Source organism: Aquarana catesbeiana, linkage group LG01 (assembly GCF_042186555.1).
Source record: "Aquarana catesbeiana isolate 2022-GZ linkage group LG01, ASM4218655v1, whole genome shotgun sequence".
Taxonomy (NCBI): Eukaryota; Metazoa; Chordata; class Amphibia; order Anura; family Ranidae; genus Aquarana; species Aquarana catesbeiana.
In genome coordinates this window covers 919,377,057-919,521,235 of record NC_133324.1, presented here as the reverse complement: position 1 = coordinate 919,521,235, position 144,179 = coordinate 919,377,057, and the positions used below count along the sequence as shown (strand labels likewise).

General features: G+C 42.8%; 3 protein-coding genes across 4 annotated transcripts in view; all 3 read left to right on the top strand.

The window, feature by feature from the left end:
- Window positions 1-14,750, top strand: part of LOC141126034 (progonadoliberin-2) — a 72,193-nt gene extending 57,443 nt beyond the window's left edge. For both annotated transcript variants that reach the window (XM_073612315.1, XM_073612314.1), the window contains exons 3-4: window positions 12,741-12,824; window positions 13,961-14,750. In XM_073612315.1, coding sequence (XP_073468416.1) covers window positions 12,741-12,824; window positions 13,961-13,996 — 120 coding nt within the window. In that variant the 3' untranslated portion in view covers window positions 13,997-14,750. The remainder of the gene's footprint in view (window positions 1-12,740; window positions 12,825-13,960) is intronic.
- A 23,298-nt stretch (window positions 14,751-38,048) lies between these two features.
- On the top strand, window positions 38,049-53,684 carry FASTKD5 (FAST kinase domains 5). Its single transcript, XM_073611022.1, has 2 exons — window positions 38,049-38,176; window positions 51,336-53,684. Exon 2 carries the CDS (start codon window positions 51,363-51,365, stop codon window positions 53,646-53,648), a length of 2,286 nt encoding a protein of 761 aa, XP_073467123.1. The 5' UTR covers window positions 38,049-38,176; window positions 51,336-51,362; the 3' UTR covers window positions 53,649-53,684.
- Window positions 38,049-85,117, top strand: UBOX5 (U-box domain containing 5). The gene is made up of 5 exons (XM_073611023.1): window positions 38,049-38,176; window positions 60,614-60,705; window positions 68,037-69,225; window positions 79,883-80,050; window positions 83,620-85,117. The coding sequence occupies exons 2-5, from the start codon at window positions 60,652-60,654 to the stop codon at window positions 83,826-83,828; spliced, it is 1,620 nt and encodes a 539-aa protein (XP_073467124.1). The 5' UTR covers window positions 38,049-38,176; window positions 60,614-60,651; the 3' UTR covers window positions 83,829-85,117.
- The last annotated feature ends 59,062 nt before the right edge of the window (window positions 85,118-144,179 follow it).

Below are 144,179 nucleotides of genomic sequence, written 5' to 3'. Positions count from 1 at the left end.
GTATGTGAAAAGTCTATCCATTGATACAAATTTTTTCAGAATTTTTTTGCACGAGGGCCTCCATTTGCATGGTTTTATTGAATCTTGAGACTTATGTGTTCTACCACAAGTTGCAATGTTGGGGATAATCAGGGATGATTTGCAATCTAGTTTTCAGGTGGTGTGATGGAATAGGAGAGCAGTACTTCAGAGTATGTCAAAAGTCTATCCGTTGGTATCAAATTTTTCAGATTTTTTTTTTTTTTTCATGAGGTCCTCCATTTGCATGGTTTGTTGAATCTCGAGTCTTATGTGTTCTAATAAGAGTTGCAATGTTCGGGGGAATCAGGGACGATTTGGAGTCTAGTTTTCAGGTGGTGTGATGGAATAAAAGAACAGTATTCCAGAGTATGTAAAAAGTCTGTCCAATGGTAACAGATTTTTTTTTTCATGAGGGCCTCAATTTGAATGGTTTCATTGTTTTTTGAGGTTTGCATGGTTTAACATGAGCTGCAATGGTAGAGGGATCAGTGATGATATGGAGTCTAGTTTTCAGGTGGTGTGAAATGAGAGAGTGGAATTCTAGGGTATGCCAAAAGTCTACCCAGTAATACCAGGTTCTTCTGAATTTTTTGTGAGGTACTCCTTTTGCATCGTTTCAATGATTTTCAAGGCTTGTGTGTTTTAACACAAGTTGTACTGTTGTGTTATATTGGACCATGCATTTTCTATAGACCCTAACGAGGCTTGACACTAAAACATGCCTGACCCATTTTTAGCAAACACAGTACACATCAGTGCAAGTTTATTCACTTCTATGTGTTGGGGTGTAATAAGGGCTAAGGTCAGAAGAATTTTCAAGTGTGTTGGCATGTGTGGGCCTCTGATGATGTCTACTATGATGAAACGTGTAGGGAGGGGCTAACGGATGTGACCTATACCCAGGGGTATTTTTACTTTTTTTTCACCTAATTTTAATATGTATAGCGCTGCACTCTTTTAAGATTTTGTTTGAATTTGGTTTTACAAATTTTTGTGTCATCTGCATATAAATGTTATTCCAGAGCGCAGAGATTACCTTTTTATTGTATCAGCAATGTTTTGGTGGTAATTAAATGAATTTATGCTTGAGGAGTGGGATCAAAGAAGGGTGGGGAAAGGCTTCTAGGTTCTTGCCGTGTAAAGCAAGCTGGGTTGACAACACTAGTTGGGATTTTAGTGCAGCAGAGGAACTATGTTGTCATCAAAACAGGAAGTAAAGAGAACACTGTATTTCTGGCAGATTACATTTCTGGCAGATTAACAGGTATTTTTCTGTACTTATACAAATGCAAACCACAGAGAAAATGAACAATATAGCTGCAGGTGTACAACCAGAAACTCTCAATACAAACTAGAATAAAAGCGGATCACACCTCGTTAATGATCCCAGGTAAAACTATATAGTTCTGTGTCAAGTCCCCAACACCAGTTGATACTTTACAATATAAAATAATCACAATAAAGTCTTTCAACAAAGGTGTAAAACAGGGGGTCTCCAAACTTTCTAAACAAAGGGGCAGTTTACGGCCCTTCAGACTTTAGGGGGGTAGGACTGTGCCCAGTGAGAGTAAACAAAACCCTATCTTTGGTATTAGGGGGATAAATAGTTGGTGTCAGTGGAATGAATTATACTCCATCAGTTGTGTAAGTGGCAGGAATAGTGTCCCATTGTTGGTGTCAGTGGCAGGAATAAGGCCGCAAGGGGCCACCTGTGTCAGACCCATGTTAATGGAAGACTTTATATGTATTAGATGAAAAGGAGTCTTCACTAGGGATGAGCCGAACACCCCCCGGTTCGGTTCGCACCAGAACCCGCGAACGGACCGAAAGTTCGCACGAACGTTAGAACCCCATTGACGTCTATGGGACTCGAACGTTCGAAATCAAAAGTGCTCATTTTAAAGGCTAATTTGCATGGTATTGTCCTAAAAAGGGTTTGGGGACCCGGGTCCTACCCCAGGGGACATGTATCAATGCAAAAAAAACTTTTAAAAACGGCCGTTTTTTCGGGAGCAGTGATTTTAATGATGCTTAAAGTAAAAAAAAAAAAAGTGAAATATTCCTTTAAATATCGTACCTGGGGGGTGTCTATAGTATGCCTGTAAAGTGACGCGTGTTTCCCATGTTTAGAACAGTCCCTGCACCAAATGTCATTTTTAAAGGAAAAAATCTCATTTAAAACTGCTTGCGGGTTTAATGTCATGTCGGGTCATGGCAATATGGATGAAAATCAGTGAGACAAACGGCATGGGTACCCCCCAGTCCATTACCAGGCCCTTTGGGTCTTGTATGGATATTAAGGGGAACCCCGCACCCAAATTAAAATAAGGAAAGGTGTGGCCCTATATACTCTGAACAGCAGTATACAGGCGGTGCAAACAAGACAGGGACTGTAGGTTTGTTGTTAAGTAGAATCTGTTTGTAATTTTGAACATTTTTAACGTGTTTAGCTCCAGCCAAAAAATCTTTTCTAAGCTTTTTGGAAAACATAGGGAAGGGTTATCACCCCTGTGACATTTGTTTTGCTGTCTTTCCTCCTCTTCAGAAGATTTCACCTCACTTTTTTGTCCCAATGAAAAATGTTTTTTGAAAATTTGGGTTTTTTTGTGGAACAAGGATTGGAAAGCATCAGTGGAAAGGAGAAATTGTTTTCCCATATTAACTCTTACAGGAGAGAATTTCCCTTCCTAGGGGTAGATTTCATCTCACTTCCTGTTGTCTCCTTCCGTTTGCAAGTAGGAGTCGTTTGTAAGTTAGATGTTTGAAAGTAGGGTCCTGCCCTATATACTCAGCAGAAATTTGGGCCTTAGGTGTTGCTGTAGCCACAACACTGTAAGCCCTCACAGGGCCCTGCTGTGAAATATTAGATCAAGAATTGTAATTACATGCCCCTGTTGAACAGGAGCTGAAAAATTAGGCCTTAGGCACTGGTGCTGGTGCCACAACACTGCAACCCCTCACAGACACTCTAGTTGGAACGCAGGAACGAGCCCTGCTGCAAATTATTGCTTCAAAAATTGTAATTACACGCCCCTGTTAGACAGGGGCAGAAAAATTGGGCCTTAGGCACTGGTGCTGGTGCCACAACACTGCAACCCCTCACAGACACTCTAGTTGGAACGCAGGAACGAGCCCTGCTGCAAAGTATTGCATCAAAAATTGTAATTACACGCCCCTGTTAGACAGGGGCAGAAAAATTGGGCCCTAGGCACTGGTGCTGGTGCCACAACACTGCAACCCCTCACAGACACTCTAGTTGGAATGCAGGAACGAGCCCTGCTGCAAAGTATTACATCAAAAATTGTAATTACACGCCCCTGTTAAACAGGGGCTGAAAAATTGTGCCTTAGGCACTGGTGGTGGCGCCCAGAACCAAAAATGTTCTTACAAGCTATCAGCGTGATGATTGAGGAGGAAGAGGATAATTACTCAGGGATAGTCACTCAGCATCAGCATAGGCAGTCTTTGAAGGGATCTGAGATTTCAAAAAAAATTATTCGGTTACATCAGCATCAGGTGCTTGGTAGCTGGTGGTGATCCAAGACTCATTCATTTTTATGAAGGTCAGCCGATCGACCGAGTCGGTGGACAGACGCACCCTGTGATCGGTTACCACGCCTCCAGCAGCACTGAATGTGCGTTCCGAAAGAACGCTGGATGCAGGACAGGCCAGTAGCTCAATTGCATACTGTGCAAGCTCTGGCCAGTGATCCATCCTCAAGACCCAGTAACCCAGAGGATTTTCGGTGGGAAAGGTGTCCAAGTCTGATCTTGCCCCTAGGTATTCCTGCACCATGTAAAACAGACGCTGGCGATGGTTGCTGGAACCGATCATACCTTGGGGCTGCGGACCAAAAAATTGTCTGAACGCATCGGTCAGACGGCCACCTTCTCCACCGCTCCTTCTTTGACTGACCGAAGCCTCAGCAACACGTTGTCCAGAAACAGGAGTTTGTAACCTCCCAGTCTCTGGGAACGCGTTGCACAGACCTTTCTGCAAGGCCTCCCGAAGATGTTTCATCCTCTGCTCCCTCTGCGATGGCAAGATAAGGTCCGCAACCTTACCCTTGTAACGTGGATCAAGGAGGGTTGCCAGCCAGTATTGGTCCTTCTCCTTGATACCACGAATACGAGGATCCTTACGCAGGCTTTGCAGGATCAGGGAGGCCATGCAGCGTAGGTTTGCTGAGGCATTTGGTCCGGAGTCCTCTGGGTCACTAAGAACGACATGGTCCGCAGCCACCTCCTCCCAGCCACGTACAAGTCCATGTGTTTCTTGGGACTGATCCCTTAAAGACTGCTGCTGATGCTGAGTGCCAGGCTCCACCTCCATACTGACACAATCTTCCTCCTCCTCCTCTTCCTCCTCGTCCTCTTCCTGTGTGATCGGCGGGCACGCAGGAACACTGTCTGGATAAAGGGGGCCTTGAGAGCTAAGGAAGTCCTCCTCTTCCTGCCTCTGTTCTGCCTCAAGTGCCCTGTCCATTATTCCACGCAGCGTGTGCTCCAACAGGTGGACAAGGGGGACAGTGTCACTGATGCATGCACTGTCACTGCTCACCATCCTCGTGGCCTCCTCGAATGGTGACAGGACAGTGCATGCATCCCTGATCATGGCCCACTGGCGTGGGGAAAAAAAACCAAGCTCCCCTGACCCTGTCCTGGTGCCATAGTCGCACAGGTACTCATTGATGGCCCTCTGCTGCGTGTGCAGCCGCTGCAGCATGGCCAACGTTGAGTTCCACCTGGTGGGCATGTCACAGATTAGGCGGTTCTTGGGCAGGTTAAACTCCTTTTGGAGGTCCGTCAGCCGAGCACTGGCATTATATGACCGGCGGAAATGCACACAGACTTTCCTGGCCTGCCTCAGGACATCCTGTAAGCCCGGGTACCTGCCCAAGAACCGCTGCACCACCAAGTTAAGGACGTGAGCCAAACAGGGCACATGGGTCATTTGTCCCTGTCGGAGGGCAGAGAGGAGGTTGGTGCCATTGTCACAAACCACCATTCCTGCCTTAAGTTGGCGTGGCGTCAACCACCTCTGAACCTGCCCCTGCAGAGCTGACAGAACCTCTGCCCCAGTGTGGCTCCTGTCCCCCAAGCACACCAGCTCAAGCACCGCATGGCATCTTTTGGCCTGCGTACTTGCGTAGCCCCTTGAACGCCTACGGAGCACCGCTGGTTCCGAGGAAGAGGCCATGGAGGAAGAAGAAGAGGAGGGGGTGGAGGAGAGAGGTGTGTCACAATCAGCATTTTGGAGGCGTGGTGGCGGAACAACCTCCAACACTACTGCACCTTGTCCTGCATCCTTCCCAGCTGCCAGCAGAGTCACCCAATGCGCCGTGAAACTTAGGTAACGTCCCAGTCCATGCCTGCTGGACCATGAGTCAGCGGTAATATGCACCTTACCGCTGACCGCCCTGTCCAGCGAGGCATGGACATTGCCTTCCACATGCCGGTAGAGAGCCGGAATCGCCTTCCGTGAGAAAAAGTGGCGTTTGGGTACCTGCCACTGAGGAACCGCACATTCCACAAACTCACGGAAGGGGGCAGAGTCTACCAACTGAAAAGGCAGCAGTTGAAGTGCTAGCAATTTTGCCAAGCTAGCATTCAACCGCTGGGCATGTGGATGGCTGGGAGCAAACTTCTTTCGGCGGTGCAGCAGCTGGGGCAGGGAAATTTGCCTGGTACAATCTGACGTCGGTGTACCAAAAGCAGATTGCCCACAAGTACTTGGCTGTGACACACCTAATTCTACACCTTCATTCCTCTCACTGCAGGTCTCAGAGAGGACTGAAGGTCTAGTGGGGTTGGAAATCTCAGCTGATGAGGAGCAAGGAGAGATCCTCTTTGTTCTTTGGTGTGGGTCTTTTAGATACGCTTGCCAACGAACTGCATGGCAGGTCAACATATGTCTGGTCAAGCATGTGGTACCCAAGCGGGAGATGTTTTGGCCACGCGAGATACGCTTGAGACATATGTTGCAAATAGCAGCGGTGCGATCTGATGCACTCGTCTCAAAAAAGGCCCACACCAAAGAACTTTTTGAATAACGCGCAGAGACTGCAGCGCCCTGCACATGTGGAGCTTTGGGGTGTGATGCAGTCAATGTGCTGCCCTTAGGCTGGCCCCTGGAGGGCATCCTGCCTCGTTGGTGATGTGCTGCCGCCTCCTCCTCCTCCTCCTCCTCCTCCTCCTCCTCTCTCCTATCAGGCACCCACGTTGAGTCAGTGACCTCATCATCCCCTCCCTCCTCATCACTGGAGCAAACCTGGCAGTATGCTGCAGCAGGGGGAGCATGACTGCCAGATTGCTGTCCTTCTTGGGCACCCCCTCTGTCCGCGCTCATGTTACTGCCTTCATCGAGCTCAGTATCGTCATCAGAGCCTTCCAAACGCTGGGCATCCTCCTGGAGCATGTACCCAACACTGTGGTCAAACAGTTCGAGGGAATCCTCATGAGGACATGGTGGAGCTAGGGAAGGAGTCACTGATGACATTGAGCTGAGGGAAGAGGCCGCTGCTTTGCCAGACAAAGCACCCTGGGCATGGGTGAGAGAGGATGAGGAGGATGAGGACGGCTTGGTCATCCACTCGACCAAGTCTTCCGCATGTTGCGGCTCAACACGGCCAGCTGCCGAAAAAAAGGCCAAGCGTGTCCCATGGCCACGTGCTGATGAGGATGCACCGTCTCCACGACCAGCACTAGACACAGAGCCTGCTTGCCCTCTCTTATTGGCTTGTGACTGTCTGCCTCTCCTTCTTGGCCTTCCAGACATACTAATGGCCTGTAGCTGCACTAAGCTGGGATAGAACACCTGTAATTTTCTTCAAGTAGCTTTATATACTGTAACCAGACAAGCCTGCCTGTCAGTAGGAAGATAACAGGAACGGATCTAGCTGAACACTGTGAGCAGGACGCACTGTACTAAATGTAAATAGTCTAGCTGCCTGACCGTGGTACTAATAGGATCAAATAGAACACCTGTAATTTTCTTCAGGTAGCTTTATATACTGTAACCAGACAAGCCTGCCTGTCAGTAGGAAGATAACAGGAACGGATCTAGCTGAACACTGTGAGCAGGACGCACTGTACTAAATGTAAATAGTCTAGCTGCCTGACCGTGGTACTAATAGGATCAAATAGAACACCTGTAATTTTCTTCAGGTAGCTTTATATACTGTAACCAGACAAGCCTGCCTGTCAGTAGGAATTTAACAGGAACGGATCTAGCTGAACACTGTGAGCAGGACGCACTGCACTAAATGTAAATAGTCTAGAAGATAACAGGAACGGATCTAGCTGAACACTGTGAGCAGGACGCACTGCACTAAATGTAAATAGTCTAGAAGATAACAGGAACAGATCTAGCTGAACACTGTGAGCAGGACGCACTGCACTAAATGTAAATAGTCTAGAAGATAACAGGAACGGATCTAGCTGAACACTGTGAGCAGGACGCACTGCACTAAATGTAAATAGTCTAGAAGATAACAGGAACGGATCTAGCTGAACACTGTGAGCAGGACGCACTGCACTAAATGTAAATAGCAGGAACGGATCTAGCTGAACACTGTGAGCAGGACGCACTGCACTAAATGTAAATAGCAGGAACGGATCTAGCTGAACACTGTGAGCAGGACGCACTGCACTAAATGTAAATAGGAGGAACGGATCTAGCTGAACACTGTGAGCAGGACGCACTGCACTAAATGTAAATTGCAGGAACGGATCTAGCTGAACACTGTGAGCAGGACGCACTGCACTAAATGTAAATAGTCTAGAAGATAACAGGAACGGATCTAGCTGAACACTGTGAGCAGGACGCACTGCACTAAATGTAAATAGCAGGAACGGATCTAGCTGAACACTGTGAGCAGGACGCACTGCATTAAATGTAAATAGTCTAGATAGAAGATAACAGGAACGGATCTAGCTAAACTGAATACAGTGTATATATATATATGCAACACCTGGGATGCATATATATACACAATACACTGTAAGTGCAGCTAACTGACTGACTGTTCTGCCTAATCTATCTAACTCAAATCAAATGACACTGTCTCTCTCTCTCTCTATCTCTCAGCACACCGGAACACACACTACACAGGGCCGCCGTGCAGGCGGCCTTATATAGTGTGGGGTGTGTACTAAATCCCCTGAGCCATAATTGGCCAAAGCCACCCTGGCTTTGGCCAATTACAGCTCTCTCTACTGACGGCGCTGTGATTGGCCAAGCATGCGGGTCATAGTGCATGCTTGGCCAATCATCAGCCAGCAATGCACTGCGATGCCGCAGTGAATTATGGGCCGTGACGCGCCACACGAATTTAGCGCGAACGGCCCATAACGTTCGCAATTCGGCGAACGATCGAACAGCCGATGTTCGAGTCGAACATGGGTTCGACTCGAACACGAAGCTCATCCCTAGTCTTCACCAATGATATATAACCTACAAACATTGTGCTGTTTATTTTATCTTTAAATTAAAAGAGAATCATACTTACCTAGGTGGATGCTGCATCTGTCCCCACCAGCTCTAATGCCGCGTACACACGGTCGGACTTTTCGTCTACAAAAGTCCAACGGACGCTGACGGACTAAAGCTGGCTGGTAATCCGATCGTGTGTGGGCTTCTCCGGACTTTCAACTGACTTTTTCAGCCTCAAATCCGACGGACTTTAGATTTGAAACATGCTTCAAATCTTTCCGACGGACTCGAGTCCGGTCGAAAAATCCGCTCGTCTGTATGCTAGTCTGACGGACAAAAACCCACGCTAGGGCAGCTATTGGCTACTGGCTATCAACTTCCTTATTTTAGTCCGGTGTACGTCATCACGTAAGAATTCAACGGACTTTTGTGTGATCGTGTGTAGGCAAGTCTGTTTGTTAGAAAGTCCGCCGCAAGTCCGTCGAAAGTCCGTCGAAAGTCTGTCGGACAGGCTGTCGGACTTTTGTAGCTGAAAAGTCCGACCGTGTGTACGCGGCATAACATTGAGAACCGAGCGATCTAACACTGCAGATCACTTGGTTCTCACAGCTCTCCGAGCAAAGAGCTGGTGATCGTCAGTCACAGGTCTCTGCTCTGCCCCCGCTCACTGGAGTGCTGGGTTGTGGAGGGGGCAGGAGTGACCGGCTCAGGCTCTCAGTGACCCAATGAGACCCTGAGCCAAGTGCCGGTCCAGGCATGTGGGTGGATCACGACTTCATTGTCGCAATCTTGCCCGAGCCTGGACCGCCTCTGGGGCTTCAGCCTGCTGTCCGTTGAAAATGGTTCACAGAAGTGCAGAACAAACTGTACTCCTGTGATTCACAGGAGAAGGACAGCAAACAAGCTTTGGTTGTACTTCTCTTTTAACCACTTGCCTATAGGGCACTTACACCCCCTTCCTGCCCAGGCCATTTTTCAGCTTTTAGCGCTATTGCAATTTGAATGACAATTGCGCGGTCATACAACGCTGTACCCATATGAAATTTTTATCATTTTCTGGACACAAATTGAGCTTTCTTTTGGTGGTATTTACTCACTGCTGGGTTTTTTATTTTTTACTAAATTTTGTAACTAAGTAATTTTTCTCCTTCACTGATGTGCGCTGATGAGGCAGCACTGATGGGCACTGATAGGCTGAACTGGTGGGCATTGATGAGATGGAACTTATGGGCACTGATTAGGCGGCACTTATGGACACTGATTAAGTGGCACTAATGAGGAGGCACTAATATGCCGCACTTATGGGCACTGATATGTGGCACTGATGGGCTCTTAGGTGGCACTGATGGGCACTAATAGGCGGCACTGGTGGGCACTGATACCCGGCACGGATAGACAGTACTGATGGGCACTGAAAGGCATTGATGGGTGGCACTGATGGGCAACACTGATGGGCATTGATGGGCAGCAGTGATGGGCAGCACTGATAGGCGGCACTGATAGCCAGCACTGACTGGCATCGCTAATGGGCACTGATTGTTGGCACTTGTGGGCAGTGGTGGGCATTGATTGCTGGCACTGGTGGGCACTGATTGCTGGCACTGGTGGGCAATGGTGGGCACTGATTGGTGACACAATTGGCGCTATATTGTAATCAGGGCACTGATGATCAGTGCCCTGATTACATGCCTAGATGTCCCCCTGTGTGGAGATGCTGCTGATTGGCTGTCCTCGCCACACACTCTGTCAGTGTGAAACAAGGATCGCTGATTACCGGCATCTCCGTGTTTACATGTGATTGGCTGTGATTGGACACAGACGATCATGTGGTTAAAGAGCTGCGGACGCGGCTCTTTACAAAGATCTGGGTCGCGCCGTGTCCTCGCGGGCCTGCAAGAGCGGCTGTTCTGGGACGCCGTCGCATGATGTCATCCCAGAAGAAGAGCCACACCACCCCGCCACTGCCCATCACTGCTGTCCATCAATGCCCATCAGTGCCGCCTATCAGTGCCGCCTATCAGTGCCCATCAGTGCCACCTATTAGTGGCCATAAATTTTTTTTCAAAATGTTTGGTCTTTTTTTTTAGTAAAAAATAAAAAACCCAGCAGTGATTAAATTCCACCAAAAGAAAGCTCTATTTGTGTGAAGAAAATGATAAAAATGTCCTTTGGGTACAGTGTAGCATGACCGCGCAATTGTCATTCAAAGTGCGACAGCGCTGAAAGCTGAAAAATGGCCTGGGCGGGAAGGGGGTGTAAGTGCCCTGTAGGCAAGTGGTTAATAAATTTGCAAAGATTTCAAACAAACTTCTTTCACATTGCCATTATGGGGTATTGTTTGTAGAATTTTGAGGAAAATAATGAACTTAATCTGTTTTGGAATACGGCTGTAACATAACAAAATGTGGAAAAGGTGAAGTGCTGTGAATACTTTCCGGATGCACTGTATGTGGGTGACCTCAGATCTGGGATGTTTCTGTATATTCATTCTTGTAATGCGGTGAGTACCTGGTTTATGACAAGCAATGTAAAAGCTGAATTTAGTTATCTCTAATTGATGTGTTGTTCTTAACAACTGGTAAAGAACAAGTCGTACTGAAATTTAACAAAGAAGGTCACCCTTTCATCTAAGAAAAACAAGGATATTAAAAAAGGGTAAATAAAGAAAATGTTTAACCTATGTATAGCATTTTTGTTATTTCAATATTAATGAGTACAATTTACATTGATTTCTTATATATATGACAGCTGTTGCTGTGCCAGGTCACTGAGTATTTATCAAGGATTCTTCTGACAAACCTCAAAAGTAATTAACAGAGATGTCAACAAAATCTTGGAATTATGGATCTCGTGTGTCACACACAATTTAAAGGGAACCCGCAGGCATTTTACAGGAATATATACGTAAGGAAGGGAATGGGCTCGAATCTCCAAATTCCTTTTTTTGCTGCTGTAATCTGGCTATGTTAGTTCTCCAAGGTTCCACCTTTTGAAGGAACATAGTCACCTTCTCTTTTTCACTCTCAAGGTGGACTATGAAATGTGTAGTGTGCACAGAACAGTAAATGACTGCTGCTTAATGTGCACTGCTCATTTGTTAAGGTATTATACTCACATTTAAAATATAAAAAAAAATGCCTTTAAAACCATTCCATAGCATTGAATAACATATAGGGAGCCTGATAGGGTTGCCCACGATACAAATATTTGAAACAAAGTGGAGAATTCCCTGTGGGGTTTTTTTTAGCAGCAAATATAAATCAAAAAGAATTTTTGTAAAAAATATGCTCACATCAGGGATCAACTGTTGTCAATAGTGACATGTACTCCCAAACTCTCGGAGTCAACATCTATATGCTTTTGACTTTAATAATCAGACACTATGCATTTCTCTATGGATGCCACAGTGGTCTAACAACTTTTATATAATAATCAGGTGCATTGGTCTCCACCCATTTTTTCCTCTCGTTTTTCATGTGGGGGGGACATACCAATCTGTGACCACTCGTAAGCCCTACGGGCCGGGGTCCCCCGTTTTGAGGTGGAGACAGGGACGGCTCCCCAGCAGTATTCAGGATCATCAGTGGGGGAATCTTCTGTTTCTTCTGTGTTTTTTTATAAAGAGAAGTCTCCGGATTAACGAGCCCATTTGGTGGAAAGGAAATGTAAGAACCCCCTGAAGAAGACCATAACCTTAAAGGTCGAAATGCATTGGGGCATTTCCTAACATCAGACAGTATAACCCCAACCAATACTGCAGGTAACATCTTCGGATGTATACTTGTTAAAATTAATTTATATGATATTGTCAACTGTTTGATTTTCCACCCAAAAATCCAAATTGTCTCGTATTGTGTACACCGGAGCTCATATTTTTACTTTTGTATCATTCATGTCCAAATGTCCTTTGATAATAAAATTGATATTTTTTACAAAAATTCTTTTTGATTTATATTTGCTGCTAAAAAAAAACACGGGGAATTCTCCAGTTTTTTTAAAAACCATTCCATTGCCAAATGCCTTCCTTATGCGTCACTTCTGGTCCGCACTGTCTCTGCTCGTATCCTACTGTTACGTCACAATCACAGGACTTCATCAGGGGGCTTCTAATATCATATTTCATTTTAAAGCAGATGATCTTACTGCTTAAAAAAAAAAACTTGTTTCTAAATATAATTTTTATTTATGAAAAAAAAAGCCCTGTCCGCATTCCGATCTTCTGTTTTTCTCCTTGGAATTAAAGTCATTTTCATATATAAAACTGTTATTGTGTTTCTGTATTTAGGTTTCAGAAGAAATCAAGCTGTGCGAAGGAGAGGAGTGTGCCTACCTCAGGAACCCTAGGAAAAACCTTCTAAAGAACATACTGGTAAGATACACACAGGAGCTGTGGGTGGAAGAATGTAGGAGTAGCTGACTACTACATGCCTGTTTCTGTTATGATGCTAATTCCATGCCCACTTCCTACCCCGCTGCAGGGGAGAAGTAACCAAAAAAAAAATCTGAGTTATATTTTACCAATTTTGTCATCAAATCTTTGAAAAGTTCCTTTGCATCATCAAGCCCACCGTTTTTCTCTTTATAGTCCGGTACCATCACATGTTACTTTCAAGAGGAGCTTCAACCCAAGGGTTCATTTTAATTTTATAATGAGTGGAAGGATAACTTTTTTCAGAATTTTATTACCAACATGCTACCATCCCAACCTAACACCATCCAAAAAAAAAAACCTATTTAAAGTCCCATGGGGCTGGTAGACATTTTTTTGGATAATTTTGATCTTAATCCTCTCTTACCTGGCCTGAAGATGGTTATATTCTTCCCATTTTATTCTATTCTTTTTTATTCTTTTCTATCCCTTTATTTTCTATTCTATTCTATTCTTTTCTATTTTATTCTTTTATTTTCTATTCCTTTAGTTTTTATTCTATTCATTTATTTTCTATTCAGTTTCCATTCTTTTATTTTCTATTCTGTTCTGTTTTACTCTATTATATTCTATTATTTTTTTCAATTCTATTCTATTCTTTTCTATTTTATTCCTTTATTTTCTATTCTATTTTACTCTCTTCTGAAATTCGAATTCGATTCAAAAGCTATTTGAATTTCATCAGAATTTTTCGTTTCATTATTTCTGATTCATTTAAATTTGTTGCTATTGTAATTCGGAAACTCAGATACATCCGAATTTCCGAATAACAAAAAATTTGTTCTAATTTCTTTTCGTAACAAAACAAACCACACAGGTCTAGCGTACAGGATGTGTGCTCTTGGATCAGGAAAGTGTTTATAGGGCCACTTATATGCGTACCATCAGCTGGAAAAGGTTAACATTAAAAAATGACTTTCAAACTAAAATAACGTTAGCAGTTAGTTTGTGTATAAAAAAAATGTAAAAATATATAGACACAGTATATATACGTCACCGAAGATTTTACAGTTGCCTGGAATTTTTCTGTACTTGATGTCTCTCAGTATAATAAATGGCTTAATTTTTTTTTTAAGGCTGATGTCTTGGCAAGACAACTACAGAAAAAGTGACAAACTAATTAACGTAACTCCTTCCAAATCTTCGTCTTCAAGCCATGTCTCCTTTAAGAACCCTACCGTCGTCTTCAGTTGGACCGCCGTCTACATTGATGATGTCATTATTCTGCTGCTGGGCACTGATCAGAATTCTGGACACTCTTTCAAAAAACTTTATCAATGTGTATGTTGATCATTTTTAAGGCCAACCCAACCAGGATCTGAATAGTTGTTGGCAAATAATAATTATTGGCTTCTTCCATTTTTTGGGGGGTTGAGATTGGTAACATTTTACTAGAATTCCCATTCCCAACTGCTATGGCTAACACAAAGCCAAATTATGGTGTCACGCTCTAAAAATGGTTGCAGAGTGGCCTGCTTGTTTAGGCTCAGAGACAAGAGGCAGAGTTTTTTGGAGGTATAACAAAAAAAAGCTGATGGCTGATTCCACTCATTGGTGTACAGCCAAAACCTAGTTATCAGTTTTGGGTTGGGTTGGCCTTCAAGAGATCTTTTTTATGTTGAATTTTCAGACCAAGAATTCTGCCCCTTTCATACTTGTTTTACATCACCAACTGGTTGAAAAACATTGTTGGCTTCAGATAATCTGTGTTTTCGGAATTGTCTTATTCCCAATAAGCTACATTTTGTATACAGTAATATTCCTGGAGTTTTAGTAATGATTTTCAATGTATTTAGCCAGGAGGCTTCATAGGACTAAATATGGAACATCAGATCTTTAAATAAAATTCCTTAGGTCGTAAGACCATCTGCCTTGTTTCTTGCATAGCTAAGAGGGAGTGGAGCATCTATGTTGATCTACGTAATTACCGATACAAGCTTATTCAGTAAGACAGCGTGAGGACCACTGATGAAAAGTGTTAGTAATTCACTGAAATTAATCAGTAATTACCTTTTAACTGGACTCTCTTAAAGCATACGTATGTGAAGTCACACCTTGTAAAATGACCCATTTAGTTCAAAATAGAAATGAAAGGCAAAGCGTTTGTGCGTGCGTGTATGTGTGTGTGTATATATATATATATATATATATATATATATATATATATATATATATATATACAGTATCTCACAAAAGTGAGTACACCCCTCACATTTTTCTAAATATTTTATTCTATCTTTTCATGTAAAAACACTGAAGAAATTACACTTTGCTACAATGTAAAGTAGTGAGTGTACAGCTTGTATAACAGTGTAAATTTGCTGTCCCCTCAAAATAACTCAACACACAGCCATTAATGTCTAAACCGCTGGCAACAAAAGCGAGTACACCCCTAAGTGAAAATGTCCAAATTGGGCCCAAAGTCAATATTTTCTTTGGCCACCATTGTTTTCCAGCACTGCCTTAAACCTCTTGGGCATGGAGTTCACCAGAGCTTCACAGGTTACCACTGGAGTCCTTTTCCATTCCTCCATGACAATATCACGGAGCTGGTGGATGTTAAGAGACCTTGCACTCCTCCAACTTTCGTTTGAGGATGCCCCACAGATGCTCAATAGGCTTTAGGTCTGGAGACATGCTTGGCCAGTTCATCACCTTTACCCTCGGCTTCTTTAGCAAGGCAGTGGTCATCTTGGAGGTGTGTGTGGGGTCGTTATCATGTTGGAATACTGCCCTGCGGCCCAGTCTCCGAAGGGAGGGGATCATGCTCTGCTTCAGTATGTCACAGTACATGTTGGCATTCATGGTTCCCTCAATGAACTGTAGCTCCCAGTGCTGGCAGCACTCATGCAGCCCCAGACCATGACACTCCCACCACCATGCTTGACTGTAGGCAAGACACACTTGTCTTTGTACCCCTCACATGGTTTCCACCACACACACTTGACATCATCTGAACCAAATAATTTTATCTTGGTCTCATCAGACCACAGAACATGGTTCCAGTAATCCATGTCCTTAGTCTGCTTGTCTTCAGCAAACTGTTTGCAGACTTTCTTGTGCATCATCTTTAGTAGAGGCTTCCTTCAATGCAGTGTGCGGCGTATGGTCTGAGCACTGACAGGCTGACCCCCCACCCCTTCAACCTCTGCATATGACGCTGAGCACGTACACTCAACTTCTTTGGTGGACCATGGCGAGGCCTGTTCTGAGTGAAACCTGTCCTGTTAAACCGCTGTATGGTCTTGGCCACTGTGCTGCAGCTCAGTTTCAGGGTCTTGGCAATCTTCTTATAGCCTAGGCCATCTTTATGTAGAGCAACAATTATTTTTTTAAGATCCTCAGAGAGTTCTTTGCCATGAGGTGCCATGTTGAACTTCCAGTGACCAGTATGAGAGAGTGAGAGTGATAACACCAAATTTAACACACCTGCTCCCCATTCACACCTAAGACCTTGTAACTAACTAGTCACATGACACCGGGGACGGAAAATGGCTAATTGGGCCCAATTTGGACATTTTCACTTAGGGGTGTACTCACTTTTGTTGCCAGTGGTTTAGACATTAATGGCTGTGTGTTATTTTGAGGGGACAGAAAATTTACACTGTTATACAAGCTGTACACTCTTTACTTTACGTTGTAGCAAAGTGTCATTTCTTCAGTGTTGTCACATGAAAAGATAGAAGAAAATATTTACAGAAATGCGAGGGGCGTACTTACTTCTGTGAGATACTGTATATATACAGTACTTGTATATACAGGGGATAAAATAAGTATGCTAGGTAAATATATTTCTAAAGGTGCTATTGATATGAAATGTTCACCACATGTCGGTAAGAACCCATGCAATCCATACATACAAAGAAACCAAAACAAATAAGTTCGGAAACTCAGAAAAGGGGAGGTAAAAAAAAAGGCATAGAAAGCCAAGACACCAGCTGAAATCTATCAGTAATTAGAAAGCAATCCGGCCCCTTGTCGGTGCAAAATATTATCAGCTGATTAAGTCTCAATTGATGGCCTTTAAAAAGATGTTTCATTACCAAGGTGTCACACAAGAAACATCTTATGATGGGTAAAAGCAAAGAGCTCTCTCAAGACCTTCACAACCAAAACATACTGATGCCATTGGTTACAGAAGGTTTTCTAAACTTCTGAATGTTCCAGTGAGCACTGTTGGGGCCATAAACTGGAAGTGGAAAGAAAATCATTTCACCATAAACTGGCCATGACCAGGTGCTCCTCACAAGATTTCTGACAGAGGAGTGAAAAGAATTATTAGAAGAGTTGTCCAAGAGCCAATGACCACTTGTGGAGAGCTTCAGAAAGACCTGGAATTAGAAGGTACAATTGTTTCTAATAAGTAATGCACTCAACCTCCATGGTCTGTATACATGCTCCCCACGCAAGACTCCATTCCTGAAGAAAAAGAATGTTGAAGCTAGTTGAAAGTTTGCTGCACAACATTTAGACAAGCCTGTGAAATACTGGGAGAATGAGCCCAATATTGAACTCTTTGGATGCCATAATACACACCATGTTTGAAGGTCAAATGGCACTGCACATCACCCCAAAAACACCCCATACCAACAGTGAGGTTTGGAGGTGAGAACATCATGATGTGGGGCTGTTTTTCAGCATACAGTAATGCCAAACTTCATATCGTTGAAGGAAGGATGAGTGCAAAAATGTACCAAGACATTCTTAATAAAAAATCTACTGCCATCTACCAGGATGATGAAGATGAAACCAGGGTGGACATTTCAGAAAGACAATCAACCCAAACACAAAGCCAGGTAAACTCTCAACTGGTTTTAAAGAAAGAAAATGAATCTGCAAGAATGGCCCAGCCAATCACCTGACTTGAATCCAATAGAAAATCTATGGAAAGAACTAAAGATCAGAGTTCATAGAAGAGGCCCACAGAACCTTCAAGATTTGAAGACTGTTTGTGTGGAAGAATGGGCCAAAATCACACCTGAGCAATGCATGCGACTAGTTTCTCCATACAGGAGGAGTCTTGAAGCTGTCATTATCAACAAAGGATTTTGCATGAAATAGTAAATACCTTTCAGTAATGCCGCGTACACACGACTGGTTTTGCCGTCGGAAGTTTCTCCAACGGAACTCCGACAGAATTCCATTCAAGCAGTCTTGCCTACACACGGTCAACCCAAAGTCCGACCAAAGTCCGACCGTCCAGAACAAGGTGACGTACAACACTTACGATGGGACTAAAAAGGAAGTTCAATAGCCAGTAGCCAATAGCTTCCGTCTCGTACTTGCTTCACAGCATGCGTCGTTTTTGGTCCGTCGGAACAGCATACAGACGAATTGGTTCCGTCGAAAATATTTAGAACATGTTTCATTTCTAGGTCCATCAGAATTTTCAAAAAAAGAAGTCCGATGAGGCCTACACACGATCGGAATAGACAATGAAAAGCTTCCATCGGACTTTTTCTGTCGGACATTTCGCTCGTGTGTACGCGGCTTTAGTGTGTTCAATACTTTTTCCCTGTGTCATTCCATTTTATTACACATAACTTCACTTCTAAACGTATTTGTTTTGTTTTCTTTGCATGTATGGATTGCATGGGTTGTTCTCGACATGAGGTAAAATTTTATGTGAGTAGATTGCATAGGCCTAGAGGCTAGGGTTGCCACCTCAGCCATTTAAACCCAAATGCATATGAATTACACAGGTTCTGAAGCTAATTTAATGCAGGTAAGGCCCCAAGGTAGTTTAATTACCACCTTAATCAGCCACGGAACCTGTGTAATTAATATGTGTTCAGTTTTAAAAGGATGAGGTGGCAATCTTCGTAGAGACAAGTGGCCATCTTTATCCCCACAAGACAGCGTGAAAGAACAGGAAATACATCACAAGAATGGGAGGGGACAATAATAGGACATAAAAAGATGATGCTATAACCAAAATGACCACAAGATGGCACTATAATAAACAATGGCTTAGGAAAATGCCCATGTAAACTCTCACAACATGTTAGCAAGGTCTATGAAGACATGGATGATCAGCATACCAAGACATTTTGGACAATTTCATGGTCCCAACTTTGTGGGAACAGTTTGGGGATCGCCCCTTCCTGTTCCAACATGACTGCACACCAGTGCACAAAGCAAGGTCCATAAAGACATGGATGAGTGAGTTTGGGGTGGAGAAACTTGACTGGCCTGCACAGAGTAGGGTTGCCATCTGTCCGGGATTCACCCAGACAGTACGGGTTTTGAGTCATTTTGAATCATGTGTATGGGTCTCAGTCCGACTGGACCCTGGACATATGCACCAGACCGGACTGTAGCTCTGGGCTCCATCTGCTCAGCTGGTGGCCAGGGGAGGAACATGACTAGTTAATGTTTATCAGGCACAAGTTCTTATCTTTATTCAGCAGTTCTGACAATTTAATCAGAGTCCCGATGTCCACTTCTATACCAATCCACCGGGGAATGTAATTGCCGGGAACCACAGCACAAGGATTACTCTGCCGGGACTATTTGATGATATTCAGGCTCAAGCAGAGTAATCCTTGTGCTGCATCTCCCGGCAATTACATTCTCCGGTGGATTGGTATAGAAGTGGACGTCGGGACTGATTAAATTGTCAGAACTGCTGAATAAAGATAAGAACTTGTGCCTGATAAACATTAACTAGTCATGTTCCTCCCCTGGCCAACAGATATGCAGATCAAGCCCAGAGCCACAGTCCGGACTGGATCATGTGTCCGGGCTCCAGTCGGACTGAGACCCATATACATGATTCAAAATGACTCAAAACTCGTACTGTCCGGGTGAGTCCCGAACAGATGGCGACCCTACTCTGTGCAGGCCAGTCAAGTTCCTCCACCCCAAACTCACTTATCCATGTCTTGTGAATGTTAACATTAATTAGACATGTTCCTCCCCTGACCACCAGCTGAGCAGATGAAACCCAGAGCCACAGTCCTGTCTGGATCACCACAAAAGGTAATCACTTGAGCCCAGGGGGTTAAATAGTTTTGTCCCTTCCCCTGGCCCCCAGCTGAGCAGGTATTTTTTGTAATTGCTGCAGACAAGAGGTTACTCAGCAATAGTCCTGTTTCTGTCCCCAGTTCCCTGCTGATTTCACAGAATATACTGGAATGGCTGATCCACGTTTGGATCGCTCTTTAGAAGGTATTTGACAGGCAGTGAGGAGGTGTTATATCACCTCCTCGCCACCTGTTTAAACCCCACAGCAGCGCCCGGCAACTGAATGCATTGCGCACGGATGCGGGAAGCCCCCATTCATTTGGATGGGCCATGTTCGGCAGGCATTACTGCTCTCTGAACCCAACAGTGCGGACATTTTTTGCCGCAAAGAATTTTGGCTGTGGCATGTGTACATCTCCCCTCTGTCGCCTTTGCAGCTTAAAGGGTACAGCTGGGTAGTAGTAAAAACACAGCTCAACCTCTAATTTTTACTGTCTTCCAACCACAACTGTAAACAAAGTCAAAAGGTGTCGTGGATAAACCACCATACTCTTTTGCGCTATTAAGCGCCCTTCCAGCTTTTCAGTATAATGCATCTTTAAACAACCCATGTCTCCCACATTTCCTCAATAAACAGACATAGTCATCATCTTAACTTCATCGTTCCTTCATATGTCTCTCCTGGGCAGAGGCTTTTGGCTTTTATTCATGGACAATAAAAGGAAGTAACAAACAGGAAGTCATGGCCCCAAAAGCCAATCGCTTCCTCCATACAAAATGACATCACAGGAAATGGCATCACAGGAAATGACACTACACAGGAAATGACACTACACAGGAAATGACACTAAAGGGAAGGGCAGCCACAGGAGTGGGAGGGAGAAGTGCACATGTCTCACCCACTTGAGGCATATACACTGCTCACCGCCCAGCCACATCCACCATCTTAGTCAGCATGGAGCCCACTCAATACTGTTCAGAATAACCAGTATCTAGTAAAATCATTCTACTTGTTCTTACAGGCTTGAGAAGATCTGCGGGGACATTGCTACAGGTGTTGTCAATATACGGTACGAGTATATTAACAAGGCAGATATCAACGTCCTCTTATAAAAGCAGATATGTATCCAAAAGGGATAGCGTAGCCACACAGAGATATAATAATATGCTTCTCTCGTTATGCGGACTTCGCTTCTCTAATGTGCATAGACATTTGAAGTCAAGAAGCCCAGCGCATTGCGCTTGATACCTACAAACCGGCAAACGCCCACACACACAGAGAACACGTCTCCAAGCCCCTGAGAAGGTTTTCATACTGATGGTTTTACCGCTGGTCCCGATTCAACCCAAGTGCGCTCTGCTAGAGTGCTCCTTGGTTAAATCAGACACAGGGAGACAGATGACAACAATCCATAAAACACACACAATAAACTTTCCACAACACAGGGCATTCTGAAGAGTGATCCACAGCGGATCGTTTTTTAGAAGTATTTGACAGGTGGCGAAGAAGCATTATGTTTCCTCCTCACCACCTGTTTTTAACCCCTAAATTCCCATGCCATTGCACACAGTTGCAGCCCAGCCCCATTCAGTTAAAAGAGTTGAGTTAAACAAGTTTGGCTTAAAGAACAGGTGGCAACCCTAGCACAGAGTCCTGACCTCAACCCGATAGAACACCTTTGGGATGAATTAGAGCGGAGACTGCGAGCCAGGCCTTCTCGTCCAACATCAGTGCCTGACCTCACAAATGCACTTCTGGAAGAATGGTCAGACATTCCCATAGACACACTCCTAAACCTTGTGGACAGCCTTCCCAGAAGAGTTGAAGCTGTTATAGCTGCAAAGGGTGGGCCAACTCAATATTGAACCCTACGGACTAAAGGCTCGTACACACGATCCAAAAATGGATGGAAAAATTTGTATGATGAGCTGTCTGACGATTTTCGGATCATTAGTAAGGTGCTTTCGACAGCTGATTTCACATTTCCGTCGGACAAAAGCTGGATGTGCAGACTATAGAACTTTTGTTGGATGTGAACTCAACGTTCTATTTTCGTTTCATCAGTACAGTTTTCGTACGAACAAAATCGTAAAAGCAAGACTGCGCATGCTCGGAAACGAAAGAATAGATACAAAACTATTCAACACGTTACAGCACTTCTGAGGTTGTATTCTGTCGTATGAAAATTTTCGCATTGTGAGTAACCTCTTCACTTTCAACATGAGACTAGAATGCTAATGCTAACAAAAAAACAGACGTTCGGTCGTCCGAAAATCTAAGCGTGTGTACGAGGCTTTAGGCTGGGATGCCATTAAGGTTCATGTGTGTGTAAAGGCAGGTGTCCCAATACTTTTGGTAATATAGTGTATAACATAGCTCCCAACTGTCCCTGATTTTGAGGGACTGTCCCTGATTTGGAGCAATGTCCCTCTGTCCCTCTTTCCTCCTCATTTGTCCCTCATTTTGGTCTGATCTATATAGTTGTATATAAAATGCACTTTTTATCTATGAAAAATTGTTTCTAGTGCTAAACCTTTCATCCAGTTTCTAAATTGCTGAATTTGTAAATTTCAAAAGCCAATATAAAGGAATAGTAGTGGTAAAAAAAAAAAAACACTTGTGAGTTTAACCAATCTTGGTTTTATTACAATTCTCCTTTAAGGGGGCGTGGCAAGGGGTGTGTCCTATGCCTGCATACTTTTGCTGATAGGTGTCCCTCAGTCCCATCTCAAAAAGTTGGGAGGTATGGTATAATATTTATAAATTATATATTTTTTATAAGTGATCACAAGACCTCTGTTTCTAGCTGCATAAGGGTCCTAGAGCATACCTCCCAACAGTTTGAGATGGGAATGAGGGACACCTACTAGAAAACGTATGTAGGCATAGGACACACCCCCCTGCCACGCCCCTTAAAGGGGACATAACCAAAAAAAAAAAAAGGTTAAATCAATCCACAAGTGCTTTTTTACCACTAATTTTCATGGCATTTAAAATTGACAAATGCAGCAATTTAAAATTTGGATGAAAGGTTTAGCACTGGAAAACACTTTTTGAAAGATGCATTTTATATACAACTATATAGATCAGACCAAAATAAGGGACAAATGAGGAGGAATGAGGGACAGAGGGACATTGCTCCAAATCAGGGACAGTCCCTCGAAATCAGGGACAGTTGGGAGCTATGCTAGAGAGGTGAGAGTGGAGACTGCAGGGGGGGGGGTCAAGTCAGCAGAAAGCAGAGAAACAGCAGTACACTGATCTTCGCAGTGAATGATTGTGCGGAGGGGGGGGGGGGTGAGCACAAGTCTGATCATTGGTGGACAGGAAGGCTGTTCTCCCAGCACAGCCAGAGAATTGACTATACTGGGATTGAAATAGGAAAGCAGAGGGACTGGCATGATCACCAGACATCAAACAAATGTGCAATGTGAAGTGTCAATGGAAAACCCACAAGGCAAACAAATGCACCAAAATATAAAGTGAGTTGGGCTTAAGTCCCCTTCCTCACCTTTTCAATTTGTTGATTTTTTGTTTGATTAATGTACCTTTTTATTTCCTTATTATTATTACTTTTTTTTTTTTTTTACTTATTTGTCTTTTTTGGAGGTAAAGTATATTTAACCACTTCAGCCCCGGAAGATTTGGCTGCTCAATGACCAGGCCATTTTTTGCGATTCGGCACTGCGTCGCTTTAACTGTAAATTCTCTGTTGTGTAATGCATCTCTCCTTCCTCCTGTTAGTCACCACTTCCTGACTGCGCAGTACTTCTGGTTTAACTCCATGAAGGATACTCTAAATAAAGTCCAGGAGATGACTTTTGGATTCCTCCAGGGTATCAGTTCTCTAAGGCCCAGCCCTGTTCTCTTGAACCCGCACACTAATCCCTTTAGAAGCACTGTTCCCCTGGGTTACACTCACATGTGTTGTAGAGCGACCATCCATGAAGTACATAGAAAAGTCCTCTCCCAGTCTCCTTTTTGTGTCAGTATAGCGACTGTCCCATAAAGAATCTCCTGCAGTCTCTTCTCCACCTGCATCTCTCCTCCATAGCATGCTTCCCCCTCCCCCGAATTGGAGAGCACCCACGAAGCCTCCTGTCTCCTACATCCTCCAAGAAGACGAACAACCAACCAACCCCAGGAAGCATGTGACCAAGCCTTAAAGTGGAGGTCCACCCTGAAAAAAAAAATGCACCAAAAAATACCTAAAAAAATGGAGGAAAAGAAAAAAAATTTTTTTTTTTACTTACGTGAAATGGCTGTTGCTAGGCAGTCTTCCTAATCTGGCTCTTCCTACACCGCGGTGATCTTCAGTCTTCTGCTCCCCACGTTGTCTTCTGGGGAATGGGGCGCGGTGTGTTATGGGAACTGTGTGTGTCCCACAACACATCGCGTCCCATTCACAAAGCGCCTCGCGCACGCCCCGTAGGAAACTGGCAATGAAGCCGCAAGGCTCCACTGCCTGTTTCCCTTACCTAGGATGGCGGTGCCGGGACCCGAGAGCCAAGGGACGGGTCAGCCTCGGGCGGCCGACATCATGGGCACCCAGGACAGGTAAGTACTTATTTAAAGTCAGCAGTTACAGTGTTTATAGCTGCTGACTTTTAATTTTTTTTTTTTAATGATGGAATCCCGCTTTAAATAGAAGTCCCGCCCCTGCCCAAACAAATTAATGATTGGTTCAGAGGGGTCTTCCAGAAACTACCTGTCACTCTAACTTGTATTCCTTCCATCCTCCAGATCAAAACATGGAAAATTAGAGGAAACTGCTCAAGCAAAGTGCAGGGGAGTCACACCCTCCTCTACTCTAGTAAACCTCCCATGCCAATCAAACCCACCAGCTTACACCGCAGGGTAAAACACTGGCTATTTTGGCCTATTTCTACACCTAACTCTCTATTATAGCACTCACCTAAACAGGTGGGCGCTACAAATTATAAATACCTTTTTTTTCCTTTTTTCATAAGTAAGTACTTTCCCTCTGTTCTGAGCTGCATAAGAGCTGGGGGGGGGGGGGGGGGGGGGGAACAGCAGGACACTGAGCTTCCCAGTGAATAGCTGTGTGTGTGTGGGGTGGGGGGGTGTCAGGGCAAGTCTGGTCACTGGGGAAATTTCCCTTTACGTTCTGTCCTGAAAATGCTGGAAATGAGGGGACATCTCTCCAAAGTGAATAGAAATTTCATGTAGAGCTAGAATAGGCTATATACAGTGCCTTGAAAAAGTATTCATACCCCTTCAAATTTTCCACTTTTTGTCATGTTATAATCAAACCATAAATGTATTTTATTGGGATTTTATGTGATAGACCAACACAAAGTGGCACATAACTGTGACGTGTAAGGAAAATGATAAATGATTTTCAACATTATTTACAAACTAATATGTGAAAAGTGTGGCGTGCATTTGTATTCAGCCCCCTTTACTCTGATACCCCTAACTAAAATCTAGTGGAACCAATTGCCTTCAGAAGTCACCTAATTAGAAAAAAAGAGTCCACCTGTGTGTAATTTAATCTCAGTATAAATACAACTGTTCTGTGAAGCCCTCAGAACAGGGGTAGGCAACCTGGGGCCCTTCAGCTGTTGCAGAACTACAAGTCCCATCATGCCCCCCATGCCAATTGTAACTGCAGCCTTGCAATGCTTCAAGGGGAAATGTAGCTCCCCAACACATGGAGGGCCCCAGGTTGCCTGTTCCTGCCTGAGAGGTTTGTTAAAGAACCTTAGTGAACAAACAGCATAATAAAAGCCAAGGAACACACCAGACAGGTCAGGGATGAAGTTGTGGAGTTTAAAGCTGGGTTGGGTTCTAAAAAAATATCTCAAGCTTTGAACATCTCACGGAGCATGATCGATCCAACATCTGAAAATGGAAAGAGTATGGTACAACTGAAATCTACCAACACATGGCCGTCCACCTAAACTGACAGGCCGGGTAAGGAGAGCATTCATCAGAGAATCAGCCAAGAGGCCCATGGTAACTCTGGAGGAGCTGCAGAGATCAACAGATCAGGTGGGAGAATCTGTCCACAGGACAACTATTAGTCCTGCACTCCACAAATCTGGCCTCTACACAAATCTGACAAAAAGAAACCATTGTTGAAAGAAAGCCATAATGTCGTGTACACACGGCCGGAATTTTCGACCAAATTTGTCCGACGGAACGAATCCATCGGACAATTCGACCGTGTGTGGGCTTTATCGGACCTGCAGTGGACCTTTTCTGTCGAAAATATGACGGACTTTAGATTTGGAACATGTTTCAAATCTTTCCGACGGACTCGAGTCCGGTCGAAAAATCCGTTCGTCTGTATGCTAGTCCGACAGACGAAAACCGACGCTAGGGCAGCTATTGACTACTGGCTATGAACTTCCTTATTCTAGTGCGGACGTACGTCATCACGGTCGAATCCGTCGGACTTTGGTGTGATTGTGTGTAGACAAGTCCGATTCGACGGAAAAGTCCGTCAAAAAGTCCAACGTGATTCAGTCCATCGAAAGTCCGGTCATGTTTACACAGCATTAGAAGCCCCGTTTGCGAGAAGCCATGTGGGGGGGACAGCAGACATGTGGAAGAAGGTGCTCTGGTCAGATGAGAACAAAATTGAACGTTTTGGCCTAAAAGCAAAACGCTTGGTGTGGCAGAAAACTAACACTGCACATCACCCTGAACACACCATCCCCACCGTGAAACATGGTGGTGGCAGCATCATGTTGTGGGGATACTTTTCTTCAGCAGGGACAGGGAAGCTGGTCAGAGTTGATGGGAAGATGGATGCAGGGCTGTTTTTTCCACTGGGCACGCTGGGCAGTTGCCCGGGGGCCCCACTTGCCTGGAGGGCCCCATCCAGGGCCGATCTTCAACAATGCAATCTGCTGCTTGAGTTGACTGACTGCACTGGTTGCTCACTTGCTAGAATCGCCAGCCGCCCGGCGTCTAGCTAGCAACTAGTGGCATCAGTCAGAGGCCGCGGCCGCCCCAGCATTCATAGCATAGCCCCAGCATTCATTGGCTAGTGAACAACTCTGCCCACCTCTGCCATGTTCTTCAGACAGCGTGGAGACTAGGGAGCGGAGCGGAAAGACGGCCCTTGATAGCTGACACTGACTTGCTCTGCTGTGAGTGACACACTGTACTGCACCAGGCCGGCAGCCTCAAGTAAGCCTAACACTTAAGTTCAAGTTGTGCATCAAACACGGCCACTGTCTGTGCCCCTTAAAAGCTGCCACTGTGCCCATCAAAGCTGCCACTGTGCCCATCAAACACAACCATTGTGTCCCTCAAAAGCTGCCACTGTGCCCATCAAACACAACCACTGTGTCCCTCAAAAGCTGCCACTGTGCCCATCAAAAACAACCACTGTGTCCCTCAAAAGCTGCCACTGTGCCCATCAAAGCTGCCACTGTGCCCATCAAACACAACCATTGTGTCCCTCAAAAGCTGCCACTGTGCCCATCAAACACAACCACTGTGTCCCTCAAAAGCTGCCACTGTGCCCATCAAAGCTGCCACTGTGCCCAAATCTGCCACTGTGCCCGTCAAAAGCTGCCACTGTGCCCATCAAACGAAGCCCCTGTGCCCATCAAACTCATGTTATATTGTCCAAACGTTGTGTTAATGTTTAAACACTGATTTTGTTGGAAGTACCAAAAAAATAAAGCCTTGATAATTTGCATTTTTTATTCTCGTGCGTGATTGTGTAGACAGGGCCCCAGTGCACTGTATTGTCCGGGGGCCTATAATGCTCTGAAGATGGCCCTGGATGGATGGAGCCAAATACAGGGCAATCTTAGAAGAAGACCTGTTAGAGTCTGCAAAAGATTTGAGACTGGGGCAGAGGTTCACCTTCCAGCAGGACAACAACCCTAAACATTCAGCCAGAGCTACAATGGAATGGTTTAGATCAAAGCATATTCATGTGTTAGAATGGACCAGTCAAAGTCCAGACCTAAATCTAAGTGAGAATCTGTGGCAAGACTTGAAAATTGCTGTTCGCAGACACTCTCCATCCAATCTGACAGAGCTTGAGATATTTTGCAAAGAAGAATGGGCAAAAATGTCACTCTCTAGATGTGGAAAGCTGGTAGAGACATCCCCAAAAGACTTGCAGCTGTAATTGCAGAGAAAGGTGGTTCTACAAAGTATTGACTCAGGGGGAAATATTTATTTGTAAAAAAATTTGAAAATCATTTATCATTTTCCTTCTACTTCACAATTATTTGCCACTTTGTGTTGGTCTATCACATAAAATCCCAATAAAATACGTTTACGTTTTTGGTTGTAACATGACAAAATTTGGAAAATGTCAAGGGGTGTGAATACTTTTTCCTACCCCCAAAGAGATCGGACAACCTGTAGTACCATAGATATGAGGAAGTTGGGACCATATAACCTATTAGGAGTAACATGGAGATGTAGCATAGCTGTTAAATGCCAATGAATAGAAATTCAATCTTAGAGAGTTGCCATAGAAGCAGGTGCCCCCCATTGAACAATTTCCTTCATCCCAAGCCCCTGGTGGCAACTTGAAATTTTGGGTTTTCCCCTTACTTTCTGTGTCTGTGATAATCGTCACCAAGACAAATAAAAGGGGTGAATCTTTCCAGCAGGGACACAGACAGACATAAAAAAGTCAACAAAAGGTCGTATTCCGGCCTTTCTCAACCTTTTCAACACAGAGGAACCCTTGAAATAACTGAGGTCTCAGGAAACTCCTGCTAAAAATGACTCTATCTACAACTCATGATACATTAGTGTGATGGTCATTGGGAAGAATTACCCCCTTACAGATAGATAAAAAGATCAATGATGTCAGTGGGAACTTATCTAAGAGGCAGAAATTGCTCATTGCTCAAGGAACCCCTAACAAACTCTGGAGGAACCCTAGACTTCCATGGAAATCCTGGATGTGAAACCCTGACCTAACCCATCTCCACTTTATTAAAAACTAAATAAAAATTGCCCTTGTATACACTTCGGCTCCGGAAGATTTACCCCCCCTCTCACCTTCATGACCAGGTCATTTTTTGCGATACAACATTGAGCTACTTTAACCACTTGCCGGCCACTGCACGCCGATATACGTCGGCACAATGGCAGCGGTGGGCAAATGGGCGTACCTGTACGTTCCCTTGCGCGCGCGCCGCTTACAGCGTGACCGTGCCCGCGGGACCGGCGGACTCGATGCCCGCCAGTCTCCCAGCGATTGTGTCACAGAGCCACAGAACGGGAATGTAAACAAGGCATTTCCCCATTCTGCCTAGCGACATGACAGAGATCTACTTCTCTCTGTCTTCGGGAGCAGTGATCTCTGTTATGTGAGTTGAAGCCCATCCCCCCCACAGTTAGAATCACTCCCTAGGACACACTTAACCCCTTGATTGCCTCCTAGTGTTAACCCCTTCCCTGCCAGTGTCATTTACACAGTAATCAGTGAATTTTTATAGCACTGATCGCTGTATAAATGACAATGGTCCCAAAATAGTGTCAAAAGTGTCCGATGTGTCCGCCATAATGTCACAGTCCCGATATAAATCGCAGATCGCCGCCATTACTAATAAAAAAAAATCAATAATAAAAATGCCATAAAACTATCCCCTATTTTGTAGACGCTATAACCTTTACTATAAACAGCAGAGGTGATCAAATGCAACCAAAAGAAAGCTCTGTTTGTGGAAAAAAAAGGACGTCAATTTTGTTTGGGTGTAACGTCGCACGACCGCGCAATTGTCAGTTAAAGCGGCGCAATGCCGAATTGCAAAAAGTACTCTGGTCAGGAAGGGGGGAAAATCTTCCAGGGCTGAAGCAGTTAACTGACAATTGCGCAGTTGTGCTACGCTGTACCCAAATAAAGTTTATGTTCTTTTTTTCCCACAAAGCTTTTTTTTTTGGTGATATTTGATCGCCTCTGTTTTTTTTTGTTTTTTTTTGCACTAGAAACAAAAAAAGACCGACGATTTTGAAAAAAAATATTTTTTACTTTCTGCTATAAAACATTTCCAATAACATTTTTTTAAAAAAAAAGAGCTTCTTCATCAATTTAGGCCAATATGTATTCTGCTACATAATTTAGGTAAAAAAAAAATTCCAGTAAGCGCATATTGATTGGTTTGCGCAAAAGTTATAGCATCTACAAACTATGAGATAGATTTATGGAATTTACATTTTTAAAAATTTTTTTACTAGTAATGGTGGCTATCGGCAACTTATAGTGGGACTGCGACATTGTGGTGGACAAATTGGACATTAAGTAACACTTTTTGGGGACCAGTGACACCAATACAGTGATCAGTGCTAAAAAAAAAAAATGCACTGTCACTATACTAATGACACTGGCTGGGAAGGGGTTAACATCAGGGGCGATCAAAGGGTTAAACGTGTTCCCTGGGAGTGCTTTATAACTGGGGGGGAGGCAGAGATCTGCCTAAAGTACAGGTATGTTATTCTGCCTGTAGGAGCCACCGCACCACAGTACATGTTCGTGGGGGCGATGGGGGCAACTGGTTAATGCGCATATTTTATAAAGCAGTGAATGTGACTTGGAGGGTAAGTTCACACTGAATGCGGGTTTGAAATTGCGTGAGTTCAGCTGATTTCAGTGCGAGTTCAGGGGAGGATTTGAAAGACATCTGTGCGGGTTCATGCACAGATGTCTATTGAAATTGCTCCCGAAGTCGCCAAACGTTGTGCAGGAACTACTTTTGGAAATCAGTGCGGCGCCGCAAATTAGGACAGTGCCATTGCCGGCAATAGGCTGCGATTTAGCATGCAATTTGACCTGTCAAATCGCATGCCAAATCGACCTGTCAATCGACCATGCCAAATTGACCTGTCAAATCGCAGGTCAAATCACGTCGATGTGAACGGGAGCTCACCAAACATTGACTAGTGGTAAATCAATCCCTGAAATTTAAAACATTTGAAAGATTGTCAGAGGTCAGATTCACTGCTTTTGTAATATGCCCCTACTTCAGTCTTTTGGTTGTATGGGCCTTCAGGAATAATTTAATTTTCTATATTTTTTCAAGGTTAAAACAATTATGAAAATCATATGCTTTTATTCCATATAAATAGCAGCTAGACTCAAAATCAGTCTACTGAATCAGATCAGGCAGCGATTGGTTGCCAGAGGTTACAGTGTATCATTATCGCTCACTGACCTGCTGCTAGATATTACAGCACACATTATGACTCACTGATTATTTGCTAGAGGTTACAGCACTTGACTTCTGTTTGTTAATTGGTTGCTATAGATTATTGTACATCTATACTGCTCACTGATTGGTTGCAAGACGTTATTGGACATCTTTACCACTCACTAATTGGTTGCTAGAGGTTACTCCACTTTATTACTGCTCATTGATTGGTTCTTATGCCGCATACACACGAGCGGACTTTTCGACCGGACTGGTCTGGCGGACTTTCGACAGACTTTTGACGGACTTCCGACAGACTTTTTAGCGAACGGACTTGCCTATACACAATCACACCAAAGTCCGACGGATTCGTACGTGATGACGTATGACCGGACTAAAATAAGGAAGTTGATAGCCAGTAGCCAATAGACTGCCCTAGCGTCGGTTTTTGTCTTTCGGACTAGCATACAGACAAGCAGATTTCTGGGTCCGGCGTAAAGATTTGAAGCATGTTCCAAATCTAAAGTCCGTCAGATTTGCGACTGGAAAAGTCCGCTGAAGGTCTGGTGAAGCCCACACACGATCGTATTTGGTCCATCGGCGTCCGTCGGACCAGTCCGGTCGAAAAGTCTGACCGTGTGTACACTGCATAAGAGGTTACTGCATATCCTTACCGCTCAATGATTGGTTGCAAGAGGTTAGTGCACATCATTACTGCTCACTGATTGGTTGCTAAAGGTTACAGCACATCATCTCCTCACTGCCTGCACACCATGGACTTGGAAGACAGAAAACTCCTAGGAATCCTGGGATCAGTGGCAATGCTGGGGGGGGGGGATGTTGTGTGATCAGTAGAGCAAAGCTGGAAATCTTTGGCAAGTATATATATTGGGGAATTTACAATGACCACCAATGTGAGGGGGGCCACTAGTGTGAATAAAAGTATTCTACACCAAGCCCCAATGTAATGAGAAGATTTACACTGAGCACCAATGTAACTGAGACATTTAGCCTGCGTTCACATTTGTGTGTGTCGGGAACGCATGCAAAATCACTTTCTTGCTGCCCTTCAGCAGATACACAGCAGTGCCACCGATTGTTAATGACACCCTCACACATCTGCTGAGATGTGCATATTCATAATTCAGGTTGCTGTGGCTCCATGTTATTTTGAAGAAGGGTTTCACCTCCAATTTGCTTACCTTTGCAGAACAGACTGATGTTAGGCTTGATGACCACAGTTGTAGGCAGGATTGATTGATTGACAGCAGCGGGAGGCAAAGGTGCTTTACTGCTCTCTAAGCCAATGGGGAGGAAGAGTCCGGGACAGCCGAGTCTCGTGCAACATCGCTGGAGCGAGATGGGGCTCAGGTAAGTATTAGGGGGGCTAAGGTGTGGCTGCTGCACACAGAAGGTTTTTTTATCTCAATGCTTAGAATGCATTAAGTTGAAAAAAAAACCTTCAGCCTTTACAATCACTTTACCCTCATATGATGTCCTTAGGTTGAAGTGCAGGAAGCTGCAGGCATCATTCAGATATTTTTTTTTTTTCAGCCCGGCGATTCCCTGCAATGTAAAAGTCATATTAGCAGCTATTCAGACGCTTTATTGCTTTTACAGGTGGTGGGAGGGTACAAGCCCCCCCCCTGCCGCCGCCCTCTTAAGCTCCTCCCGGTTCTCCCGTGTGATCGGGGAGCTGGAGAATGAATACGCCGGTGGTTTACCATAGAGCTGACCCCGAATCAGATGGTCCCCGACCATCTCTATGACCCTCGGAGGCCGGTAGCGACTGCTGTTTTCTTGCTAGAAGCCCTGAGATCGTTTTTTTTTCACATTTTTTTTAGATCTCAGGCTTCCCAGCATACAAGAGAGATCTGGGGACTTATAGACCCCACATCTCTCCATAAAGAGGACCTGTCATGCCCTATTCCTATTACAAGGGATGTTTACATTCCTTGTAATAGGAATAAAAGTGATTAAAAAGAAACAATTTAAAGAGAAAGTGTAAAAATAAAACAAACAATAATAAAAAAAAAGTTTTTAAATGCCCAACCCCCTCGTGCTCGCACGCAGAAACGAACGCATACATAGGTCGCATCAGCATATGTAAATGGCATTCAAACCACACATGTGAGGTATCGCCATGAAGAGCGAGAGAGCAATAATTCTAGCACAAGATCTCCTCTATAAATTCCATTTTAGATCAGACCAAAATGAGGGACAAATGAGGAGGAAAGAGGGACATTTCTCCAAATCAGGGATAGTCCCTCCAAATCAGGGACAGTTGGGAGCTATGGTCTGTAGGAGCTTTGGCAGCTGGATGCCAGCCGTCACAGACAGACAGACGTACCAACCTTACCCCCTGCCAGCAACTGTAGGAGCCGCTGATTGATGACTGCAGCCGCATACCCCCATACAGTTTTTAGAGCCGGCGGTCGGCTCTCTTGTAAAATCAATCCCAGCCGACTCCTCCTCATCCCCCCACCCCATGTCATCTTCCGCAGCTTCCTCAGGCTTTCCCATCGCACCGGGAGACCCAAACCACCAGCCAAACAAAGCCAGGATCGGCTTTGATCGGCTATCCGCTATGGTAACCTGGAAGCGATGACCTGCCTGTTTACCCAGATCTCAAGGGGCACGATTTTTCAAAAACAGCAAGCATTCAAAAACACTGATCTTGTTGTTTTGAATGCTTTTAAGGGAAGAGGAGGGATTTGAGGGTCTTATAGATCTCTCCATTAAAGAGTACCTGCTTACCTTGTGACAGCAATAAAGGTGATAAAAAATTTAATAAATTAATAATAAAAAATACAAAATAAAATGTAAGTGCCCCCGTCCCCCGCACACAAAAAGAAAACGCAATCAAACCTGGAGGAAAAAGGCTCTCCCGCTATTATCACCTTATTACATCAAGAGTTATCAAAGGCCACCAGCTTTCTTCCTCTCGAAAACTGATAAGAATAGATACTACACTTAGCCAAAAGGCTGAGAATAGGCCGATTCTTGGTCATAGAGCTTTGACCAAAATTAAATAATGCCCTTGCTACGGAAACGAGCTCTTTCCCTGATTCAACCCCCTCACACATGGGCTTTCTCTCCTCTGATGAGTATGCTCAGCATTTGAAAGTAGACAAGTGCAATTCGTTTAGTTCCGAAGTTTTTGAACAAATCTTGACAATTAACAAATTCTTTAATTTCCGAATTTCCAAATCTTTCAATTTCCGAAATTCTGAATTTCGAATTTCCAAATTTTCAAATTTCCGAATTTTCAAAAATTTGAATTTCCGAATTTTCGAAAATTCTACATTTTGGAATTTCGAAAATTTGAAATTTCGGAAATTGGAAAATTCTAGATTTCAGAAATTCAAAATTTCGGAAATTCTAAATTTCAGAAATTCGAAATTTCGAAAATTCGGAAATTCTAAATTTCGGATATTCTGAATTTTGGAAATTTGAAATTTCTGAAATTGGAAAAATCTGAATTTCAAAAATTCAAAATTTCAGAAATTCGAAAATTCGGAATTCGGAAATTCGAAATGAGGAAATCCAAAAATAAGAAAAAAAATTTGAACATTCAAAAGAATGAAAATCTGAAAATTCGAAAACCCAAAATTCGGAAATTCTATATTTCGGATATTCAGAATTTTGGAAATTTTAAATTTCGGAAATTGGAAAATTCGAAATTTCAGAACTTCAAAATTTCTGAAATTCGAAATTCGGAAATTCGAAATTTCAGAAATTCGGAATTCGAAAATTCGGAATTCGGAAATTCGAAACTTCAGAAGCTCGGTAATTCCAAAATTCAAAATTTCAGAAATTCCGAAATTCGAAATTAGGAAATACAAAAATAAGAATAAAAATCTGAACATTCAAAAGAATGAAAATCTGAAAATTCGAAAACCCAAAAATGTGAAATAATAACTAACTAATAATAAATATTAAATTATAGGTATTGGAATTTCCTTTCAAATTTGCCTGTTAGTGAACGTAACAAGTATGAATTTATCCAAAGTTACGAATTATCTGAAATAACGAATGCCGTATCCAAACGAATGGAATGTACCAATCTAATAATAATAAATAATAATAATAATAAAACCTTTTTATTAAACCTTTTTATTATAATTATTTATTATTAATTTGTTCCATGCCATTTGTTTAGATGCATTCGTTATTTCGGATCATTCGTAACTTCAGATAAATTTGTATTCGTTACGTTCACAAACAGCCAAATTTGAAAGGAGATTCCAATATCTATAATTTAATAGTTAGTTATTATTGGTTAGTTGTTATTTCGTATTTTACTGATTTTCTTTCTTTTTTTCAGATTTTCGAATTTTCGAATTTCTGAAAATTTGGAATTCGAAAATTTGAAATTCAGAAATTTGAAAATTCAGAAATTCAGAATTCGAAAATGCGAAATTCGGAAAATTCGGAAATTCGAAAATTCGGAAATTTGAAAATTCGGAAATTTGAAATTCGGAAATTTGAAAGTTTGGAAATTCAAAAATTCGGAAGTTTGAAAATCCGAATTTTCGAATTTCCAAATTTTCGAATTTCCAAATGTTCGAATTTCAGAAAAAAGCAAAAAACTAATGAAGCTAAAATGAACGAATTTTTTGTCAGTGCCCATGTCTATTTGAAAGTTCAGGCTGCATTCACGCATGATTGCAGGTGGAATCGCCATGATTCCGCCCTGAGATTTCAAATGGCTACAAAACGCGGGACGAGTTTGCGATGCTATTAAGTCTAATGGCGCCCCAATCGATTTGTCACAGCAAATCACAGCGCACGCTACGCTGTCGCCCAAAAGAAGCTCATGTTTCTTTTTGAGTGACAAACGACAGTGACAAGCAATTTACAGCGCGACAATCACTGCAAAATCGCAGTGCGATTGGGGTGCCATTAGAAGTAATGACATCGCAAACGTGTTCCGTGTTTTGCAGCGATTTGAAATTGGGGGCCGGAATCGCGGCGATTCCGCCCCCCATCATTTGTGAATGCAGCCTCACTCCTGTGTTGGTGAAGGTGAACAGTAACAGCTAGGTGTCTCTTAGCAACGTCCTTAGCAACGTCAAGGTTAGATTTCCAGTCAGGACACGAGAGATGCATAAATGGCCCAGAACTATAAGGAAGGTATTATTTAATTTTAGTCAGGACAGGGCAGTTTGTTTTTATACACACACAGCCCTTATCTGCAGTTTTTTGGTAAAGGCGAACTATTAATGTTTGAAACCACGAGAAGTTGTCACGTGACAGCAAGTTTCCAGCCCAATCAGCAGCAGCCACGTAACAAAGGGGTGGGGATAACGGAGACATTATATACGGATATATTAGGTCAATGATGTCACCAGCATCCCCGCCCTCTTATTTTGTGTTGCACTCCACAGACCTCAGCCATGATCATGCAACAATATCCCACAAATCTGCGCCGCAATGTATGACAAGGTTGTTTTTGAGTGTAGATATGCTTTATGTTATAACATACTGCTGAAATAAAGGTTTTGTGTTCTCAGCTCTCTTTAAAGTGGAGTTCCACCCACTTTTACACTCTTCAGCATCCCTCACTAAACTGTGCACTGTAAACAAATTGGATATTTTTTAGTTTTTTTTCTCAGCACTTACTGTATATCTGCTGTATTCATTTTTCACTTCCTCCTCCCTGGCCGCGGCCCATCGCATCATTTCCTGTTTGCATTTCCTGTTTGCAATGCCTTCTGGGAAGGGGCGGCAACTTCCTCTGAAACTGCCGTTGCTATGGAAACCTGACCTGAAACCTATTACACTGCTTGTGCTGCACTGAGCATGTGCGAGATCTGCAAGGATGAGATCCAGGAAGAAATACAGTCTGGCTTCAGATTCCCACGGCCTGCTGTAAGTTTATAAAATAACAAACTACTGCTATAAACTAAAAAAACAGACCTTAGTTTACAGACTAACTTTTCTAGAATACATTAAGCTTGTGTATTATAGGGGTATTTTTATTTAAAAAGTATAATTTTGGCCGGAACACCACTTTAATTTATTGCAAGGCATGCTGAATAACACCCAAACCAAATGAATTTCATCAGCTCCCTGCTGACTCCGCCCACTCTCTGACAAAGACACTCAGCCTGCAACTGTAATCTTGGCTCCGCCCACTTACTGGCGGTGTTTCGTCAGATTTGGCAGGAAGTGAAGTTCCGTCGCCACCATCTTGCTACACCCCGCACTCATCCATAGTAAGGATACACTGAGAAGGGGTGAAGCGTCACATATAGCGACCCATGACATTTGACTACCCGCTGGACTGCGCATGTGCGACGCCGCCATATGCGCTCCAACACTGTGGCGATCTGCTCTTGCGCAGAATTTTGTGGCCACACCCCTGAGTCCAGGTTCAAACCCCACCATCCAAGTGGACATAGAGTTAGATTATAATTATGCCGAGCGAAGCGAGGCCGTGCCCGAAATCGTGGCGAGCAAAAGCAAGCCGGCGAGGGGCCCTGTGGCAAAGTGGCCTTATAACAGTGTTGGAACGCATATGGCAGCGTCGCGCATGTGCACTACAGCAAAATGTGATGGGTAGCCGATTGTGACGTGACAGGGGGAAAGCGGACATCTTGTTACACCCATTGGAGTTTTGCATTTTACACTTATTTTTAACAGTAAACTGAGTTTATATAGTGAAATACAGTACTTGGAACTCTGTCTCACTTGTTCGATGTTGAATTTTAAAATCAGCGGTAAGCCTGCTCATCTCATAGGTTCACGAATCTGACAGAAGTTCGCTACTTTTAAAATTCAACATCTAAACAGTCAGACTGAGTTCTAAGTATTGTATTTCACTGCATAAACAAATTTTACTGTTAAATATAAGTGTAAAATGCAAAACTCCGGTGGGTGTAACAAGATGTCCGCTTTCCCTAGCCAAATGTAATGGGTCGCCATATGCGACGCTACACCCCTTCTTTCTTACTGTAGAGGAGTGCGGGGTGTAGCAAGATGGCGGCGACGGAACGTCACTTCCGTTACATATTCCGACGGGTCGCCTAATCTGATGAAACGGGCTGCCTACTTAGGAGCGGCCGCGGCGCTTATGGGGAGATCGCCGACGTCATCAGCGTGCGCCGGAGGATTGCGTCTTTTCTTCAGTGCATGGAGCCGCGGTGATAGGGGGAGAGCGGAGTGTGTGTTCCCGGTGTCTGGTACGTGTGAGCGCCTTATGTGACCGAGGGAGGGTACGGTGCGGGTCTCTCTGTGAATATCATAGTGGTGTCATAACATGGGGGCAGCCTGCCTGGGGTCCTTGTAGGACCTCCTGTAGGTGGTGGGTGGTACACTGGCATACACTGGGGCTCATTGGCCTGCTGGTTGTAACACATGGAGAGTGTGCTGGGGGTAAAAATGCTCAGAGATGCCGTTTAAAAAAAAAATAAAAAATTACTACAGAAAAAAAAATTAATTGGGGCGACCAGGCGGTTGCTATGGGCAATACTATTTTTTTTTTGCACCCTGTTGCTGTTGACAACGCCCTCTTTTTGTACACTGGGCCTGTTGCTGCGGGCATATCCATATTCTTAAAGCAACCAATTAAATCCCATGAAAAGTTGTACATGCAAATTCCTAGGAGTAAGAGCGGAATACAGCCAAGTCAGCTCTTAATGACTCCAATGGTGCCAATGACCTAAACCACTTTTTTTTTTTTTTTATTTTTTTTTTTAATCAGAATGATAAACATGTGAACGCCATGGTCGGTGGAAAATCCCTCCTCGTGGATGGCAAAGAGCCAACATTGGATGGATACCTGATACAAGCCGTGGAAGATGGTGAATCCATACAGAGCGGGGCCCCGGTGGTAGAGGCCGCTTGTCTTGCATATCACTGTAGCCCGGTGGGTGGTGGGATGGCTGCGGAGACAGGGCTGCAAGCCACAAGAAGTTTTTTTTTTTTGTTTATTTTATTTATTTTTATTTTTTTGAAAGCCTATGGTGTGCATAACACACCCAAAAAACTTCACCTGGTGCCAAAAAAATGTGCACACACATAAAGTGAAACACAAAAAAGAGCAAACAGGTACACAATAGTGCCTTGCCCTGAATCCCCTGGGGCGTTAGGCTCCAGATGGGGACAAGGGTACTTTACAATTGGTCCATCTTGGCTGAAACCAGACGGACCCCGTTCTCTGGAGGGCCTGCCGAAACAGGACCCACCCAAGTACTAGGTGAGGCTCCCCCCCGAAGGAAGACCCCATGAGAGAGGGAAAACGAAGCCAGAAGGTCATGTCCACCCCGTTCCCAAGACTTTCAGGGCTGGCCCGAAGACCCGCAACCCTACTCGTCACACAGCTGCAACAAACCGTGTACAAACATAATACAAAAAGTGACAAACCTAGGCTTAATAAATAAAATAAAGTGGGGAAGGGATAAATGAAGAGGAGAGTGAAAAAGGTGGCCCTTGTGTGAAACAATGACCAGGAATATAAAAATTCCTCTGGTCCCAGCCCAAAGGCCCGACCCAAGAGGCAGGTGCTAAAAAAAAAACGCGTTCCGTGGTGCCTCAAATCAAAGTGACTGCCACTCCCAGTGATTTTATGGCACCCCTGGACTGCCACTCCAGGGGCACATACTCCATAGGCTTTCAGGACCAACCCTGACCAAGGACCCAGACCACAGCTGCCCCCCCACTCCAGGCAGAAAGGCATGAAGTGTTGTACCCGCTGGTGGGCAGGTGTGGGAAACAGCCCGACCAAAAGCTCCGTAGGCAGCGTACCAGACGCCCGAGTGTGACGTCATGCACTCAGGGAGAACGCAGATCCCAGAGGCGCGGTGTACAGGAACAACGAATAGAACGCAAAGCTGCGAGGAGAGTGTGGTCACACCTGTGACTTGACAAAGGGCCACGCCCGAAACGCGTCTTTGATGATGAGCTCCGGCGTGTTCGCACACTCCGCGTGCCGAGCCCGCCAGGAAGTCGGCGCTGCGCTAATCACAGGCAGTGAGATATGCGGCTGCGGAGATCGTGGAATGTCTCACTGCCTGTGATTAGCGCAGCGCCGACTTCCTGGTGGAGTGTGTGAACACGCCGGAGCTCATCCTTAGTCCTTTAAGGTGACCGCTCCGGTCTCTCCACACTCTCCTCTCAGCTTTGCGTTCCATTCGTTGTTCCTGTACACCGCGCCTCAGTTTGGATCTGCGTTCTCCCCGAGTGAATGACGTCACACTCGGGCGTCTGGTCTGCAGCCTGCAGAGCTTTTGGTCGGGCCGTTTTCCCACACCTGCTGACCAGCGGGTACAACACTTCTTGTGGCGGGTAGTCCTGTCTCTGAGCCATCTGGTACGCTGCATGGCCCGTTCCGCAGCCATCCCACCACCCATCGGGCTACAGTGACACGCTAGACAAGCGGCCTCTACCACCGCAGCACTGCTCTGTATGGATTCACCATCTTCCACGGCTTGTATTAGGTATCCATCCAATGTTGGCTCCAATCCTGTCTGCTTATTGCCATTCACGAGGAGGGGTTTTCCACTGACCATGGTGTTTACATGTTTATTGTTCTGCTTTAAATGAACTTCCTTTTTTTTTTTTTTTTTTTTTTGTCATTGGCGTTATTTAAAGCTGACTTAGCGGTATTCCGCTCTTACTCATAGGAGTTTGCATATAGCACTTTTCGTGGGATTTAATTGGTTGCTTTTGGTTTATATTTAGCACTACTCCTGGTGCTGAACTTCCACACAGCTGCTTTATGATCACTCAGCCAGTTCAGACCTTTAGGCTGGGTTCACACTGGTCCGACAAACGCTCCGACATTGGGAGCTCATGTCGCATGACGTGTGAAATTTAACGTTTCCCTATGGGAGCCGTCCTAACTGGTCCGACACAAGTCGTTCCGACTTTAGAAATGCTCCCTGTACTACTTTGGTCCGACTTTGATCCTACTTCAGCCTATTGACTATCATTGAAGTCGGATCAAAGTCGGATTGCCGTCTTGCATGATCCGACTTCGGCACGCGACTTGTGCTCAGATGTTCTTGAGGGGGAACTCCGCGCCAAATTTTAAATAAAAAACCGGCATGGGTTCCCCCTCCAGGAGCATACCAGGCCCTTGGGTCCGGTATGGACCTTGAGGGGAACCCCCTACGCCGATAAAAACGGCGTGGGGGTCCCCCCCAATCCATACCAGACCCTTATCCGAGCACGCAGCCCGGCCGGACAGGAATGGGGGTGGGGACGAGCGAGCGCCCCCCCCCCCCTCCTGAACCGTACCAGGCCGCATGCCCTCAACATGGGGGGTTGGTGCTTTGGGGGAGGGGGCGCGCTGCGGCCCCCCACCCCAAAGCACCTTGTCCCCATGTTGATGAGGACAAGGGCCTCTTCCCGACAACCCTGGCCGTTGGTTGTCGGGGTCTGCGGGCGGAGGGCTTATCGGAATCCAGGAGCCCCCCTTTAATAAGGGGGCCCCCAGATCCCGGCCCCCCACCCTATGTGAATGAGTATGGGGTACATGGTACCCCTACCCATTCACCTAGGGAAGTGTCAATAAAAAAAAAACCACAGTACACAGGTTTCAAAATTAATTTATTGGGCAGCTCCGGTATCTTCTTCCGACTTCTCCCGGTGTTCCGCCTCTTCTCCCGGGCCCCGCCGCTATCTTCTTCCAGCTCTATTGCCAGCGAGGGGCCCGGTCTGCTGCCGCTGTCTTGTCGCCGCTGTCTCGCCGCTTCTTCTCTTCATCTCTTCTTCCGATGTTGACACGACGCTCTCCCCGGCTGGAATGCTCTCTGTGCGCTCTGCTCTGACTTATATAGGCGGTGACCCCGCCCCCTTATGCCGTCACAGTCTCTGGGCATGCTGGGACTGTGACGGCATAAGGGGGCGTGGTCATCGGGTGATGACCACGCCCCCTAAAACGTCACAGTCCCAGCATGCCCACCGGCGAGGGACAAAACTACACGGAGGTGGTAAATAAAACATGTTTGTTATTTTAACCACTTGCCGACCGGGCCATAGCCGAAAGACGGCTGCAGCGCGGTCGGCTAGTTCTGGGTGGACGTCCGTGGGACGTCCTCCCAGAATACTGCTCTCGCGCGCCCCCTGGGGCGCGCACCCGAGAACTTCCGTGACCGCCGGGTCCAGAGGACCCGGCGCATCACGGATCACGGTAAACGGCCGCTAATCGCGGCCGTTTACCATGTGATCGCTCCGTCAAATGACGGAGCGATCACATGTCAACAGACGCCGGTCATGTCATGACGCCGGTTCCTCCCGCCCCTCTCTGTACCGATCGGTACAGTGCGAGGGGAGAGGGGGAGGGATCGGATGGCAGCACCGCTGTGGGCTGCATGTGTAGTGCCCACAGCGGTGCTCAGTGACAATTGCAGTCACATCCATCCATCCCTCCATGCTCAGCCATCCCTGCAATATGCCCAGCAATACTCTGCATAATACTCTGCATAATACCCCGCAATACTCTGCATAATACCCCGCAATACTCTGCATAATACCCCGCAATACTCTGCATAATACCCCGCAATACTCTGCATAATACCCCGCAATACTCTGCATAATACCCGCAATACTCTGCATAATACCCCGCAATACTCTGCATAATACCCCGCAATACTCTGCATAATACCCCGAAATACTCTGCATAATACCCGCAATACTCTGCATAATACCCCGCAATACTCTGCATAATACCCCGCAATACTCTGCAATATGCCCGGCACTACTCTGCATAATACCCCGCAATACTCTGCAATATGCCCGGCACTACTCTGCAATATGCCCGGCACTACTCTGCAATATGCCCGGCACTACTCTGCAATATGCCCAGCAATACCCCGCAATTTTTAACCAGTTCCCGCCCACAGTCATATGACGTCCTTGACTTTGAGCGGGGATATCTGAATGATGGGTGCAGCTACAGGCATCATTCAGATATCAACTTTTTCAGCCGGCGATTTCCTACACCATAAGAATGATCATAGTGGCTGTTACACTGCTTGATCGTTCTTACCGGAGGCGAGAGGGGACGCCCCCCCCCTTCCTGCCACCCTCCGGTGCTTCTACCGACTCACCGCTACGATCGAAGCCAAGATCGTTTTTTTTTTTTTTTTTTTTTTTTTTATTTCAGGCTTCCCAGCCTAGAGGTGAGATGTGAGGTCTTATTGACCCCATATGTCACTGTAAAGAGGACCTGTCATGCCATATTCCTATTACAAGGATGTTTACATTCCTTGTAATAGAAATAAAAGTGATCAAAAATTTTTTTGGGGGGGAAAAAGTGTCAAACTAAAATAAATAAAGTAAAATAAACAATTAAAAAAAAAAAAAAAAAAATGTTTAAAGCGCCCATGTCCGTGTGCTCGCATGCAGAAGCGAACACATACGTAAGTCCCGCCCACATATGAAAACGGTGTTCAAACCACACATGTGAGGTATCACTGCGAACGTTGGAGCGAGAGCAATGATTTTGGCCCTAGACCTCCTCTGTAACTCAAAACATGTAACCAGTAAAAAATTTTAAAGCATCACCTATGGAGATTTTTTAAGTAGCGACGTTTGGCACCATTCCACGAGCGTGTGCAATTTTGAAGGGTGACATGTTAGGTATCTATTTACTCGGCGTAACTTTATCTTTCACATTATGCAAAAACATTGGGCTAACTTTACTGTTTTATTTTTCTTTAAAGCACAAAACTGTTTTTTTTCCAAAAAAAAGCGTTCGAAAAATTGCTGCGCAAATACCGTGCGAGATAAAAAGTTGCAACAACCGCCATTGTATTCTCTAGGGTCGTTGCTAAAAAAAATATATATAATGTTTTGGGGTTCTATGTAATTTTCTAGCAAATAAATTATTATTTTTACATGTAAGAGAGAAATATAAGAATTGGCCTGGGTGCTCCAGAACGCCTGGAGGTGCTCCTTGCATGTTGGGCCTCTGTATGTGGCCACGCTGTGTAAAAGTCTCACACATGTGGTATCACCATACTCGGGAGTAATAGCAGAATGTGTTTTGGGGTGTAATTTGTGGTATGCATATGCTGTGTGTGAGAAATAACCTTCTAATATGACAATTTTGTGAAAAAAAAAAAAGAAAAAAAAAAAATCTTGATTTTGCAAAGAATTGTGGGAAAAGATGACAATTTCAAAAAACTCACCCTGCATCTTTCTAAATACCTTGGAATGTCTTCTTTCCAAATAGGGGTCATTTGGGGGGTATTTGTACTTTTCTGGCATGTTAGGGCCTCAAGAAATTAGATAGGCCGTCAGTACTTCAGGTGTGATCAATTTTCAGATATTGGCACCATAGCATTTGGACTCTCTAACACTCACAAAGACCAAATAATATACACCAAGTTGTACTTATTTTTACCAAAGATATGTAGCAGTATAAATTTTGGCCAAAATTTACGAAGAAAAATTACTAATTTGCTAAATTTTATAACAGAAACAAAAAAAAATTCATTTTTTTACCAAATTTTCAGTCTTTTTTTCTTTTATAGCGCAAAAAATAAAAAACCCAACGGTGATTAAATACCACCAAAAGAAAGCTCTATTTGTGTGAAAAAAAGGACAAAAATTTTATATGGGTACAGTATTGTATGACTGAGGAATTGTCATTTAAAGTGTGAGAGCACCAAAAGCTGAAAATTGGTTTGGTTAGGAAGGGGGTTTAAGTGCCCAGTGGTCAAGTGGTTAAAGAAAAAAAAACAAGGCTTTAATATTTTAAAGTTAGTGGTGCACCGAAATGAAAATTCTGGATGCTTTTGGACGAAAACCGATATGGTCCGTTTAAAAATAATATATCACATTAGTCCGTTGCGGTATATAGCATCTCCTTTTTGCTATTCAATGAACAGACAGCGGGAAAGCATCTGTGTTGAGTTTTTTTTTTTTTAATGCAGTTTTTGAGTCACATGACCTATGATCGCACGTGTCAGCAAAATGCAGATAATTTTTGCGTCCAATATATTAGCGCATCCCTAGTTAAAGAGGAACTGCAGTCTGCTCTCATAATTTGTAATGAAAACATCTTTGCCATTCTGAAGCTTCCCTCCAACTACTTTGCATATTTTATATACACTGTGATTCTGTACTTGCCAAATATGCTGCAGAAATCTCCCTCCACTGAGTCTGACTGCAGCCATTTTAACTGTGGGCAGCTGAAGCTGCTGCCTGTTCACTTTTTGGATTTAGAGGCACACCTCCAGCTCTGCAGCTCTCATTGGCCCCCTTATGACTCGTCCTCCCTCCCTTCCTGGCAAACTCTCACGAGGAGTGAGAGAGCTGTGCATGTCATAAGCCTAGGATTTTTACCAGACAAGAAACAGGAAGTGGGCTGTATAAGGCATTTTACTGGCAGAAAAAAAGTTTTACTATCCAAAGTTAAAACAAGGGCAGAAGATTTAATAGATGGAAAGATTAAAGCGGACCTTCAGTCAATTTTTCAAGTACAGCTAAAGGAATATCTTACTTCATTTGGGATAGAGTAATGGAGGGTTATAAATAGGGGTGCAACGGATCAAAAAACTCACGGATTGGATCGATCCTCGGATCAGAGTCACGGAGCGGATCATTTTCGGATCAGCAAAAAAAACAAAAACACACAAATCTTGTTACACCCACCGCAGTTTTAGATTTAAAAGCTATTTTCAACACAAAACTGAGCTTATATGCATAAATACAATATTTGTAGATCGGACAGACTGTTTAGATGTTAGATTTTAAAAGCAACAGCAAACCTGCTGACCTTACATGGTTGCTAATATGACAGAACACCTCCTGATTTTCACATTTAACGTCCCCCACTGTAATACAGCCACATGTCCCCCACTGTAATACAGCCACATGTCCCCCACTGTAATACAGCCAGTCCACATGTCCTCAATGTAATATCCACAGACTCCCCACTGTATACATCACAGTGCTGTTAGTCTTACCTTTTAGTGTTAAGAGAAGCCGCCAAGCCAGCCGCCGGACCCACGAGTTGAGGGCGGGGTGATGATGTCAGCATGCAGCTGAGCGCCGCCGGGTGTACCAAGATGGCCGTGGCTCCGGAGCTAGGCCGAAGCCGCGGCCTTTCCTAAAACCCGAGGGAGCGGATCGCGGGTGTGCCGATCCGAACAGCCTGGCCCGTTTGGATCACAGATCGGTGACGATCCGTTGCACCCCTAGTTATAACCCCCCACCCCCCCCCCCCCAAATCTGTATCCCATTGGGGAGATTTCCCTTCATGTCCTGTCCCATAGCCAAAAGTGAGAGGAAATCCCTCAAGTGAGGGAATCCCTAGTTGCCAGAACTAGTGTCCCCAGTGGAAGATTTCCCCTCTATTCCTGTTCTGATGTCAATCTGATCTCAGTTTGATCAGATGCTTTCAAGGGCAGAGGAGAGATCTGGGTTTTCAGTAAAGAGAACCTGTCATGGTCCATGCTATCATAAGGGATGTTGTTCATCCCTTGTAATGGCAAAAAAATTGCTATAGCAAAAAAAGACACTTTAAAGATGGAGTCTCGCGGGGAAAAAAAAAAAAAAAAATTAAAAGTCAGCAGCTACAAATACTGCAGCTGCTGACTTTTAAAATAAGGTCACTCGCCTGTCCCAGGGTCCAGCAATGTCGGCACCCGAGACCGAATTGGTCCTCGGGTGCTGCCGCCGCCATTCTCTGTAAGGGAATCAGGAAGTGAAGCGCTGCGCTTCCTAACTGGTCCTCGCTGTCTCTGGGACCCGTGTGTCTCAGCAGACAGCGCGGTGGGGACGGGAAGAGGCATAGACTTCCGTGGGAGTCTATGCCGGAATTGGGTGCAAATACCTGTCTTAGACGGGTATATGCACCCCCCTGAAAGGTGCCAAATGTGACACCGGAGGGGGGGAGGGTTCCGAAAAGCGGAGGTTCAATTTTTGTGTGAACCTCCGCTTTAACCACTTGCTTACTGGGCACTTTAACCCCCCCTCCTGCCCAGACCAATTTTCATTTTTTAGCGCTGACACACTTTGAATGACAGTTGCGTGGTCATACAATGCTGTACCCAAATGAAATTTTTATCTTTTTTTTTTTTCCCCACAAATGGAGCTTTCTTTTGGTGGTATTTAATCACAGCTGGGATTTTTATTTTTTGCTAAACAAACAAAAAAATATGGAAAATTTTGAAGAAAAAAATCATGTTTCATAGTTTGTTATAAAATTTTGCAAACAGGTAATTTTTCTCCTTCATTGATATGCGCTGATGAGGCTGCACTGATGGGCACAGTTAAGGTGGCACGGATGGGCACTGTTGAGGCACTGTCTGTGGGCACTGATGGGTGACGCTGGTGGGCACTGGTAGGCTGCACTGCTGCCAATTGATAGGTGGCACTGGCAGGGGGCACAGGTGGGCACTGAGGATCTTTAGTAACTTGCCGTGATTGGGACTGATGTCCCTCTCACGGCTGCCAGTGAACAGCTTTTTTTTTTTTCCTCACGCTGTCAGCGCGAGGAGAATAAATAGCCGATTACCGGCTCTGTTGACATCATATAATCAGCTGTCGTTGGCTGACAGCTGATCATGTGGTAAGGGGGTCTGTGATCAGGCTAGTCTCAGACTCGCTGATCAGAGCGCGCCCTGCAGGCCGCTCGTGCACGGGACAATGTCAATGGACGTCGTCCCATCAAAGCAGGTCCATGCTGTAGCAGTCATTCGGCTATAACGCGGATCTCAGGTGGTATAAAATCAGTTTAAAATTCCCTTGCCACCCTGTGCTCACACGCAAAGACGAAGGCATAAGTAAGTCCCGTATGGATATTTAACTGCTTAGGGACCACCCCACCTACATTTACTGAGGCAGGGTGGCCACTCTGCCAGATCATGTACCTAGTACGGGATCTGACGCTCCCGGGTCTGGGGCGCGCACTGTTGGCGACCCACTCCTGCCTTTAAAATAACATTTTAAAAAATGTCTTTTTTTTTTTTTTTTGTTTCTAGCACAAAAACCGCAGAGGTGATCAAATACCGCTAAAAGAAAGCAATATTTGTGGGGGGAAAAAAGGACAAATTTTATTTGGATGCAATGTCACATGACCACGCAATTGTCGGTTAAAATAATGCAGTGCCGTATCGCCAAAAATGGCCTGGTCATGAAGGGGGGTAAACCTTACGGAGCTGAAGTGGTTATACTATACTATGTTCGCCACTACACATGTTCTAGCACCATACTTCCTGTGCAACTCTAAACTTGTAGCCTGTAAAGGCTTATAAAGCGTCGCGTATGGATTTTTTTTTTTTTTTTTTTCTTTTAAGTACCGTTGCTTGTCGCCATTTTACAGACATGTGCAATTTTAAAGCGTGACATGTTAGGTATCTATTTACTCGGTGTAACATCTTTTATATTTTACCAAACAACTGGGTATTGTGTTTTGTGCATTTAAATTCATTAGGCCCTCTTCACACGGACAAACAAATCTGGTCTGATCGGACCATCCATTGCTCTCTATGGAGCAGTGGATGTCAACGGAAATGTTTCCTTTGACACCCTCTGACATCCGATCTGATCCTGTCCACTAAAAACATTCCCTATTGGACTGGCAGATTGGATGACAGTGGGATGGAAACAGGTGGTTTGTTTTCATCTACAGCCCCGTAGAGGAGAGTGGGCTGTGCCTGTGTTCACTCTGCATCAGTGGAGTCGACGTCATTTGACTGCTCAACAAGGATCAGCAGTCAGATACCCTGCTGAGCAGACGGATCCGCTGCCGCACTCTGCCAGTGTGAAAAGGGGCTTTAACCACTTCCGGACCGGCTCACGACTATATACGTCGGCACCTCGAAGAGGAATATTGTTGTTATGGCAGCAGCTATCTGCCATAACCCCAGTATTCTCTTCTTCAGTGAGCTGTCCGGTTTCAGATAAGTGGTACGTGAGTAACGCTGCATATGATAACAGTGTTCAAACCACACATGTGAGGTATTTCCACAATCGGTAGAGTGAGCGCAATAATTCTAGCCCTAGACCTCCTCTGTAACTCAAAACTGGTAACCTGTAAAAATGTTTAAATTTTGCCTATGCAGATTTTTTTTGGGTGAAAGTTTGTCACCATTCTACGAGCGGGCGCAATTTTGAAGCATGACATGATGGGTATCAATTTACTCGGCATAACAGGGGTTAACTGTGTTCCCTATTTGTGTTCTAACTGTGGGGAGGGGACTGACTATAGGAGATGAGAGATCGTGGTTCCTAGCTAGTGAACTCATGATCTTTCTGTCTCTCTTTTTTTACATGTGATACTATAGTCCTCATTTTTATTTTTTTCTTAAAAATAACAAACATGTTATACTTACCTGCTCAGTGTAGTTGGTTTTGCACAGAGCAGCCTGGATCTTCTCGGGTCCCTCTTCATTGCTCTTGGCCCCTCCTGCCGAGTGCCCCCACAGCAAGCAGCTTGCTATAGGGGCACCCAAGCAGAGCCATAGCTCCTTGTGTCCATTCAGACACGGCAACATGACCCGTCTCCTTTCTCTCCTCATCGGTTGACTGACTTTGATAGGAGCGGCAGCCAATGGCACCGTGCTGCTGTCTCAGCCAATGAGGAGGGGGAGTCCCGGGCAGCCAAGACACTCCTGCAACATTGACATAGAATGCTATAGGGAAAAAAAACTGCTTTTACAAACACTTCACCCTGCATTTTGTTTTTAGCCAGTGGAAGGCACTAGGGGGAGAAGACCAATTCTTACATGCTGAAAAACGAAAAGGTGTTTGTTTTTTTTGTTTTTTTAAGTTCGTTTGTAAACTTAGGTCTGTTTTGTTAGTTTATAGTAGTAGTTTATTTTATAAACTTACAGCAGGCCGTGGCCATCTTAAGTGTGGGCATCTGAAGCCAGACTGGATCTCATCCTTGCAGATCTCGCACATGCTCAGTGCAGCACAAGCAGTGTAATGGGTTTCAAGTCAGGTTTCCAAAGCAACGGCAGTGTCTGAGGAAGTTGCCGCCCCTTCCCAGAAGGCATTGCAAACAGGAAATGATGCGATGGGCCACGGCCAGGGAGGAGGAAGTGAAAAATGAATACAGCAGATATACAGTAGGTGCTGAGAAAAAAATATCTGATTCGTTTACAGTGCACAGTTTAGTGAGGGATGCTGAAGAGCTGTAAAAGTGGATGGAACTCCACTTTAAGTTGTCTAATTCCCCAACTCCACTTCTAACAACTATAAAAAAAAAAAACATTTTGAATGATTTATTCCGCCATGGTGGTTATCATCCTTTAGGATGTCTGGTGTGGTGTTTATTCTTTCTGCATATCTAGCTCTCTTTTAGAGCATTGTTTATTTTACTTTTTTTTTTTTTTTTTTTTTTTTTTTTCCCAATTCAAGTTACCTTTTTAAAATTCTGCACAATATTGGGGCATCCCATTCTAAAATGTAAAAACTTGACTAAGTTTTACACATTGCAGAAGCACCCACACAATTAGGACACCCAACATTGGAGGAGATTTATTCTTTCAAAGGAAATACACTATTGAACACTGGTACTGACTAGTATTCCTGACTATCTCACTGCGGCGAGATCACCAGAAGTTTGGCCGCCTCCCTCACCCCCCCCCCCCCCCCCCCACCAGGCCATTCACAAAGCACAGCGCCCTTCGCGCAAGATCAGTAGGGGACCAGCTGTGAAGCTGCAAGGCTTCACTGCCTGTATCCCTTACAAGCAATGGCGGCAGCAGCACTCAGTAGCCGAAGGGAAAAATCGGTTGGGGTGCCGACATCGTGGGATCCCTGGACAGGTAAGTGTTCTAATAGGACAGCAACTTCAGTATTTGTAGCTGCTGACTTTTTACATTTTTTCTGAAGGTGCCTGGTGCTTCCGCTTTAAGTGGTTAAAGCAAGAGCCCACCCACCACTCAGTAAACTTTAGTTCTGTTTTAACACTAAATCAGGCCTACTAATTTTTTCCTAGTATTTCGTTTTGGATAGAGTTGCGGGAGGTTTTCACCATCTGCCATTGCTGATGTCTTCAAAAAAAATAATTAATAGACTCCTGAGTCTGAATTTATATGTAATTTTTTTTTTTTATTCATTGATTTGTTTTGAAATAAGATAACAACATGAAAATTATGGTCTAAGCAAACTGAGCTTTATTGGAGACTTTCATTGGACGCATCTGTTCAGCATCTTCCAAATTTGTCTTCCGACAAGTTCAAGACTCTGAAATGCTTTTAAATCCCAACCATACCAATATCTAAATACTTCTTACCGTAGAGCTTGTGGATTATACCTCCTGACAAGCAAGATCTTTCAGACTGTATTTTTTTTTTTTTTGTACAATAAAGTCTACGTTAATTTTTTTTATTCATGGCGGAAACTCATCTGCATTCTTCATCTGCCCTTTTTCAGTAATCGAAGGTGACCCCCGTGGGATTCATGGCTGCTGTCGTCTACCGAAGATTACAAAGAGTGGTTTTCCAGGCGGCTGCCGTCACAACTTCTAAATGGGCGTGGAGTAAATCTCCTGTTCAACTTGGAAGATGTTACCTTTTTCATTCAAAGAGCGACGCTAACCGAAATGAGTTGGGTCATCAGGAGTCTCCAGATGCTTATGAAGCTACTACATATGTCGGTCAAGTAACTGACAATGGCAAAGAAAATGAAGTTTATTCCTTCGATGATTACCCAGAACTTGTTTCTGTACCACCCACAAAAACTTATGCTACTGGCCCGCAATTTTCACTTAAAGATAAAAAGATAGACTTGAACCTAGATCACCGAGAGCCACCTAGATATAGAAAAGCTCCTAAGAGCAGTTTGTATGATGATATAGAAACATATAATACTAAGCAAGATCCCAGGGCTTTTCAGCAGAATAGACCAGAATACAAATCGATGTGCTACAACTCAGAGTGTCTTATGGAAACCTCCACTGAGGAAGCTAACAGCATTCTGCAAAGAGTTGCTGTTGGCCTCACACCCAGTGAAGTTTCAGAATTCTTAGAAAAACTTAGTTATTTACCTAAAGAAAAACGGATGTCTGTTAAATCGAATGCAAAATTTAATATGCTCTGCAACTGCAGCGTTTCAAACCTTCGCTTGTACACAAACTCAGAAATCATCAGGATTCTTGGCGCTTTTGTACGTTTTGAAATTTCCACAAGCCACCCCATGCTAAAAAAATACGAGCAAGAGTTTTGTCTTAGGGTATGGAATTTCTCTACCAATGAGTTGTTGGTCGTGGCAGATAGTTTTAGGTATATGAGTTTTAGCGTGCCAAAGTTCTTGGACATCATGTACAGCTGTATGCAGCTACGTTGTTTGGATTTGAACTTGCCCCAGCTAATGCAGTTGATATATGTTGTCGGTGAGGGGAGGCACATGCCACAGGAATTACTAGAGAAAATTGAGCCAATGGTTCTGAAATATCATACATCCTTTAACCTCGAAGAAATCGGTACGGTCTGTCTTGGAGTTTTTAAAACTGGCAACGGGTTATCAGAACACCTCATGAAACGATTTGGAAATATCGTAGTAGAAAATATAGAGGAAATGAGCAATTACGCCTTAGTGAGTGTGCTTAAAATGTTCCGTTTCACCCGTGTACTCCATATGCCGTTTCTCAGGCAAGTTGGAAAAGATGCCTCTAAACGCGTACCTGAAATGACATCGCAGGGCATCATGCACTACGTCTTGACCTTTGCTGCAATGCACGTTCTTGATGAGGACCTCATGGATGCTGTAGCCTTAGCTATCCCTGATAGGGTTTCTTACTGCAGGAGCAAAGACCTTGCTAAGTTTTTGTGGTCTTTTGGTGTCCTCAAATATGAACCACCAAATTCCGATCTCTTCTACTCTGTTTTTATCAACCAAATCCGTAAAAATCTGGAGAAATTTGAGAGCTTTCCTGAGCACTTCCTTACTTGCTTGATGGGGCTTGCTTTCTGTCAACAATTTCCACTCGATCTGATCAATGTCGCCTTGAGTAAGAAGTTTGTCATGCAGTCAACTAAAATAAGTAAGTTCGAACTTAAAAAGGACCTCTTTACTATCGCTGTTTCTGTGGAAATAGAATGTCCTCAATACACTGGTAATACTATCTCATCAGAATTTCGCAAAGAAGTAACGGACATGCTTGTGGAACTTTCCACCAGGGACATTCACACGAGAAAAGAAGTGATTGAAGCTGGAATGTTGTTGCGGGAAGTTTTGGGTGGACAGCAGTATGTAAAGGAACATATGATTTTGCCTCATACAAGGTCCAAAGATTTTGAAGTCCACTTGGATATGAATAGGAAGCCTGTTGCTATTAATTCTGTTGTTGAGGAGCTTGACCGACCTTTCATTAAAGACCGTCATGTTAAAATCAGTGATGAACTCATAAGTAGGTTAATAAATGCCAGCTCAAAGAGTAGTGACGCTGAGAATCCCAGCATTGTTGAGGACTTGTCGATGAACTGTCCAGAGGAGAAGCATGAAGATCCAACTTGCCACTCTGAGGTCATCAAGTTGGCTATCCAGGTTACCAACCGCAATCAGTACCTCTACGGTTCCAAACAACTTTTGGGGCTCCATGCTTTGAAAAGACGTCAGCTGCGTAAGCTGGGATACGTAGTAGTCGAAGTGCCCTTTTGGGAATGGTTTCCTCTTGTAATTCGTACGCAATCAGAAAAGCTGGCTTACTTGCACCATAAAGTGTTTAGCTCTGTTCAGGTTAAATGATGGATACTTGTGTTTAATAAAATGGTTTATATTGTAGTACTGTGATCGTATGTCTAGCATTACTTTTAAAATATGAAGGTTTGATTGCCTGTTTTCCCACACCTTATTTGCTTTACATGCGTAAGTAGGAAGTTCTAATTTTATGTTGAGTCTCTCTCCATTGACATTCCTCCCTCTTTCCCAAGAAAATATGGGCCAGTTATATTACTGCAGGAGTAGAGCTCCAATTCCTGGAGTTGGGAAATAATTTGGCCTTGTTGTTGGATAAATAGATTTTAGTCCTCGTTCACATGGGGTGTATGCATCTGTACCCTGTGTGAGGGTTGTTCTGTGCAGGCAATTCCATTGCTGTCCTATAGCTGTCAATTGAGATGCAGCAGCTGCACGGACACAGCCTCTGCTCCAAATCTGACATGCGTGTGCAGTTTACACGGCCCCAAACTCCTGCTTTCTGCACTTGGGGCCTTGCACCTGCACAGATGTGTATTTGGTGCAGTCGCTGTGTCTATGCAGCTGCTACATCTCAATTAACAGCTATGGGAATGCACGGAACACCCATCCGTACAGATGCATACAACCCACATGCATACAACACCTGTGTGGGGTGTTTTTTTTTTTTTTTTTTTTTTTTTTTCCTTCCTGACCAAACGTGTATAATAAAAAAAAAAAAAATGCAGCAAGCAGGATTTTTTTTTACACCGCAACAGAAGCGCAACGCCCCAGTGTGAACACATGTAGAAATTTTTAAAGGGATGCAATTTTTCTTGAGCTTTGCTGGCTCTTTTTTATTTTTTGAGCAGATATTCTGCGTTTTACTACAGATGTACAGCAGGTGGCACTACAGCTCTGCATTACATCTGCTATAATCAGTGGCTGAATCGTTTGACGTTAACAAGATCAGTATTATATAACTTTGCTTACCTATACTATGAAGACAAATGCATGAAAAAAGTCTCCACAATAATTCAGTTTATTTTTATGGGAATTTTCATTGCACTGTGTGCAGGAGTGTCTGACTGAGAACAGTGACCACACCACACCCCTTCCTTCACACTATATTATTAGACAGGATTTATATAATGCCAACAGTTTGTGCAGTGCTTTTACAACATGAAGGCGTACAGCTACAATTCGATACAGGATGAATCCGAGGGCCCTGCTCGTTGGAGCTTACAATCTACAATGAATCCCTCCCGTCCACAAGAAAATTATAAAAAAAAGTCTGCTGCTAGATAGATCTCCATATCTAGCTAGCTATATATCTAACAACAAGGTTTTTTTAATACACAATAACTGATGAGATTCTTTACACAGAGCCGATTCCTTGTGTATTCAAAACATAATATAGCTGTGAGTTTGTTTAGTTTTTGTTCAGCAGGCGTTCTTACAGTAGCAATTCACTATGCGCTGGGGCCTGATCACTTATGTTAAAGTAATTGTAAGGTCTAGTGTTTTATTTTTTTTTTTTTTTTCTATTAAAATGAACATGATTTACTTACCTGCTCTGTGTAGTGGTTTTGCACAGAGCAGCCTTGATACTCTTCTTCTCGGGTCCCTGGCTGGAGCTCCTGGCCCCTCCCTCCTGTTGAGTTCCCCAACAGCAAGCAGCTTGCTATGGGGTCACCTGAGCTGCAGCTCTGTGTATCCATTCAGACACGGAGTTGCGGTTTAGCCCGCCCCCTCCTGATTGGTGCTGCTGTGTCTCAGCCAATCGGGAGGTAGAGTCGCAGTTGGCTGAGGGACTCGTGGACATCCCTGGATAGAGATGGGGCTCCGTAAGTATTGGGGGGGCTGCTGCACACGGAAGGCTTTTTATCTTAATGCATAGAGTGCATTAGGATACAAAAAACCTGACTTTGCAACCACTTTAAAGCCCAACTCCGGGCAAATAAACCCTTGCAGTGGGGCTAAGGGTTAATTGCTTATTTATGTCTAGGGCACAGGTGTCAAACACAAGGCCCGTGGGCCAAATCCGGCCCTCCTCTGGTCCTCCTCCAGACCCTTTCTGATTTCAAGCACTGCATCCAGCTTCTTCCCAGCAGCAGTTATAAGGAAAGAGGGGTGCACTGTGATATATAGGAGAGTGGAGGACTCAACTTCTGATGGTGGGGTGGCTCTTGACATTTAATGTAAAGGGAGGGGATGCACGGGATTCTAATATTACAGATACAACCGGCCCTTTTGAGGGCAATCATAATGCTGATGCAGCCCACGATGAAATTTGAGTTTGACACCCCTGGTCTAGGGGAACAAAAAGAAATATTCTTCATCAAGATCAGAGCAACGTCCATAGCCCTGCACTGGACTTGAGTTGATAACCCACTGTCGGATCATAGGGGAGCGCCTTCTGGAGGAACAGAGGAAATCGGGTAAGTGAGACTGTTTATCTTCTCCCTTGAACTAAAGTTAACCTCTTCAAGACCGCAATACATAAACGGCTTTGATGTGGTTTATCGGGATTATGGCTGAAGATATGAGCCATAAGCCCTACTCGTTTCTTTCAGCCACCGGCTGGCTTTCTCATTAAAGTGTTCTGATCGGCCCATGGGCCGCTGGAGCGCATTCAGAAACGGCGGGAGGGAGCTTTTTTAAAGGTAAAGAAGGTTTGGGGTCTTTTTGACCCCATATCTCTCCTGTCATCCTTATTTCTATTACAAGGGATGTTTACATTCCTCCTAATAGGAACAAAATTGATGTGGAAAAGTTTAAGGGCCCCATCCCCCCGTGCTTGTGCGCAGAAGCGGACGAATACGCAAGTTGCACATGCATATGTAAACCGTATTCTCACTACACGTGAGGTATCGTTGCAAATGCTAGAGTGAGAGCGATAATTCTAGTGCAGATCACCTCTAACTCTGTAACCTGTAAAGGCATTTAAAGCATTGCCTATGGAGATTTTTAAGTACCGTAGTTTGGCACCATTCCAAGACTGTGCACAGTCTTAAAGCGTGACATGTTGGGTATCTATTTACTCGGCGTAACCTCTTTCACATAGATTTGGGGTATATAGTGTTTTTTTTGTTTTTTTAATTAATTGACTACTTGATGTCTGCGCTTTAGCCAAAAGACTGCTACAGTGCGGGCTTAAATTTGCCGGGAGGGCGTACATTGACGTCCTCTTGTGCACCCTGCTCTGTGATCAGAGTCCTTGGGACTCGGCTGACCCAGCCCTTTAACACATGATCAGTTGTCAGCCAATGATAGCTAATCATATGATGTAAACAGAAGACAGTAATCTATCATTTTTTTTTTTTTTTCCTCACACTGACAACGCTGACACCGATTACCGACTTGCGTAAATTAAATGGGACTGAGGTCCCACACAGTGACAGTCACTGCTGCTAATCAGTTCCGCCTATCAGGCACTTGTACACCTTCCTGCCCAAGCCAATTTTCAGCTTTCAGTGCTGTCGCAATTTGAATGACAATTGTGCGGTCATACAACACTGTACCCAAACTAAAATTTTAGTTGTGCTGTCAGGCGTGAGTGAGGAAAAGCCGATCAGCGGCTCTTCCTGTTTTACGGCTGATCACATGGTAAAGAGCCTCCGTTGGAGGCTCTTTACCAAGATCGGTGTGTCAGACTGACACACCGAACGCCACGATGCGCACCCCCCTTGGCTGTTATCCTGCTGGACGTCATATAACTCCCAGTCAGGATAACTGAACCACCGCTCGGCCGTCATTTTGCTATAGGCTATAGTGGTTAAGCAAAAAATAAAAAACAGCAGTGATTAAATATCACCAAAAGAGCTCTATTTGTGTGAAAATTATAAAAATGTCATATGGGTATGGTGATGCATGACCGCGCAATTGTCATTCAAAGTGTGACAGCGCTGAAAGCTGAAAATGGGCCTGGGAAGGAAGGTAAAAGTGTCCGGTAAGCAAGTGGTTAAAGTGTGTGTGTGGGGTGTTTTTTTTTTTTTTTTTTCCCCCAAAAAGATTGTTTGTAAAACCGCTGCGTAAATACCATGTGACATAAAGTTCCAATGGTGTTTTTTTTTGTTTTGGTTTTTTTTTGTTTTTTCCCCCCTAGGGTCTCTGCTAAAAAAAATTAATGTAATGTTTGGGTGTTATAACTAATTTTCGAGCAAAAAAAATCCAGATTTTAAAAAGCAAAAATACTGATAAGTCTGGTCTTAAAGTGGTTAATAAGGGATCCATTTTTTTTTTTTTTTTTCGGGGCAGTTTATGATTGAACCACTTCTCCTCCAACTTCATTGTGTGGTTTCTTTGGAGATCTTAGGTTAAATAGTTTCCTCCCAATGCTAGAGTCCCCATTTAAGATTTGTATATTGTGACCATATCCCCTCTTAAAGCGGTAGTAAATTGTATAGAGGGAAAACAAAAAAGTGGTCCCCCTGCCGGTTAATGTCATAATGTGCTAGTATGTTGCACGCACATTATAACAGACTTGCCTATAAAACCAATCCCTCCAGCTTTGCGCTGTTGCAGTTGACAGGAATTCCATTTTCCTCCCAGGTCTGTGCGTTTCGGTCGTTTGACTGAGCCGTGATGACGGCACTCCCGCGCGCTTGAGTCCCGATCACGGCACAGCACTCTCTATGGATGGCCCCCTCGAGTGTGCCGTCCATTCAGATCACAGTGCACATAGCACTAATGTAACCGGCTGTTACACATACAATGCATCCAGAAAGTGTGCACGTTCATAGCGCTTCACTATTTCCACATTTTGTTAGTTTACAGCCTTATTCCAAAATGGATTTAAATTCATTATTTTCCTCAGTCTTACAAACCATACCCCATAATGACAATGTGAAAGATGTTTGTTTTGAAATCTTTGCAAATTTAGTAAACAAAACAAAAATCCCATGTACATAAGTATTCACAGCCTTTCCTCAATACTTTTGTTGAAGCACCTTTGGTACCAATTACCGCCTCGGGTCTTTTTGTATGATGCTACAAGCTTGGCACACCTATTTTTGGGCAGTTTCTCCCATTCTTTTTTGCAGAACCTCTCAAGCTCCATCAAGTTGCATGAGGAGTGTCGGTGCACAGCCACTTTCAGATCTCTCCAGAGATTTTCAATCGGGTTCAAGGCTGGGCCACTCAACAACATTCAGAGTTGTTCCATAGCCACTCTTTTGTTATCTTGACTGTGTGCTTAGGGTCGTTGTCCTGTTGGAAGATGAACCTTCACCTCAGTCTGAGGTCCAGAGTGCTCTGGAGCAGGTTTTCATCAAGGATTGCTCTGTAAATTGCTGCATTCATCTTTCCCTCAATCCGGACTAGTCTCCCAATTCCTGCCACTGAAAAACATCCCCACAGCGTGATGCTGCCACCACCATGATTCACTGTAGGGACGGTATTGGCCAGGTAATGAGCGGTGCCTGGCTTCCTCCAGACACGAGGCTTGCTATTCAGGCCAAAGGGTTCAATCTGTTTTATCGGACCAGAGAATTTTTGTTTCTCATGGTCTAAAAGTCCTTCAGGTGCTTTTTGGCAAACTCCAGGCGGGCTGTCATGTGCATTTTTACTGAGTGGCTTCCATCTGGCCACTCTACCATCCATGCCTGATTGGTAGAGTGTCGCAGAGATGGTTTTTCTTCTGGAAGGTTCTCCTCTCTCCACAAAGAAATGCTGGAGCTCTGTCAGGGTGAACATCTGATTCTTGGTCACCTCCCTGACTAATACCCTTCTACCCCAATTGCTCAGTTTGGCCGGGCAGCCCGCTCTAGGAAGAGTCCTGGTGGTTCCAAACCTTTTCCATTTACAGATGCTCATTGGGAGCTTCAATGCTGCAGAAATGTTTCTGTACCCTTCCCCAGATCTTTGCTACCACTTTAAACATATTCTCACTGGTAAAGAGATGCTTAATGTTTGTAGGCGTTCCTCAGAGCAGGTCCTCCAGCCCCCCTATTAGTATTGTTGCCCTTCTCTGGACTCTCTGCACTTCAAGGACATCCTGAGGACTGGTGTCCAGAACTGAATGGCATACCTAAAATGTGGCCAAACCAGAGTTCTGTAAAGTGGTAGTCCAGTTCTCTCTTGAATGAATACCTTTTCAATGCATGCTAATAGGCAGCTTGCTGCAGCCTGGCATTGCATGCTGTTGCTGATTCTGTGATCTAGTGTACCAGGACCCTCAAATCCTCTTCAATCTTCATTTTCCCCCAGAACTTAGCCCCCCCCCCCCCCCCCCGGACGTAACTTGCCTTCATGCTTTTGGCTCACAAGTGCATTAGTTTATATTTTTCAATAATTGACTGAGACACAGCAGTGGCGCCTTTGGCTCCCATTGCTGTCAAAGTCGGCTAACTAATTAGGAGAGAGGGGGCGTGGCCAGGCTTGGGCTCCGTGTCTGAATGGACACAGGAAGCTGTGACTTGGCTTGGGTGCCCCCATAGCAAGCTGCTTTGCACTCAACAAGAGGGAGGGACCCAAGAAGAAGAGGATCTGGGATGCTCTGCGCAAATCCACTGCAACAGAGGAGGTAAGTATAACATGTTTGTAAAGTCGTTTGTTATTTTAATTAAAAAAAAAAAAAAACTTTTTTTTTTTTCCCCACTTGATTTGTTCTTCATAAACATACTTGCACTCAGAGAATCCAGTGATTCTCTTCAGTAACCTGCCTTTTTGCTGCTGATCACCGGGTCCTGCACTGCCATCTTCCTTTCTGATGTCCTCTGGGAGTCGGCTGTCAATGCATAGCAGTGCACACCCAGTAAAGTGCCCCTGAAGCCTCCTGGGATGCTTGATGTGCAGGAAGCAGCGGGCAGGTTGGGGACATCATTCTAACCTAGGTGATAAACATGGAAGTATGAGGTTACCCAAAAAAAGTTGATTGTGGAAGAGGGGGGGCAAAACTATGTGAAGTAGGTCAAGGTGAGGGTTGGCTAAGAAAACTTATATGGTCTTGGCTTGGATTGTACCTGCAGGGTACATGTTATGTGAGTAATCTGTGTCCAGTTTCTGAAGTGTAATACATTTCCTTTCTCTTCCAGGTGTTCTGTCTGGAGATCCATCACACTGATCAGCCAGGATGGTGGTCAACCTTTGTCTTCCACAGTTTAGGCCACGCGTATTCTGCAACAAGGTACATTCTAAATCGTTTGATTAGAAACTGTCCTCTGGGCATCCAGATTTAGCATTAAGCGTGTTGAACTAAAATGTATCTGTAGTTTTAAAGTAGCCTGTTGACAAAACAGGAATCAGTAGGGCACAACAAACAACTTACATTAGTTAAAAAAAAAAAAAATTCTTCAGAGCTCCCTGCCTAGGTATCCTAAATGCTGCTAGATGGAAATGTGCCCCCCACTATGACAGCATTTAGTTCTCTATGGAATACCAGTGTGGTAACTGGCACACTCATAGACCATTGACACTCCCCCCAGCTCTCCTAACTGAAAGCCCTACTGAGGTTATGGGCAGAGCTGGAGGAGGGCGTGCAGGAGCCTGATTGTGGGTACAATGCTCTTCAGGCTGCTGTGGGAAAAAATAATAAATGCACCTTTTTTTTTCCCCCTGGAAAGGGAACTGCTTGACAAAGTGATTAAAAAAAAATTAATTGGGAACGGGAAATAGCAGGATGAGAATAAGCTGTGAGGAAAGGCCAAGTGACATGACTGGCTCTCCTTCAGTCATGGAGCTCATTTGGGCACCACAGTCGTAAAATACAACATGCATAACCCTGTGTGGCATAAGGTGAAGTGCATAGCGATATTCGCTGTCCCTGTTAAATGAGCCCTGTGCTTTCATTCCTATTACTTTAACAAGGTGACAACTGTTCTAGACAATGCTTTGCGTCTGGCAATTTTTCTTAAAGTCTAAAAAGGATAAAATGGGCCACTCATGTGCTACCCAATATTAAATGTATAATGGCAGCATTAGCCTTGATTATATCAACACCTGAATGTCTCCACATACAGAATTAAATTAAATCTGTTAAGTGGCGTGGCACCAAATCCAACTAAACCACTAGACAATATAATGATAATCATGGGATATACCTAAACATTTTGTCTCATTTCAATTCCATAACAACAAACTATACATGTCGGTGTGCTGAATAAATGATTAAAAATGCAATTCCACTCTCATAATGTGCTAAATTCATTAAGCGCAAAGATATTTTCCCTTTTCGTCATTCAGGACAGCCACAATAGTCTCCTCCCCTTCCTCTAGGAAACACTGCGCCAGCCCATAAATTCTCTCATCCCCTGCCGGACCTCAGTTATTAGTGTTTCCTCTGGTGGGGAGACACTGTGCATAGGAACCAGGCCTGTTGCAGTCAGGGAGATTGTGGCCTTTTTAAAAACATCCCCAGGGAAGCAGGGGCTTCTAGGATAAGAGTGGCGGTACATACCGCAGCAGAAGCCACCCCTTCCTTGCCGAGCGCGGCATCAGGTCGCGGGGGACCCCTATCGCGTCCACAGGGCCGCAGCATGGAGACAGTCCGCTCTCCCTGTACTCAGTACAGGCCGCAATTTTTCTGGAATTAGCGGGTCGGACGACGTGTGACGTCATTTTCGGCGGGGGGGCGGACGTTTTCCCTTTGACCCGCGGCTTCCGGGTCGCGGTGCTGATGGGGGGCCGGGCTCAGGCTGGAGTGAGTCGCTACACGTGTAGACAGCGTGAGACTAGACACAGGCAACCACCTGCAGTCATGTCTGAGGCAGATGCTGCAACTCATACGGACGTTATCTCCAGCCTTCCGAAGGTAAGAGTTCCCTGGGGAGGGGTCCTCTCTATCTAAGGATTGTTCCCCCTCATGTATGGTTCCTTACTTAGAGGGGGGGCAGACCCCCTGGGTGGTCAGGGGTGGGTGCTCAGTTCCCTAAAGGTGGATCTGGTACACTCCCAGGGTTGTTTCCACTTAACATGCTGATTGTAATGTGTGGTTTTTGTATGTAATTTCAGAAATCTACTGAAAAAACAAAGTCCACTCATGTCTCTAAAAGGAAGTGTGCCTCTTGTAGAGACAGTTTAGGGGAAGCATGGACCAAGGTCTTGTGCAAAGAGTGCATAGACTCCCTGGTTAAGGAAAGGGAATATGAACAGCAGTACGGTTTGGCAGCTTCTGTGAAAGAGCTGTCATCCACCTTTTCATCTTTTAAAACGCTTTTTGAGACGTTTCAGCTTCCCTCTAAACCCATTCAGCAGGACACAACCCCGCCTCATGCTCAGGGCTCTGCACCTGCCAGATCTACTAATATAGTTATGGCAGAGGAGATTTCAGGCCCTTCCGGGGTTGAGCAGAGGCAACCGGACAGTGGCACGTCTGACTCCCATGAGGAATCGGAAGGGGAAGACCAGGACGGGGAGTCCAGGAAAATCTCCAGGTATAAATTGTCCCTGGAAGAGGTGGAAGATCTCTTAGGGGCAATATATACAACCCTCGGTATACACGAGGATAAAAAACCCCTATCTCTCCATGACCTTATGTACAAGGGCTTGGGAGATCAAAAAAGAAAAGTTTTCCCAGTACATGAAGTTCTGATGGAAACTATTAAAGAGTGGCAGGATCCTGAGAGGAAACTTTTTTTTTTTTTTTTTTTTTTTTTTTTTTTTTTTTTTCCTAGCTCCCTTAAAAGAAGGTTCCCATTTTCAGAGGATCCAGTGTCCATTTGGAATAAAAATACCAAATTGGATGCCGCCTTCTCTCAGGTCTCTAGACACACAGACCTGGCATTTGAGGACATGGGGGGCTTATCAGATGTCATGAATAAGAGGATAGACTCACTACTAAAAAAGATGTGGGACTCAACTGTAGGTAACTTAAAGCCAGAAATGGCTGTTACTGTGGTAGCCCGCAATTTAGAACACTGGCTTTTCCAAATTCAAAGCACATTGAAGCTGGCACAGCCAAGGAAACTAACCTAGCCTCTTTTCCCACGATTCTGCAAGGAATCGCATACATTGCAGACGCCTCGGCAGAGTCAGTCTGTATGTCGGCCAGATCAGCGGCTCTGGCTAATTCGGCCAGAAGAGCGCTTTGGCTGAAAACTTGGCCGGGCGATACCGCCTCTAAGGTCAAATTGTGCGGGATACCCCTGACAGGTGATCTACTCTTTGGCCCTGGGTTAGATACAGTCTTAGACCGTACAGCGGACAAAAAGTCCTTTCCGCTCAAGCGGAAAACCCCAGCTCAGGCAAAGAAGGGGTTTCGTCCGCAAAAAGGCACTGACAGTCTACAGCTCTTTGCTCACGGAGCTCTGAAAACCGAGGCAGTGTTCGATCGCTCGGTTCTCAGTGTAGATGCGCCATTTACTTCTTTTAAAGTCTATCTAAAGTTTTATGTGGTGATTCTGCCAGTAACACACCATGATAACAAGGCGCACCCACCCTTCTGTATTGGGATAATACAGACACAAAATAGGACTAAAGCAGCCCATAAATGACTCGGTTTTCTTTCCTTTCACCACAGGTGGAAGGAAAGAAAATCGTTTGATTTTCCCCCATCAACATTGGCCGTCCCTCCTGCAGCACTATTGTGTTCTGCTGGCGAGGGAGGGGCACAGGGAGCATTTCTAGACAGAACACGGTGATCACTGATAACAGCTATAGTCTCTGGCAGTGATTGAATGTAAAAAAAATCTGACAAGCTGATTGTACCTAAGTTGATTGATGGATTGACTTGAGTGCCTGCTTATGCATGGATTGAATCTTGGCCAGTCCCTGCTGAATTGGACAGATTTCGATCCATGTATGGTCAGCTTAAAGAACCTCCTCCCCCTCTTCTATTTATAACCGACTTTAGGGAGGCCAGACACTGGCTATTAGGAGTAGATGATGCCTCAGGCTTGGTGGTTAGTGGGAGTTAAAAAAAAAAAAACAAGCACCCTTGTGGAAGGCGTAATAGTGCCCCATTATTGGTATTAGCAGGTGGTATAGTACCCCGTCATTGATGTCGTCGGTGGGAGGGGTAGTGCCCTGTCATTGATGTCGTCGGTGGGAGGGGTAGTGTGTCCCAAGGGCCAGATAAAGCCAAGCAAAGGGCCGTAGTTTGGAGACCCCTGCTCTATAACATAGAGGGTGTGGTTATGTAATTGTGTGGAGAATACAGGACCTTGTTGGCTCACAGGTTTTGCACAAGATCAATGGACTTTTTTTTTTTCTTTTTTTTTACTTAAACAGATATAAAATGCTTTCAATGGTATAGCTAACAGACCAAAAGAAAACGATTAAAAGGAGTTTGTCATAAGGGTTTACATATACCTTACCACATAGGAGGGGTTCAGCTGAGAGGTAGTGAGGCCGAGTGAAAATGTATGTGTTGCCTCGTAACACAATGCGGCAGCACTTTTGGGCTTCATTGCAACCAACAGAGATTATTCTTTGATTAGCCTTTTAATGGGTGAAACAAATTAAACTGATCTATTAAGATAACCCGTGCTTTGCTTGATGAAACAGGTTCACTTTAATGGTGGCTTTATCAAGAGCTTTTGCCTTTTCTTTACTCCCGTCTCTGTTTGGCTGCTGATAGTGAATAGAGGAGGCTGTTCTTGAGTTCCAAGTCAGGACTTGGAGCTTATACATGGCTCTTGCCCCACTGTCATGTGACAGCACTGAGCCAATCACCAGTGTTGACACCTGGGAGGGAGGAGGATGTCCCATACCTGCAAAGGCCAGGTATTTTTCCTTTGCTCCTCTTGGTGGAGGAGGGAGGGTAAGAGTAGTATGTTCTGCTAGTAGGGCCTCTTTGCAAGGGCAACGCAGAGGTCTGCCAGTGGTCACCACAATACCCAAGTATCTGTCCCTAATACCTCCTGTGTTCATTTATTTTGAATCTCACATTAACCAGTTGCCTACCTTGGGTGTCTTACAAATGTCCATAAACCCCTCCACTGTAGACAGGGCGTCTCTTGTATGTCCTACAGTTTCTTATCTTTTGTTATCTCCCCCTTCTCAGCACAGCAGTGAGATCCTATGACTGGGAGCTAGTCAGAATTCAGTGCAACCTTTTAAGCCAAAAAAGTAGCACACACAGTATCTATCTGATCTCCTGCAGATTTGTGAGAGATCTGCAGCTGACAGGAAAAGTTAATTGTGTGCACAGGGAGTTAACTCTTAATTAACCAGGACATGCTCTTATTTTAATACTTAAAGCGGAGTTCCACTCAAAAATGGTGTCATATTTGTCATATTTGTCACCTTTCTGGGGGGAGCAGATGCCTGTCTAATACAGGTATTTTGCTCCCACTTCCTGGCATAGATACCCGAGCCATCCGTGGGTATCTATGCCACCTCCTGTCCCTCGCATGGCTTCACTTCCTGATTCCCTTACCGAGGATGGCGGCAGCACCCGACAGCTGAGGGATAGATCAGCTTCGGCTGCCGACATCGCGGACAGGTCCTGGACAGGTAAGTGTCCTTATTTTAAAAGTCAGCAGCTACAGTATTTGTAGCTGCTGACTTTAAAAAAAAAAAATTAAAAAATCGTCGCATTCCACTTAAACCCTTTTTATTTCAACCCGTATAATCACTATTTAACAGTATCATCTCCTGTTCCATGTTTCTATTTAAAAAAAAAAAAAAAAAAAAAATTCTGGAAATGTTTTCTTATAAAGCACAGATACCATATTTATCGGCGTATAACACGCACCCTAAGTTTAGGTGGGAATTTTAAGGAACAAAAACTTACATTTAAATGCCCATCAATGCAGCCTTATCGTGTCCATCTGCAGCATTGTCGGTGTCATTGCAGCCTTTTCAGTGTCAGTGCAGTCTTGCCCCAGTGTCCATTGCAGCTTTGCCCCAGCAGCCTTGTTTTTGCAGCCTTGTCCCCAGTGTCCATTACATGCTTGCCTTGGACAGATCGCTGCCGACATACACAAAGCGTGTAGTTTTAAATATGGCGCCGCGGAGTTCGGAGGGACTCTGTGACTGGGCGGAGCCGTGATACACATAGCTGAGTGTTCTCGGCTCTTCTCGTTGCCGCTCAGTCACGCCCAGTCCCGCCCTATGATGGACATAACATAGGTCCAATGGCGGGACTGGGCGGGACTGTGCGGTGCCGGAAAGAGCCAAGAGCACTTGGATATCTGTATCTCGGCTCCGCCCAGTCACTGTGATCTTGGTGGCGCTCGTTCAGCTCCGCTGAGTCCCTCTGAACTCCGCGGCGCCATATTTAAAACTACACTATGTGAATGTCGGCGGCGATCGCTCCAATAGATCACAATTAGCAGGGATCGGCGTATAACACGCACCCACGATTTTCCCCTGATTTTAAGGGGGGGAAAAGTGTGTGTTATACGCTGATAAATACGGTGTATATACGTTGTTATCTTTTAAAGAAGTCCAGCCTGAGCTTGTTTGGCTGGACTTCTCCTATGGGTCACAGGAATACAATTCGTTTTGCACTCCTGTGACCCGCTTTCAGCGGAGAGCGGTCTGAAGTCCACTCTCCACTGACATCACTTGAATCCGTCCACGCAGCGTATCATTCTGACTCTGGGAGTCAGGATCTGCCAGGTGCCTGGACTGATGGCAGTCTCAGCCTCTCAGCGGGACGGCCGCTCCTCCACAGCTTAGCGCTACAGTGAGTGTGGAGGATCAGAGCAGTAGAGATGCTGATTGACAGGCAGCAGCTCTCTGCTCGGAGATGAGGGAACCAAGCCATTGGCGGTGTTCGGTGGCTCGGTTCTTGGTGAAGAGGCGGCGGGAGACAACTGCAGCATCGGTTTGATGATGCATCCAGCTAGGTAAGTATGAATCTACAAAAAAAAAAAAATCATCTTTTTAAGGATTTACTGTTAAAAATACGTGGTCTAGTGTATATCGCTTTTATTTTTAAATCGGTACTAACTATAAATTACTGATGTATTTTTGAGAAAAATGTATGCAAAAAAAAAAACTTGCTTTGTGCCAAAAAATGTAATTTTAATGTTGCAGCAAATAGAACAAGCAGGAGAATAAAATGTATACGTTTTCCCAGCAGTAATGGTAGTTTTTAGAAAATATTACTGCTCAAACTTGAAAAAATACAAAATACTTTAAAATGCAAATAAATTAAAAAAATTCTCTGAGGACTTAAGTTTAGGGTCACAAGAAAGCCCTGTTTGTCCCCCCAAAAACAAAGTTATAGACTTATAAATGGACACATAGCAGAAATGTGAAAATATGGTCTGGTCCATAGGGGGTAAACAGGTGTGAGAGCCAAAGTGGTTCAGGCATTTTATAGTGAATGTTGTGGGGTGTTTTTTTTTATATATAATTTTTTTTTTTTTTTTTTTTTTAACCCTTTTTATTGCAAAAGAAATGCAGTACTACAAAAACTGATTCTCAGGATCAGCTATATAGACAATGTTTTATAAACTATTATGTGTATACCTCATTGACTGCATATCCTCCTAGCTATATCTATATTGATTCTTTAACGTACTTTTTTTTTTTTTTTTTTTTTTTTTTTTTTTTTTTTTTTTTTAGATCAGTGCTGATGGCTATGAAGTGGAAAATATCATCTCCGAAGACCTTGCTAGAAGGAACCGAGGGTTTCGCTGTGAATACTTTATTAAGCCTCCTGTGCACATAACCATCACTTTCCCATTTAACATAGACATATGTAGGATAAACATAGACACGTCCTCCGGGGGTCACCCCCCATTCACAGGAATGGACATTTTTACGGCTACCTCCACCAGCAAAATGTGTTGGAACAGCCAGGAGTGCGGTCAGCCTGCTATGGTTTGCCAAGGAGCGGACAAAGAACTGTTTGCTTTGGTAGGTAAAGTGCTGCTGAGAAATCAAAGCAAGGCTACATTCAATAACCGAGGCTTCAAGCCTAGACACCCATTCCATCATACCGATAACGTGATATCTTACCATGGATCTTCATGCCAGGATCTCTGGAATAAAGGCCAGTACTCTCTTGGCAATGTCACCCATCTGAAGATCTGTATAACTCACATTGCTGGTGGTGCTCCTTGCTCTATAAAGAGGGTGGAGGTTTGGGGTCAGCCCGCTAAGACATGTCCCAAAGAAGTGGTGGAGAGTGTGTACCAGGTTGCCTTTATGAGCCTCCCCAATAGTTTTGGGCAGCCCCGACCTGCCTCGCCTATGGAAAGTAACCACTTGTCTTACAATAACTCGGACAACGCACAACACAGCCTAAGCGAACTTGCCAATATTCTCCAAGATGTGCCAGAGGAATTTCTGGATCCAATTACACTGGAAATCATGACTTTCCCCATGATTCTGCCATCCGGGAAGGTTGTTGACCAAAGCACACTTGATAAATGCAACCAAAGTGAAGCATCATGGGGTAGAATGCCAAGTGACCCATTTACTGGAGTTCCGTACACTTCCCAATCTCAGTCCCTTCCCCACCCCTCTCTGAAAGCCAGGATAGACTATTTCCTCCTTCAGCACAGAGTCCCTGGGTCTAATCTACTGGGGAGGGCAAGACCAGGGGGACCAGTGACGCCTTCTGCCATAGCTTTGTCTTCCATGAAGAGGAAGGTGGAGTGGATGGAGGATTCAGCCAATGACGGTGATAACGTAGACACATATTTCTCAGCTGTTAGCGGCCTCTGCTCTTCTACCTCAGATTTTAGTACAAAAAAGATGAAGATTGAAGGGGATTGTCAAATGTCACAGATGGATTGCTCAAATTCAGGTATCTGCTAAGCTATTCGCAAAGCCAACTGCGTGTGACCTTTTTTTGCATGCTTTGAAGTCCTGCTTACTTTTTAGTGCATAGATTGTTTAAAAGCTGATCTCTTCAACTGCTACATCTGCAGAACAGTTTGTTCTGTTGAAAAAATGGACTTACTGGCCAGATCACCAGGTGAAAATAAAGGAAAGGGAGCCTAAAAAAAAAAACAAAAACAAAATGCAGCCATCGCATCTAAGAATTTGTGAGCTGCAGTATATTTGTTGGCTTTTGGGTTTTATACTGACATAAGTCACTCAGGACTAAAAATGCAGTTGCTGCTGATGTCTGGAGCGCCTCCCCTCCACATTTGGTACCTTTCAGGTGAGAGGGGGCAACGGGTACCTGGTTTTGACCGGTAACCATTCCCTCTTTCGGTTGACTTTGCTGGCAAAGCATCAGAAAGGAGGACACCAAGTCTTTGTGGGTTCCAGACTTCAGTCATTGCCAGTAAAAGATTCTGTACAAAATATTAAAAATTAACGTTTTATTTATGATATTTGTCCAATTACATTTGAGACCCTGAAAATAGGGGGACTGTGTAAAAATGGTTGCAGTTCCTAAAATGTGTACTTGATATTTTATGTTCAACCCCTTAAATTAAAGCTGAAATTCTGTACTTCAAATTCATTTGGATTGTTTCATTTTAATTTAATTCTGGTGGCATACAGAGGCAAAAGTATGAAAATTGTGCCTGTGTCCAAATATATATATGTGGACCTAACCTGTGTATATACACACACTAACCATACACACGCACACTCACAAAAGTGAGTACACACCTAATTTTTGTAAATATTTTATTATATCCTTTTTATGTGACAACACTGGAGAAATGACACTTTGCTACAATGTAAAGTAGTGAGTGTAGAGCTTGTATAACACCACACACTTCATCAAATTGGTCTGCATTGCTGTCATCCCAGAAGGAAGCCTCTTCTAAAGATGATGCACAAGAAAGCCTGCAAACAGTTTGCTGAAGACAAGCAGACTAAGAACATGGATTACTGGAACCATGTCCTGTGGTCTGATGAGACCAAGATAAACTTATTTGGTTCAGATGGTGTCAAACGTGTGTGGTGGCAACCAGGTGAGGAGTACAAAGACAAGTGTGTACAGTCAAGCATGGTGTTGGGAGTGTCATGGTCTGGGGCTGCATGAGTGCTGTCATAACTGGGGAGCTACAGTTCATTGAGGGAACCATGAATGCCAACATGTACTGTGACATACTGAAGCAGAGCATGATCCCCTCCCTTCAGAGACTGGGCCGCAGGGCAGTATTCCAACATAACAAACCCAAACACACCTCCAAGATGACCACTGCCTTGCTAAAGAAGCTGAGGCTAAAGGTGATTGACTGGCCAAGCATGTCTCCAGACCTAAACCCTATTGAGCAACTGTGGGGCATCTTCAAATGGAAGGTGGAGAAGCGCAAGGTCTCTAACATCCACCAGCTCCATGATGTCGTCATGGAGGAGTGGAAGAGGACTCCAGTGGCAACCTGTGAAGCTCTGGTGAACTCCATGCCCAAAGAGGGTTAAGACAGTGCTGGAAAATAATGGCGGCCACACAAACTATTGACACTTTTGGGCCCAATTTGGACATTTTCACTTAAGGGTGTACTCACTTGTTGCCAGGAGTTTAGACGTTAATGGCTGTGTTGAGTTATTTTGAGGGGACAGCAAATTTACACTGTTATACAAGCTGTACACTCACTGCTTTGTCGCAAAGTGTAATTTCTTCAGTGTTGTCACATGAAAAGATAAAATATTTACAAAAATACGCACATGTAAATTATATACTACTGTAATAGACTGAATTATTGGATTTTAAACTAGGGCTTATTTTCGTGGTAGGGCTTATATTGCAGCACTCCTGGAAAATAACAGTAGGTCTTATTTTTGGGGTAGGTCCTATTTTCCTTGGGAGTGGAATGCCTCCTCTTTCCCTCCAGCCGGCTGTCTCCTCTGGCCCAGGGCCATTTTAATGCATGGGCCAAACTGGGCATTGACTACGTGGGTGGGATCTGTAGTGCTCCAATCACAGGGAGAGGAGAGCCTGCGGGGATCGGAGCAGTAGACAACCCTCCCAGCACAAGTGGCAAAGGTAAGATCATGCCACAATCTTGGGGGGTATTGTGGATGGGTTGGGGTTCTGGGGAGGGGCAGGCTCCCCCCTTTCAATTCTTCCACCAACCTTTACACTTGCCGGCAGTCTCCCATCCCCACATGGTACACATCTTTAGCATGTTATTAACAGCTCCTCCTCCCCCATCCCATTCCCTTACAGCTATGATGTGCATAGTGTATAGCTAGCTATTGCAACTCCATTCCTACCATGGCATTTCACAGGTCGGAACTGCAACCAGTAGCTAGCTATACACTGTGCACATTGTAGCTGTAAGGTAATCGGATTTCAGCTCCTGTGTGGGGAGCAGGAACTCAGCCTTTTCTATCCCAACTCTACCACCCCACAATCCCTATTTCACCCCACCCTCAACTACCCTGCCCTAATTTACCCCTGTACTCTTCTTTTTTCCAAGTACTTGCTGATACCAATTAATTATCAGTACTCTGTGTTAAATAAATGGTATCGGTGCATTATCTAAAAAATAAGTAAATTAAAATTTTATTTTAATAATTTTTTGTGAATTATATAAGTATTAGCCCCCTTTCTGATTTTTGCATATTTGTGTCACACTTAAATGATCATCAAACAAATTTTTTTACATAAAGATAACCTGAGTAAATACAAAATGCAGTTTTTAAATGGAAAAAAAAGCTATCCTCACCTTCCAGGATGGCAACACATGAGATGAGAGGCTCCTCCCTATAGGAAACACAATCAGTTCACAGCTGTTTAAAAGGCCCCACCTTACCCCTTGTCCCTCCAGTATTGATTGTGTTTCTCTCACAGCGAAACGTTTGTGGTGTGTTTTTTTTTTTTTTTTTTTTTTCTGGTCAGAGAAAGTCAGGTGGTACCCCTGTGAGCCAGGTTTAGGAATGCTGGTGAGGGCTGCACTAACCTGCCGCCTCAATGGCATTTGTGCAGGTGGTCTGGGCATAATGCACGCCGCTCAACAGCTCAGGTCTCCTGTCTTCCCCTGTGTGCAGTGGGCACCATTTTGCTGCGGTCCAAACGATGCAAGACACCAAGGGGAGGACTTGGTGCGCTCCAAGCCTCATTCTCATGACCCAGGAAGTGGGCCTAAAGCGCAGAGGAGACATCAGACCCGCGTGGCTGCGGAGGCTGAAGGGCTTTCCTTTCTCACCAAAGTGAGAGGTGGGAAAATGCAGCGCTCGATTCATTGTTAACATTTATATTTACATTCATTAAGTCCATAAATGTCAACTATGGTGATATATAATGTGATAAACAAATCATAAAGTCTTAATCTGGGGTGAGTGTATTAAATGTCCACTTGTGTCGACACAATGGACTTGATTCATTGAGCGCTGCATTTTCCCACCTCTCACTTTCATTGTTTGTTTTTGTCACAACGTATGCGGCTGCTGTAGAGCTCAGTGTTTTTGTATTTCTTTCTCACCAAAGCTCAGCCAGCTGCAAGGAGCGGAAAGTCTGTCTGAGCCCACCTCATGAAGGAGGATGGAAAGACGGCACAGGTGGCTGCAGGCAAGAGCGAGCGCGGCCGGGTGGCATTTTACCTACTATAGGGGGTAACGCCAGATTAAGTAAACCCCCATGCTCTCACCTCCTGGGGATGGGGGCTTGCAGCCATGATACAGGGGTCAGGAAGAGTGACTGTTGGTGGTCTCTCCTTCTCTTGCAGATTCCCCAAGCGGAGCGCAGGAGGTCTCTGACAAACCACCTTCTACATCCGCTAGCACTAGTGCCAGTAAAAAGTGTGGTAACTACAGGGTGCCCAGTCTTTGTTATTGAATCATAAACACTGATCTTACCTGAGGCAAGTGAGGCCTGCAGTTCTTTAGATGTTCTAGGTTCCCCTATGACCTCCTGGATGAGTTGTCGTCAGGCTCTTGGAGTAATTTTTGTAGGCCAGCCACTCCTGGGAAGGTTCACCACTGTTCCAAGTTATCCCCATTTGTGGATAATGGCTCTCCCCATGGTTCACTGGAGTGAAAGCCTTAGAAATGGCCTTGAAACCCTTCCTAGACCAATACATGTACATTACTTTGTTTCTAAATTGTTCTTGTTTTTTTTTTTAATTTTTTTAGATTGTGGCTTTTTATGATCTGTTGGCATGCTTCAATTTGTCAGACAGCTTCTATTTATGTGATTTCTTGATTCAACAGGTCTGGCAGTAATCGTGCCTGGGTGTGGCATTTAACTTTGCTTTCCAAAAAATTGTGGCACAGTTCATTCATGATTCAGCATGGGAGGGGACAATTACTTTTTCACATAGGGCCAGGCAGGTTTGAACAGCTTTTTTCCCTTAATAAATGAAATCGTAATATAAAAACTGCATCTTGGATTTACTCGGGTTATCTTTGTGTGATATTAATTTGTTTGAACTGAATCATTTAAGTGTGAGAAATATGCAAAAAAAATAAAAATCAGGAAGGGGGCAAATACTTTTTCACAGCACTATGTATGTATGTATGTATCCCACTTTTTAAGGGACCAAAGGTAATGGGACAGATTAACAATCATCCATCAAACTTTCACTTTATAATACTTGGTTGCAAATCCTTTGCAGTCAATTACAGCCTGAAGTCTGGAACGCATAGACATCACCAGACGCTGGGTTTCATCCCTGGTGATGCTCTGCCAGGCCTCTACTGCAACTCTCTTAATTTCCTGCTTGTTCTTGGGGCATTTTCCCTTCAGTTTTGTCTTCAGCAAGTGAAATGCATGCTCAATCGGATTCAGGTCAGGTGATTTACTTGGCCATTGCATAACATTCCACTTCTTTCCCTTAAACTCTTTGGTTGCTTCCACAGTATGCTTCGGGTCATTGTCCATCTGCACTGTGAAACGCCGTCCAATGAGTTCTGAAGTATTTTGCTGAATATGAGCAGATAATATTGCCCGAAACACTTCAGAATTCATCCTGCTGCTTTTGTCAGCAGTCACATCAATAAATACAAGAGAACCAGTTCCATTGGCAGCCATACATGCCCACGCCATGACACGACCACCACCATGCTTCACTGATGAGGTGGTATACTTTGGATCATGAGCAGTTCCTTTCCTTCTCCATACTCTTCCCATCACTCTGGTACAGGTTGATCTTGGTCTCATCTGTCCATAGGATGTTGTTCCAGATGTTGTTTGGCAAACTCTAATCTGGTCTTCCTGTTTTTGAGGCTCACCAATGGTTTACATCTTGTGGTGAACCCTCTGTATTCACTCTGGTGAAGTCTTCTCTTGATTGTTGACTTTGACACACATACACCTACCTCCTGGAGAGTGTTCTTGATCTGGCCAACTGTTGTGAAGGGTATTTTCTTCACCAGGGAAGAATTATTCAGTCATCCACCACAATTGTTTTGTTTTCCTTGGTCTTCCGGGTCTTTTGGTGTTGCTGAGCTCACTGGTGAGTTCTTTCTTTTTAAGGATGTTCCAAACAGTTGATTTGGCCACACCTAATGTGTTTGCTATCTTTCTGATGGGTTTGTTTTGTTTTTTCAGCCTAATGATGGCTTCCTTCACTGATAGTGACAGCTCTTTGGATCTCATATTGAGAGTTGACAGTAACAGATTCCAAATGCAAATAGCACAGTGAAATTAACTCTGGACCTTTTCTCTGCTCCTTGTAAATGGGATAATGAGGGAATAACACACACCTGGCCATGGAACAGCTGAGCAGCCAACTGTCCCATTACTTTTGGTCCCCTAAAAAGTGGGAGGCACATATACAAACTGTTGTAATTCCTACACCGTTCACCTGATATGGATGTAAATACCCTCAAATTACAGCTGAAAGTCTGCAGTTAAAGCACATCTTGTTTCATTTCAAATCCCATTGTGGTGGTGTATAGAGCCAAAAAGATTAGAATTGTGTCCATGTCCCAATATGAGAGAGAGAGAGATTTTTATTTGATCCCCTGCTTATTTTGTACACTTGCCCACTGAGAAATGATCAGTCTATAAATTTAGTGGTAGGTTTTATTTTAAGTGAGCGACAGAATAACAAAAATATCCAGAAAAACGCATTTCTAAAAAGTTTTATAAATGGCTTTGCATTTTAATGAGTGAAATAGGTATTTGATCCATGATCAATCTGCAACATTTCTGGTTCCCAGGTGTCTTCTATACAGGTAATGAGCTGAGATCAGGACACCTGTTCACAGAAGCAATCAAGCAGATTCCAATCTCTCCACCATGGCCAAGACCAAAGAGCTGTCCAAGGATGTCAGGGGCAAGATTGTAGATCTACACAAGGCTGGAATGGGCCACAAGACCATCGCCAAGCAGCTTGGTGAGAGGGTGACAACAGTGCGATTATTCCCAAATGGAAGAAACACAAAATAACTGTCAATCTCTCTCGGTCTGGGACTCCATGCATGATCTCACCTTGTGGAGTTTCAGTGATCATGAGAATGGTGAGGAATTGGCCCAGGACTACACGGGAGAATCTTGCTAATGATCTCAAGACAGCTGGGACCATAGTCACCAAGAAAACAACTGGAAACGCACAACTCCGTGAAGGAGTGAAATCCTGCTGCGTCCGCATGGTCCCCCTGCTCAAGAGAGCACATATACAGGCCCATCTGAATTTTGCTAATGAACATCTAAACGATTCAGAGGAGAACTGGGTTAAAGTGTTTTGGTCAGATGAGACTAAAATTTACCTTTTTGACATCAACTCAACTGGCCGTGTTTAGTGGAGGGGGAATGCTGTCTCTGACCCCAACAACACGATCCCCACCGTCAATCATGGAGGTGGAAACATTATGCTTTGGGCGTGTTTTTCTGCTAAGGGGACAGGATAACTTCACTGCATGAAGGGGATGATGGACGGGGCCATATACCGTTAAATCTTGGGTGAGAACCTCCTTCCCTCAGCCAGGGCTTCGAAAATGGGTAGTGGATGGGTATTCCAGCATGACAATGACCCAAAACCCACAGCTAAGGAAAAAGAATGGCTCAAGAAGAAGTGCATTAAGGTCCTGGAGTGGCCTAGCCAGCCTCCAGACCTTAATCCCCTAGAAAATATGTGGAGGGAGCTGAAGGTTTGAGCTAACAAACTTCAGCCTCAAAACCTTAATGACTTGGAGAAGATCTGCAAAGAGAAGCTGTACAAAATCTCTCTTGAGATGTGTGCAAACCTGGTGGCCAACTACAAGAAATGTCTGACCTCTGTGATTGCCAACAAAGGTTTTGCCACCAAGTACCAAGCATGCTTCCGGAACGAATTATGCTCTCAATCCAAGGTTTTACTGTAATAAGTCATGTTTTGTGAAAGGGTCACATACTTATTTCCCTCATTAAAATGCAGATCAATTTATAACTTTTTTGAAATGTGCTTTTCTGGATATTTTTTGTTCGCACACTGTTAAAACCAACCCACCATTAAAATTATAGAATGATCATTTCTTTTTCAGTGGGCAAATGTGCAAAATCAGCAGGGGATCAAATAATTTTTTCCCTCACTGTGTGTGTGTGTGTGTGTGTGTATGTATATATATGTGTGTGTGTGTGTGTGTGTGTGTGTGTGTGTGTGATTATATATAGATAGAGATATATATATATATATATATATATATATATATATATATATATATATATATATATATATATATATATATATATATCTATCACACACACACACACACAGCTTTTGGCTGTAGGGGTGCAACGGATCGTCGCCGATCCGTGATCCGAACGGGTCAACCTGTTCGGATCGGCACACCACGCGATCCGCTGCCTCGGCCTTAGGAAAGGCCGCGGCTTTGGCCTAGCTCCGGAGCAGCGGCCATCTTGGTACACCCGGTGGCCGTTTACCACGTGATCGCTCCGTCAAATGATGGAGCGATCACTTGTAAACAAACCGGCGTCATGACGCCGGTTCCTCTCTCCCCTCTGTGTACTGATCTGTACAGTGGAGGGGAGAGATCAGATGGCAGCAACGCTGTGGGCTGGATCTGTAGTGCCCACAGCGCTGCTCTGACAATTGCAGTCACATCCATATTCTGCCCATACTCTTCAATACTCTGCCGTACTCTGCCATACCCAGCCATACTTTGCCATTCTCTGCGATACCTAGCCATGCTCAGCCATACCCAGCCATACTCAGTGGATATTACAGTGGGGGAGAGGATGTGGCTATTACAGTGGGGACTATATGGTGGTGGAATTTTCACAGGTTTTTGCAAATTCAATTATTTGCTAATCCGAAAAATGATCCGATCCGTGACTCCGATCCGTGAGTTTTTTGATCCGTTGCACCCCTATTAGGCTGCAACATGTGTGAAAATCAAATCAATTGCACCATACACGTGCGGTATCACAAAGATTCAGAGTAAGAGCAACAATTCATGGCTAACTCTAAACTGATAATCTGTAAAGGCTTTTAAAGCATCACCTATAAAGCATTTTAGGTACCATCGTTTTATTGTTTTTGCAATTTCATGTTTACTACTCGATTACAACCTGCTGTCTTATATTTTCCAAAAAACCTTGAGTATAGAATTATGTTTTGCACAAAAATTAATTTGTGTAATTTTTTTTTTTTTTTTCTTGAAAATATGCATTTGATAAATGGCTGTGCAAATATTGTGCGACCTAAAAAATTGGAGCTAGCATCTTTTTATCTTCCAAGGTCTCTGCTTTCAGAAAATATATAGGGTTTTTTTTTTTTTTTTTGGGGGGGGGGGGGGGTTTACAGTAATTTCTAGCAAAAAAAGCAGATTTTTAATGTGTGCAAAAAATTGCCCCGGTAGGCAAGTGGTGAACCTTTACAACTACTTTATGGACTCAACATATAAGCAGTTTATAAAATTAATTAATTAATGTGAAGCGGGTTGTTGTGCCCTTTGAGGGAAACTGTTGATCACCTGTTGTTGTGACACCAACTTAAAAACAAAATCTGTTAAATAGGGCTGAAACAACTAATCGATTAATCGACAACTAATCTATTATGAAATTAATCGATTTACTATTTTCATAATCGATTAATCAGCCAGTAACATAATGGGGTTAAAACAACTAAAATGAGCACTTTATAGTACAAAAAGAGCAAATCGCTACTGTAAATATTACTTTCACTGCTCTACAGTAAAAAATAAACGCCTTACAGTAGTTATCTGCTTTTTTTTTTTTTTTTTGTTTTTTTGTTACTAAACATCTTAGACCTGGTTCACATCTATGTGTTGTTTTTTTTTTTTTTTTTTTTTTTTTTTTTTTTTTTTTTTTTTTTTTGGTGCTTTTTGCAGAAATGCACTACAGTTCATTTACATGTTTTCCTATGGGACACGTTCACATCTATGCTTTTTTTCAGCTGCTACGTATTTGGAAAGGGATAGGGACTTTTGCGTTAAAAAAAAAAAAGGTGCTTTTTTGGTTCAATATACTTCAATAGAGAAGCTGCAGAAAAGCATGTAATGCGATTTTGCAGCAATTTGTGTTTTGTTTTTTTTTTTTTTTTTTTGTTTTTGTTTTTGTTTTTTTTTTTATCTGCCCGACAACAAATTGCCCAAAAAAAAAAAATATGCAAATCGCAGCAAAAATCAAAACGCACAGCAAAAAAGCACTGCAGAAACAGATCAACAGCAAACTGCACAGGTGTGTACTGAGCCTTATGCTGGCCACACCGATCAATTTTCAGACGAGAATATTCAGACGAAAAATCTTACGTTCGCTGAATGAAAGAATGTTGTTTGAAATTTTTGCTTGTTTTTAACATTCTGTATTTAAAATGAATGTATTTTTGAATGAAAACCCACATACACTGTCTGAAAATTCCTTTGATCAAGAAGTTTTCTATTTCCAAATTTTCCCATCACTGTGGTTGAAAATGAACGTCAATTTGACCCCACTAATGATTGGAAAATCGAACGAACATTCTTAAACTGACTTTTTTTGTTTGAAGGAAGACCTTGTTTTTTAAATAAAAAAATTTGATCTGAGTCTGATGATATTTACCAGATTCATCATTTAATAGTATATACAGTGTATATCTCTCTTTTTAATAGTATATAGTGTATATCTCTCCTCTAATAGTATATACAGTATATCTCTAATAGTGTGTATATATAGTATATACAGTATATCTCTCCTAATAGTGTATATACAGTATATCTCCAATAGTGTGTGTATATATAGTATATACAGTATATCTCTCCTAATAGTGTATATACAGTATATCTCTCCTCTAATAGTATATACAGTATACCTCTGCTGTCTGTTCTCAGAGTGGATTAGAGATTTTGCTCCCTAACCATATAGTTGATTTATATTTACCATTGCATAGAGATATTTAAGAATAAATTGCCTTTTTTTTAAACTTTACATATTAACGAAATTATACACCACACTTTTTATTGTTTTGATTAATCGATTAAAAAAAAAAAAATTGGCCAGCTAATTGATTATGAAAATAGTCATTAGTTGCAGCCCTGCTGTTAAAAGTGAAGAACTCTAGTAAAGCTTGTGAATGCAACTCCATGATTTTGTTTTGTTCTGTATTTGTGAACAGAGTCAATATCGCATGAACAGCGGCTTACACAAAGTCTGGACCAGGCTCTCACCTCCGCCCTGGGCTCCATGCCCACATACACTGCGAAATTTATGAAGAATCAACAACAGGGATTTCATGAAGAGAGTGCCAGCAGCTCGTCCTGTGCTGCAGGCTTCACTGTGACCGGTACTGACCGCATATCACTCGCTCTTCTTTTACCATTTCACTAGAAGTCTGTTCATCTTCCTAAAGTATAACTAAAGGCAAAACTTTTTTTATTATATTTTATTTTTTTGTGGAGAGGGGTTAATTGCTGGGGAGATTCACTCCCTCTATTTTGTTAAGTTTACCATTATCGCTGAAAATGAAAAAAGAGTTGTACATTTTGGAGTCCCCCCGGAAGAGTATAATAAGGGAATTGTTCCAATGGGGACACTAGTTGTGCTGACAACGAGGGATTCCCTCACTTTGGTAAGATTTCCTTCACTTCCTGTTATGGGACAGGAAGTAAACGACTGATGCTTAAAAAAAACCTACCAGAGATTTTAACCCTTCCTTACTCCAAAATGGAAACAACGTTTAGCCTTTTTTAGTTTTATTTTAACAGGCCAGTTTGTTGTTTTGGTTTATTGTTATTCGACCAGCTACTCATTTTGTTCGTTAACAGCTGTATTTGATCATTTTTTTTTTTTTCAAAGCTAAAATCCGTTTTTCCTGCTACACGATTTGTCAGTTTGTTGAGTTTATGTGATCGGGCACCTCTGCCAAATAGCACAGTCGGGTCAGTGATCAGAATTTTCTGTACAACAAGCTCTGCTCTATAGGCTTTGTAATTTTCATTATTCAGTAATGAAATGGCTTATAAGTAACCACTTCAGCAGCGGCGCTATTGGCTCCCGCTGCTGTCAATCAAATTCAGTTGGCAATTCAGGAGAGAGGGGGACAGGGCCAAACCGTAGCCCCGTGTCTGAATGGACACACGGAGCTGTGACTCGACTCAGGTGCCCCAAAAGCTTGCTGTGGGAGCACTTGAGGGGAGGGAGGGGCCAGGAGCAGTGAAGAGGGACCCAAGAAGAGGAGGATCTGGGCTGCTGTGTGCAAAACCAACTGCACAGAGGAGAAGTATAACTAGTTTTTTTTTAAATAACAAACATGACTTTACAATTACTTTAAAGTAGAGTTTGAGAGTTGGGGGGGTTGTGGTAAAAAAAAAAAAAAAATGGCTGTAATGCCGCTTTAACCATGAAGTTATATGCTGCCACCTTCAGGTGAGGTTACTGGCAGACAAAGTTGTTGGCCCATATAACTCCTTCCATTCCCATCAATCCTCAGTTTTTTTCTAGTGTCCTTAGGTGACGGACACCATCTTTTTTGCTGACAGCGGGTTTCTGGCTTGTAATTCCGATATTGGCAGATTGAAGACTCGCTTGGTTCTTCACATGGAGAAATCCTTTCTCCCCCTGGCTGCATTGACGCTTCTGTGGCAGAACGATCGTAACTACTTATTCTGTTGCTCCTCTGTAGCACCCTGGGGAACTATACCTGGACCACCACCACATAGGAAGATTCAAGGTAGCCTGTATTGTTACCTTTGACACTGAACTCTGCATTTTGCACTCACCCTTGGTACAGTAACGCAATGTGGTGCAGGTAGCCACAGAGTGCTCTGCAGGTCCAGGACTGTGGCAATCCAAATCCTGACAGTGGTAGCCCCTAAAGACCCTCCCCATGGAGGAGAGGGTATGCCTTCCTGAAGCAAAGTGAAGTTACTACTTGGTGGATTTTTTTGTTTTTCATAGAAATTTTTTTTTTATACTAGTAATGGTGGCGATCAGCGACTTATAGAGGGACTGTGATATTGCGGCATCTGCCGGGCCTGCTGATTGGCTCCCGCTGAGATTGGCGTGCGCCCAAGACCCAGAAGTGTCAGATCACGTACCCAGGTACGTGATCTGGCGCAGAGAAGCCGCCTTAAATAAATCTACGGTGGGCGGTCGCTAAGCGGTTAAACTGTCATACAGCCTCTAGTTAATCACCGGGACCAGATAGCTTGCATCCGAGGGTACTTGGGGGAACTCAGTCAAGTAATTGCCAGACCGTTGTTCCTAATTTTTACTGACCGTCTACTGACTGGAATGGTACCAGCTGATTGTAGAAAAGCCAATGTAGCACCAATATTTAAAAAGGGCCCAAAATACATTCCTAGGACTTACAGACCAGTTAGCCTAACATCGATGGTATGTAAACTCTTGGAGGTGATAAGGGACTATTTACAAGATTTTAGTAATGACAATGGTATCATTAGCAGTAATCAGCATGGATTCATGAAGAATCGTTCTTGCCAAACCAATTTATTAACCATCTATGAGGAGGTGAGTTGCCATCTAGGTAAAGGAAGGCCAGTAGACGTGGTGTATCTGGATTTTGCAAAAGCATTTGAGACAGTTCTCCATAAACGTTTACTGTACAAAATAAGGTCCGTTGGCATGGACATGGCATGGGTGAGTACATGCATTGAAAACTGGCTACAAGGGCAAGTTCAGAGGGTGGTGATAAATGGGGAGTACTCGGCATGGTCAGGGGTGGGTAGTGGGGGTCCCCCAATCCGGTTTAATTTGTTCATAAATGACCTGGAGGATGGGGTAAATAGTTCAATCTCTGTATTTGCGGATGATACTAAGCTACTTCTCCGCAGGATGTGGAAACCTTGCAAAAAGATCTGAACAAATGGGGTGGGCAACTACATGACAAATGAGGTTCAATGTAGAAAAATGATTTTGGGTGGCAAAAATATGAATGCAATCTATACACTGGGGGGGTGAACCTCTGGGGGTCCTAGTAGATGATAGGCTCAGCAATGGCATGCAATGCCAAGCTGCTGCTAACAAAACAGAATATTGGCATGCATTAAAAAGGGGATCAACTCCAGAGATAAAACGATAATTCTCCCGCTCTACAAGACTCTGATCCGGCTGCACCTAGAGTATGCTGTCCAGTTCTGGGCACCAGTCCTCAGGAAGGATGTACTGGAAATGGAGCGAGTACAAAGAAGGGCAACTAAGCTAATAAAGCTTCTGGAGGACGTTGGTTATGAGGGAAGGTTGTGAGCACTGAACTTATTCTTTCAGGAGAAGAGACGCTTGAGAGGGGATGTGATTTCAAATTCCAAATACCGTACTGGTGACCCCACAATAGGGATTAAACATTTTTGCAGAAGGGAGTTTAACAAGACTCGTGGCCACTCAATAAAATTTAGAAGAAAAGAGGTTTAACCTTAAACTACATAGAGGGTTCTTTACTGTAAGAGCGGCAAGGATGTGGAATTCCCTTCCACAGGCGGTGGTCTCAGCGGGGAGCATCGATAGTTTCAAAAAACTATTAGATAAGCACCTGAATGACCACAACATACAGGGATATACAATGTAATCCTGACATAATCACACATAGGTTGGCCTTGATGGACTTCTTTTTTTTTTCAACCTCACCTACTATGTAGTTTGTTTTTTAAATGTGTAATAACCCCTCCTTTTTTTTTTTTTTTTTTTTTTTTTTTTTGATTCATGGTAAACGACATACACATGTTTTCAGTTTTAAGAACATAATTGCAGTGACTAATCGCTTTCCTTTCCTGTGACTTTCTGTGGATAACTTATTCTGTGTTTGTGTTTCAATGATAAGCCCTGTTGGTTAGTTGTCATGAACTCTTAGTAACGCTTTTCTCTGTGTTGTGTTTTTTTTTCTTTTTTTATTTCCAGCACACAATAGAGGCGACATGATTCAAGGCTGTGCTTCCTGTATGAAGACATTTTCAACTTACTGTAGAACAGAGCCCGTTTACCAGCTCTCCTGCGGCCACCTCATGTGTCGTCCTTGCTTAGGCGAAACGCAGAAAAGTTTCTCTATTGTGTGCAAGAATTGTAACGGGTCTGTGGCCACCCGCGATGTGCTGCGAGTCCATCTGTAAGTCACACAGGCTTGGAGGTTCTATCCAGGATTTCACTGGAAAGATTTCTGCGCACAGGTCCCCTCCGAGGACGTCATGCTTAACATAACCAATTTTTGCTGCTATTCTGTACAAACTTGTATGTGTTTACTTAGGTGGTCAAATTTGGAGGTTTAAACACACTGCTGAGGCAGCTTTTGCCTATCCATGCTTAAAAAAAAAAAAAAAAAAAAACCCTCCCCCAAAAAAGCGATTTTTATTATTATTTTTATTTTTTTGTGTTTACAGAGATTAATTGCTGTGCCAGCTTAAAACCACGTGGACACTGTCAAGGAATCTATATTGGAATTAAGTGCACTTGTGTATTGTGTGCCATATGCGTCCCTTGAAATAAAACTCTATTTAATTTCAAATTTGATATGGGCAGTAAAATTAGCAACTATTGTAATCCCTAAAGGGTAAGTTCACCTTTACAGAAAACTCTGTAAGGTGAACTTGCATAGGTCCCCCTCCTTGCCCCATCGCTGACCTGGACCATGGCAATCTCCGGTTCGAAGCCCTGGTATATCCACGCCAGGAGTCCTGGGACTTAGAAATCCCCTGAGGCGAATGTCCAAAACGTCCCTCGTCAGGATGGACGTTTTGGAGCATTCTAACTGGTCAGCTCCTTGGGCGGCGCCAACCAATCAGCAGCCGCATAGCCCATCCTGTCAGCTATGGAGAAGATGCGTGGCTGCAGAGAGGATTTCTAAGCCCAGGACACCTGGCACGGGTAAACCGGGTCTTAGAACCGGAGATTGTCGCGGTCAGGGGGACCGGGGGGGAGTGAGGAGGGGGGACCTGTGTAAGTTCACCTTACAGATTTTTCTGTAAAGGTGAACTTACACTTTAATCACTCTGCTCACGAATTGCTTGGCTGGTGTGACAAATTTTGCACAAGATCACTTTACCACAATGGCAGCCTAAAAGCTGACCATCGAAGGTTCTGTTATTTTTCTTCGCACAAACAAGGTGGAGGGAGGAATCTCATCGCTGGGACACTGTTTTCTGACGGGACCCACCACTGTCAGGATTTATTGATCAGCACTTTGATGATTGCCAAAAGTTTTTTTCAGCGTGTCCCTTTTGATCGACTTCTGTAGAGCAGGAAGAGCCACACATTGATCTGAATTTGGCCACTCCCTGTTTAAGCGACTGAATTTTGATCAGTGTATGGCCAGCTTAAAGTTTTATTGTCACTTTGCAATAGAAACCATTCAGTTTAAAATCAAAATGAAAGGCAAAATTACTTGTTTATCGATATAAAAAAAAAAAAAATATAAAAATATATATATATATATATATATATATATATATATATATATATATATATATATATATATATATATATATATATATATATATATATATATATATATATATATATATATATACTTTTTTTTTCTTTTTCCCTCTTTTATTTAAGTGGTCACATTCCCTATGAGTGGAGAAACAGCAGCAGACTGATCTTCCCAGTGAAAGGCTGTGCAGGGGGGGGGGGGGGGGGGCGCATGTCTGGAAGTGTCTGATCATTGGAGGAGAGCAGGCTGGCACAGCTAGACAAACTGACCACGTTGTACGCAGTCAGTTTTTGATAGGAAAGCAAGGGAACTGACGGGAACACCGGGGATTTCGCACAAAGGAAGCAACACAGAGGACCTTTATTCACTTTTTTTAGAAGTGATCACATTCCCTGTGGGAGGAGGAACAGCAGCACGCTGATCTTCCCAGAGAATGACTCTGCAGGAAGGGGCAGTGGGCGTGTCTGATCATTGGAGAAGAGGAAGCTGAGTGTGCGCACAGCTAGAGAACTAACCACGCTGTGCTCTCATACCTAGTGTGGTCAGTTTTTGATAGGAAAGCAAGGGGACTGGCAAGCACACCAGGGATTTCACACGAAGGAAGCAATACAAAGAACAGGAGACTTTTCCATACAAGTACATGGTACAGCAGGCACATATCAGGAATATGAAATGTTGGATTTACAGATTTTTTTTTTTTTTTTTTGTAAGGGAATCTATCATTTTAGCTCCACACAGTAATGCTTGCCTTACCCGTACTCCCCCACCACCCTGTTCACATGTTTGAGCCCTGAATCGAATCCCTGGGACGGTTCTATGTCAGAGCTTACACAGGTTAAGGATCCTCTCCCCTCCTCCACATGATGCTGTTCAGGCCTGGCTATTCAGGACTCAACACAAGGGCTGCATCTTGGAAGGATGGTGAAAAGGCGCATACCCTCCCCATTCATGAAAGTCCCAGGGATTTCCGAGAGCACCGTCAAGACAGACTGTGAACAGCACTTTGCAGCTTCAGGAGAGTGTTTTTTGTTAGGAAAACTTGTGACTTTGCCTGGGATGAGCAAAGCAACAGGTTCCCTTTTTAATTATGGATCATTATGCAATGCCAGCCATGTTGGTATTGATAGGTGGGCCAAAAACTGACTGCAGTGTGCCCCTATGGGTAGCAGGATGTAATTAATTTGCTTCTGTCCAAACATAGGTCCATTCAGCTGCATCGGAGCAAACGCAATATGTTTGTGTCCAGGTCGTCTTGCTGAACTGATTGGATGTGGGGGAGTCTAGGCAGACACATGTCAGTTTATATGCAGCCACTTATAGAGATTACACTGGGCCTTTTTTCCTCCATTACGGAATAAAAATTAAAAAAATTGGTATGGACATAGATGTCACATATGTGACATCCATTTCCTTTCTTGTCCGACTGAGCAGGGAATCAGTCTATCATCCACTACTGAGATAGAACAGACAGCGCCGATGTTAAAGGGGCCTAAAGTGTTGTGTAAGTCAGGCATGTAATGCTGATAATTCTTATTAAAGCAAAGTAGAGGGTAAAAAACATAAAATTGTGTTATTACTTTTGTTACACACCTTTTCCTGTATTATGTTCAGCTCTCTCCCCAGAAAAGCAAAAAGAGAAATAAAAAAAAAAAAAAAACATGGTATACTTACCTGCTCTGTGCAATGGTGTTGCACAGAGTGGTCCCGAACCTCCTGTTCTGGAGTCCCCTGCTGGCACCCTTAGCTCCTCCCATTCTCTTCTCCAAACGCCGCCAAAGAAAGCAGCTTCCTATGGTGGCGCACGTACGGGCTCACTCCTTAGGCAGACTGTGTGCATCCAAATATACACAGAGCGCGACAGTCCAGCCTTCTGCTGACAGGATTTTATTGACAGCAACAGGTACCAATGGCTCCCATTGCTGCCTCTCTGTCCTGTGAATGCAGGGAGGGAGACTCTTTAGACGGGCACAGCGCCTGGTGAGGTGACTATACAAAAAACTGAGACCTTTTACCTCAATGCAAGTAATGCATTAAGGTAAAAAATGTCCTGTCTTTGGAACCACTTTAAGTCATTTGTGCAAGGTTTCACACATTTTATAATTTGGTGGGATCTTAAAGTGGAGGGCCACCCTAAAACAAAAATATAGCATGAAAAATCGTGTAAAAAAAAAAAAAAAAAAATTTGAAAAATGTTCTTTTTTTTAAACTTACCTGAACCCTTGTTGCTAGGCAGTCTTCCTAATCTGCCTCTTCCTATTCTGCGGCGTGTCCTGCTCCTCGGTGGGCGGCCCCGTTGCCTTCTGGGAACTGTGTGTTCCCAGAAAACCACGGGGCCATTCACAGAGCGCTGCGCCACTCGTGCGTGCGCAGTAGGAAACTGGCAGTGAAGCCGCAAGGCTCCACTCCCTGTTTCCCTTAGTTAGGATGGCGGGGCCGGGACCCCAGAGCCGAGGGACGGGTCGGCCTCGGGCGGCCGACATTGCGGGCACCCAAGACAGGTAAGTACTTATTTAAAGTCAGCAGCTACAGTGTTTGTAGCTGCTGACTTTTAAAAAAATTATTTTCCTGGCCAGAATCTCGCTTTAACTGAAGTGTTTTGGCTCTTCAGAGGCTGCCCTTAGATCCTGTTCAGGATATTTCCTTATCGGTTCTTACACACAAAGTGGCCTTTCTCATTGTCACCTATTCGTGGAGGGTCTCTTAGGCAGGCCATACATGGGTCGAATTTCGAAAGAAGTTTCTTTTGAAAATCTTATTTAAGAATTTTTGTTTGTATTTCGTACCATTAGTGGGCTGCAATAACAGACGAATTTCGAGCGGCAATCAAATTTGAGTAATCGGACATGTTGGAAATTTTTTTTTTTTAAAACTCACGATTTTCTAATCAATGCTGGGAGAATCGTGCGAGAAATGTAATCGAAAAACAAATGCGTATGTGCAAGAAAAGAAAATTCCCAGCCATGAAAATTCTTTTCTGTAGCAACTTGAGGTGAATTTGAAGGCTTGCTTGGCCGAATTTCGAAATCAATGGTGGCACCATCGGATCACAAAACACACAAATTTTATGATTTTCAAAAGAAAATTCTTTCAAAATTCAACCATGTATGGCCAGCCTTAGTTGGCTACTTTATCCTGTAATAAGCCTTTTCTAGTGTTTCACTAAGACAAGGTATTCCTAAAGCTAAAATCCTCTCTTCTCCCTTAAAGTATAAGTAACCCCCCCCCCCCCCCTATCGTTTTCAGCCAAGGAAGCTGCCATCTTTGCCTCTGTTTAATCTAAAACTGCCATGATGCTGCACATGTGATCAGTTATGACACCAGCCATTGGATGGTTTGACCGTATGGTTGAGAGCTCAACCAATGGGAGTGTTACGTTTCCGGCATGTGCCGGAAATGAAACTGTTTATGGATGGATTTACTTCTGCTTTAAGGCAGCATCCTCCTAACCCCCTCAACCAGGACATTGTCCTTGCCCATTTATGTCCTGCTCAGAAACATCCCAAGGAGATTTCTATCCACTGTCTTGGAGTGATGAGCTCTGTGAGAGTCTACCTCCTGGCTACAGCCTCTTTAAGACATTTGGATTCTCACTTTGTACAGCCTGAGGCTTTCCACAAGGGGCTTCCTGCGCCTCATTCCACCACTGCCAGGTGGATTAGACAAGTTCTCATTGGAGCCCTCATAACCTAAAGAATAGGGTTCCTCTCTTCTCTCTTAAGACACACTACCAGCTCTGTTAGTGCTGAAGGTAGCTTTGTATTGTTAAAGTGATGGTTAAGCCGCTCTAAAAAAAAAAAAAAAATAAATAAATGCTGCAAATACCTAATGTCACTGCCAAGATTGCGATCACATGACTGGCCAGCTTTCTCCTTGCCTCCTCTGAGAGATGCAGTGGGCAGGCCTGAGATTCCTCTGCTGATGTCAGTCTGCAGGGGAGGAGGAGAGGAGAAGAGCTGGCTCGTCATGTGATTGCAATCTCGGCTCTTAAATTAGGACTCACATAACATGCTTTAAAGGAGCAGGATCCATTTATTTATTTTTTGGGTTAACAAACGCTTTAACCGTTTGCGGACCAGTGGCCGCAGATTTACTGTGGCAGGTTGGCTCCGCTGCGCAAAATCATGTTAACGTACGTGATCTCGCGAGGCTTGCATAGCAGGCGTGCGTGCGCCTGCTATGCAAGCCTCGTGAGATCATGTAATTTTGTGCAGCGGAGCTCCGTGAGTCCGACCGCGGGGATACCCGTGATCGTCTCACCGAGAGGAAGAACATGTAATTTTGTGCAGCGGAGCTCCGTGAGTCCGACCGCAGGGATACCCGTGATCGTCTCACCGAGAGGAAGAACGGGGAAATGCTAATGTAAACAAGCATTTCCCCGTTCTGCCTAGTGACACTGTCACTGATCACAGCTCCCTGTAATCAGGAGCGGTGATCAGTGATGTGTCACTGCTAGCGCATCCTCCCTAGGACACACTTAACCCCTGCAGAGCACCCTCCTGGTTAACCTCTTCACTGCCAGTCACATTTACACAATAATCAGTGCATTTTTAATCGTGCTGATCGCTGTATAAATGTGAATGGTCCCAAAATAGCGTCAAAAGTGTCCGATCTGTCCGCCATACTGTCGCAGTCACAATAAAAATCGCAGATCGCCACCATTACTAGTAAAAAAAAAAAAAAAATTAATAAAAATGTAATAAAACTATCCCTTATTTTGTAGACGCTATAACCTTTGCGCAAACCAAACGCTTATTGCGATTTTTTTTTTAACCAAAAATATGTAGAATACGTATCGGCCTAAACTGAGGGGGGGAAAAAAAATGTTTTTTTTATATATTTTTTGAGGATATTTATTATAGCAAAAAGTAAAAAATAATGCTTTTTTTTTTTTCATTTTTGTTTATAGCCCAAAAAATAAAAACCGCAGAGATGATCAAATACCACCAAAAGAAAGCTCTATTTGTGGGGAAAAAAAGGACGTCAATTTTGTTTGGGAGCAACATCGCACGGCCGCGCAATTGTCAGTTAAATCGGCGCAGTGCCGAATCGCAAAAAGTGCTCTGGTCAGGAAGGGGGTAAATTCTTCCGGGGCTGAAGTGGTTAAAGATTAAATATTCTGTGTCCTGTAACTGTACTCTATGAAAAGTACAAGTCAAATTTATTCTAAACAAGCATTAAAGTCACTTTAAAGCAAGATCTCATAAACCTCTGTAGCCAGAGGTGTTGTGGAGAAATTTGCCTTTGAAATTTGGCTCTGAAATTTGTCCTCTCCCTCCTTTTTTTATTTTTTTTTTTACATTTTTTAATTATCATGTAAATCTGAACTCCCCCGACTTCCCTTCAGTGCACAGTTGTAAAGGCTCTGCTCCTGTAATAAAATGGCTTACTCTGGGTTCACTACACACTGTGAGCTTCTCGCAGTGTCCATTAGAAGCTGCAACAAGTCAGAGCTCATCTCTTTTCCTGGCTGAAGGTCATCCGGCATCGTCAAACCCAGTGGTCACGGGCTCGTTAGGAATCTGATAAAAGCTATGGACCCTCTCTCTAGAACTGATGATACAAATTTAAATGGTAAACATGGGCCAAAGAGTCGAGAGATGCTTAGTGGTCAGCACTAGAAGCAGTGGCAGGATATGTTTTCTTTAATTTATTCTCCAGAGGAAACTATTGATTGAGATAAGGGAATGCATAGGCTATATTGAGAATGTAAATGTGTTTTTTTTTTTTTTTTTTTTTTTTTTTTTTTGACCCTTAGCGCCGACCGTATGCACATTTGCGCTGGCGGCTTTCAAGGGTTATACCGGGATGATGCATGCATCATCCTGGTACCATTTTTTTTTTTTTTTTTTTTTTTTTTTTAGAGCGGGCAGTCGGCTGTTTAGGGATAGCTACCTAAAACCCGCTCGGTTGTTATCCCAAACAAAGGGAGGTGGGGGCATCCCCTTCTGCCGCTCTTCCCGGGCCTTCCGTCCCAGCGGGAGACCCAAGCCATGATCCGGAATTTCTGCTGGCTAGAGAGACTGGAACGAAGCCAGAAGCGGCTTTGATTGAGTCTCCTATGTGTAAACATGGAAACGGCGTCACTTCCGGTTTACTCAGCTGCCAATGGCACCGTTTAAGAAAAAAAAAATTGACAGTATTCAGAATTGCTGTTTTTGGTGATCTGGATACTTTTAAGTGCAAAGGAGGGAATTTGGGGTGTTTTTAGACCCCTGATTCCTTCATAAAGACTACCTGTTACCACCTATTACTGTCACAAGTTGAATACAATCCTTGTGACAGCGATAAAAGTGATCAATTTTTTTTTTTTTTTTTTAAGATACAATGTAATAAAACTTTTTTTTTTTTTTTTAATTTTAAAAGCAAGCAAAGAAAACGCATGCGTAAGTTGCGCCCGCATAAGTAAACTCCATGTAACATCTTTCACATTACACAAAAAAATTGCACTAACTTTACTGTTTAGTTTTTTTTAATTCATGAAAGTGTCTTTTTTTTTCCCCCCAAAAAAAATTGCATCCACTGCTCCCAAACTGACACCCTCCCCTCAAGGTATTTTGATATTTGCAGAACTCCTCCCAGGAGCCAGACATTAGGGCTGAAGGCTCCTGGGAGTACTATTAGTAGTCATGGTGCTGTGTTTTCTGGAAATTATGTACAGCACCCTGTTGGCCCCTCCAAGCCGTGATCTGTCTGCATTGCTTTACCGCTGATGTATAGCAGTACATCCATCAATGGTGGATTGGTTGTCCCTTATTTACCCAATGCCATTTATGATTGTTACTGAATTAACAGCCGACGGGTGGCTGATCCACCAGGTCAGGCATATGCAATTAGCGGACCTACAAGTCCCATCATGCCTCTGCCTCTGGGTGTCATACTTGTGGCTGTCAGTGTCTTGCTATGCCTCATGGGACTTGTAGTTCTGCAACAGCTGGAGGTCCACTAATTGCATATCCCTGCACCAGGTGATCACTGTGTATTAGATGGTTAAGTACACATATACTGTACCCAGCTGATCCAAGTGGCTAAGTACCATGTGGTGCGTTCTTGTGCAACTCAGTATGGTGCGGTTTTTCAGCCGATTTTCATTTGAATAGGCTGAAATCACACTGCTGCACCATGCAATCTAGTGCAGGCAAACGCACCATATTTACGATCTGCATTTGGGGTGTCATTAGGATTTTATTGACACCCGCAGCAGAGGGTAAACCCAGTGCATTTTGATCACGATGCGGAAAACTTGCTCGAAAGGTGGGTATCCTGCCTATCTGAACATTAGCCCCTTCATCTCCATCCTCCCACTGCTTCTGACCAGTACATTAACCCCTTCACTGCCTCCTCCCTCTGTGTATGTCCTGTACATTAATGTATCTAGTGTACCATTGTCCAGCTCTGTCTGTGAGTGACCCCCTCAGTATCAGCATTCTTCATTTCTGAAAAAAAAAAAAAAGAGATCACCTTGGGGTGTTTGATTTCCAAAAAAGGGTGATTTTTGAGGGATTTCATACTATTCAGACATTTTTATATTCACAGGAAAATTATTATTTTTTTTTTTTAATTTTGGTCTTTTTTTTGCTCTTTTTATAGCAAAAAAATAAGTGGCCATTAAATTCCTTTATCTGTCTCAAAAGAATTTATCTAAAACTCATTTGGGTACAGTGTGCTTGACAATTGAGTAATTGTTGGTCAAATTATCACATCCCTGAAAAATGGCCTGGTAATTAAGGGGTATTACAGGCTGATATTTAAAGTGATTGGAAACGATCACCTTGTAAAACAAGCCATTCAGTTTAAAATAGAAATGAACGGGAAAAGAAATTTTGTATAGATGTAAAAGTACATTATAAATACTTTTTTTTTTATCACGTTTTCTCTATTCTCGGCTTCATAAGAGCTGGGGGGAGGAGAAGCAGCATTACACTGAGCTTCCCACTGACAGGCTGTGCAGGGGGGTTTTGGTGTCAGGACAAGTCTGGTCATTGGAATAGAGCAGGCTGAGTTCCCAGCATAGCTAGAGAACTGACCACGCTGTGCTCTCCTGCTTGGTGTGGTCATTTTTTTTTTTTAATGGGAAAGCAGAAGGACTGGCACGAGCACCAGGGATTTTACACAAAGAAAGCAATACAAAGAGAACCAGATACTTTCTCATACAAGTACGTGGTACAGCAGTCACATATCAGGAATATGAAATGTTGGGGTAACAAACACTTTACGCTTTGTCCTCACCATGGTGCAGAGACATCCGTTTTTCTGCACGTGTTCTGCAAGGCCACAACAAAAACAATGGTTCTCTATGTGCCCTGTTCACACCATAACATGCAGATTTTTTTTCTGCGCAGGAATCTGCAAGGTGTGTGTCGTTTTCTGCACATGGAAAAAAACTGACATGACATCAATATTGGTGTGAATAGGCAATGTAGCTGACGTGCATGAAAACCAATTTCAACGTGCATGTAAACTGATGTCTCGGCAAGTGAAATCTGTGCGTTTTTTTTCAGTTCCCATCAGTTTTCAAGCACGTATGGTGTGAACAAGCTCTAAAACTTTCATTAAGGCTAGGTTCCTACTATGTGTGGCGCGGGGCACAGCAAGGGGCTACGGCGCATCCCACCATTTCAGGTCCAAATTTTTGCCTGAATACGGACCTGAAACTGAGCCAAAGGCGCACAGGGCCCTTCTGCTGTGCGCTCCGCAGCCGCCCCGGACATGTGTGAACCGGCTCCATTGAGTGCCGGTCGCACTGTCCTGTCATGCAAATTGGAATGCGGAGAAACCCACATCCAATTTACATAAGTGTGAACCCAGCCTAAAGGCTAACTCCATCTTACACCTTTTTATGGGGTGTAACATGCTAGTAAGAAACCCCCCTCCCCCCAGTGGTGGCTGGTGCTCAAAATTTTTGGGGACGCAAACAAACTGAAAAAAAAAACATCAATTGCAGCCTCACTGTGCCAGCAATAGCAGCCACTGTTCCCCATCAGATGCCGCCACTGTGCCCATCTAAAGTTGCCACTGTGACCCCTGTCCCTGTCCGCTCACTGGCTGACTGGCTGTCCTCCATGCGTCTCCTCCTGATAGCAGCGCCTGTCCTTTCAGCCAATTAGGTGAATGGGTAACAGACCCGTGCTTCCTGATTGGCGGAGAGGTGGTTCAGTGTTAGAAAAGCGACTATTCATTTGCTTTTCTTAACACACCTGGATGGACTCCGAGTACAATGCTTTGCGCTCCGAGTTCACCTTTTTTTTTAAGTCGATTAGAGCCTATGCTCTAATCCGGTGCTTCAAAAATACACCCCCTCCACTGTAATTCAGGTGCCTGAATAGGGGGTGGTGGCAGCGGCGGCCATTGATAGATTCATGCAGTGCATGAATCTCTCCATTATTCATAGAGGAGGTGGCGCCCGTGCACCCTTAATGGATGCACCGCCACTGCACCCCCAGAGCCCTCAGATCCTGACAGACAGCATGCAGGGGTTCTTCTCCCCCCTCAGCCGCTGTCACTTTTGAAATTGGCATGGATGTACAGGGTTCTGCCCATGCAGCTGCATCATACATTTACATAGATCTGTGAATGCATGAACTACAAGTCCCATCTTCCACCGCAGACACGATTGTAGCCCATTGACACTTCATCTCTCCAACTGAAAGCCTATACCTAGGCACAGGCAGGGAGCTGGAGGAAGAGTCTGCAGAATCCTGGCATTGCACTCATTGCGGTTGTGGGCACAAAACTTTGCAGGCTCCTGGTTTAAAAAGAAAACAAATGCACTTTTTTTTTTTTCTGCAAAGTGGGGAGAGGAGAAACTAGCAAAGGCAAATAATAAGCAGATACAACGTTTAACACCCAACAAGGTGCATAAACAGAAAATAAACTATATCAGAGCCTTCACAGTACAATAGTTCGAATCCCTACATCTGCCAAAGTGTGATTGGTTCCCTCTGTGTGACCATTCTATTACTGCATAGGCTGTCATTGTTTTACAAATAGTGATCATTTGCGGAAAATCTCCATTAGCCAATCCCTTCGGTTTGCGCAGGCTTTTGATCCCAGGGGATTGTCATGGGGAAGAATAGAATCCGCTATGTGATTGGAGCGTGGCTGGATATAGAAGTATAATGAAAGGTTAGGACAGCATTCCCCAAACTATTCATATTCCAAGTGTGGATAATTCCTGTAGTGTCTGCATGTGCGTTATGGAACACCCTGGTTTGAAAAATGTTTACAAACTTGACTGATTTTCCTCTCCTGCCTTGCAGTGTTAACGTTGTCACTACGGTGGTGTTATGCTTTTAACGCCTTGTATGTTCTATGTGATTCAGTACCATATACCTTTATTATCAACATACAAGTCTAGGAAAATGGCATACGAATGTGTACTGGTCAATTCAGCATAGTATTATAACTGCAGGATTTGGGCATTTTTGCACACAAAACCGCCCATGTCTTCCTCCTACTTGATCTTAAGCCTCCTTCTAGACTTGCAAGTGGGTTTTCCGGAGGATACAATAAAAGACGCTTTGATGAGAACTAACAGTGAGGTCGTTGGTGCTTTCTTGTTCTTAGTGTGGTCTCTGAATGCTTTTGGTCCTTACTAAGCCAGAACATGGCAAGTGTTCCATGCAAATGGTCAACTGAAAGGGCGTTGTGCTGCCTAAGGATTGGGCCGTGGTGCCAGAGTTCAACATACCGTATATACTCTAGTATTAGTATTTCAGCACATTTTTTTGTGCTGAAAGTGCCCCCCCCGGCTTATACTCGAGTCAAGCACTTTTCTGGTGCAAAGAATGACATTTTCCGAACCGACTTTGGGGCCCCGTATCTCGGGACCACTTGGTGCTAGGAGCCCCAAATTTGCTGTGAAACCCAGTGGAACTAGCACTACAACATATCCAAAGATGGGGTTCCTAGCACTAAGTGGCCCCGAGATGTGGGGCCCCAAACTCGGTTCGGAAAATGTCATTCTCTGCTGCAGAAAAGTGCTTGACATTTTCCAAACCGAATTTGGGGCCCCATATCTCGGGGCCACTTAGTGCTAGTAACCCCCAATTAGGTATGCCAACCCAGTGGAACTAGCACTACAACATATCCAGAGCTGGGGTTCCTAGCACCAGGTGGCTCCGAGATATGGGGCCCCAAAATCGGTTCAGAAAATGTCATTCTCTGCTGCAGTAGTGCTTGACATTTTCTGAACTGAATTTGGGGCCCATATCTCAGGGCCACTTAGTGCTAGTAACCCCCAAATTTGCTGTGAAAACCCAGTGGAACTAGCTCTACAGTATATCCAAAGATGGGGTTCCTAGCACTAAGTGGCCCCAAGATGTGGGGCCCCAAATTCGGTTCGGAAAATGTCATTCTCTGCTGCAGAAGTGCTTGACATTTTCTGAACTGAATTTGGGGCCCCGTATCTCGGGGCCACTTAGTGCTAGGAACCCCAGATATGTTGTAGTGCTAGTTCCACTGGGTTTTCACACCAAATTTGGGGTTCCTAGCACCAAGTGGCCCCGAGATACGCCCCAAAGTCGGTCAACTGTGTCCATCTGCAGCAATGTCATTTCGGGACCCTTTGCAGCTAGGGGGTATCTAGGAACCCTTAACTACCGAGTTTGAAGTTAGGGGGATCTATGGCTGCAAATGGGCACAGTGAGGCTGCAAATTGTTGACCCTCTTTTCCACTTACAGTAGCTGTGCATTTCTCACCCTAGGCTTATACTCGAGTCAATACGTTTTTTTACCAGTTTTTTGTGGTAAAATTAGGTGCCTCGGCTTATATTCGGGTCGGCTTATACTCGAGTATATACAGTATTAAAAGTTTGTTTTTGCCAGGTTTTAACTACATACAATCATTTACTTCAGAATTCCAAAGAGCTGTCAGAGCAGACCTTGCAACCAAATGCGAAGTCCGCCATGCTCAACATTTTGAAAAAAAGTTGTTGTTTAACTGTAGAACACTGTGTTTTGGCATAGGGGGAACTCTATTTAAAACAGAGGACAGAGGTGCCCAACCCATGGCCCCAGAGAGTTTGGTATGCGACCTTAGCCCGTCTGGAGGGGCGCCGGGGATTCTGTGCAAGCACAGCAGCCACGGTGGACGACAGACCAGCCCGGCCAATGCACAGCCGTAAGGACACTGTGGATGCCGTTCAAACATAAGCTTACATTGACAAGCCAGGCAAATGCACGCCTGGAGGGGTGCAGGAGCTGCCATGTTTGCAATAGCAGCAGGGAATGCAGGGGCGCCAGGTAAGTACAGTGCATCCGCAAAGTATTCACAGCACTTCACTTTTTCTACATTTTGTTTAGGTTGCAGCCTTATTCCAAAATTGATTAATTTCATTATTTTCCTCAAAATTCTACAAATAATACCCCATAATGACAATGTGAAAGAAGTTTGTTTGAAACCTTTGCAAATTTATAAAAAATCCCATGTACATAAGGATTCAAAGCCTTTGCTCAATACTTTGTTGAAGCACCTTTGACACCAATTACAGTCTCAATTCTTTGATTATGATGCTACAAGCTTGGCACACCTATCTTTGAGCAGTTTCTCCCATTCTTCTTTGCAGGACCTCTCAAGCTCCATCAGGTTAGATGGGGAGCGTTGGTGCACATTTTCAGATCTCTCCAGAGATGTTCAATTTGGTTCAAGTCTGGGCTCTGGCTGGGCCACTCAGGGACATTCACACAGTTGTCCCGTAGCCACTCTTTTGTTATCTTGGCTGTGTGCTTAGGGTTTTTGTCCTGTTGGAAGATGAACCTTTGCTGCAGTCTGAGGTCTAGAGCGCTCTGGAGCAGGTTTTTCATCAAGGATGTCTCTGTACATTGCTGCATTCATCTTTCCCTCGATCCTGACTAGTCTCCCAGTTCCTGTCACTGAAAAACATCCCCACAGCATGATGCTGCCACCCCCATGCTTCACTGTAGGATTAGTATTGGCCAGGTGAGCAGTGCCTGGTTTCCACCAGACATGATGCTTGCCATTCAGGCCAAAGAGTTCAATCTTTGTTTCATCAAACCAGAGAATTTAGGTTCTCATGGTCAGAGTCCTTCAGGTGCTTTTTGCCAAGCTCCAGGCAGGCTGTCATGTGCCTTTTACTGAGGAGTGGCTTATGTCTGGCCTCTCTACCATACAGGCCTAATTGGTGGAGTGCTGCAGAGATGGTTGTTCTGGAAGGTTCTCAGAGAAACGCTGGAGCTCTGCCAGAGTGACCATCGCGTTCTTGGTCACCTCCCTGATTAAGGCTCTTCGATCGCTCAGTCCTGGTGGTTTCAAACTTCTTCCATTTACAGATGAGGGAGCCCACTGTGCTCATTGGGACCTTCAATGCTACAGCAATTTTTCTGTACCTTCCCCAGATCTGTGCCTCGATACAATTCTGTCTTGGAGGTCTACAGACAATTCCTTGGACTTCATGGCTTGGTTTGTGCTCTGACATGCACTGTTGACTTTGGGACCTTATATAGACAGGTGTGTCTTTCCAAATCACGTCCAATCAACTGGAGTCCACCTGTGGTAAATTCAGTCAAGTTGTAGAAACATCTCAAGGATGATCAGTGGAAACAGGATGAACCTGAGCTCAATTTTGAGTGTCATGGCAAAGGCTGTGAATACTTATGTGCATGGGATTTTTTTTTTCGGTTTTTATTTTTAATACGTTTGCAAACTTCTTTCACGTTGTCATTATGGGGTATTGTTTGTAGAATTTTGAAGAAAATAATGAATTTAATCTATTTAGGAATAAGGCTGTAACATAATAAAATATAGTAAAAGTGAAGCGCTGTAAATAGTTTCTGGATGCACTTCTGTATGGCCCATTTTAGGGGGGTGCTTTGCAGCAGCATTGCTAATCTTGGGGCAGAGGAGTGTTGGATAGACTACCAGATTTAGATACACTAACAAATTGAAGCTGAGCTCCAGCTAATACTTTATAAGCAGTTACAGCAAACATTATTTTTTGTTTCCTTTTGGGATAAAGGTTTTACATAAATAAAAGCTGATCATTCTGAGGACCCCTGTCAGTAGTAAATGATTTGTTCAACCCTGTAACTGCTACATCTGAAGAACAGCGTGTTTTGAAAAACAATAGGCTTGCTAGGTGGATCACCAGGTGAAAATAAGAGAGAGAGCCTAAAAAAGAAAACTAATGCGGCAATCATCTCTAAGCATTGATAATATAATGTTTGCTTTTATGAGAACTGCTGCTTTAACAAAACAAAAGAGAGGAAGTAAGAGAAATTAATTGTGAACATTTTAACCACTTGCCTACTGGGCACTTTTTTTTTATTACAATAAACTCTTTATTATATAAAAAGAGAAGGACATACAATCAATAGTGCAACAAGCACCCTCCATAAAGTATGCATGTTGACAATGTCATACAGAGTAAGGATATAGAATACACCACACTTGCCATATCAAAAGGAAATATGAGTAGATAATGAATGTCAGCTGTAATGTGCAGGTAATTTTGGCAATAACATCTGATAATATGCAAGAAAGAGTGGACCAACAAGGAGCCCTCAAGGGCCTGGGTATACTATATAAAGAAGGTGTTATATATTACCCAGGGGGTGAGCTAGTGAGGTGATTTAGTCCTCGTCCAAGCATATGGAGGCATTCTCCAACCACCTGTCCCAGATCTTGTGATACTTGTTTGGGCAACCTCTGTGGGTAGATTGGGCTTTTTTGTAAGGTAGTGTGGCATTGATGGATGCGATCCATTGCTGGACTGTCGGGGGTAGCTCCCTAAGCTGGACCCTTGCAATTTGCATTCTGGCCATAAAGAGTGACTCCTATAAGAAGGTATGTAGGTGTTCCTCCTCTGAAGTAAAGAGGAGGCCTAACAGACATTGGTTCAGAGGGGAGCCCATTTGATGATATAAAAATTTAACAACTTGTGTCCAGTACCCCTGAATACAAGGGCAAGTCCATAATAGATGATAAAAGGTGCCCCTGTGTTCTCCGCATCTAGAGCATGCTTGATTGTGGTCTGGTCGGTATTTAGAAAGGCGAATGGGCATTAAGTAAGATCTATGTAAAATGTAGAGGTGAGTGAGGCAATCGGAGAGTTTGGGGGATACTAATTTACAGGTGTCTAAGATCTCCTCGCATTCTTCATCCACTATTTCCTCTATGTCTGTCACTCGCCTTGATTTTAATTTATAGGCTTGTGTGGTTGCAGCAGTCAGCAGTAAATTGTTATAGAACATAGAAATTAATTTCTTTGGATCTTGGCCAGTAATCACCTCTACCAAGGGTAGGAAGTCAAGACTGGGAATGGAGTCCCCAAACTGAGTGTTGATCGCATGGCAGAGTTGGAGATACCTAAAGGACATATGTTTGGGCAACCCAAACCCAGTCCTGAGTTCCTGGAATGACTTGACTCCACCACTGCAAAGGACGTGTGAGAGGTATATGACCCCCTTGTCAAGCCAAAGCCCATAATTGGGTACCCTTTTAGAAGTTCTGTCAGACGCAAATTACCCCAGAGAGGCGTATTGGTGTGAAATGAAGGGGTTTTCCTATAATTCATAGCGAGCTGTCAAGTTTTGCAAAGGTGGAATAGCATTCGTCCCTGACCCTCCTAAAGGGAAGGCTCTCATATACTATGCATGAGGACTTGGAGCCAGTGAATAAATGGATAAGGGCTACTAGGGCATACTAAAGTAATGTATCTGTCCCTGTCTTCTGTATTAAAATAGAAAATATGGGATAACTGGGAGGCAATATAGTATATATTGAGGTCCAGAAGGGCTGTATCGCTAGGTTCGTAGGACATTTCAGAGCTCAACATGATAACTGGTGAAGGGAGCAAACGTACTTAGGTGGCACTGATGGGTACTGGTAGGTGACACTGATGAAGAAGCACTGGTAGGCACTGTTGGGACTGCACTGATAATCAATTCCCTGATTATCAGTGTACATGCCTCTTTTAGAGAAGCTGGTTATCGGTTCTCTTCTCTCCTCATGCTGTTAGCATGAGGAAAGGAGTGCTGATAACATGCTTCTATTTACATCCATGATCAGCTTTGATTGGACACAGCTGATCACGTGGTAAAGGGCCATTGATTGCAGATCACAGATTGAGGTGAAGAGCAATGTCCTCTGGACACTGTGATCACAGAGCGTGCGGCTCAAGCCCTGCGGCGGGCACGATCAACTAGCCATCCACGCTGTAGCTGTCCTTTGGCTATAGTGCGGTTGGCAAGTGGATAATGGGTGGACCTTGAATTTGGGTGCAGAATCCAATTTAATACTGACATTAGTACCTATAATCCTTTGCACACTACTTTTAAAGCTTATCAAATGTCTTATCATGTTTGACCCCTTAAAGGGGGACTTTTTATTGTTTTTTTTTAAATTATTATTAATACTGCCTTTGTAAACTTGCTCCTATCCTTGTGCATTGGGTTCACAATTCCATACCGCAAATGTCTTCCCCTATAATATTTTAGCACATTAAAAAGATTTTCTGGGCTAAGCTGAAACTTGCGCTCAGAATTTTTAATCTTCTTATAGGACCGTCTTTAAACAGTTTCCAATAACTTGGGTAAGATTCTAAATGGTTCAAAGAACTACTATAGTGCTTTGCAATACATATTCATTTGCCTTGAACACAACATGCTTTAGTAATACATGCTGAAATCAAAATGGATTTGATTGAACTTTTACAGCACAGATCTACACAATATACTCCATACAGGCGGTCCCCGGGTTACAAACAAGATGGGTTTTGTAGGTTTGTTCTTAATTTGAATTTGTAGGTAAGTTGGAACAGGGACATTTTTTAAGTGTAACTCCAGCCAAAAAAATAATTTTTACTTTTTTTTGGATAGCCTAGGGAAGGGTTAACACCCCTGTAAAGTTTGTTTTACTGGCTGTGCCCCTGTTCAGAACATTTCACCTCATTTCCTATCCCTGTGCCAATTGGATTTTGAAAAATTTGGGATATTGTGGAAGCAAGTATTGGTGATAAACCTTCAATAGAGACACCTTTTTCCCATGATAACTCTTATGCCCCGTACACACGGTCGGATTTTCCGATGGAAAATGTCCGATCGGAGCGTGTTGTCGGAAATTCCGACCGTGTGTGGGCTCCTTCGGACATTTTGCATCGGATTTTCCGACACACAAAGTTGGAGAGCAGGAGATAAAATTTTCCGACAACAAAATCCGTTGTCGGAAATTCCGATCGTGTGTACAGAAATCCGACGGACAAAGTGCCAGGCATGCTCAGAATAAATAAAGAGATGAAAGCTATTGGCCACTGCCCCATTTATAGTCCCGACGTACGTGTTTTACGTCACCGGTTCAGAACGATCGGATTTTCCGACAACTTTGTGTGACCGTGTGTATGCAAGACAAGTTTGAGCCAACATCCGTCGGAAAAAATCCTAGGATTTTGTTGTCGGAATGTCCGAACAAAGTCCGACCGTGTGTACGGGGCATTATGCCGCGTACACACGAGCGGACTTTATGGCAGACTTTGCCCGGCGGACGGGATTTCGGCGGACAATTCGATCTTGTGTGGGCTCCAGCGGACTTTGTTTGCTCAAAAGTTGGACGGACTTAGATTTGAAACACGTTTTAAATCAATCCGTCGAAATCGAGTCCGGTCGAAAAGTCCACTCGTCTGTATGCTAGTTCGACAGACAAAAAGCCACACTAGGGCAGCTACTGGCTATGAACTTCCTTGTTTTAGTCCGGTCGCACGTCATCACGTACGAATTCGACAGACTTTGGTGGATTGTGTGTAGGCAAGTCCGTTCATTCTGAAAGTACGTCGAAAAGTCCGCCGGGCAAAGTCTGCCGTAAAGTCCGCTCATGTGTACGCGGCATTACAGGAGAGAATTTCCCTTCCTAGGGGTAGATTTCCTCCCACTTCCTCTTGTCTCCCTCCGTTTGTAAGTAGGAGTCGTATGTAAGTCGGATGTATGTAACTTGGGGACTCCCTGTAATATCAAAATGGGAAAAATCAACATCGTTTTCCTAACTATTTAGAAAAATCTGAAAAGTCAGGACTGCATATGTACAGTCATGAGAAAAAAAAGTAAGTAAATTGTTGACTTTTTATTTGGTCATGCAAACATTAGATTTTCATTCAAACAATGCCTGCAGATAAAGGTGAAATACCTGAATAAGAAGATGAAAAAAGTTACCTTTTCACTCATTTATGAAATAAAAATATCAAATATCAGCCTCCCACCGACCTGGAGCGTGGTAATCCCACGTTCTGAGCCCTACTATAGCCGCCGCGTCACGGGTCCGGGGTTTAGAAACCCCCTCGGTATTCACGCGTCTTCTTCCCCGCTGACAGGACAGGCTACATGGGATCTGATTGGTCCATGTGACGGCGCCGACTAATTAGAATGCTCCGAAATGTCCCTCCTGACAGGATATGTTTTGGAGATTCTGCTGCGGGATTTCTAAGCCCCAGGCCCATGATGCGGCTATACCAGTTCTCAGAAAGAGAGATTGCCGTGATCCAGGTCAGCAGGATGGGGGGGGGGGGGGGGGGGGCAAGGAAGGGTCCTGTGTAAGTTCACCTTACAGATTTTTCTGTAAAGGTGAACTTACCCTTTAAACACAAACACTCAAACAGTTTCATATATTGAGTGGCAAGCGTCCGATAATCACATAGACACCACAGTGAGTCTTTAAAATCCAGAGTGCATTCAACTCCACAAGGAGGCAGGAATGTTGTCACCAACACCTCCACGAGTGAATATCGCTCCCTCTAGAGTAAACTCTAATGCCGCGTACACACGGTCGGACTTTCTGGGAAGCTGGGTCCGAGGTACTTGCCGCCAGACTTCTGGCGGACTACCTCCGGACTTTCTGAACGGACGGACTTGCCTACACACGACCGGACTTTCCGGAATCCGGTCTTCCCGATGGACTTCTGCCGGACTTTCAGAATGAACGGACTTTCCCAAACACGGACAAGTCCGTTCATTTTGAACGTGACTCGGGTACGACGGGACTAGAAAAGGAATTCAATCTCGCCGATTTTATCGGCGAGATTGAAACCTTGCGAGCCCCGTCGCAGGCATCCCAGGCCCTTAGGTCTGGTATGGAACTTAAAGGGGAACCCCCTACGCCGAAAAACCGGTGTGGGGGTCCCCCCAAAATCCATACCAGACCCCGATCCGAGCACGCAGCCCGGCCGGTCAGGAAAGGGGATGGGGACGAGCGAGCGCCCCCCATCCTGAACCGTACCAGGCCGCATGCCCTCAACATGGGGGGGTGCTTTGGGGGAGGGGGGCGCCCTGCGGGCCCCCCCACCACAAAGCACCTTGTCCCCATGTTGATGAGGACAAGGGCCTCTTCCCGACAACCCTGGCCGTTGGTTGTCGGGGTCTGCGGGCGGGGGGCTTATCGGAATCCGGGAGCCCCCTATAATAAGAGGGCCCCCAGATCCCGGCCCCCCCACCCTATGTGAATGAGTATGGGGTACATGGTACCCCTACCCATTCACCTAGGGAAAAAGTGTCAATAATAAAACACACTGCACAGGTTTTTAAAATAATTTATTAAACAGCTCCGGGGGATCTTCCTCCGGCTTCGGGGTCCCTCCTGTTCCTCTTCTCCCAGCGTCCGGTTGGTTCTTCTCCGCTCTCTCCGGCCTCTTCTCCCGGTGTTCCAGTTCTTCGGCTGGCTCCTCCGCTGTCTTCAGGTAGCTCTCTGGCCAGCGGAGGTCCGGACTTCTGGGCTTCTTGTCTTCTCTTCTCTTCCCCAGATGTTGACACGACGCTCTCTCCGGCTGGACTGGTTTCTGAGGGCTCCGTTGTGACTTATATAGGCGGAGGCCCCGCCCCCTTATGATGTCACAGTCCCTGGGCATGCTGGGACTGTGACGTTTTAGGGGGCGTGGCTCTCCCACCGGGAGAAGAGGAACCGGAGGGACCCCCGAAGCCGGGAGAAGACCCCCGAAGCCGGAGGAAGATCCCCCCCGGAGCTGTTTAATAAATTATTTTAAAAACCTGTGTAGTGTGTTTTATTATTGACACTTTTTCCTTAGGTGAATGGGTAGGGGTACCATGTACCCCATACTCATTCACATAGGGTGGGGGGGCCGAGATCTGGGGGCCCTCTTATTATAGGGGGCTCCCGGATTCCGATAAGCCCCCCGCCCGCAGACCCCCCGACAAGCAACGGCCAGGGTTGTCGGGAAGAGACCCTTGTCCTCATCAACATGGGGACAAGGTGCTTTGTGGTGGGGGGGCCCGTAGGATGCCCCCCTCCCCCAAAGCACCCCCCCATGTTGAGGGCATGCAGCCTGGTACGGTTCGGGGGGGGGGGGCGCTCGCTCGTCCCCACCAACTTTCCTGACCGGCCGGGCTGCATGCTCGGATCGGGGTCTGGTATGGATTTTGGGGGGACCCCCACGCCGGTTTTTCGGCGTAGGGGGTTCCCCTTTAAGTTCCATACCAGACCTAAGGGCTTGGGATGCTCCCCGCGCTCGCCGCAATAGGAAAATTTGTTTTTCCTATTGCAGCGAGCGCGAGATGCAGTACCCTCCTCTTCCGTCGTATCTGGTCCGTCGCACCAGCATACAGACGAACGGGCTTTCCGTCAGGAACTCAGTCCGGCGGAGTTACGACGTAAAGATTTGAAGCAAGTTTCAAATCTAAAGCACGTCGGATTTCCGACCGAAACGGTCCGTCGGAAGACCGATGGAGACCACACACGGTCGGATTGTCCTCCGGATTTGGTCCGGCGGCGTCCGTCGGACTTTTGTAGGTGAAAAGTCCGACCGTGTGTACGCGGCATAACCAGATCCTGAGGTAAGAGCATTAACACTGTATGTTGATCAGATGGACTTTCCACGGACCAAGTTGTTCTGATATCCGGGTGAGTGCATCACACACTGTTGAACTCATCCCAAAAAGGAATAAAGTACAAATCCATAGCGTAATAAAATAAACCACCTCCCCGTATAAAATGCACTTACAAACATAAGACAATATAAAGCGTTCAATTGATCCAGTCAGTGTGCCAGTAAAGATCCAGCAGGTGTCTCTTACCACACACTTATCGCTCTCTGGCGCTGCTAGTCTCCTCAGCACACTGACGTCAATGTTGGTCATCGTATTTCCCTACACTGGCGTGTTTTTCATCATGACATCATCTGAGGGTGTAATAGCTTGGCATCAAATTCTGGTATTGCCTCTTAAAGAATTTCTTGTCATTTTTGTATAACTGCCCACCAGTCTCTGACATTGGCTCAGTAACATTTTTGACCACTTCTTCCAAAACTCATTCAGTTGCAAAGGTTAGTATGACATGTCATTTTTTTAATTAAAAAAAAAAAGCCTTTGAAACCACAACAAAAAACAGTTGTTGGAAATGATTCCACTTGTAAATAGCTTTCCTTGCATTAGGATGATTGATCTCCAATCATTTTGGCAATCTTTTTAAATCCCTTGCCAGCCTGATAGGCATCCACAATGTTTTCTCTTCCTTACAGAGCTCTATTGATCTTGGACAACACAAATGTCAGTAGCATAAGGCATACCAGCCCACAGGGTTAAAAAAAAAAAAAAGTTCCACTTGCATGCTCCCTAAAGAAGTTCTAATCCTTGGAACCTAATCTGGAACTCTGGATTCTAATTTCATGGATTTGAAGTGGTGGTAAAAAAGCTGTCCAAACCTGCCTGGCCCTATGTTAAAAAGTAGCAGCAGAGTTAAATTTCACTTACTACACCAAGGCTTTAAGAAATCTCTTAACGTGTAAGTTCACCTTCTGTAGGATGACCATACACTGGACCCCCTCCCACCCGGTCCTGCTGTACCAAATTGCCCCACTATCAGATACCAAAAAAGCTGTTTCACCAGTCTGGGGATTTGAAATGCCGGTGGCTTTCTCTTCTCTCCTTGCAGTGCTGACAGTATGGGCTAGAAAGCTTCTGATTGGTCCATGTGATGGTGCTGACCAATTAGAATCCATGTAATCCATCCTGGCTAAGCAATACGGACATGAGATTAGGCCGTGAAGATTTCAAATCCCTGAACTGGTGGTACAGTGGAACCGGGTGGGATAAGGGGGGGGGTCCAGTGTAAGGTCACAATACAGATTTTCTGTAAGGGTGAATTACACTTTAAGGAAGAAGCTGTCTGACAAAGTTAAGATCTCAAAAAGCAATACAGCACATACTCTAAAGAAATACAAGAACGGATAACAAACAAAAGTAATTGAATCAGGAAAAAGTTACAAAGCCATTTCTAAGGCTTTGGGACTCCAGCAAACCACGGTAAGAGCCATTATCCACAAATAGAGAAAACGTGGAACAGTGGTGAACCTTCCCAGAGTGGTCGGCCTACAAAAAATTACTCCAAGAGCATGACGACGACTCATCCAGGAGGTCATAAAAGAACCCAGAACAACATCTAAAGAACTGCAGGCCTCACTTGCCTCAGATAAGGTCAGTGTTCATGATTCAACAGTAATGCCGCGTACACATGGCCGGACTTGCCAACGGGCTAAACTCCGTTGGCATTTCTGACGGACAAATTTAGAACATGTTCTATATCTGAGTCCGTCGGAAATGCCGACAGAAAAAGTCAGATGGGGCATACACACAGTCGGAATGTCCGACCAAAGGCTCCCATCGGACTTTTTCTGTCAGGAAGTCCGGCCGTGTGTACGCAGCATAAGAGACTGGGCAAAAATAGCATCCATGGGAGAGTTCCAAGGTGAAAGCCACTGCTGACCAAAAAGAACACAAAGGCTCATCTCACATTTGCCACAAACATCTTGATTATCCCCAAGAATTTTGGGCAAATATTCTGTAGACTGATGAGACAAAAGTTGAACTTTTTGGAAGGTGTGCATCCCGTTACATCTGGCATAAAACTAACACAGCATTTCATAAAAAGAACCTCATACCAACAGTCAAACATGGTGGTGGTAGTGTTATGGTCTGGGGCTTCTTTCCAGCTTCAGGACCTTGACAACTAGCCATCATTGATGGAAGTATGAATTCTGCGCTCTACCAGAAAATCCTGAAGGAGAATGTCCGGCTATCAGTTTGTGACCTCAAGCTCAAGCACACTTGGGTTATGCCGCAGGACAATGATCCCAAACACACTAGCAAGTCCACCTTCTGACAGATAATTGCCTGGATCAACCGTAATTATAATAGTAGTAATACAATATAATTGCAAGTTTGTAGACAACCTCTGAATATGACGCTGAGCATGTGCACTCAACTTCTTTGGTCGACCATGGCAAGGCCTGTTCTGAGTGGAACATGTCCTATTAAACCATTGTATGGTCTTGGCCACCGTGCTGAAGCTCAGTTTCAGGGTCTTGCCAATCTTCTTATAGCCCAGGCCATCTTTATGTAGAGCAACAATTCTTTTTTTCAGATCCTCAGAGAGTTCTTTGCCATGAGGTGCCATTTTGAACTTCCAGTGACCTGTATGAGAGAGTGAGAGCGATAACACCAAATTTAACACACCTGCTCCCCATTCACACCTGAGACCTTGTAACACTAACGAGTCACATGACAACGGAGAGGGAAAATGGCTAATTGGGCCCAATTTGGACATTTTCATTTAGGGGTGTACTCACTTTTGTTGCCAGCAGTTTAGACATTAATGGCTGTGTGTTGAGTTATTTTGAGGGGACAGCAAATTTACACTGCTATACAAGCTGTACACTCACTACTTTACATTGTAGCAAAGTGTCATTTCTTCAGTGTTGTCACATGAAAAGATATAAGAAAATATTTACAAAAATGTGAGGGGTGTACTGTGAGATACTATATATATATATATATATATATATATATATATATATATATATATATATATTTATATATATATATATTTATATTTTTTTTTTTTCCTGTACATTTTCATTTTTGTCCCTGATAGCCCTGAAGAAGGGGGAGTCTTACGACTTTCAATAAAACAACTACATATTCTTTTTTTTAATAATCAAAATTTTTTTATATTTCCATTTTATAAATACAACAACCTTCATACATTGTTACTAAGGCTCGATTCACACCTATGCATGTTGCTTTTGAGCGTTTTTGGAGGTTTTTTTTTCATGCTTGGCACGTTTTTGAGCAGCGTTTTTGTAGCGTTTTTGCAGCGTTTTTGCCGCGTTTTTGCCGCGATTTGCGTTTTGCGTTTTTTTTTTTTTTTTTTCATTTTTTTTACAGTCTTAAAAAAAATTACAAAAAAAAAAAATTAAAAAAACGGCAAAAACGCACCAAAAACGCTGCAAAAACGCTGCAAAAACGGTGCACTTGCGTTTTTGATGCTTGTCCATTGAAATCCATTACATGCAAAACGCTGCTTTTTGCATGAAAAAAAGTCCCCGACCCTTTCCAAAAACGCAGAGATACAAAAAAGCATTGATGTGAACATGTTCCATAGGAACCCATGTTAAAAAATTCCCATGCATTTCTGCAAAATGCAAAATGCATCAAAAAACGCGCTAGTGTAAATGGAGCCTCAGGCTCGATTCACACCTATGCATGTTGCTTTTGAGCATTTTTGGAGGTTTTTTTTTCATGCTTGGCACGTTTTTGAGCAGCGTTTTTGCCGCGTTTTTGCCACGATTTGCGTTTTGCGTTTTTTTTTTTTTTTTTTTTTTTTCATTTTTTTTTAGTCTTAAAAAAAAATTACAAAAAAAAAAAAATTAAAAAAAAAAAAAAAAAGGCAAAAACGCACCAAAAACGCACTAAAAACGCTGCAAAAACGCTGCAAAAACGGTGCATTTGCGTTTTTGATGCTTGTCCATTGAAATCCATTACATGCAAAACGCTGCTTTTTGCATGAAAAAAAGTCCCTGACCCTTTCCAAAAACGCAGAGATACAAAAAAGCATTGATGTGAACATGTTCCATAGGAACCCATGTTAAAAAATTCCCATGCATTTCTGCAAAATGCAAAATGCATCAAAAAACGCGCTAGTGTGAATGGAGCCTTAGGCTCCATTCACACCTATGCATGTTGCTTTTGAGCGTTTTTGGAGGTTTTTTTTTCATGCTTGCCGCGTTTTTGAGCCGCGTTTTTGCCGCGTTTTAGCGGCGTTTTTGCCGCGTTTTTGCCGCAATTTGCGTTTTGCGTTTTTTTTTTTTTTTTTTCATTATTTTTTACAGTCTTACAAAAAAATTACAAAAAAAAAAAAAAATAAAAAAAAAAAAAAAACGGCAAAAACGCACCAAAAACGCATCAAAAACGCTGCAAAAAAGGTGCACTTGCGTTTTTGATGCTTGTCCATTGAAAACCATTACATGCAAAACGCTGCATTTTGCATGAGAAAAAGTCCCCGACCCTTTCCAAAAACGCGGAGATACAAAAAAGCATTGATGTGAACATGTTCCATAGGAACCCATGTTAAAAAATTCCCGTGCATTTCTGCAAAATGCAAAATGCATCAAAAAACGCGCTAGTGTGAATGGGGCCTTAGGCTCCATTCACACCTATGCATGTTGCTTTTGAGCATTTTTGGAGGTTTTTTTTCATGCTTGGCACGTTTTTGAGCCGCGTTTTTGCCGCGTTTTTGCCGCGATTTGCGTTTTGCGTTTTTTTTTTTTTTTTTTTTTTTTTTTTTTCATTTTTTTTTACAGTCTTAAAAAAAAATTACAAAAAAAAAAAATAAAAAAAACGGCAAAAATGCACCAAAAACGCACCAAAAACGCATCAAAAACGCATCAAAAACGCTGCAAAAACGGTGCACTTGCGTTTTTGATGCTTGTCCATTGAAATCCATTACATGCAAAACGCTGCTTTTTGCATGAAAAAAAGTCCCCGACCCTTTCCAAAAACGCAGAGATACAAAAAAGCATTGATGTGAACATGTTCCATAGGAACCCATGTTAAAAAATTCCCATGCATTTCTGCAAAATGCAAAATGCATCAAAAAACGCGCTAGTGTGAATGGAGCCTCAGGCTCGATTCACACCTATGCATGTTGCTTTTGAGCGTTTTTGGAGGTTTTTTTTTCATGCTTGGCACGTTTTTGAGCAGCGTTTTTGCCGCGTTTTTGCCGCGATTTGCGTTTTGCGTTTTTTTTTTTTTTTTTTTTCATTTTTTTTTACAGTCTTAAAAACAAATTACAAAAAAAAAAAAAAATAAAAAAAAAAAAAAAACGGCAAAAACGCACCAAAAACGCACTAAAAACGCTGCAAAAACGCTGCAAAAACGGTGCATTTGCGTTTTTGATGCTTGTCCATTGAAATCCATTACATGCAAAACGCTGCTTTTTGCATGAAAAAAAGTCCCTGACCCTTTCCAAAAACGCAGAGATACAAAAAAGCATTGATGTGAACATGTTCCATAGGAACCCATGTTAAAAAATTCCCATGCATTTCTGCAAAATGCAAAATGCATCAAAAAACGCGCTAGTGTGAATGGAGCCTTAGGCTCCATTCACACCTATGCATGTTGCTTTTGAGCGTTTTTGGAGGTTTTTTTTTTCATGCTTGCCGCGTTTTTGAGCCGCGTTTTTGCCGCGTTTTAGCGGCGTTTTTGCCGCGTTTTTGCCGCGATTTGCGTTTTGCGTTTTTTTTTTTTTTTTTCTTTTTTTTTTACAGTCTTACAAAAAAATTACAAAAAAAAACAAACAAAAAAACGGCAAAAACGCACCAAAAACGCACCAAAAACGCATCAAAAACGCTGCAAAAAAGGTGCACTTGCGTTTTTGATGCTTGTCCATTGAAAACCATTACATGCAAAACGCTGCATTTTGCATGAGAATAAGGCCCCATTCACACTAGCGCGTTTTTTGATGCATTTTGCATTTTGCAGAAATGCACGGGAATTTTTTAACATGGGTTCCTATGGAACATGTTCACATCAATGCTTTTTTGTATCTCCGCGTTTTTGGAAAGGGTCGGGGACTTTTTCTCATGCAAAATGCAGCGTTTTGCATGTAATGGTTTTCAATGGACAAGCATCAAAAACGCAAGTGCACCTTTTTTGCAGCGTTTTTGATGCGTTTTTGGTGCGTTTTTGCCGTTTTTTTTTTTTTTTTTTTTAATTTTTTTTTTTTTTGTAATTTTTTTGTAAGACTGTAAAAAAATGAAAAAAAAAAAAAAAAAAAAACGCAAAACGCAAATCGCGGCAAAAACGCGGCAAAAACGCCGCTAAAACGCGGCAAAAACGCGGCTCAAAAACGCGGCAAGCATGAAAAAAAAACCACCAAAAACGCTCAAAAGCAACATGCATAGGTGTGAATCGAGCCAAAGTCCCCGACCCTTTCCAAAAACGCGGAGATACAAAAAAGCATTGATGTGAACATGTTCCATAGGAACCCATGTTAAAAAATTCCCGTGCATTTCTGCAAAATGCAAAATGCATCAAAAAACGCGCTAGTGTGAATGGGGCCTTAGGCCCCATTCACACCTATGCATGTTGCTTTTGAGCATTTTTGGAGGTTTTTTTTCATGCTTGGCACGTTTTTGAGCCGCGTTTTTGCCGCGTTTTTGCCGCGTTTTTGCCGCGATTTGCGTTTTGCGTTTTTTTTTTTTTTTTTCATTTTTTTTTACAGTCTTAAAAAAAAATTACAAAAAAAAAAATAAAAAAAACGGCAAAAATGCACCAAAAACGCACCAAAAACGCATCAAAAACGCTGCAAAAACGGTGCACTTGCGTTTTTGATGCTTGTCCATTGAAATCCATTACATGCAAAACGCTGCTTTTTGCATGAAAAAAAGTCCCTGACCCTTTCCAAAAACGCAGAGATACAAAAAAGCATTGATGTGAACATGTTCCATAGGAACCCATGTTAAAAAATTCCCATGCATTTCTGCAAAATGCAAAATACATCAAAAAACGCGCTAGTGTGAATGGAGCCTAAATCCCCTCTTCACCCACCCCAAACCCATATTACATTACATCACACACTTATTCCCCCCCCCCCTCCCCATCCCTTATTGACCAAACTAACCTAACAAGTGTTGTTGCCTTTTACCCACGACTTTACGACTTTCAATAAAACAACTACATATTCACCTGTGTTCCACTTCTAATTGGATACCGGGCGCTCCTTTTACCTGCCCTTACCAGTACACGCTGAAACGAACTTGAAGTCGTACCCAGAGGTAGCAGTTCAAGCCCCTCAAAAGGGCTCCCTGCAACCTTTCTGCCAAAGTGGGCCAGATACACCAGGAGCGAACTTCTCCAACACGCTCCCACCACCACTCGCAGACCCTCAACTGAGTTAGTCAGTCAAGTGCAGTCTCCCACCTGTAAGATGTGATTGGGACAGGAATCACACCGCATCCCTGATCACATGCTATTCTTTGAAATGCAATTTGCGCCCATTTATTTTATTTTGATGCAAATCGCACTACAAAATTTCGGTATCGGGAGCATTTGCATGAGTACCGATACTTGCACAAATGCTTGGTATTGGCACAGATACCGGTATGGGTGCGTCCCTAGTATTTATTAACTTCTTTGTAGGGGATGATATACAGTAGGTTGCACTTATATTTTAGCCACAAAATCGGCCACTGGAGCCAGGTACTGTACTGTAACTGCAATTTTCAGCAGAGGTTCTGTAATAGCAAGCTACGTTTTTTTAGTACAGGTTTCCTTTAAAAGCCACCCGAGCTGGACCAGGCAAGCTAAACCTCACACTTTTAACCAAAATTATTTTGCTTTTTTTTTTTTTTACATGCAAAATAATTGTTAATCGTGACTTTTTTTTCTAACTGGGACATACATCAAATTGCCTTGATATTTCCCCGCTATTCCTGGCAAGCTGTGAACTTGTAATTGGCTGTATTAAGTATCTCCAAGGAAGACTGAGCTGTATATCTCCATAATTTTGCTTGCTCTTAAGTGTGCCCTGACCTGCGTCTAATCAAGAGACTGTCATCGCTCAGCGAGGAAGATTAGACAGTTTTGTAATTGTGTTCAGCATATTATGGGCATTGTGCAGAGCTGAATAAGGAGTGAGCGCGGACTTTGAACAATCTTTTGTGTCTTTGTCTCCAGTGCTCCGTCCCATTGGCGGCTTTCAGTTTCCAGCCTTTGAAGTGGCAGCACTCCGTAATAATTCCATTAAAATAATCACCTCTGCTTGTATGATTTGTATGTTTAAAAGCATCTGATGAAAACACATAGACATATGTCCTTTATTTCCATCTCTGTCTCTATTGTGTTTGTATACATGTAGTGGGAAACTGTGAATAGGGCCACATGAGTCAGTAGGTTACAAATAAATGGTTAAAGAAGACCCTTGGGCTTGATCACCCTTGGTAAAAATGTGGTGTACTAACAAAAATCAGTCTTTTTTTTTTTTTGTTCCAGTGCTGGACTGTTTAACCACTTAAGGACCGAGCCTCTTTCTGAAATTTGTTGTTTACAAGTTAAAAACATTTTTTTTTGCTAGAAAACTACTTAGAACCCCCAAACATTATACATTTTTTTTCTAACACCCTAGAGAATAAAATGGCGGTTGTTGCAATACTTTTTGTCACACCGTATTTGCGCAGCGGTCTTACAAGTGCACTTTTTTTGGAAAATATACCATTTTTTAATTAAAAAATAAAACAACAGAAAAGTTAGCCCAATTTTTTTTTTATATTGTGAAAGAAATGTTATGCCGAGTAAATTGATACCCAACATGTCACGCTTCAAAATTGCGCCCGCTCGTGGAATGGTGACAAACTTTTACCCTTAAAAATCTCCATAGGCGACATTTAAAAAAATTCTACAGGTTGCATGTTTTGAAGTACAGAGGAGGTCTGGGGCTAGAATTATTGCTCTCGCTCTACCGATCGTGGCGATACCTCATGTGTGGTTTGAACACAGTTTTCCTATGTGGACGCTACTCACGTATGCGTTCACGTCTGGACGCGAGCTCGTTGGGACGGGGCGCGTTTAAATTTTTTTTTTCTTATTTATTTTACCTTTTATGTTTACACTGTTCTTTTTCAAAGAAAAAAAATTGTGTCACTTTTATTCCTATTACAAAGAATGTAAACATCCCTTGTAATAGAAAAAAGCATGACAGGACCTCTTAAATATGAGATCTGGGGTCAGATCTCATATTTACACTAAAATGCAATAAAAAAAAAAAAAAAATGTCATTTAAAAAAATACAAAAAAAATGGCACTTTAAGAGCTGTGGGCGGAAGTAATGTTTTGACGTTGCTTCCGCCCTGCAATGGTATGGAGACGGGTGGGGGCCATCTTCCCCTCCCTCGTCTCCATGTCACACAAAGGAAAACATCTGATCGCCTCCGTCGTTGCCGACGGCTGCGGTAAATGGCGAATCCGCCACAGAGACCACTTTTATCTTGAAGCGGACCACCCGCTGAAGAAGAGGATACCGGGGTTATTGCAGCTAGCCGCTGCCATAACAGCGATACTCCTCTTCAAAGTACCAACGTATAACGACGGAGGGTGAAGTGGTTAAAAGGCCTGTTTTCACATGAGCGTGAACAGCAAACCTTTATGAAACTTTTAGCAGGCTTTTTCAAAGCTTTTGGCAATCTTGATGCAGCTTATTCTGAGCCTTTAAAGTGCCCTTCAGCTCCTGTTATACACAGATCTTAATGGGAGTGCTGATTGTCACTTTAAACAAGCTGCTAGAAGGCTTTCAACAAGCTTCAAGTAGTGCTGAAGACTGCTAGCAGCTTGCTTACCTGCTTACCGCCCAGCCTATTGTCAAATGACGATCAAGCAGGATCTCTCCTATCCTGGGTGGACGTCCATCATATGACATCCTACCAGAATTGATCCTTGCCCCAGGTGAAGTACATTTTATGGATAGATAGATAGATAGATAGATAGATAGATAGATAGATAGATAGATAGATAGATAGATAGATAGATAGATAGATAGATAGATAGATATTACATATACACACACAGGTGCATCTCCTAAAATTAGAATATCATCAAAAAGTTAATTTATTTCAGTAATTCAATTAAAAAAAAAGTGAAACATATATATTATGATGGATGCGTTTAGCTAGTGAAAACCCAAAATTCAGTATCTCAGAAAATTTGAATATTACATAAGATCAATAAAAAAAAGGATTATTAATACAGAAACGTTGACTTACTGAAAAGTATGTCCATGTACTGTATGGTATGCACTCAATACTTTTGATAGTGGCTTTCAGCTGGTCTGCATTGTTGGGTCTGGTGGCTCTCAACTTCCTCTAGACAATACCTCACAGATTCTCTATGGGGTTTAGGTTAGGCGAGTTTGCTGGCCAATCAAGCACAGTGATGCCATGATCATTAAACCAGGTATTGGTACTTTTGGCAGTGTGGGCAGGTGCCAAGTCCTGCTGGAAAATGAAATTAGCATCTCCATAAAGCTGGTCAGCAGAGGGAAGTAATGAAGTTCTCTAGAATTTCCTGGTAGAGGGCTGCGCTGACTTTGAACTTGATAAAACACATTGGACCAACACCAGCAGATGACATGGCTCCCCAAATCATCACTGACTGTGGAAAATGTTGCATTTCATTTGCAAATCAAGGTCCCAGAGTCTGGAGGAAGAGTGGAGAGGCACAGAATCCACGTTGCATGAGGTCCAGTGTGAAGTTTCCACAGTCTGCGATGATTTGGGGAGCCATGTCATCTGCTGGTGTTGGTCCACTGTGTTTTATCAAGTCCAAAGTCAGTGCAGCCCTCTACCCGGAAATTCTAGAGCACTTCATGTGAACAATTACAGCAATGACAGTTATGCACAATGAATGGCTTTCATTTATTGTGTACCGTTGTGTTGATCACTATGATTGGTCACATTGATCACATGGTGCAGACAGGGCCAATGAAACTGTGCCATGTGATAGCTGTGGCCAATTACAGCTTCACAATAGTACACAATAAATGAAATTGATGCCATTCGTAAAAAAAAAAAAAATATTGCTTATAACAGCGATCATCACTGTTATAAGCAATCATAGTGTGTGGGAAAAAAAAAATCTTAATCACTTCCCCACAGTAGTACAGTGTCTTATGTTTTTTAACATACTGTCACCAGTCAGTGTCCCTGATCACTGCCACACCAGTCATATAGTGATGCTGTACTGCTCTGGTGTAAAAAAAAAAATTGTGAAACTAATTTTATGTTGTTGATTTTCCCAAAAATTGTGACAAAAAATTGCAACTTCAAAAAACTTACCATATAACAAGTATAGGCGCAAAACAAGTCAGCATCATACACATTCTGATGAAAATCTGCTAAAAAAAAAAAAAAAAGGGAAGTAATGATAAAAATAGAGTCTGGTCAGTCCATAAAAATAACGGCTAACAGCGTATATTTAGGAATGGTGAAAATGGAAAAAAAGCATCCAAAAAATGCAAACAGGGCTGCCATCATGATAAGGTAGAAACCAATTCCTCAGCTGCAACAAAACACAAGTAGAGAGATTCCAGTCTGCTGAAAAAGGAGCGCAACTTGCTTACATAGCCAAGTGCACACGCTCTCGAAATGCGTTCAGCTTTGATGACGTCATCCGTCCACAGCAAGCTGTCCTGTGCGCTCCACGCCTCGCTCTCAGGATGCTCTCCAGAGCCGGCGTCCTCCATCTGCCGGAAGATCTCACAGTTGTCAGCAACGAATCCACACTGCTTAGGACTCGGGGATGCGTCACTGTATTATTAATACCATGCCTGTTTATTCCTACAAAATGTGAGTTGATCTACATCTACTATTAAAAGCGTTATTTCTAAAATACTACACTCCAAGGCGCCTCTCTACTTGTGGTTTTTTTTTTTTTTGTAAACTTACCATGCCTATTTCTAAAGACCTTGGACTGTCTACTTTCCAAAAATGGGTAATTTGGGCAATATTTGTACTGTCCTGGCATTTTAGGCCCTCAAGAAATTAGATAGGCCATCAGTACATCATGTCTAATCGACTTTCAAATATACAGTATATACCATAGATTGTAGGCTCTATTACTTTCCTACAGACTAAATAATAATCATTTATTTGGTTTATTTTTACAAAAACAATTTTTGGCCTAAATGTATGAAAAAAGAGTATTTATTTGCAAAATTTTGTAACAGAAACAAGGAAAAATTCTTTTTTTGGTCATTTTTTTAAGGAAAAAACTAAAACAAAAACCCCAGTGGTGATTAACTGCTTGTCTACTGGGCAATTTTACCCCCTTCCCGCCCAGGTCAATTTTAACCTTTAGCACTGTCGCGCTTTGAATAACAATTGTGCGGTCATGCCACAACACTGTACCCACATGAAATTTTAATAATTTTTTTAACACAAATAGAGCTTTGTTTTGGTGGTATTTATTCACCACTGTTTTTTTTTATTTTCTGCTAAAAAAAAACAAAAAAAAAACATGTGTTTCTCTTAGTTTCTTTTTATAAAATTTTGCAAACAGGTAATGTTTATCCTTCACTGATGTGCGCTGATGTTTACTGAAGGCTGCAGAGAAAGGGACTGGGGAATCTCTTTCTTTAAGTTTCTTTCTCTGTCGCAAAAGTGAGACATCAGGGGTCTGTTTAAACCCTTGATATACACCTAAGCCACATAACAAGGCTCCTAAAAAATTGTAAAAAGTGATAAAAAATAAAATTGTAAAAAATAATAAAAAAAAAAATAATATTGTAAAAAATAATCTAAAAAATGATTAAAAAAAAAACTACTGACGCCATCAAAAAAGTCCCTTCTATTGCTCTCGGCCTCCTTAAAAATGTTCTTTTTTTTTGGCTCATTGGATTGGGTGACTATTTTAACTCTCCATCACTGTATGTAGGAGCATAGCCACCTTATAGACAGGGCCAAAAATACACTAGCGTAACGTTTCATTCCTAGGTGCCGCTAACAGGCCACTTGTGTTAGTGCCCACTCCCTGAGGGAGCATATAAAGTGTACCATTCACAACCAAATGTACATTACTGTGCCACGACACTTCACCCCGCATTTGCCTGGCTGAGCCAGGTCCTAGAACAGAATAGAAACACAGGGAATTGGGAATCAGCCAAATAAAGAGGTTTAGCATACAACCTCTGGTAACCTACCCACTCCTCATAGTATAGTGGGGCTCTATGACCAAAAAACATAGCACAAAAAAGAAAAGACAGATAAGCAAGGCTGCCTAAGGACCATAACCGTGAGCCTCCGGAGTCTGATTACTGAAACAAAATTCGACAAAGACAAGCAAGAAAAATGAACAGAACAGAATAGACCAAACACAAGGAAGAGATAAGTTTAGTAGGTTTTCATTGTTTCAGTGCTTTACTTGAGAAACAGAATGGCAGGTGAGTTCTTCCAATTCCGGCAGCAGTTGGCAGTACTTTTCCCAGGGCAGGCATACTTTGTCCTAGCCCTATTACTACTCCCACCTAGGGTACCAGGACCTCTATAAGTATTCCCCAGCTGAGGAATACCACTTGCTGAACCAGTCCTACGGGGGCCAACTCTACACCCTGGCTCCCCTCGTCCATGACTCTAGCTGAACTGTCTATACTCCGTCTGGACAGAATTAATAATGAAAACGTGCCACTTAGTGGCCAAACTGGGAATTGTTCTATCACCCCTTCACAACCCTCTTATGCCCTGTACACACGGTCGGACTTTGTTCGGACATTCCGACAACAAAATCCTAGGATTTTTTCTGACGGATGTTGGCTCAAACTTGTCTTGCATATACACGGTTACACAAAGTTGTCGGAAAATCCGATCATTCTGAACGCGGTGACGTAAAACACGTACTATAAACGAGGCAGTGGCCAATAGCTTTCATCTCTTTATTTATTCTGAGCATGCGTGGCACTTTGTCCGTCGGATTTGTGTACACACGATCGGAATTTCCGACAACGGATTTTGTTGTCGGAAAATTTTATAGCCTGCTCTCAAACTTTGTGTGTCGGAAAATCCGATGGAAAATGTGTGATGGAGCCTACACACGGTCGGAATTTCCGACAACAAGGTCCTATCACACATTTTCCGTCGGAAAATCCGACCGTGTGTACGGGGCATTACAGTCCCCAGATGGACTAGAGACTATGATCTATGGACATAGAGCAGTACTGATTCCAATCAAGACCCTAAATTACAACATCTAGATATGTCAAAGCATATGTTTTGTGAGGTATAGGAATGCGGTCCATTATTCTCCAGCCCTGTAAGTCAAAAGAGAGGACCACATACTGGTACAGCCCATCTTTTGTCACAAAAGCTGTCTTTTCCTTTGCCCTCTTTGTTAAAGGAACCTGCAAATATACCTTAGTGAGATCAAGAGTGGTAATGTACCTGAACAAAACTTCAGACTGCTATCTGGCTTAGGGATGAGCATTATGGGACTTGACCGCCCACTGTTGGATTTCTCTATTACCCCAAGGGCTAATACTTTCTGTACCTCTGCTAAGAATGTTTGTTTTTCAGAGCCTTACGTACCCGATAAGGTTTCATCCTGGCATGAGGCTCCATTACGACGCCATGGTAAATTATTATCTACCGGGTTATTCTGAAACCACATCTCGACTTTTCTGAAAGAATTCTGACCTGAATATGAGTATCAGACAGAGTCACTGAGATTCTAAGGTTGGGTATACCTTTCCCTGGTGATACTTTATGGATGCTTTCTGCTGAGAGAGAATCCCGATTCTTCTAGGCTTTTATTAGTTTAACATAGCATATTTGGAGAAGCTTTCTCTTTCCAGGTTGGTATACCTAGTAGTTGACATCATTGATTTTCTCAGATCTGGTAGGGGCCCTACAGCTTTGCCAGAAATGTACTTTCTCCAGTGGGCACCATAACGAAGACTTTCTTCTGGGTTAAAGGTTCTGATGTTAGCAGATCGGTTATAAACCCTGGCCTGCACCAGGTATGTTCCTCAACTATAGGCATGACTGCTACTATCCTATCCTGCATCTGAGCAAATCATTTGATTTCAGTTTTTGTGACATGTGGCCTCACCTGAAATAAAACACCATTTTCTGATTTAAAAAAAATAAAATAAACACATGCAGAATGCTTCAGAGAAGGGACGTACTAAACTGCATATTGGGATGATGGGATGATTGGATTATTGGCTGCAATACTGAGAACTCTCACTAGATGTCAGTGTACCATATACACATATATGTGGTAATGACTCTGTTGTTTCTCAAAATATGTTATTCTTTACTGCAGTGCTTGATACAATGTTGCAAGAAGCAGTTGCTAATGTTTAAATCTTCACTTGCTGATATATATGCAGCTGTACAACAGTTGCTGATATATATGCAGCTGTACAACAGGATACAGAAACAATATAAAAATTACATTTGACCTGTTTTTGATGGGAATATGGGTAGAATTATTATTGCTCATGGGGATTATTGGAGGAATATCATGTTAACACCCGACAATGAACATATTTAATTAACAATAATAATATGCATATACTTTTTCTACATAGGGATTATGGGTGGAATATTGTAGTTAGACATACATAGGAATATATTAAACCTATTTCTGATATAAATATGTATATAATTATTTTTCTACATGGGGATTATTGGTGGAATATTGTTTATAAATATACATAGCAGCATATTAAACCCATTTCTGATGAGAATATGCATATAATTATTTTTCTACATGGGGATTATTGGTGGAATATTGTTTATAAATACACATAGCAACATATTAAACCCATTTCTGATGAGAAAATGCATATAATTATATTTCTACATGTGGATTATTGGTGGAATATTGTTTATAAATATACATAGCAACATATTAAACCCATTTCTAAAGAGAATATGCATATAATTATTTTTCTACATGGGGATTATTGGTGGAATATTGTTTATAAATATATATAGCAACATATTAAACCCATTTCTGATGAGAAAATGCATATAATTATTTTTCTACATGGGGATTATTGGTGGAATATTGTTTAAAAATATACATAGCAACATATTAAACCCATTTCTAATGAGAATATGCATATAATTATATTTCTACATGGGGATTATTGGTGGAATATTGTTTATAAATATACATAGCAACATATTAAACCCATTTATGATATGAATATGCATGTAATTATTTTTCTACATGGGGATTATTGGTGGAATATTGTTTATAAATATACATAGCAACATATTAAACCCATTTCCAATGAGAATATGCATATATATTTATATTTCTACATGGGGATTATTGGTGGAATATTGTTTAAAAATATACATAGCAACATATTAAACCCATTTCTAAAGAGAATATGCATATAATGATTTTTCTACATGGGGATTATTGGTGGAATATTGTTTATAAATATACATAGCAACATATTAAACCAATTTCTGATGAGAATATGCATATAATTATTTTCTACATGGGGATTATTGGTGGAATATTGTTTATAAATATACATAGCAACATATTTAACCCATTTATGATATGAATATGCATGTAATTATTTTTCTACATGGGGATTATTGGTGGAATATTGTTTATAAATATACATAGCAACATATTAAACCCATTTCTGATGAGAATATGCATATAATTATTTTCTACATGGGGATTATTGGTGGAATATTGTTCATAAATTTACATAGCAACATATTAAACCCATTTCTGATGAGAAAATGCATATAATTTTCTACATGGGGATTATTGGTGGAATATTGTTTAAAAATATACATAGCAACATATTAAACCCATTTCTGATGAGAAAATGCATATAATTATTTTTCTACATGGGGATTATTGGTGGAATATTGTTTAAAAATATACATGGCAACATATTAAACCCATTTCTAATGAGAATATGCATATAATTATATTTCTACATGTGGATTATTGATGGAATATTGTTTATAAATATACATAGCAACATATTAAACCCATTTCTGATGAGAATATGCATATAATTATTTTTCTACATGGGGATTATTGGTGGAATATTGTTTATATATATACATAGCAACATATTAAACCCATTTATGATATTAATATGCATGTAATTATTTTTCTACATGGGGATTATTGGTGGAATATTGTTTATAAATATACATAGCAACATATTAAGCCCATTTCTAAAGAGAATATGCATATAATTATTTTTCTACATGGGGATTATTGGTGGAATATTGTTTATAAATATACATAGCAACATATTAAACCAATTTCTAAAGAGAATATGCATACAATGATTTTCTACATGGGGATTATTGGTGGAATATTGTTTATAAATATACATAGCAACATATTAAACCCATTTCTGATGGGAATATGCATATAATTATTTTTCTACATGGGGATTATTGGTGGAATATTGTTTAAAAATATACATATCAACATATTAAACCCATTTCTATTTAGAATATGCATATAATTATATTTCTACATGTGGATTATTGGTGGAATATTGTTTATAAATATACATAGCAACATATTAAACCCATTTCTGATGAGAAAATGCATATAATTATTTTTCTACATGGGGATTATTGGTGGAATATTGTTTAAAAATATACATAGCAACATATTAAACCCATTTCTGATGAGAAAATGCATGTAAATATTTTTCTACATGGGGAATATTGGTGGAATATTGTTTATAAATATACATAGCAACATATTTAACCCATTTATGATATTAATATGCATGTAATTATTTTTCTACGTGGGGTTATTGGTGGAATATTGTTTATAAATATGCATAGCAACATATTAAACTTATTTCTGATATGAAAATGCATATAATTATATTTCTACATGGGGATTATTGGTGGAATATTGTTTATAAATTTACATAGCAACATATTAAACCATTTTCTGTTGAGAATATGCATATAATTATATTTCTACATGGGGATTATTGGTGGAATATTGTTCATAAATATACATAGCAACATAGTAAACCCATTTCTGATAAGAATATGCATATAATTATATTTCTACATGGGGATTATTGGTAGAATATTGTTTATAAATATACATAGCAACATATTAAACCTATTTCTGATATGAAAATGCATGTAATTATTTTTCTACATGGGGATTATTGGTGGAATATTGTTTATAAATATACATAGCAACATATATGCATATTCTCATCAGAAATGAGTTTAATATGTTGCTATGTATATTTATAAATAATATTCCACCAATAATCCCCATGTAGAAATATAATTATATGCATATTCTTATCAGAAATGGATTTAATATGTTGCTATGTATATTTATAAGCAATATTCCACCAATAATCCCCATGTAGAATTATAATTATATGCATATTCTCATCAGAAATGGGTTTAACATGTTGCTATGTATATTTATAAAAATATTCCACCAATAATCCCCATGTAGAAAAATAATTACATGCATCTTCATATAATAAATGGGTTTAATATGTTGCTATGTATATTTTTAAACAATATTCCACCAATAATCCCCATGTAGAAAAATAATTATATGCATATTCTCATCAGAAATGGGTTTAATATGTTGCTATGTATATTTATAAACAATATTCCACCAATAATTCCCATGTAGAAAAATAATTATATGCATTTTCTGATCAGAAATGGGTTTAATATGTTGCTATGTATATTTATAAGCAATATTCCACCAATAATCCCCATGTAGAATTATAATTATATGCATATTCTCATCAGAAATGGGTTTAATATGTTGCTATGTATATTTATAAGCAATATTCCACCAATAATCCCCATGTAGAATTATAATTATATGCATATTCTCATCAGAAATGGGTTTAATATGTTGCTATGTATATTTATAAACAATATTCCACCAATAATCCCCATGTAGAAAAATAATTATATGCATATTCTCTTTAGAAATGGATTTAATATGTTGCTATGTATATTTATAAACAATATTCCACCAATAATCCCCATGTAGAATTATAATTATATGCATATTCTCATCAGAAATGGATTTAATATGTTGCTATGTATATTTTTAAACAATATTCCACCAATAATCCCCATGTAGAAAAATAATTATATGCATATTCTCATCAGAAATGGGTTTAATATGTTGCTATGTATATTTATAAACAATATTCCACCAATAATCCTCATGTAGAAATATAATTATATGCATATTCTCATTAGAAATGGGTTTAATATGTTGCTATGTATATTTTTAAACAATATTCCACCAATAATCCCCATGTAGAAAAATAATTATATGCATATTCTCATCAGAAATGGGTTTAATATGTTGCTATGTATATTTATAAACAATATTCCACCAATAATCCACATGTAGAAATATAATTATATGCATATTCTCATTAGAAATGGGTTTAATATGTTGCTATGTATATTTATAAACCATATTCCACCAATAATCCCAATGTAGAAAAATAATTATATGCATATTCTCATCAGAAATGGGTTTAATATGTTGCTATGTATATTTATAAGCAATATTCCACCAATAATCCCCATGTAGAAAAATAATTATATGCATATTCTCATCAGAAATGGGTTTAATATGTTGCTATGTATATTTATAAACCATATTCCACCAATAATCCACATGTAGAAAAACAATTATATGCATATTCTCTTTAGAAATGGGTTTAATATGTTGCTATGTATATTTATAAACAATATTCCACCAATAATCCCCATGTAGAATTATAATTATATGCATATTCTCAACAGAAATGGGTTTAATATGTTGCTATGTATATTTATAAACAATATTCCACCAATAATCCCCATGTAGAAAAATAATTATATGCATATTCTCTTTAGAAATGGGTTAAATATATTGCTATGTATATTTATAAACAATATTCCACCAATAATCCCCATGCAGAATTATAATTATATGCATATTCTCATCAGAAATGGGTTTAATATGTTGCTATGTATATTTATAAACAATATTCCACCAATAATCCGCATGTAGAATTATAATTATATGCATATTCTCATCAGAAATGGGTTTAATATGTTGCTATGTATATTTATAAACAAATTCCACCAATAATCCACATGTAGAAATATAATTATATGCATATTCTCATTGGAAATGGATTTAATATGTTGCTATGTATATATTAAACAATATTTCACCAATAATCCCCATGTAGAAAAATAATTATATGCATATTCTCATCAGAAATGGGTTTAATATGTTGCTATTTATATTTATAAACAATATTCCACCAATAATCCTCATGTAGAAATATAATTATATGCATATTCTCATTAGAAATGGGTTTAATATGTTGTTATGTATATTTATAAACAATATTCCACCAATAATCCCCATGTAGAAAAATAATTACATGCATCTTCATATCATAAATGGGTTTAATATGTTGCTATGTATATTTATGAACAATATTCCACCAATAATCCCCATGTAGAAAAATAATAATATGCATATTCTCATCAGAAATGGGTTTAATATGTTGCTATGTATATTTATAAGCAATATTCCACCAATAATCCCCATGTAGAATTATAATTATATGCATATTCTCATCAGAAATGGGTTTAATATGTTGCTATGTATATTTATAAACAATATTCCACCAATAATCCCCATGTAGAAAAATAATTATATGCATATTCTCTTTAGAAATGGGTTTAATATGTTGCTATGTATATTTATGAACAATATTCCACCAATAATCCACATGTAGAAATATAATTATATGCATATTCTCATTGGAAATGGGTTTAATATGTTGCTATGTATATTTTTAAACAATATTCCACCAATAATCCCCATGTAGAAAAATAATTATATGCATATTCTCATCAGAAATGGGTTTAATATGTTGCTATGTATATTTATAAACAATATTCCACCAATAATCCACATGTAGAAATATAATTATATGCATATTCTCATTAGAAATGGGTTTAATATGTTGCTATATATATTTATAAACAATATTCCACCAATAATCCCCATGTAGAAAAATAATTATATGCATATTCTCATCAGAAATGGGTTTAATATGTTGCTATGTATATTTATAAACAATATTCCACCAATAATCCCCATGTAGAAAAATAATTACATGCATATTCATATCATAAATGGGTTTAATATGTTGCTATGTATATTTATAAACAATATTCCACCAATAATCCCCATGTAGAAATATAATTATATTCATATTCTCATTAGAAATGGGTTTAATATGTTGCTATGTATATTTATAAACAATATTCCACCAATAATCCCCATGTAGAAAAATAATTACATGCATCTTCATATCATAAATGGGTTAAATATGTTGCTATGTATATTTATAAGCAATATTCCACCAATAATCCCCATGTAGAATTATAAGTATATGCATATTCTCATTAGAAATGGGTTTAATATGTTGCTATGTATATTTTTAAACAATATTCCACCAATAATCCCCGTGTAGAAAAATAATTATATGCATATTCTCTTTAGAAATGGGTTTAATATGTTGCTATGTATATTTATAAACAATATTCCACCAATAATCCCCATGTAGAATTATAATTATATGCATATTCTCATCAGAAATGGGTTTAATATGTTGCTATGTATATTTATAAACAATATTCCACCAATAATCCCCATGTAGAAAAATCAATATATGCATATTCTCTTTAGAAATGGGTTTAATATGTTGCTATGTATATTTATAAACAATATTCCACCAATAATCCCCATGTAGAAAAATAACTATATGCATATTCTCATCAGAAATGGGTTTAATATGCTGCTATGTATATTTATAAACAATATTCCACCAATAATCCCCATGTAGAAAAATAATTATATACATATTTATATCAGAAATAGGTTTAATATATTCCTATGTATGTCTAACTACAATATTCCACCCATAATCCCTATGTAGAAAAAGTATATGCATATTATTATTGTTAATTAAAGATGTTCATTGTCGGGTGTTAACATGATATTCCTCCAATAATCCCCATGAGCAATAATAATTCTACCCATATTCCCATCAAAAACAGGTCAAATGTAATTTTTATATTACTTCTGTATCCTGTTGTACAGCTGCATATATATCAGCAACTGTTGTACAGCTGCATATATATCAGCAAGTGAAGAGTTAAACATTAGCAACTGCTTCTTGCAACATTGTATCAAGCACTGCAGTAAAGAATAATATATTTTGAGAAACAACAGAGTCATTACCATATATATGTGTATATGGTACACTGACATCTAGTGAGAGTTCTCAGTATTGCAGCCAATAATCCAATCATCCCATCATCCCAATATGCAGTTTAGTACGTCCCTCAGAGAATGGACCTTTAGGAGATCTTTTTCTATCAACAGGGAATTTTGGCAGATACATACAGAATACAGCCATCTATACACAGATTGAAATTTGTCAGTTCAGAAGGGACCAGCCCAATTTCGATTCATGTATGGGCAGGGGGGCTTTACAGAAGTCGATCTACTGATCGACTTCTGTACAACCACCCTGTTGGATTATTGCTAACTGCTATACCAGCCACTAGCAATAATGGCATGTAAAATCTGGCAAGCTGGTTGTACCCAAGCTGGTTGATCAATGAACTTGGGTACATTTAGCTTATGTAGCACCCTTTACCTGAAGGTAGGTGCTAGACTAGTATTTTCTATAGCTCAGGGTCCAAGTACAGGTAAATTTAGCCAGGCCTGTGCTTTAGGCTGGGCCTGGTTGTTTTGATTTGGGACTGGGAGTGTTTAATGTAATGGGAGGTGTGGCCACCTGTGCTCTGACTCAGAGGTGCCTCCCCTGCTTTCCGAAGGATTGTTCTGGAAGAGGGGTTGGAACGGATGTTTGAGTGCCAGGCAGCTCATGTGAGGAGCTCTGAAAAATTACCCTTTGGTGTTGGCAGGGGGCAGGCCTCCCATATAAGCTGAGGTCACATGCTGCCAGGGAGGAGTTCTGGAAAGCAGGAACAGAGAGAATGGAGTATTGAGTCACTGTTCCGGGCATCCCCACATGGGGATGCGCCGAGCGTGAAGGAGGGATGGAGGAACCGCTAGGAGGGAGTCTTAGATAAAGATCTTCAACTCTAAGAAGTATCAAGCTGCTGTGACCGGGGAACACAAGATTTGCATGCTGGAGAAGATCAGAACGGAGGAAGTAGCAGTCAAGCGGAGGAGAGTAGATCAGCATTCTGTGACCGGTGATACAGAATTATCCTTTGGAAGAAAGGTCAGTGCAAGAGAAACAAAAGAGGAGAAGCTATCCAAGAGTAGTCCAGAATGCTGTGGCCGGGGAATGCAACACTGAAGGTCATAGACTGGCTGAGAGCAGTAGTCCGCTCATTACCATGTGTCAGACCATTGTGGAGAGGTACCGAGTATCTCTGGCCTGGTTAAGCAAAATGGTAGTGCCTTCCAAAAGACTGTGTGGCTGTCTGATTCTTTGGGTCATCGGGGAGAGGCTGTATAGGCTTCTGGCTCTTTGATTCGCATAAGTAATACCATTATGGTCTGCAAGGAGGAATTATTTAGAGTGATTCTTTCTTGTCCCAATGGAAGCGAAGAAATAGAAAGTCAGTAGTTTTGCAGTGAAGGATTTGTACAAGAACGAAGGAGAAACAGTCTGCAAAGGATTATTCAAAGGAAGGAGACTGGTGGTGCAAGGTGTGCATCCAGTTTGCAAGGCCATGGCAACTGAATAACCTCTGATAATGTGCTAAATGCTATGGGCATCTCATATCGTTCTTTCTCCGAGCCAAGTTATATCCTGAAATAAACGTAACAAAACTGTGCAAATGATTGTTCATTGTCTTAACTGATAGATAGGGGTCTGGTAGCAGGGTGATTGGCGGATTGCTAGTAACCAAGTGGTGAACATACCACTACACTTATATGGTTCGAATCTCGCCCAGTTTCTGCTGAACCAGCTGAGAGTCAAACTGTCTATAGCCAGCCTTTTTGGAAAAATCATTCCGCAGTCTCTGCATACCATATGTGGTTATTATATCGATGGACTGCTGCAGATCAGAGTCTCTGGGTTTCCCACAGGTTGGAAAGTTGACATTTTATTGTTGAAATAGTAATAGTATTAGTAGATGTGTACAGATAACCACCCGTTACTGCCCAGTACAAGGGTTGCTATGGGTAATTGCCGCTTTTTCCCCTGAAGTGTATCCAACTTAAGTTTACCTTTTTTTTTCCCTTTGAGTGAGATAGAGAAATGTCATTGTATAATTAGCATGTTTTAATAAAATTATGAGTCTGCAATCTTGTTGTTCATTCATTTCCCTAATTTGCTGTGGTAGCACCAGCTTGTTTGCATTGTAATAAGTCATTTCAGTAGAATGCAAAAAGCTGAAGAGTTTTATTCAGTGGAACCATTGTTGACAAATCCCATCGACCTTTGGCCTGTGTTGACAGGTCACACTTACGCAACATATAGTCATTAACCAAAGTGATGACGGGTTCATTAAGAAAAGGTTAGTGCGGAGACCGTACCACATTAATATTAGTTGCTGATAGGGAATTAGGACCAACAAAAAAAACCACAAAGCTTATTAATACAATAATGTCATAGACAGCTTATGTGATTGTTTTAATGACAGTAATTAAACTCTGCAGATGGTTTCATTTGAATGTCCTGATTTTTAGTTAATTAGTATTTTTCCCATAAAAGTGAATGGTTGTTTTCTGAATATTTTTGTTATTCTGTACTTATGTTACAGTGCCTCCCCACTTATGACTTATGTTAGCCAAAGATTAGTGTATGTCCAGGCAAAACTTTTTTGGGATAGAGTGGGAAAGGGTTAGAGTCTGATATATCAGGGTATGTCTGATATAAAATGATCAATTATACAAATATCAACGGGATCTGCACTTTAACTTCACACCTACACAGCATTACAAGTGTTTACCAGTCTCAGAACTGAAAGACCCTGAGGGATTGATTTACAAGATACTTATGCTGGCCATACATGGATCGAAATTTGGCCGGCTAAGCAGGGACCAGCCAAATTTCTGGTTTTATTGCAAGTATATCATTAAAACATAAAGGCACCTAGTCCTGCCACGCAAGGGTTATGACTGGCAACATAAAGAACAGGAAGGTCTTCTTTCCTAACGATCACAGTAAACCTCAATATAACATATATGCAGTTTGGGGTAAACCCCCATAGTTTGCAAAAGTAGCCAGGACAAGTATGCCAATAACCCCATTTTTAAGTAGTCCTGGCCATCAATAGACAACTAAAGAGGGCTTAGTAACCCATCAAGAGAAAAAAAAAAAAAAAAGAGAACAGAAAGGAAAGACAAAGAAGAAAGGTAGGGGTAGGGTAAGGTGGAGCAAGTAAAAGTAGGGACCCGGGATCACTGGAGACGCCAGTTAGAGCTGACCTGTGCTTGTCATAGGGAGATCAGGGAAGGCATACGTCAACCATGGTTCCCAAATTGTAAGGAAGTTAGCGTGTGTGTGAACCAGCCGAATTTCCATCCATGTATGGGCAGGCTGGTTGTACACACATCGTTCTGTTAATCGACTTATGTACATCCAGCCTGTTGGGTTGTTCCTGAATGAGCAGTGCCATCAGCTATAGCCGCCAACACTGATCATTGTATTCTAAGGCTATTGTATTGTAAGGCTAACTTCTATCAGAATACAATACCACAGCGGGAAGGATTCCCCCATCCAAATGGAATGTGTAGATGGGAAAATGAGAAAAAATTTTTGTTGAACCTACTGGTTGAATGAAAAAAAATATCAGTGTATGGGCTGCCCCTGGGAAGCTTATTTGCACTCCAAACGAGTCAAGACAGCCCTCACCCTCTAGTGAACAATGAAAGTTTGATATGCTATTCAAGCAACACCTGAGAAAAAAAAGAAAAAAATCCTCTCTAATTTGAAACTTGTTCAAAAATATGATCATTGTTAAAGGAAAAAGAATTACAAATCTTCTGTTTGCCAGGCATTAGCAGACGCAAACACCAACCAGTTTTATCACTTGGGAAATCCAAATTCTATGTATCACTATGTCTGTAGTCCAACAAGAAACAAAACTTTTGTGTATGCTCATCATAATATCAGTCTACAGAACTACTAACAAACTGAGTTTGCTCCCCACAAATCGTTAGCAAAGTGAAATTTCTCTAACTTCTACGCAGATGGAAAAATCCGGAGAGGGGTCAAATTAGAGTGAACTGAATTCATTCCATCATTTTGATTGACTATTAACAATTCCAGAATGAGGTAGAACAGAGACCTCCTGGATCCTGTTGGAATCGGGAAAAACTGTAAAGTGTTCAGACACTATCCAATTTACTCATCTACAGTGCTTCATACCATATGAAGGACTGAATCATGATAAATAATCATTTTATCAAATATATGTATTGTTGTAACACTCAAAAATGGGAAACAGATATGTTTTAATGGTATGAATGATTCAGAAATTAGAGGGAAATTTATGATACCATACTTACCAAGATGTCCTTTGGGGGTCAATAATACGTCAACATTGATATCTTGATCAGATATAAGATATAAGACCACAAATAATATCCACAGCGGGGACCTCATCCATACTATCATGAGGAGAATATATCTGTAATTAACTCATGGATAAGAATATAATATCCCAGATAAGGTTAATTGATCCACTGAGTAAATCCAAATTTATTTTCAGAGACCCAAAATAATAATTCCTGGTCTTAGAGAGCCATCTGATGCAAAGGTGTGATCACCACCTAAATAAATATTAGGGTAATCAATAGAAATGTCATACAATCAGATGTGTGTAAATAGCCTAAACTACATATAATATTTTTGGACATAAAAGGGGAAGTTTAGAGAGAAAAGACACATTGAGACGCTCGACAGTCAACATGGCTCATCACACGGACACTCATCTAATCACCATCTCAACTCTCCATCACAAATCCAGACTCTCCATACCAGATCAGATTCTATTTTGAGGGGCTACTGCACATCCTTTGGGTGTGATCCTATAATCTACCACAGTGATCTTCGTGCGGTAAAGTATAAATTGATCTCTCCACTGCAAAATTTCATCTTATTTCTAAATCTAACTGAATTTGATAGATTTAGACATTAAAATCACATTCAAATGTGTCATCTCCATTTAAGGTCTCAAAGTAATTAAGTTGCGTTTTGTAAGCATAATAGTATACAGGTAAAAGCCAGTAAATTAGAATATTTTGAAAAACTTGATTTATTTCAGTAATTGCATTCAAAAGGTGTAACTTGTACATTATATTTATTCATTGCACACAGACTGATGCATTCAAATGTTTATTTCATTTAATTTTGATGATTTGAAGTGGCAACAAATGAAAATCCAAAATTCCGTGTGTCACAAAATTCGAATATTACTTAAGGCTAATACAAAAAAGGGATTTTTTAGAAATGTTGGCCAACTGAAAAGTATGAAAATGAAAAATATGAGCATGTACAATACTCAATACTTGGTTGGAGCTCCTTTTGCCTCAATTATTGGATTAATGCGGCGTGGCATGGAGTCGATGAGTTTCTGGCACTGCTCAGGTGTTATGAGAGCCCAGGTTGCTCTGATAGTGGCCTTCAACTCTTCTGCGTTGTTGGGTCTGGCATTCTGCATCTTCCTTTTCACAATACCCCACAGATTTTCTATGGGGCTAAGGTCAGGGGAGTTGGCTGGCCAATTTAGAACAGAAATACCATGGTCCGTAAACCAGGCACGGGTAGATTTTGCGCTGTGTGCAGGCGCCAAGTCCTGTTGGAACCTGAAATCTCCATCTCCATAGAGCAGGTCAGCAGCAGGAAGCATGAAGTGCTCTAAAACTTGCTGGTAGACGGCTGCGTTGACCCTGGATCTCAGGAAACAGAGTGGACCGACACCAGCAGATGACATGGCACCCCAAACCATCACTGATGGTGGAAACTTTACACTAGACTTCAGGCAACGTGGATCCTGTGCCTCTCCTGTCTTCCTCCAGACTCTGGGACCTCGATTTCCAAAGGAAATGCAAAATTTGCTTTCGTCAGAAAACATGACTTTGGACCACTCAGCAGCAGTCCAGCTCTTTTTTTCCTTAGCCCAGGTGAGACGGTTTTCGCGCTGTTTCTTGGTCAACAGTGGCTTGACACGAGGTATGCGGCAGTTGAAACCCATGTCTTTCAAACGTCTCTTGGTGGTGGATCTTGAAGCACTGACTCCAGCAGCTGTCCACTCCTTGTGAATCTCCCCCACATTTTTGAATGGGTTTTTTTTCACAATCTTGACTAGGGCGCAGTGATCCCTATCGCTTGTACACTTTTCCTGACCACAGTTTTTCCTTCCCTTTGCCTCTCTATTAATGTGTTTGGACACAGAGCTCTGAGAACAGCCAGCCTCTTCAGCAATAACCTTTTGTGTCTTTCCCTCCTTGTGCAATGTGTCGATGGTCGCCTTTTGGACAGCTGTCAAATCTGAAGTCTTCCCCATGTTTCTGTAGGCTTCAGAACTGGACTGAGAGACCATTTAAAGCCCTTTGCAGGTGTTTTGAGTTAATCAGCTGATTAGTTTGTGGCACCAGGTGTCTTCAAAATTTAACCCTTACACAATATTCGAATTTTGTGACACACGGAATTTTGGATTTTCATTTGTTGCCACTTCAAATCATCAAAATTAAATGAAATAAACATTTGAATGCATCAGTCTGTGTGCAATGAATAAATATAATGTACAAGTTACACCTTTTGAATGCAATTACTGAAATAAATCAAGTTTTTCAAAATATTCTAATTTACTGGCTTTTACCTGTAGACCCAATCCTTGCATTCTGTTGAAGAGAATTCAAGAGGAGGGACCAATTGGAGTGGACCTTGTTGTCCATGTGCATAGTTTAAAATGGGGAATCCAATTTCCCCTAAATTCCTAGGTCCTGGTACTTATTCCTACTAAAGAAATGTACTATTGATATAAGTGTAATGTGTATCTCGATAAATCAGATAAATACGATTGTTAGTGGCTTGACAACAAATATATTGACATTTGTTTTATCTTTACAGAGCCCATACATTCATTGAAAATTTTATTGTGCTAAAAATCACTACATAGTCTTAAAAGAACTCAGGAAGTTAATCAAGTCAGTGTGGTTTATGTTTAACTAATACATTTTATCTTAATTAAGTTGGCACACTGGAAGGCTGGGGCCAATGTCTTATATAAAAATGATATAAAAGCTGCTCCACTGATGTGTAAAAGGTGCACAAAGCACTATAACAACCACTTCAACACATAGATCCACTGGTTTGCAAGGGGGACACAAGCTGGGGGGGGGGGGGGCGCATGCTGGGGTTCTTCCAATAAAGTGGCGTTCTTTATTTAAGTGGCACTTCTGCTCTTGCTCATCTGAATATCTCTTCTCTCCCTTCACAAGTAAACTTGCATCTGTATTACTGCTGTTCCACATCCACCTTAAAGGGGTTGTAAACCCTTGTTTCTTTAAAAAAAAATAACACACGTCATACTTACCTCCACTGTGCAGTTTGTTTTGCGCAGAGTGGCCCCAATCCACCTCTTCTCGGGCCCCCCAATGGTGCTAATAGCACCTCCCCGCATCGGTAAACCCACTAGGAGGAGAAGCGCTCTGCATGGAGGTTACCATGCGGATGCGCTCCCGAGTCTGGCTTTTGCGTCCATAGACACAGAATGTCAGACTTGGGCCCCCCGCGCCCGTGTCATTGGATTTGATTGACAGCAGCGTGAGCCAATGGCTGCGCTGCTATCAATCTATCCAGTCAAGACCCGAGACAACAGGCAGAGAGGTAGAGTGCGTCTCTGCCGTGGGATCAAATGGGCTCAGGTGAGTAATACGGGGGGGGGGGGGGGGCTGGGGGGGCTGGTCAGTGTCAGAATTTTTTTCACCTGATGCATTAAGGTGAAAAAACGCGAGGGTTTACAACCCCTTTCAACTGAATACAGACTGACTGCTCTCAATGTTTTACTGGTAAAGGTTCATCTATATTCTGTTTCACATACACCTTAAACTGAACACAGACTGACTGCTCTCAATACCTTTATGGTAAACCTACATCTATATTACTGCTGTTCCACATCCATCTGTAACTCTGCTCATTATTATTAAGGTGGTGTTTATTTTGTTTTTAAATCTCTTACTTAAATTATGGCTTGATCTTTATCTTTACAACCCTGCCCTCTTGGTCCTCTTGCAGTTTGATTGTGGTGTGGAAAGTTTGCTGTGATAGATATCAACTCCTAATTGATTAATAGGCAAATTCCATCCACACCCACCACAGTATAAAACAAGAGCACCTTTATGGGGGATGCCAGGGGGATGCACGCTGGCGCTCTTCCAACAAAGTGGCGTTCTTTAATTAGGTGGCACTTCCACTCTTGCACTTCAGCGATTGCATGAAGAGAACATCTACAGCAAGCTACTCTACAAAACACCAGACTGCAGGTGACCTGCATTGTATCCTCTCTCCTTTAACCCTCTTTCCTTCACCACTCTTCTCCACCCCACAATCTGTATATATCACAATCACTTCTGCCCTTTCCTTATTACTGCACTCATAACCTCCTCCTAATTCTAATCCCACATGCTAATAAAACCCCCAGAATGCTGAGGCATGTCCGTTCATATAAATCATGCTCTCATATATTACCTCTCTCGCCCTTCTGCTTCTCCTAACGTCTGAAGATATATCCCCAAACCCTGAGTCCCGTTTATTTAACTGTACCCAATGCACCTATCACCCTGTACCCATTGGCAGCAGCTGCAATCTACACAATTTAGTTGCCATTCCTCTTCTTTGCAAAACCAGCCTCCCCTTCTCCTGTGCCCTCTGGAATGACCGCTCTGTCTGCAGCAAACCCACCTCTGTTAATGACCTTTTTGTCACTAACTCCTTTAATCTACTTGCTGTCACCGAAGCCTGGCTTCACACATCCAAACACTGCTTTTCCCACTTCCCTCTCCTATGGTGGCCTTCACTGGACTCACTCCCCTAGACCTAGTGGACGTAAGGGAGGTGGAGTTTGAATCCTCCATTACCCTAAGTGCACCTTCCAGGTTCTTCTCTCTCCTCCCTCTCTGTCCCTATCATCATTGGAAGCTCACTGTATATGTCTATTTTCTTCAATTTCCTTAAGAATTGCTGGAATCTACTCCCCCCCACCCCTCTTTCTGATCACCACCTCATTAATGTCACTCTCTCCCTGTCTTTGGCCACCTTTCCCTCCAACCGCCTAACAATTACACGTAGGGGGGCGTGTCCAAGATGGCCATCAGCTCGTCCTCCAACTTATAGCCCTGTTACCCTGCAGACCAGCGATCCTAACCTGCCCAGAACGGATGAGCCAGCACCGGTGACCGGCGTGACCAAGTGGAAAGGTGGTCTGTCCACCCGTAAGTCTCATAAAGTACCTCCCATTCCCTCTGCACGGAGCCCTCGTCCCGCCACAGCAACCAACATGGCGTCCCAGACTGAGGGAAATTATTCTGATCCTGCAGAGAGGGAACAATCCTACTTTGATGCCCTTATGCAGGCAATTAACACCTGCCGATCGACCCTCACGGGTGAGATTGAACATATGCAGCTGGACATTAGTTTAATCCGCAGGGATATGGACAGCTTTTGCTCCAGCCTCCAAGAGGCTGAGTGTCGCGTGGGGGATACAGAAGACACGCTGCCGGAGCATACAGTCTCACTCCGCACGCTGCAAACTAAGATTAAAACCCTGGAGGCCCGTGCTGAGGATGCCAAGAACTGGAACAGAAGGAACAATCTTCGCATAGTGGGATTGCCTGAGGGGGTGGAAGGAACTGACCCCACGGCGTTCACGGAACACTTGCTAAGAACTCTTCTCCTGCACGCGGCATTCTCCAACTTTTTTGTAGTGCAGAGGGCGCATAGAATACCTGCTACCCTGGGGCCCCGGGGAGCTCCTCCAACTTTCATTCTGAAGTTGCTAAATTTTAGAGACCGGGACCTGGTTCTGCGTGAGGCAAGGAAGATAGAACAACTGACATATGAAGGGCCAAACTGATGATATTTCCTGACTACTCGGTGGGAACTCAGAAGTTGCACCGCTCCTTTGACCATGTGAAACTCAATCTGTGCAATAAAAAAATCAAATATAGCATGCTATTCCCTGCCAGGCTGCGTGTCCAGGATGGTGAAACGGTGCGATTTTTTACTTCCCCTGAAGATGCATCACACTGGCTGGAGACCTTACCTAGAAGATAACAAGCATCCAGAGCTATGTGGTATGTCTGAGTTACCCTTTCCACTTTTCTATCTACCTAACTTCCTTGGTATGCATGACTGAAACGTACTCGGGCTGTTGTCCCCCCCCCCCCTACTGACACTTGCTACAGGCAGTCATGTCTGGATCTGGATCTCTGTTAATGCCTGGAGAGGAGCCGGCATGTCTGATCTGCTCGTGCACCTGACTAATACCCTGCTTTTGCACTATACGCTGCCATGGAGAGAAGTTACCTACTTTTTGAGCTCTGAAACGGTTTGCAACAGTTTTAAGTTTTGTACCCCCGCAATCTTTTTCTTTTCCGGGTGATCTCATATTCTGCATGGACCGGTAATCCGTTAAAAAGCTCTAGAGGACTCATTGTATGTACTGTGACACTCAGGTGTCCCTCTGTTCATTTCCCCCATTGGCGGTTGTCATGATTATTTTTGAGAAGAAAGCACACCGAAGTTTGGGGGGTGGCGTGGGGTGGGGGTTTGGGGATTTTGCTGGAGTATGGGTTTTTTACTCCCTGTTGGGCCTTTTTCTCCATTATTTTTTTGTGAAATTTTATGCTTATGGTTTTTTTCTCAGGAATGTTTGTGGCTCTGATCTCTCTCCACCAGGTGGCGTAGGAGATCTTCCTGGTGATGTTCTCATATTGTGACGTTATCTCTGCGCATGCTCATAGCCTCTCTGTTGCTCATGATGCTCTGTCGCCCTCTGAAATATTTAGTAACACTATGATGACTCCCCTGACTATTTTGTCTTGGAATGTTCGCGGTTTGAACTCCAAGATCAAACGGTCACAGGTGTTTAACTATCTAAAGAAATACACTCCCCACGTATGTATACTGCAGTAGAATCATTTGGCGGGGAGCAGGACGCTGGCCCTCCGGAAGCCCTGGGTGGGGGCATATTATCATTCTACCCATTCCTCCTTCTCTGGGGGTGTCAGCGTTATGGTTCACAAGTCTCTCGGATTTACCTTATTAGACCTCCACCTTGACCCAGAGGGAAGATATGTGGCCCTTCATGCTATGTGTGATAGACTGGAACTTTTGATTGTGGGACTCTATATACCTCCCCCGGCCACTCTTGACGTTCTCCAGAAACTTACCCCACTGATAGCACAATATCCCTTGGCAGGTGTAATACTAGCCGGGGACTTTAACATGACCCCTAACCCTGCTCTGGACAGACTTAGTGTGGGACCCCTGGGTGACTCCCCCCTATCTCAGTGGGTGGGGAATTATGGGTTTACTGATGTTTGGAGACGGAGGCACCCAGAAAAGAAACAATTTACGTGTCACTCGGCTACATATGCCTCCTTCTCCAGAATTGATTTAATCTATACCACTGACTCCCTGCTCTCCAGGATACAGGAGGTGGAGATCCTGCCCTGTGGCATCTCAGAACATACACCTCTTTTATTGACATTGCAAACAGACCTTCCGGCGGGATCTGCACTATGGCGGTTATCCGGCTTATGGGTCACTGACGAGCGGGTGGCCCCCCTGGTTGAGGGAGATCTGGGAGTCTACTGGGAATACAATACTGGCAAGCCCCCCCCCAATGCTCGGGGATGCCTTTAAAGTTATACTATAGGGCAATACAAAACAGCCATTGGGAGGGTTAGGAATAGGGATGAGCTTCGTGTTCGAGTCGAACCCATGTTCGACTCGAACATCGGCTGTTCGATCGTTCGCCGAATTGCGAATGATATGGGCCGTTCGCGCCAAATTCGTGTGGCGCGTCACGGCCCATAATTCACTGCGGCATTGCAGTGCATTGCTTGCTGATGATTGGCCAAGCATGCACTATGACCCGCATGCTTGGCCAATCACAGCGCCGCCTTAACAGAGAGCCATAATTGGCCAAAGCCAAGGAGGCTTTGGCCAATTATGGCTCAGGGGATTTAGTACACGCCCCACACTATATAAGGCCGCCTGCACGGCGGCCCTGTGCAATGTGTTCCGGTGTGCTTAGAGAGAGAGAGAGACAGTGTCATTTCATTTGAGTTAGCTAGATTAGGCAGGACAGTCAGTCAGTTAGCTGCACTTAAAGTGTATTGTGTATATATATGCATCCCAGGTGTTGCATATATATATATATATATATATATATATATATACACTGTATTCAGTTTAGCTAGATCCGTTCCTGTTATCTTCTAGACTATTTACATTTAGTGCAGTGCGTCCTGCTCACAGTGTTCAGCTAGATCCGTTCCTGTTATATTCCTACTGACAGGCAGGCTTGTCTTGTTACAGTATTTTGAAGAAAATTACTGGTGTTCTTTTGATCCTATTAGTACCACAGTCAGGCAGCTAGACTATTTACATTTAGTGCAGTGCGTCCTGCTCACAGTGTTCAGCTAGATCCGTTCCTGTTATCTTCTTACTGACAGGCAGGCTTGTCTTGTTACAGTATTTTAAAGAAAATTACTGGTGTTCTTTTGATCCTATTAGTACCACAGTCAGGCAGCTAGACTATTTACAGTTAGTGCAGTGCGTCCTGCCCACAGTGTTCTGCTAAACCTACAAGTAAGTGGGGTGCGTCCTGCTCACAGTGTTCAGCTAAACCTACAAGTTAGTGGGGTGCGTCCACCTCACAGTGTTCAGCTAAACCTACAAGCTAGTGGGGTGCGTCCTGCTCACAGTGTTCAGCTAGATCCGTTTCTGTTATCTTCTTACTAACAGGCAGGCTTGTCTTGTTACAGTAAATACAGCTACCTGAAGAAAATTGCTGGTGTTCTTTTGATCCTATTAGTACCACAGTCAGGCAGCTAGACTATTTACAGTTAGTGCAGTGCGTCCTGCTCACAGTGTTCAGCTAAACCTACAAGTTAGTGGGGTGCGTCCACCTCACAGTGTTCAGCTAAACCTACAAGCTAGTGGGGTGCGTCCTGCTCACAGTGTTCAGCTAGATCCGTTTCTGTTATCTTCTTACTGACAGGCAGGCTTGTCTTGTTACAGTAAATACAGCTACCTGAAGAAAATTGCTGGTGTTTTTTTGATCCTATTAGTACCACAGTCAGGCAGCTAGACTATTTACAGTTAGTGCAGTGCGTCCTGCTCACAGTGTTCTGCTAAACCTACAAGTTAGTGGGGTGCATCCTGCTCACAGTGTTCAGCTAAACCTACAAGTTAGTGGGGTGCGTCCACCTCACAGTGTTCAGCTAAACCTACAAGCTAGTGGGGTGCGTCCTGCTCACAGTGTTCAGCTAGATCCGTTTCTGTTATCTTCTTACTGACAGGCAGGCTTGTCTTGTTACAGTAAATACAGCTACCTGAAGAAAATTGCTGGTGTTCTTTTGATCCTATTAGTACCACAGTCAGGTAGCTAGACTATTTACAGTTAGTGCAGTGCGTCCTGCTCACAGTGTTCTGCTAAACCTACAAGTTAGTGGGGTGCGTCCTGCTCACAGTGTTCAGCTAAACCTACAAGTTAGTGGGGTGCGTCCACCTCACAGTGTTCAGCTAAACCTACAAGCTAGTGGGGTGCGTCCTGCTCACAGTGTTCAGTTAGATCCGTTCCTGTTATCTTCTTACTGACAGGCAGGCTTGTCTTGTTACAGTATTTTAAAGAAAATTGCTGGTGTTCTTTTGATCCTATTAGTACCACAGTCAGGCAGCTAGACTATTTACAGTTAGTGCAGTGCGTCCTGCTCACAGTGTTCTGCTAAACCTACAAGTTAGTGGGGTGCGCCCTGCTCACAGTGTTCAGCTAAACCTACAAGTTAGTGGGGTGCGTCCACCTCACAGTGTTCAGCTAAAGCTACCTGTAGAAGGTTGGTGGTGTTCTCATACTACAGGCAGGCAGTTGATTTTGCTAGCTGCAGTATCAGTACATATATATATATATATATATATATATATATATATATATATATATCCCAGCTTAGTGCAGCTACAGGCCATTAGTATGTCTGGAAGGCCAAGAAGGAGAGGCAGACAGTCACAAGCCAATAAGAGAGGGCAAGCAGGCTCTGTGTCTAGTGCTGGTTGTGGAGACGGTGCATCCTCATCAGCACGTGGCCATGGGACACGCTTGGCCTTTTTTTCGGCAGCTGGCCATGTTGAGCCGCAACATGCGGAAGACTTGGTCGAGTGGATGACCAAGCCGTCCTCATCCTCCTCATCCTCTCTCACCCATGCCCAGGGTACTTTGTCTGGCAAAGCAGCGGCCTCTTCCCTTGGCTCAATGTCATCAGTAGGGATGAGCTTCGTGTTCGAGTCGAACCCATGTTCGACTCGAACATCGGCTGTTCGATCGTTCGCCGAATTGCGAACGTTATGGGCCGTTCGCGCTAAATTCGTGTGGCGCGTCACGGCCCATAATTCACTGCGGCATCGCAGTGCATTGCTGGCTGATGATTGGCCAAGCATGCACTATGACCCGCATGCTTGGCCAATCACAGCGCTGTCAGTAGAGAGAGCTGTAATTGGCCAAAGCCAGGGTGGCTTTGGCCAATTACGGCTCAGGGCATTTAGTACACACCCCACACTATATAAGGCCGCCTGCACGGCGGCCCTGTGTAGTGTGTGTTCCGGTGTGCTGAGAGATAGAGAGAGAGAGAGACAGTGTCATTTGATTTGAGTTAGATAGATTAGGCAGAACAGTCAGTCAGTTAGCTGCACTTACAGTGTATTGTGTATATATATGCATCCCAGGTGTTGCATATATATATATACACTGTATTCAGTTTAGCTAGATCCGTTCCTGTTATCTTCTATCTAGACTATTTACATTTAATGCAGTGCGTCCTCCTCACAGTGTTCAGCTAGATCCGTTCCTGTTATCTTCTAGACTATTTACATTTAGTGCAGTGCGTCCTGCTCACAGTGTTCAGCTAGATCCGTTCCTGCTATTTACATTTAGTGCAGTGCGTCCTGCTCACAGTGTTCAGCTAGATCCGTTCCTGTTAAATTCCTACTGACCGGCAGGCTTGTCTGGTTACAGTATATAAAGCTACCTGAAGAAAATTACAGGTGTTCTATTTGATCCTATTAGTACCACGGTCAGGCAGCTAGACTATTTACATTTAGTACAGTGTGTCCTGCTCACAGTGTTCAGCTAGATCCGTTCCTGTTATCTTCCTACTGACAGGCAGGCTTGTCTGGTTACAGTATATAAAGCTACCTGAAGAAAATTACAGGTGTTCTATTTGATCCTATTAGTACCACGGTCAGGCAGCTAGACTATTTACATTTAGTACAGTGCGTCCTGCTCACAGTGTACAGCTAGATCCGTTCCTGTTATCTTCCTACTGACAGGCAGGCTTGTCTGGTTACAGTATATAAAGCTACCTGAAGAAAATTACAGGTGTTCTATTTGATCCTATTAGTACCACGGTCAGGCAGCTAGACTATTTACATTTAGTACAGTGCGTCCTGCTCACAGTGTTCAGCTAGATCCGTTCCTGTTATCTTCCTACTGACAGGCAGGCTTGTCTGGTTACAGTATATAAAGCTACTTGAAGAAAATTACAGGTGTTCTATCCCAGCTTAGTGCAGCTACAGGCCATTAGTATGTCTGGAAGGCCAAGAAGGAGAGGCAGACAGTCACAAGCCAATAAGAGAGGGCAAGCAGGCTCTGTGTCTAGTGCTGGTCGTGGAGACGGTGCATCCTCATCAGCACGTGGCCATGGGACACGCTTGGCCTTTTTTTCGGCAGCTGGCCATGTTGAGCCGCAACATGCGGAAGACTTGGTCGAGTGGATGACCAAGCCGTCCTCATCCTCCTCATCCTCTCTCACCCATGCCCAGGGTGCTTTGTCTGGCAAAGCAGCGGCCTCTTCCCTCAGCTCAATGTCATCAGTGACTCCTTCCCTAGCTCCACCATGTCCTCATGAGGATTCCCTCGAACTGTTTGACCACAGTGTTGGGTACATGCTC

What these genes read in the sequence shown, in the direction of transcription:
- FASTKD5 (XM_073611022.1), top strand. Translation starts at nt 51,363, where the DNA reads ATGGCTGCTGTCGTCTACCGAAGATTACAAAGAGTGGTTTTCCAGGCG.
- UBOX5 (XM_073611023.1), top strand. Translation starts at nt 60,652, where the DNA reads ATGGTGGTCAACCTTTGTCTTCCACAGTTTAGGCCACGCGTATTCTGC. An exon ending in CACGCGTATTCTGCAACAAG is followed by an intron (nt 60,706 to 68,036) that starts GTACATTCTAAA and finishes TTTTTTTTTTAG; the next exon opens with ATCAGTGCTGATGGCTATGA. An exon ending in TGCAGGCTTCACTGTGACCG is followed by an intron (nt 80,051 to 83,619) that starts GTACTGACCGCA and finishes TTTTATTTCCAG; the next exon opens with CACACAATAGAGGCGACATG.